We start from the raw sequence: 144179 nt of genomic DNA, 5'->3' as shown, positions 1-144179 counted from the left end.
AAGTTCATAAAAGATGAATCATCTGACATTAGAAATGGTTCTTTAGGACTGAGAAGGATCATGCAATAGGTTAAAAATGCTGAGGGTAGGCAATAACCAGCATGATACACAGAAACATTATTTAAAAAAAAAAAATAGGGAAAAATTTCTAGCAGGGGTCAGAGGATTATTCTTCATTAGTAGTGGATGCTCCAGAACTCAATGCTAAAGCAAGAGAAGGCCAGGTATTCATTCAAGAAGGCAAAAATCCAAGCATAGTGACAGTTGCTGATAAAATATTCCTGGCAGGCCAGGAATGGTTCAATAGACTCAAAGCCCTTTAACTCAATATCAGAACAAGTGAATAAAGTAGCACACAGGCCAAGAGATTCTTTGGAATATTTGTGGACATTATCAAGAAAAGTTGTCAGTCTACTTGTAAGACTTTTGGTGTAGACATTTTTTTAGAATGCATAATGGCAGGGAAAGGAGGTTTTATGATTCTAAAGAAACAGCTTATTAATGGAAATTCATCTAGGGATGGTAAAGAACCATGGAACGAATCACATGAACTTACAAACAAGTCCTTTGCAAACGAATATGTCCATCGAACTAATATGTTCATCAACAGAGGAACTTCCTGTGCTTCATACTTCTCTACTCCTTCTTAGAACTAGAGGCTATAATTATGGCAAGGCATTCAGTAGCCCTGACCTCAATCCGGGAATACGATGAAACCCATATAAGACTGTTTAAAAAGTACCCTCTTTTGAGGTAGTCGTTGTTTAAAAGATATTCAGAAGACGAAGGATATGGCTTTTGTGTGTGTGTGTGGTACGCGGGCCTCTCACTTCTGTGGCCTCTGCCATTGCGGAGCACAGGCTCCGGACGCGCAGGCTCAGCAGCCATGGCTCACGGGCCCAGCCGCTCCGCGGCATGTGGGATCTTCCCGGACCGGGGCACGAACCCGTGTCCCCTGCATCGGCAGGTGGACTCTCAGCCACTGCGCCACCAGGGAAGCCCAAGTATGGCTATTTTTAAAGAGGGGTGAATTAAATGTATGATAATATCTCTTACTTTCTGCCACTTTTAAACAGGATTTTCAGACTCTCATAATAAATGTAAACAGGCTTAGAATAGTGGAGAAAATTCCAGATTAGATACTGGCCACAGAGTAACAAGTAAGTGGGGAGAAAATAATTCCCATCCTTCTTCAAATTTACATTCCAGTAGATATCTGACCAGAAGACTTGTATTCTGAGATAAGGTGAGTGTTTAGGCAAAAAGAGTATATAACAATTCAATGGCAAAGGGGCTTAACTTTTACTTATGGGTTTTACTTCTTTCAGCTATTGTTCTAATTAATGCATTTAACTGTTTATGAACAAAAAGATGTTCATATATCATATTTTCATGACAATATAAACCGTACACAGTGACCTTGAGTTTCTATAAACAGTCACCATTTTTCATTTTCTGGTAGCTACCCAAGGGGAAAGGTGCTGCTTATAGGACTTAACCTCCACAAGGACTGTCTAATGGAACAGAAATATTTGTGGTACAAACTCTAATCTTCAAACCTCAGTTCTCAGCAGCAAACTCTTCTAAAACACTTCTAACAAAATTGACTGAAAAATTAGTGTCTTCACTAAGAATTAAGGGAAAGGGGAAAGGAGATTTTCAAACTTGCTCTTTATTAAAATGAATCTAAAATTCTAAATAGTAGAAGCCATTGATTTACCAAACACCTAAGGAAACAAGATAGTCTTTTTTTCCCATTCATTTACTCGTCTGTTTATTCAATCAAGTAGTATTGAGCACCCACTCTGTAAAATATTGTGCTATGATTGGGGGGGTTATAACTGTAGCAAGACAAAATTCTTGCTCTACTTAATCATATCATCTAATACCTAGGATCAGAATATAAAGAGCTCCTGAATCTATTATCTAGTGAGTAAGGAATCAGAATTCCTAAACTACATAGGAAGGGACTAAACCCAAACGTTTTTCAATGATAAGATTGGTCAAAAGGATGAATGAACCCAATCAGAGACTAGGAGCATGTGAGTATATAATATTCTTTCTGCACCAGGGATCCCTATTTGTCGCTACTATACTCTTTCAATAATTAAAGCATTTTAATCCTAGCATACAAGAAAGAACAAATGAGATGGGGGTTACTGAAAAGAAAGGTAAATGTTCAGAGTAAGGAATATTGAACTAAAAACCAAACCCCTGGGAGTGATGGGTGAAGGGAAGCTGGAGATTCTTAGACTCTATAATGTCTATAGGAATGGAAAAAAATAATCAGCAATGGATCACAGACCTAAACTTAAAAGCTAAGACTATAAAATTAAGTAAGAAAACATGGGGTAAGACACTGGATTTGGCAATGATTTCTTGGATATGGCACCAAAAGTACAGGCAGCAAAAGAAAAAGAAAATTGGATTTCATAAAAATCAAAACTTTTGTGCGTCAAAGGACACTGTTGGAGAGTAAAAAGACAACCCAAGAACAGACAAAATATTTGCAAATCATGTATCTGATAAGGGATTAATATCCACAATATTTTAAGGACTCTTAAACTCAACAAAAACAAACAGCCCTATTCTAAAATGAGCAAAGGACTTGAATACACATTTCTGCAAAGAAAATATACAAATGGTCAATATGCACATGAAAAAATATTCAACTTCACTAATCATTAGGAAATGCAAGTCAAAACCACAGGGAGAGCCAACTTCACACCCAGCAGGATGACCATTATTTAAAAAGAGAGAAAATAAATGTTAGCGAGGGTGTAGAGAAATTGGAACCATTATGCAGTGCTGGTGGGAATATAAAATAGTGCAGCCACTGTGCAAAAGAGTATGGCAGTTCTTCAAAAAATTAATTATAGAATTATCTTATGATCTAGCAACTCCACTTGTGGGCATATACCCAAAAGAATTAAAAGCAGGGACTCAATGAGATATTTGTACAATGGTGTTCATCACAGCATTATCCATAACATACAAGCAACCCAAACATCCATCAGTGGAGGAATGGATAACTAAAATGTGGTATGTACATACAATGCATTACTATACAGCCTTAAAAAGGAAGGAAATTCTGATACATGCTATAACATCAATGAGCCTTAAAAATATTATGTGAGGTGAAATAAGCCAGAGGACAAATATTATTAAAAGGACAAATATTGAATATTTCTACTTACATGAGGTACCTGGAATAGTCAAATTCATAAAGAAAGAAAGTAGAATGCTGGTTACTAGGGACTGGGGGGAGTGGAAAGCATGAGGAATTATTATTCAATGGGTACAGAGTTTCAGTGTGGAATGATGAAAAAGTTCCAGAGATGGACAGTGGTGATGGTCGCAAACAATATGAATGGACTTAATGCCCCTGAGTTGTACACTTAACAATGGCTGAAATGGTAAATTTTATGTTACGTATATTTTACTGCAAAAAATTTTTTATTTTTTAATCTGCAAAAATTTGCTCAGAACTGTAGGGAAGAGAGTCAGGAAGATACCAAAGTCGTGGCAGTTAACAGTGGGTCAACCTCGATGGGATTCAGATGTGCTTCTCTGGTATCTATTTTGCCAGGCAGGACTCCTTTATATATGTGCAGTATCATTATTTCTCGAGAAATAATTTGCACAATAGATATAAAAATTAATCAAAATATGCAAAATATTACTGTACTCTTGCCATGTTTTAATTTCCAGAATTTAAACATTTAAAGATACTCTCAATTGTAACCTCTGTCATATTAGCCCTTCTTTCCTCAAATGGCTTCCAAGAATCTAATCTATTGCAGATGAGAAAAGAACATAAAACATTTACATATAAATCACAAAAAATGACTGAAAGATGAATTTTGTATGGAAATTAGGAGTTTCCCAATCATATATTTGGATTGTGTGGTACCCACATCCAGAATGGGATCCAGTTTTTAAAGAAAGCACACTTCATCCCCTCCCAAAGTCTGTCCCCTGCCAGTCACTGTAATGTTGACATCACACAGACCTCTAGGCAGACTTAGTAATCTTCTCCAAATTAAGAAAAGGTCCCCATCTTCTACCACTTTCCACCTTGCTCTCTGCACTTCAGTCACACTGACCTCCTAGATGTTCCGTAAACACATCATATGCCTTAGGGCTGCTGCAATCGCTGCTTCTTGTGACTAGTATAATTTTCCCATCGCTTAGTAGCTGGCTCCCTCACTTCCTTACCTCCTTCAGGTCTCTGCTCAAACAGCACCTCTGAAAGGCTTTTCTAACCACCCTTAATAAACAATGCCTCCTTCCCTCAATTTTCTCTGTCCTGCTTTATTATTTTTCACAGCATATAGTATAATACAAGGTCAGGAAGTGGTGAACATTTGTTTACTTATTCATTATCTGTCTCAAAACTAGCAGGAAACCTCTACGTTTTGTTCAATGCTGCATGTACAGCGTCTACAGCAGCGCCCTGAATAGCTACTCAATAAATACTTGCTAAAGGGAGTGAACAAAGGAAGAGGGAAGGAAAGAAGGAATTACCATTTACTTTCAGAAAACATATAAATGCCGAGAATAGTGAGGCTGAGAGTTCTAGGAACAGACCTGGAGCAACTCAGCATCTCTTTACCACTACCCTTGGGATCTCTGCCAGGTCCTCCCTCCCCACAAACCTCAATGGCACTGATACAAACTTGGATTCGAACTCCTGACCCACACATTTTGGAGGCCAACCAGATAGGGCTTAATGATTGATCATGAACTCAAGACAAAGCAGTTGGAAATTGTAGTTCAAACTTTTTTTTACTATCTGATTACCAGTCCGCCTCTTAAGCAAATCTTTAGAGACGGATTTGGGCTTCAGCCTTTTTAATGCATCAACTTGAGTACATGTCAAAATATTTGGGCTCTTTTATGCAAAGGAGGCTAAACATTGTCACCTAGAATTGATGAACCCACACTGGGGCAGAAAATAAGCAGGAATGCTATTCTTTCCCTAAGAAATAAGAAATATGAATTTACCTAGTAATGGTAAAAAGCTAGGCAAGAGAAGCATAAATTATTAAATTCTTGTTAACTTATTCCTCCTATATTCTTAGAAAGCATTCAGTTTCAGTGAAAAAGCTATTTTTCATAAAAGGCAAGCACCTGGTTGTGTAGTATGTATCATTTATTCATGGAATATGTATCAAGAATGATTGCATGTATGGTACCCTGCAGGGGTGCCAATATGAACAAGTTATGGTCTCTACCCTTAAAACCTTAACTGTCTAGTGGATAAGCTGCCAATCCACAACCATTAGAACAGATTGAGACATATCGTGGAACTCAGGGGTCCAATTTCTCATGATTTTCATATCTCACTCAAAGAACAGTATCTAAGTAGATAATAGATATTAAAAGAAAATCATCTGCCTTAGAAAATTATTATAAGTATCATGTAAAATAAATTATTTTTCCCCAAATGTTTTAAAACCCTTAAGAGTAAGCACCCTGAATCACTGATGTTAAAGAATCACTGTTATTGATATAAATCATTGATTCTTTGTTACAATAAGTACTGAGCTTTAGGTTAGGACATACGAACACTTTAGATGAACACTGTCTTCTTCTTTCCTTACCCTGCACAAGATCACTTTGCTTTCTCTCCTTCTCCATCCTCTAACACCCAGGATCTCATGGGTACAACTCCACTCCCTGTTTCTACTCCATTTCATAGCTCATAGCTGAATGAACCTGCCCGAGACATTTCACACACTTACCCTTTTCAATGACACTACCCCTCTTCTTTCAATTTTTGTCTGCCTTGGGAAAGTCCCCTTTCCTGTCTTGATTCTCTCATAATAAAACTAAAAAAACCCAATACACTAATTGTGGCCAAGTCAAGTCAGAGTAATACAGGGACACCCCTAGACCAAGAAAGCAAAGCTATTCAATGCCTAAAGCAACCTCAGGAACACTTCAAACGTATAGATACATTTCATAATATCATACTGTCTTCAAACTTCTACCTAAATCTCAATTTCAGTTTAATACAAATGCACTGCCCAAGAATCAGTATTCAAGGGGAACATTTAACCAATATTCAACCTTTCTTTTTCTTGTTCTATAGTATTGTAATTACAGTTTGCTATGTTTAATTGCAAATGTAGATTCTTTCAGCTCCATTATGGGTTAAAAAGGCTTTTGTGGCATACTGGTAACCAGGCATACCTGTGTGGGATATTTGCAAGTGTAATCTTGGGAAAAATAAGATTTTATTTCCATTAAAAGTAATATATATGTTATTCAAGTTTAGTAAACACGGTGAGTCTTTGTGAAGGTAAGGTAACTCCTGAGCCTTAGTGTTTACTCACCTCAGAGGGCGGTTGTGGGGATTTAAAAGGAGCATTTGCAAATCCCTTAATGCACTACTCGGCATAAATGAGACCCTCAGATATGAAGCTGTTAAATTAATGTTAGTATCAGTAATATTAACAAGATGTAAACTGTGCTGTCTATATACTGTTACCAAATATCTAGCCAACATAATTGAACACCTCCTTATCATGTGTGAGACACTAAAATGGCTGCTGTGGATATATATTTTTTAATCTAATTTGTACAGCAACCCTGAGAAGTAGACACTACCAATTTTATAACAAAGTTGCATTTGAGAAGTGAAAGTATTTGACTAAGATCACATGTTCAGCAAGAGAGATAACTAGACAAACACTTTTTTCACTACCCAAATGTGAACACAAATTTATTCCTCTGTGCTTTTAACATGTTATAACAATATTTTACAATGATTCTGAACTATAGGAGGGACATAATATGAATTTTCGAAAGAGTTTCTCTGCACAGCCATGCCACAAACATTCATTCCTGAAAGTCTGTCAGACGATCTCATGGGATTATAAGAAGCTTGCTCCCAGTTGACCCCTGAGGATGCCATTTCTTTTCTCCCTACTTGAATTACCTTGAGCCAAGTTTGTCCAGGGTAACAAGAATATATATGTATTTCCATTTGTGTGGAAATCATCACTTCAACTTTGTAATACTTGTTCCATGAAAGGATCACCTATGAAGATTGGTCCCATAAAATTTATCTAGAAGGAATGTTAACTTTATATCATCACCCAGAGAAAGTGAAAGCATAATTTACCAATAAAATATTCTATTTATTCTATTTAAAATGTACATAGAGTTAGTAAATTATCCATACTCTAAGCCCTAAAGGAAGCACTGTCCATTGGACTTGAAAGAATAATCATTTAGTGGAGTTTAAGTCAATACATAAGGGAATATTTCATTATCATATAACATTTCTCTCACTTTCCCGTTTTATTTTCATGTATGGATTTGTATATCTACTGTTTACTTCTATTTACTCCTTTTTTGAACTTCTAAGTAATAGGCCCTGAAGAAGATGACATATTTTTAATTACATTAGATTCTAAGATATATATTGTATGAGTGACTAATATAGTTGGCAAACATTACATCTAGTGAAATCACCCCTATTTTTAAAAAACAATCAGATGACACGGGAGTTTCGTTTGGCGTATAACACAAAGAAGATTTCATTAAACATCTACACAGAAATGTCTTTGCACTTATATTTTAATACATCTATCTAATCTTACTAATTCTTCTTTAGAGGCTCAATTTTCCAATTATTTGTGTTAATACTTTGACCTAATAGTGGGGCAAAATTTGTATTACTGGTATATAGATCAAATGTTTTCAAAGATGAGATATAAGAGAGAAAGGGCAAGAAAAAGGCATTCATTGCAGGGCAGAGATGGTAGGTTAATGATACTGTAAGTGTACTCACTCCCTGTAAGACTGAACCATTTCCAAGTGAACAATCATAGGCGCAATTAAAGTTTTATCATATTTTAATAAATGATTCAGAGAGCTTTGTAAAAAATCCAAAGAGACATTTTAAAGAAAGTTGTGATCAATAATGGCAGTCTCTCAAACACCTGACACAGCAAAAGGAAGTCATAAAATGAACACCAATGAAATTACAATTAAAGTCATGGTATTTTTTTTTTTTTTTTTTTTTGCGGTACGCGGGCCTCCAACCGCCGTGGCCTCTTCCGTCGCGGATCACAGGCTCCGGATGCGCAGGCTCAGCGGCCATGGCTCACGGGCCCAGCCGCTCCGCGGCATGTGGGATCTTCCCGGACTGGGGCACAAACCTGCGTCCCCTGCATCGGCAGGCGGACCCCCAACCACTGCGCCACCAGGGAAGCCCCATTCATGGTATATTTTAACAATAATAATATATGGTACTTTTGGCTCCCAGTTATGTCAGTTTAAATATCCAAAGGTATTCAATTTCCTGTATTAAAGAAGCAATGACAGAATTTTTTCATTTAAAATACAGTTGTTATTGTAAAGAGAAAAGAAAGAATTATTTTCTCAGTGGGGCTAAAAAGATATAAGATCATCCAATTCTATATACAACGTCTACTCAAATTTGTCTGTGGCCGATGATGTTTATTGGCACTGTTCAAGGCATTCCTTCCTCCTTCCCCTCTTTCATGGTCTGGCATTTTTCCTCACCACTCAAGGGTTTCATTCCTCCAAACTTCATTTTACCTTTAGCTGCTAAGAGCTGATGGCTTTCCCTGTTGCCTAAAGCAGTTTCCTTCTAGCTACACAGAGAAGGAAGAGAAAGTTAAACCTTCAATGAAGAAATTTCATTTTGCAGAATGCAAAAGACACCAAAACTGCTCTCTCATATTCCACAAAAGTAATCTACCCACGTCTGTGAATGCTCTCCTAAAAATTCTCATATGAAAATCATTTTCATGCAATCTTAGACTATCCATTTCATTATGACCTTGCCATCTTAAACAGTAATCTAATCCTACAAAGTTCTCAAGAAGGAAGCCCTAATACCTCCATGTGAGAATGAATTAGCTAATGTGAGATGTGTAAAATGGAGGCCCAACTTCAATTAGTGCACAGATGCATTCCAACAGATTACAACAACCACGTTGTGCCACCATAATTGCAAAATTTAACCAAATCCCTGGTGACAATTCGTGAAATAGTTTAGTCCTTCAAAAAGAAACATGATTGCCAAATTCTTTACCAGAAACAATCAAACAAATATGGTTAGACACTTGCTAGATAAAAATATCATTAATCAAAGCTGACTGCTTAACCAAAAGCTAAATTTTCAACCAAACAGTAATAGCAAAACTACTTATTTGTTTCATATCTTTAAGTATAGCCTCAAAAAAGGAGGAGACTTATCGTCACACAAAGAGTGTGTGAGGAGATTGGTTCAAGACAGCGGAGTAGAAGGACGTGCTCTCACTCTCTCTTGCAAGAACACTGGAATCACAACTAACTGCTGAACAGTCATCGACAGGAAGACAGTTGGAACTCACCAAAAAAGATACCCCAAAGACAAAGAAGAAGCCACAATGAGACAGTAGGAGGGGCGCAATCACAATAAAATCAAATCCCATAACTGCTGGGTGGGTGACTCACAGACTGGAGAACACTTATACCACAGAAGTCCACCCACTGCAGTGAAGGTTCTGAGCCCCACGTCAGGCTTCCCAACCTGGGGGTCCAGCAACAGGAGGAGGAATTCCTAGAGAATCAGACTTTGAAGGCTAGTGGAATTCGATTGCAGGACTTCGACAGGACTTGGGCACACACAAAGTAGTGTGCACATCGGGACCCAGGGGAAGGAACAGTGACACCATAGAGACTGAACCAGACCTACCTGCTAGTGTTGGTGGGGGTCTCCTGCAGAAGCAGGGGGTGGCTCTGTCTCACCGTGAGGACAAGGACACTGGCAGCAGAAGTTCTGGGAACTACTCCTTGGCGTGAGCCCTCCCAGAGTCTGCCATTAGCCCCACCAAAGAGCCCGGGTAGGCTCCAGTGTTGGGTCTCCTCAAGCCAAACAACCAACAGGGAGGGGACCCAGCCCCACCCATCAGCAGGCAAGTGGATTAAAGTTTTACTGAGCTCTGCCCAACAGAGCAACAGCCAGCTCTACCCACCACCAGTCCCTCCCATCAGGAAACTTCCACAAGCCTCTTAGATAGCCACATCTGCCAGAGGGCAGACAGCAGAAGCAAGAACTACAATCCTGCAGCCTCTGGAACAAAAACCACATTCACAGAAAGATAGACAAGATGAAAAGGTGGAAGGCTATGTACCAGATGAAAGAACAAGATAAAACCCCAGAAAAACAACTAAATGAAGTGTAGATAAGTAACCTTCCAGAAAAAGAATTCAGAATAATAATAGTGAAGGTGATCCAGGACCTTGGAAAAAGAATGGAGGCAAAGATCGAGAAGATGCAAGAAATGTTTAACAAAGACCTAGAAGAATTAAAGAACACACAGAGATGAACAATACTTGAAATGAAAAATACACTAGAAAGAATCAATAGCAGAATAACTGAGGCAGAAGAACGGATAAGTGACCTGGAAGACAGAATGGTGGAATTCACTGCTGTGGAACAGAATAAAGAAAAAAGAATGAAAAGAAATGAAGACAGCATAAGAGACCTCTGGGACAACATTAAATGCAACAACATTCGCATTATAGGGGTCCCAGAAGGAGAAGAGAGAGAGAAAGGACCCGAGAAAATATTTGAAGAGATTATAGTCGAAAACTTCCCTAACATGGGAAAGGAAATAGCCACCCAAGTCCAGGAAGCACAGAGAGTCCCAGGCAGGATAAACCCAAGGAGAAACATGCCAAGACACATAGTAATTAAATTGGCAAAAATTAAAGACAAAGAAAAATCACTGAAAGCAGCAAGGGAAAAATGACGAATAACATACAAGGGAACTTCCGTAAGGTTACCAGCTGATTTTTCAGCAGAAACTCTATAAGCCAGAAGGGAATGGCATGATATACTTAAAGTGATGAAAGGGAAAAACCTACAACCAAGATTACTCTACCCGGTATGGATCTCATTCAGATTCAATGGAGAAATCAAAAGCTTTACAGACAAGCAAAAGCTAAGAGGATTCAAAACCACCAAACCAGCTCTACAACAAATGCTAAAGGAACTTCTCTAAGTGGGAAACACAAGAGAAGGAAAGGACCTACAAAAACAAACCCAAAACGATTAACAAAATGGTAATAGGAAAATACCTATCAATAATTACCTTAAATGTGAATGGATTAAATGCTCCAACCAAAAGACACAGGCTTGCTGAATGGATACAAACACAAGACCCATATATATGCTGTCTATAAGAGACCCACTTCAGACCCAGGGACACACACAGACTGAAAGTGAGGGGATGGAAAAAGACATTCCATGCAAATAGAAATCAAAAGAAAATTGGAGTAGCAATACTCATATCAGATAAAATAGACTTTAAAATTAAGAATGTTGGGCTTCCCTGGTGGCTCAGTGGTTGAGAGTCCGCCTGCCGATGCAGGGGACACGGGTTCGTGCCCTGGTCCGGGAAGATCCCACATGCTGCAGAGTGGCTGGGCCCGTGAGCCATGGCCGCTGAGCCTGCGCATCAGAACCTGTGCTCCGCAACGGGAGAGGCCACAACAGTGAGAGGCCTGCGTATCGCAAAAAAAAATTAAGAATGTTATAAGAGACAAGGAAGGACACTACATAATGATCAAGGGATCAATCCAAGAAGATATAACAATTATAAATATATATGCATCCAACATAGGAGCACCTCAATACATAAGGCAACTGATAACAGCTATAAAAGAGGAAATCGACAGTAACACAATAATGGTGGGGGACTTTTTAACACCTCACTTACACCAATGGACAGATCATCAAAACAGAAAATTAATAAGGAAACACAACCTTTAAATGACACAATAGACCAGATAGATTTAATTGATATTTATAGGACATTCCATCCAAAAACAGCACATTACACTTTCTTCTCAAGTGCGCACGGAACATTCTCCAGGACAGATCATATCTTGGGTCACAAATCAAGCCTCAGTAAATTTAAGAAAACTGAAATCATATCAAGCATCTTTTCTGACCACAACACTATGAGATTAGAAATCAATTACAGGGAAAAAAACGTAAAAAACACAAACACATGGAGGCTAAAAAATATGTTACTAAATAACCAAGAGATCACTGAAGAAATCAAAGAGGAAATCAAAAAATAACTAGAGACAAATGACAATGAAAACATGACGGTCCAAAACCTATGGGATGCAGCAAAAGCAGTTCTAAGAGGGAAGTTTGTAGCTATACAAGCCTACCTCAAGAAACAAGAAAAATCTCAAATAAACAATCTAAACTTACACCTAAGAAACTAGAGAAAGTAGAACAAACAAAACCCAAAGTTAACAGAAGAAAAGAAATCATAAAGATCAGAGCAGAAATAAATAAAATAGAAACAAAGAAAACAAGAGCAAAGATTAATAAAACTAAAAGCTGGTTCTTTGAGAAGATAAACATAATTGATAAACCATTAGCCAGACTCATCAAGAAAAAGAGGGAGAGGACTCAAATCAATAAAATTAGAAATGAAAAACGAGAGGTTACAACAGACACCACAGAAATACAAAGCACCCTAAGAGACTACTACAAGCAACTCTATGCCAATAAAATGCACAACCTGGAAGAAATGGACAAATTCTTAGAAAGGTATAACCTTCCAAGACTGAACCAGGAAGAAATAGAAAATATGAACAGACCAATTACAAGTAATGAAATTGAAACTGTGATTAAAAGTCTTCCAACAAACAAAAGCCCAGGACCAGATGGCTTCACAGGTGAATTCTGTCAAACATTTAGAGAAGAGCTAACACCCATCCTTCTCAAACTCTTCCAAAAAATTGCAGAGGAAGGAACACTCCCAAACTCATTCTATGAGGCCACCATCACCCTATGAGGATACCAAAACCAGACAAAGATACTACAAAAAAAGAAAATTACAGACCAATATAACTAATGAATATAGATGCAAATATCCTCAACAAAATACTAGCAAACAGAATCGAACAACACATTAAAAGGATCATGTACCATGATCAAGTGGGATTTATCCCAGGAATGCAAGGATTCTTCAATATACGAAATCAATCAATGTGATACACCATATTAACAAATTGAAGAATAAACACCATAGATCATCTCAATAGATGCAGAAAAAGCTTTTGACAAAATTCAACACCCATTTATGATAAAAACTCTCCAGAAACAAGGCATAGAGGGAACCTCCCTCAACATAATAAAGGCCATATATGACAAACCCAGAGCAAACATCATTCTCAATGGTGAAAAACTGAAAGCATTTCCTCTAAGATCAGGAACAAGACAAGGATGTACACTCTCACCACTATTATTCAACATAGTTTTGGAAGTCCTAGCCATGTCAATCAGAGAAGAAGAAGAAATAAAAGGAAGACAAATTGGAAAAGAAAAAGTAAAACTGTCACTGTTTGCAGGTGACATGATACTATACATAGAGAATCCTAAAGATGCCACCAGAAAACTACTAGAGCTAATCAATGAATTTGGTAAAGTTGCAGGATACAAAATTAATGCACAGAAATCTCTTGCATTCCTATACACTAATGATGAAAAATATGAAAGAGAAATTAAGGAAACACTCCCATTTACCACTGCAATGAAAAGAATAAAATACCTAGGAATAAACCTACCTAGGGAGATAAAAGACCTGTATGCAGAAAACTATAAGACACTGATGAAAGAAATTAAAGATGATACCAACAGATGGAGAAATATACCATGTTCTTGGATTGGAAGAATCAATATTGTGAAAATGACTATACTACCCAAAGCAATCTACAGATTCAATGCAAGCCCTATCAAATTACCAATGGCATTTTTTACAGAACTAGAACAAAAAATCTTAAAATTTGTATGGAGACACAAAAGACCCCGAATAGCCAAAGCAGTCTTGAAGGAAAAAAACGAAACTGGAGGAATCAGATTCCCTGACTTCAGACTATACTACAAAGCTACAGTAATCAAGACGATATGGTACTGGCACAAAAACAGAAACATAGATCAACGGAACAAGATAGAAAGCCCAGAGATAAACCCACGCACCTATGGTCAACTAATCTATGACAAAGGAGGCAAGGATATACAATGGAGAAAAGATAGTCTCTTCAATAAGTGGTGCTGGGAAAACTGGAGAGCTACATGTAAAAGAATGAAATTAGAACAATCCCTAACACCATACACAAAAATAAACTCAAAATGGATTGGAGACCTAAATGTAAGGCCAGACACTATAAAACTCTTAGAGGAAAACATAGGAAGAACACTCTTTGACATAAATCACAGCAAGACATTTTTTGATCCACCTCCTAGAGAAATGGAAATAAAGACAAAAATAAACAAATGGGACCTAATGAAACTTAAACGCTTTTGCACAGGAAAGGAAACCATAAACAAGATGAAAGGACAACCCTCAGAATGGGAGAAAATATTTGCAAACGAATCAATAGACAAAGGATTAATCTCCAAATTATATAAACAGCGAATACAGCTCAATATTAAAGAAACAAACAACCCAATCCAAAAACGGGCAGAAGTAAATAGACATTCCTCCAAAGAAGACATACAGATGGCCAAGAGGCACATGAAAAGCTGCTCAACATCATTAATTATTAGAGAAACACAAATCAAAACTACAATGAGGTATCACCTCACACCAGTTAGAATGGGCATCATCAGAAAATCTACAAGCAACAAATGCTGGAGAGGGAGTGGAGAAAAGGGAACCCTCTTGCACTGTTGCTGGGAATGTAAATTGATACAGCCACTAAGGAGAATAGTATGGAGGTTCCTTAAAAAAATAAACATAGAATTACCATATGACCCAGCAATCCCACTACTGGGCATATACCCAGAGAAAACCATAATTCAAAAAGACACATGCACCCCAATGTTCATTGCAGCACTATTTACAATAGCCAGGTCATGGAAGCAACCTAAATGCCCATCAACAGACGAATGGACAGAGAAGATGTGGTACATATATACGATGGAATATTACTCAGACATAAAAAGGAACGAAATTGGGTCATTTGTAGAGACGTGAATGGATCTAGAGACTGTCATACAGAGTGAAGTAAGTCAGAAAGAGAAAAACAAATATTGTATATTAACGCATATATGTGGAACCTAGAAAAATGGTACAGATGAAATGGTTTGCAGGGCAGAAGTTGAGACACAGATGTAGAGAACAAACGTATGGACACCAAGGGGGGAAAGCGGCGGGGGGTGGGGGGGCGGTGTGATGAATTGGGAGTTTGCAATTGACATGTATACACTGATGTGTATAAAATGGATGACTAATAGGAACCTGCTGTATGAAAAAATAAATAAAATTCAAAAAAAAAGAGTGTGTGTGTGTGTGTGTGTATACATTCTAGTGTAATTATGATGCTATCATTCACCAACGTGAATCTTGAGCCCACTCCCCTTCCCCAATAATAGTGATGGACTTTCCTGTATTAGTCCACAGTGTCTCTCTGAGACTTCCCTAGTGAACACTTTGCATTTGTGAGATAATTTGCCCCTTGAGTCTGGAGTAAACACCAATTTGGATCATGTTGGCACCTGTTGACCATACTTCCATCAACTGAGCCCACTCAAGTGGCCATATTTATTACAAAACATGATTTTAAATTTAGTGATTATTAAGCGACCCTCAAATTTTGGTAAAACATACAGATTTAAACCTAATAAGGTCATCATTGTATATTAGGAATCACTTACACTGAAGTCATAAAGTCATTGGCTTATGCACTCCAATGTTTCTTCAAAATACATTTTAATCCAGTTATGGTCACTGCCTTTCTAAGGGTGTGTTACAGTCTACTTCCCTTTGAATACCTTAATGCCTACACTGCTGAGAGATGGGAATACATCTCAGGATATTTTAACTTTACCTCCTCACAATCATAGTACTGAGTGTAAATACACCCAATGCTCAACAAATAAAAAAGAAATTGAATCCTAAAATGCGTAAGTTTGCAAGGTTAGTGCACTCTATGATGAAATAAGTCTTAATCTTCGTACTTAATTATTTACATAAATATCTAGGAAACCCCTACTGCTTCATTGTAGGTACTGTTATGGAAGCAGTGCCCGTTCATTTGGAGCACTCGATACACAAATCCACAAAATCCACAAATCCACAAAATCCACAAAATACCCACATGCTGTAATAAGCACTATGGAGGAAGAAAACAAGGAAGCAAGACAGAAACTAACAGATAACAGCTTACTTTTGACAAGGTGATCAAGAATGATCTCTGTGACGCAGAGACCTTTGAGCTGAAGTTTAAACTTTGCAAAGGAGCTAGGCATTTAAAGAGAGGAAGGAATAGTCCAGGCACTGGGAACACTTGAAGAGGCCTAGGGAGTGAAATTGTTTCATGTGTTTCAGGTACTAAAAGACCAGGGTGGGGACTTCCCTGGTAGCGCAGTGCTTAAGAATCCGCCTGCCAATGCCGAGGACATGGGTTCAAGCCTTGATCCTGGAAGATCCCACATGCCTCCCAGCAACTAAGCCGGTGCACCACAACTACCAAGCCTGCGCTCTAGAGCCCACGAGCTGCAACTACTGAGCCCATCTGCCACAACTACTGAAGCCTGCGTGTCTAGAGCCCGTGCTCTGCAACAAGAGAAGCCCCCGCATTGAGAAGCCCATGCACTGCAACAAAGAGCAACCCCCGCTCATCACAACTAGAGAAAGCCCACGCACAGCAATGAAGACCCACCACAGCCAAAAATAAATAAATTAAAAAAAAAAAAAAAAAAGACCAGGGTGGCTGGAGCATATAAATGAGTGGGAGATGCACTCAGGGAGATTGTAGCGGAGGGCCAGATCAGAGAGTGAGCTGTAGGCTACCAGAAGGAATTTGTTATTAATCGTTTTGTGTTTCTGCATTTATTCCTTTTTTCTATGTAGTTATGAGCCACTGAATGTTCTTAAGGAGAGGCATAATGGCATTGCTTTGTATGAAGAGTGAATCACAAGGGAGCGAACTATGGAGGTAGGTTAATGTGAAGGCTGTAGCAGGAATCCAGGAAAATTATGATGATGCCACTAATTTGGTGGCAGGGTAGATATAGAAAACAAAGTGGAAGAGGTACAGCTGAGAAATATAATTGAACAGAGATGCGTTTGGGAGATAAGATTGAGAGATCTAAACATGGACTGATTAGGGATAAAATGCCGTGACGAGGAACAGAAAGCAATCAACACTTGGTGGATGGTGGAACCATTAATCCAGATGACAAAGACTGGGGAAAAGGATCTGAGACAAGAGTTTTAGGGAAAATCATAAATTATTACCACTATGACGTGAAGAATGACCCATTCATATTAATAAACTTTAAGTTCCTTTACAGGGTTAGAAAAATAACATATAATTCTTCCCAGTACTTCACACTCTCTCACATGTCTAACAGGAAGAGACATTAGGTAAATATTAATTTTTATTATTCATGAAAAATGCAAGATTCTGTTCTTTTTCCTTGCCACAGAGAAAGTTGGTTGGTCACATTAAATAAGGTGAATAGGACCCCAATGATTCCACCTCTGAATTTCTTACATTTTCTTTGCTGCCAAAACTCTTCTCAGCAACAGGTAGCAAAATCACAGAAGCACTACCACAGGAGGGCTCCCATGGTCTCTCCTGGTCCTGAGAGTCACAGAGGCAGGAGGATGCTCTTGGCAGAGAGCCAGACCTGACTCATCTTTCTTCCATAGAAGCATCAGGTACCCTGTAAGCCCTGCCCTGCACCATAGGAATCATGGCAAACCATATACCCGGCTTTCATAAGAATATGTCATGGTGTCCCACGATTGCACAATGGTTCACGTTCAAAAGGGGACCTCTAAATAAAGAGGTACTTTAAACAGCTACAAAATACAAAAACGTACCTTAAGCAAAACTACTGTCGGTTGCCTGATACAGGGCACATCCTTCATTACATCAAATGCCATATTTTGTCTAGCATTTTGTTGTAAATAAGCTGTTCTAGCAATCATGATCATTCCACACACAGGGCTCAGATAAGGCTTTCAGATAATAAAATTTGTTAAAGATCCTACTTAACATAGTTTCTAAAAAAGTGAATTCTAGTTTAAATTGTTTTAAATGATGGAAAAATAAGTTAAAGACTTTTCAATAAAATGGACTGTTTAATAATTGGACTTGGTTTGCAGATGATATATAGATAGGTTTTATTGACATTAAAGCAAAAATCATAAATATATATTTTAAATTACCAAAGAAAGACAATACCTTTCTCCTGCCCATAGAGAAGCATGAGAAATAGAAAAGAACATTGTGTTTCTGAAAAAACCTGAACCTTCTAGCACTGACTTCACACTCAACAACTGAAAATCCATCATTCTTTTAAAAGCCTATGTTGACTTGGTCTTTATCTTTTTGAAATGAGCTTTTTAAAACCTCCCCTAAGCTTCTCTCACATAAAAATTGCTCTTAGCTTCAGAGGAGATATAAATTATTTTGAATACTGCAACTGTAATTAAAAAAACACTAAAATAATGAGAAATATGTTTGCTGTAATCACAAAAGTTGGCACTGAAGTTTCTAGTATGTTAATCTCGCTTTAATCTTTTGTCTTTAATAGAAGTGACGAAAACAACTATTTTCTTCTTAAACTAAATGACGGTTTCAGCTGAAGCCGATAAAAAGTTAAAATGATTCTGAATCTCATCTGAATTTCACTATAAAATGCACATTCGTTTGAAAAAAAACTGCGTCGAGAAATGGGGCTAAGCAGTCCCGTCAATCATTTGTTTGTGTGCTCCGAAGGGGTTCGGCGCATCCTCGCCGTCTCCACAGGTAGTGTCAGCTCTGCTGGTTCTGCACGCTCACATTTGCAGATGGGAAAAAGAACACATGCTTTTTGCTCGTAAAGAATACGACCTATCCCTGGAACCGAAACCCATCCAACGACTCAGCTAGCGTAGACAGAAAGAAATAATAGTAAACCATGAGGTGCAGCTAGCTGCCTTGCCTTTCCACATTTTCTGAACCTGAAATCCACACCGTCAAAACTGGCAAAGGACCGGTTGCCTTTCCAGCTCCTCTTTGTCCAGTCGCTGGCACCTCCTCGCCTAACTTCTCCCCTCTACTTTCCAGGTGGCATTAACACCGGTCGGCCAAAACACGACAGATGTGAAATCAGGCACAGGTGGGTGTGGCGGTCGAGGCGAGCACTGGCGAGAGACTGGCGGTTTCCCTCCCCGCCATACCGGAGGAACAAGAGAAAAGGCACTTACTTGCAACCTTGCCCGCCGACCATGCTCACCCAGTGCGCACGCAGAGTCTGGCGCCGGGTAGGGGGCGGGCTTCAGGGACCCTTCCTCGCTCCCGGCCTCTCTCCCGCGGCGTCCCCTCCGCTGCCGCTGCCACTGCCGCTGCCGCTCCCGCTCCCTCTTTCTCTGGGCTCCTGTTGCTCAGCGGACGCCTGCCACTACCCGCCGCTGGCACCCAGCCCCAGCCGGCCGAGCCCGCGGAATTGGAAACCAGACACCGGACGCAGCACTGCGGACGAGGGCCAGCCCGGAGACTGCGCCCCTCCTTCCGGGGCGCGCCCAGGGAAGCAGCGGCCCCGCCCCGGTTCTCCGGCCCCTCCTCGCTCCCCGCCCTTTCCCCATCCTCGCTCCCCGCCGCCCTCCACTCCCGCAGGGGGCGCGGGGCGGGGACCCAGCCGGCGAGGTATTGGAGATGCTGCAGTCTCGCTACCGTGCGCTAGTAGAAGGCAGAGGGGATGGCAAGACCGTGCACCCTCACCTACCCCATTGGGTGGGGCGCGCGCGTGTGTGTCCAGGAGCCAGAAGAGCCCTTCCCTTACCTCACTCCGCCCCCATCACCCCTTCCTCCCTTCCTGCTCAGCAGAATCTGCTGAGATTTCCGAGAAGTCACTTACTGCGGCTTGACGGGGAGCTGGAGAGAACTACGGGCAGAGGAGGTGGGGACCTATGGCAAAGGCCCAGCCATTGTCTCCTGGGCCCTGGGCTCCGAGGATTCAATACTGGGAATCGGTTCCTTCCCTGGGACTTTGCCCACGGAGGCTGGGTTGGTGGCGCGCTAGACCTGTCTCTAGGCTGCGATTTTTCTTTTCTTTTTTATGATAGATCGATCGGGTTGCCAAGTCTTCCAGGGAAGCAAAGAATGCATTTTCTTTCAAAGGCGGAGAGAGGAGCCCAAGTCGCCGTGGGTGGAGAGGGGGACCTGGGGCAGAGGGGACTTGCCTTCCCGGACCTGGGACCCGCTCATCTGGTTACACCATCAGTCATATAGGTTCTGACTTTCAGAGCTGGGTAGGAGCGACTGTGAAAAGAAATCTTTCTAAATCATTTTGTGCGATGTGTGTGCGCGCGCGCGTTTTCTACAGCAGCCTGCTGGGAGGAAGGGGATGAAAACAGGATAGAATTATCTTTCTCAAAGAGAAACAGGAAGTTTCCACCAAAGGGAAAAATCGAAGGATTAAGACGTTGAGGCAGGGTAGACTTCCGGATCCCGGCCTTATAAAATGGACAGATCACTTAGCTGTATAAATATGAATGATGGGCATTTGCAGCTATAGTGTAATTTGCTTCCACTCCTATTATGGAAATGATACTTAGTGGTAAACACACAGGATACCAAGTCCCAGGGTTTACCTTTCTGGGCCGCTTACTGAGCTTCTGAGATTTGCCCTGGGGCTTTGGACCTTAACATTCTTGATTTGTAAGATGTGCTGTTGAAGGAAGGAAACTGTCAGTTTCTGAGGCTTTCCACTGAAGAGTGAACTGGGTCACTGGGACCTAATTCTCAATGCCATGTCATGGCCAAGTCACTTTCTCTTCCTTCATTGTTTGCAGACATAAGAAGAAGAATTAACTGTACTAGGAGACACAGCCTTTTTTATTAGATGCAGTAAAGCCACTGTCTTTTCTTACCACCTTGAAGTGGAGTCTCCCTTCAACTAAATTGTCTGATGCACAGTCACTGAGATGTAAGATGAGCTCAATCAACCCTTTCCCTTACAGCTCTCTCCATTTCATTAGGGAATAATCCATATGACATTCAGAATAATTAGAACCCACAGAATTTCAAATCCATGTTATTTTTTCCTTAAGAAGATAAATTAGAACATTAAGGCTCTAGCTGATTAAGACAAAGAAAAACTGATCAGTGCCTCTGAAATTATAAAATTTATTAATATGATTAACACAGATTTGATCAAATTCCAAAATACTCAAAGCTTTAAAGAAACAATCAAGAACAAATCAAAGTACCATATTATAAAATACAGTATAGAGTGAGTTTACTGGATTTGTTATTCCTAGAGATGGTGAAAAATGAAGACAAAAATAGAGTCAAGAGGAATTGGAAAATGATGGCGCCATATGGAATGATAGGAAATTAGAGTCACTTCTGGTGGTTAATATCATGTAGGACCACCCAGAAAACTTCACTTGGGATAGTGATGAGATACTAGGCTGGGTGATCCATTGGTTCGATGAAGTGTAGCAGGTTTTCTTAATGACCAAAATTTTTTCCCACCTGTGTGGTAGGAAAGGGATTTGGTATCCCTCTCCCCCTGCCACTAAGAAAATAATAAATAATATATACCATGCTTTGCCACTCTAAAAATCTGTTCAATATACCTAGGTTCTTATTAGGGGTCTTCAAAAATAAAACCTCCTTGGTTTGTCTGAGGGGTCCCTGGTGGGATTTTACCTGTGAATTCATTGGCAAAGCATGGTGTACATTATTCATTATTTTTTCTAATTCTCTTTCATCTCCCAACTATTTATTTACCATCCATCTATTTACTTTATGTACCATTTTCAGTCTTGCAAGAATTTGTAATCTGTTGCCTTTAGTCTATGCTGTCTGTGTTTTTATTGCTATTTTGGCAGTGCTGGGATTTTTTGTCTCTGTTTAAATTCAGAAAAAGACTCTCTGAGTCTCCTATTGAATATTACACTAAATACCCCTAAGAATTCACCAAACACTAAGTGATGGTGTCACATGTAGACATAAGTAGATAGCGCCATTGAGAAAGTTAAAGGGTAGGCTTGAATTATGGGAGGCAGAGAAGAACCCAGTTGAGCCAGCCAACAACCAATAAATTCTTGGACTATTCACAACTGATATTCTATAATTTGGGTAGAAAAAAGTAGGGATGTTTATACTTTGAAATTGACTAATATTATACTTCAAAACCAGAACAAGAATGAAGAATTTTGTTTTACTTGGTAGTAACATGGAAATCCACACATCTATCTTTTCCACAATTGCCACTCCAATTTTCAAAACTACAGAAGTTTCTGGAAAAGAGGTAGATAGGCAGTAATATGAGACAATAAACTAAGCAATACAGTACTGGCAGAGTTTTCTCATTAAATAGGATTAGAAATATCTATTTATCTTCTAACGTCTGCTACATGGCAATGTTCTAATTTGAGGAAAAACAATTACACTGTTGTGAAAATGGAGGAATAGAGCTATAAGTTTTTGTGTATACATAGCTAAAATGTAGGGTTCAGGACTTCCCTGGTGGCACACTGCATAAGACTCCATGCTCCCAATGCAGGGGTCCTGGGTTCGATCCCTGGTCAGGGAACTAGCTCCCACATGTATGCCACAACTAAGAGTCTGCATGCCACTACTAAGGAGCCCATGTGCTGCAACTAAGGAGCCCTGGAGCCATAACTAAGGAGCCTGTGTGCCTCAACTAAGGAACCCACCTGCCACAACTAAGACTTGGTGCAACCAGATAAATAAGTTTTTTTTTTTAAGTAGGGTTCAGGGACTTTCCTGGTGGTGCAGTGGTTAAGAATCCGCCTGCCAATGCGGGGGACACAGGTTCGAGCCCTGGTCCTGGAAGATCCCACTTGCCGCAGAGCAACTAAGCCCGTGTGTCACAACTACTGAGCCTGCGCTCTACAGCCCGTGAGCCACAACTACTGAGCCCGTGTGCCACAACTACTGAAGCCTGAGCGCCCTACAGCCCGTGCTCCAGCAAGAGAAGCTCTTGCTCCTACAGCAAGAGAAGCCACCGCAATGAGAAGCCTGTGCACCGCAACAAAGAGCGGCCCCTGATCCCCGCAACTAGAGAAAGCCCGCGTGCAGCAACAAAGACCCAATGCAGCCAAAAATTAATTAATTAATTAATTAATTAATTATTTTAAAGTAGGGTTCAAAAGTAGAGTTTCAAAGTAGGATTAAAAAGAACTAGAGCTATAATTAAAACATGGTGCAATAAACAAGGAAGATTATCAGACATAAGCTGAAGTGATAAGATGGACAAATTATGCATAATGAAACAACAGAAGAAAAGCAGTTTCCTAAAAATGTATCAACATCAGAGTGTTTACTGATCTAATTTGACATGGTCTTGGCCGTTGTGCCAGTAAACTCATGTAAAGAAAAATAAATGTGTTTTGTTTTGCATGTAGTAGATGCTCAGTAAATATATTGATTGATCAATTATTCATGAAGAATTCCTCTCACAAGGTCAAACAGCCCACGGATGGGTCCTTTACTGGAGCAATGCTTTTGTTGATGATGTGCTTTCTTTGGAATTGTTCTTGATCAAAACCACTGTTATCCAAGTCCCCTTCTTGCAGAAGCCTTAAACTAGACAAGGTTACACAATATATGAAACCTTTGCTTTTAGACATTGGGGCAACATGATATGCAAAACTGTGAACCCTGAGAGAAAGGAAATAAACAAGGTGAGTTGGTGATCGTCCCAGTTTACTACATGAAATTGGTTTTCAGACTGAAGCAAAGAAAGAGGAAAACCCCAAAAGAGCTCCACAACCTCCCTGAGTTGAGAAGACAGAAACTAGAGTTTAAGAGGCTGAGGCAGCTGGAATCTGTGGGCTAGAGAACCAGAGAGAAGGGAACTGCATAGAGAGTATGCCAGGGACCTGCAGAGGAGACCCTCACCTTTTCTGGTCGATCCTGATGTGCCATTGTGTGAGAACAGACATACCTAAGGCCAGGGAAAGAACTAATGGCAAACAGCATGTCAAAAAATCCCTGGACCTCACGCAGGGCTAGAAATTGTATTCCCCCCAGCCAAAGTGGAAAGATCTCGTCACATGTGAGATATTGGTAGAATCCTTAAAAGGATATTGTCTTAGTAGTGGGGCTAAATTAACTTTAAAGTTGCTCTGGATTTACAGCAACAAAGCTTAAAAGCAAGACAAAAGAATCCAACCGGTTTCAACTTGCTTAATTGCTAACCAGAATAAAATTCAACATTTCCGAAGAACCTGAAAGCATAAAATTATCACTGATTGGCATCCATTTAAAAAAAATTACCACACTTGCAAAGAAGGAAAATACGAACTATAGCCAGGAGACAAGTCGATTAAGTCATTTCTGGGGAAAAAAAAAAAAAAAAAAGTCATTTCTGGGAAGAGACCCAGAAATGGCGAAGACGGTGGAATTAACAGATTAGGACATTAGATTGCATATTATGTGTGTTTTGAATGCCCAAGACAGTAGAGAAAAATCTGAGCACGATGAAGAGAGGGAAATAGAAGATATAAAAAACCCCAAAACTGAACTTCTAGATGTGAAAAATACAACATAAGAAATTGAAAATCCATGGTATTTAAAAGTAATACTCACTTGGAAGAATATTTAAGGAATACATATGCGTAAGGTCGGATCTTAACAAACGGCACCGCCGAGGAAAGCTTCAAGTGAGCTTCAAGTGAGCTTCATTACGGAGCTCTCCCGGGCGAGATTCACTGGTCCGAGAGAAAGGGGCCAGAGAGAGTCGCTCCTGGGCGAGAGTTGGGCAAGATTTTATAGGGGAAGAAGGGAAAGGGGTGTGGTGAATCTGCGAGGGCGCAGGGTATTCCTTATTTGGTGGTCTTTTCGGGTATCCTGGGGGACCGTTAGTCCCGCCCCTCGAAAGGCGGGAAGGCTGGGCTGGGTTCAAAGTCCCCAGGTCAGTTCCTGGAACTGGGTGGTCCGGAATGTCTCCAGGGCAGTTTCTGGAACTGGGTGGCCCGGAGAATTTCGGTCTGATGCAACCTGTGAATCTGAATGTGTTCCCCTGCCTCGGGCCAGTTGGCCTTACAATATGTTTACGCAAAATAGAAAAGTAATGACTCCTGTAATCCTGAATTTCATGTACGAACTGTTTTATTTAAGAGGTTGACCACTGTCTTTCCAGACTTTTATTTGTCTGTGTAAACAAATATAATATTATTTGAAACAATAAAATAGTAATGCATAATTTTTTGCCGTTATAATAATTCAAAGTTGTGACCATATTTAACTTCGCAATAAGTATTTTAATATATTGGATTTACCTAACATATTATATTTATATTTATTAAGTTCACTCTCAAGGTTTAGAAATTTTTGTCCATTAAAGATATATAAAACAGGCCTTGAAGATAGTTCCAAAAGAAAAATTTAAAAATATTTCAGCAATTATCATTAGTGAAATCAAGATGTAACTTCCCAAGCTGCTACTTTAAAGGTGGTAACAGCTATTTAAATGTATTAACTCCGGTATCTTTACTAAATTGAAACTTCCATTATGCAACATTAAATGGAGTTTACATAAGTGGAGTTTATATAGGCATTTTTTTGGTGGTTGTTTTGATTGTTGTCAGAAGTAGACTGTTGGCAAATTCGAACGTGTAGTCTAGGATGTGGTAATAACTGAATTTTGCCAGAGTACGAGATGTTAAAGCAAAGATGGGATGGGGTATTTGAGAAAGAAGAAACAATGGAATGAATGTTCCCAGTTCATGGATCAGAAGTTCTGAGTGATTTAGAAAGACCTAAGAGAGGGGTCAGCCTGGGGAGGTCTCCAGGAGCCCAGCATTCAAAGGGTCTGAGATACATTTGCAAGGACTTGTTTGCTATTTATAGACCCCCTGTTCTAAGCACTAAGTTTGTTGTTTAAAGATTCCCACACTGCAACTTTTTATCATGTAAATACTAATTAGTTAAGGTTTATCTTTGAAATCACAGATTTTCCATTGATCAGATTATCATTGTAGTGGGGAGTTTTGACAATTAAAAAAAAGGTTTACTTCGTTGTGTTTTAAGCAATTCGGTAAATAGACTCAAAATTTCTAGCAGTGAGGAAAGATCAAAAAAAAAAAGAAAAAGGAAACCAGATTTTCTTTAAAACCGAATGTATTTGTGTTATGATGACTAGGATATGGTAAATTTTAAATCTGAATCCTGTTTAAGCAATGTCTAAAATAGCTACCTATTCCAAAAATATTTTGGGAGTGCGTCATTATGTGAAATGTAGTGAAGATAGACTGAATGGTAAATAATACTATGTTTTTTAAAATGGTCAGTATATTTTTATAAAAAATTCAGGAAAGTAGTTAGGTTTCACACTTAAAATTATTTTTGTCCTTGCCAGTGAGATTAATAACACTTGTTTACTTTTTAATACGTAGTAGACATTGTTTTTAAAACTCTACTTGTTTAACCCATTTAATCCATACAACAACTCGTGGAAGTAAGCAGTATTATCATCCCCATTTTTGCAGGTAAGAACATTTAAATGTGAGAGGTTAATTAACTTTCCCAAGGTCATCCAGCTAATATGTGGAAGGGCCAAGGTGTCAGCCTAGGTAATCAGGCTCTGGAGTCTGTGCTTAAGCACCAAGAGATACTAATCCCACAGGGAAATGGCTATTCTATGTCTTATAAAGACAGTATACACATTAAGAAACATAAAATTACAATTAAGAAAAATTGGCCAGGATACATTATAATTATGAATTGAAAATAAAGTTGGTAATTGTAATGTAGAAGAACAATATAAACATAAAGTAAATCTCTCAGTAGTTCATTTATTTACAAATAAACATGTTAACTGGAATCAAACAAGTCAGAGAAGTTCAATTGCATTGTATTATAGTGGAGAGAATACAGAAGCCATTTCCTGACCTACCAATTGTGACTGTGTCGTTCATTGCACAAGTCCCCTAATCTCTGTGTATTTCACTTTTCTCCTCTCTAAATAGGAAGGCTTGTACTAATTATTTTTAAGATCCTTTCTTTGCTAACCTTTTAGATTTGTTTCTTTTAAATGAATATGTGTAGTTTTTCTAAGTCAAATTTAAATCGAATATTCTTTCATTGAAACATGTTACCTACTGGGGAATTGTTGTTTGTAAGCAGCATGTATTCAGTATTCATATTTTCTCTATGATGGCTACTTTTGGGAGATGTTATCAAAATGGCTAATTAGCGTCTATTGTTACAAGTTAAGAGAAATAATCAAATGAGGATTAATTGAATAAAAGCCATAGACTCAAATGTGAAGTTATCCTTACAGCACTGGATTATGACTCATTCCTTCAGAGGTACCTCAGTCAAATTCTAGCATGCTGCATACAGTGGACATTCTGTATATACTATTGATTTGCATACACAAACTGTTTCCTCCTCACGCATTCATTTTGATAAATGCTATATCTACTGCCACCTGGTGTTCAAAATATGTCAAGTGTTTTAGAAAGTCATAAAAATCTTTTACACTGTTTTCTTTTTCTTCTATTTTTGTTTTACTTTATTTTTTTAGGGAAGTTCTGGGTTTACAACAAATCTGAAAGGGAGGTACAGAGCTTTCTCATATACCCCCTGCCCCCATGCATGCCCAGCCTTCCACATTATCAACATCACTCACCTGAATGGTTTATTTTTTACCAAGGATGAACCTACATTAATGCATCATAATCGCTCAGAGTCCATAGTTTACCTTAGAGTTCACTCTTAGTGTTGTACATTCTATGGGATATTGGACAATTGTATAATTACATATGTCCGTCATTAAACTATCTTACAGAGTATTTTCACTGCCCTAAATTTTTTCTATGCTCTGCTTCTTCATCTCTTCCCTCTCCCCCTCCGCCCTTGGCAACCATTGATCTTTTTATTGTCTCCATAGTTTTGCCTTTTCCAGAATGTCATATAGTTTGAATCATACAGTATTATGTACCTTTTCAGATTGGTTCTTTCACTTAATGATATGAATTTAAATTTTCTCCATGTTTTTTCATGGCTTGATAGCTCATTTCTTTTCAGCACTGAGTAATATTCCATTGTGTGGATGTACCTTGGTTTATTTATCTATTCATCTGCTGAAAGATATCTTGGTTGCTTCCAAGTTTTGGCAATTATTAGTAAAACTGCTATAATGTCTGTGTGCAGGTTTTTGTGTGAATATAAATTTTCAGCTCTTTTGGGTAATATCAAGGAGGACAATTGCTCAATCATATGCTAAGAGTAAGTGTTGTTTTGTAAGAACCTGCCAAACTGTCTTCCAAAGTGGCTGCACCATTTTGCATTTCCGCCAGCAATGAATGAGAGTTCCTGTTGTTCCACATTCTCATTAGCATTTAGTGTGGTCAATATTACAGATTTTGGCCTTAATAGGTGTGCAGTGATATCTCATTGTTATTTTAATTTGCATTTTCCTGGTGCCATATTATGTAGAGCATCTTTTCATATTCTTATTAGACAGCTGTATATCTTCCTCAGTGAGGTAGCTGTTAAGGTCTTTGGCTCATTTTTAAATAGGGTTGTTTGTTTTCTAACTGTTGCATTTTAAAAGTTCTTTGTACATTTTGGATAACAGTCCTTTATCAGATGATATGTCTTTTGCAAATATTTTCTTCCACTCTGTACTTATCTTCTAATTCTGTTGATATTATCTTTGGCAGAGTAGAAGTTTTTACTTTTAATGAAGTCCAGCTTATCAATTCTTTTTTTTTCATGGACTGTGTCTTTGATGTTGTACCCAAAAAGGCATCACCATACCCAAGGTCATCTGGGTTTTCTCCTATGTTATCTTCTAAAAGTTTTATAATTTTGCATTTTACATTTAAGTCTGTAAACAACTTTGAGTTAATTTTTGTGAAGGGTGTAAGGTCTGTGTCTAGATTCATTTTTTTGCCTGTGAATGATCAGTTATTCCAGCATTGTTTATTGAAGAGATTACCTTTTTTTTTTAAAACATCTTTATTAGAGTATAGTTGCTTTACAACTATGTGTTGTTAGTGTGTTAGTGTGTGTTAGTTTCTGCTTTATAACAAAGTGAATCAGCTATACATATACATATGTTTCCACATCTCCTCCCTCCTGCATCTCCCTCCCTCCCACCCTCCCTATCCCACCCCTCCAGGTGGTCACAAAGCACCAAGCTGATCTCCCTGTGCTATGCGGCTGCCTCCCCCTAGCTAGCTATCTTACGCTTGGTAGTGTATATATGTCCATGCCACTCTCTCGCCTCGTCACAGCTTACCCTTCTCCCTCCCTATATCCTCAAGTCCATTCTCTAGTAGGTCTGTGTCTTTTTTTTTTTTTAACATCTTTATTGGGGTATAATTGCTTTACAATGGTGTGTTAGTTTCTGCTTTATAACAAAGTGAATCAGTTATACATATACATATGTTCCCATATCTCTTCCCTCTTGCGTCTCCCTCCCTCCCACCCTCCCTATCCCACCCCTCCAGGCGGTCACAAAGCACCGAGCCTAGCCGATATCCCTGTGCCATGCGGCTGCTTCCCACTAGCTATCTACCTTACGTTTGGTAGTGTATATATGTGCATGCCTCTCTCTCGCCCTGTCACAGCTCACCCTTCCCCCTCCCCATATCCTCAAGTCCGTTCTCCAGTAGGTCTGTGTCTTTATTCCTGTCTTACCCCTAGGTTCTTCATGACATTTTTTTTCTTAAATTCCATATATATGTGTTAGCATACGGTACCTGTCTCTCTCTTTCTGACTTACTTCACTCTGTATGACAGACTCCAGGTCCATCCACCTCATTACAAATAGCTCAATTTCGTTTCTTTTTATGGCTGAGTAATATTCCATTGTATATATGTGCCACATCTTCTTTATCCATTCATCCGATGATGGACACTTAGGTTGTTTCCATCTCCGGGCTATTGTAAATAGAGCTGCAATGAACATTTTGGTACATGACTCTTTTTGAATTGTGGTTTTCTCAGGGTATATGCCCAGTAGTGGGATTGCTGGGTCATATGGTAGTTCTATTTGTAGTTTTTTAAGGAAACTCCATATTGTGGGTTTGGTAATTTTTAAATTCTATTTGACATGTTTGTCTTTTAAGTGGAGTGTTTAGATCATTTACACTTTATGTAATTATTGATATGGTTGAATTTATATCAATGATATTGCTGTCTTACTATGCTTTCTATTTGTTCCATCTTTTGTTTGTCTGTATTTGTTTTTCAAGTTTTTATTTTTTTAAAAAATTATTTTAGCACTTTGAAAGTTTCCATTTGTCCCCTCTTTTGGCTTATTAACCTTCTCTTTGTTTTATATTTTTAAATGGTTATTCTATAATTTAGAATGTGCTTCTTTAACTTATCGAAGTCTAACTTCAAATAATATACCACTTCATGTATACAGTATAACACCTATTCCAAAATACTTCTATTTCTTTAATCTTGTCCTTTTTGCCATGTTGTTAGGCATTTTTATACATGTTTACAAACAAATTATAAAAAACATACATTATTATCTTGCTTTATACAGTCAACTTAAAAATATTAAAGATGAGAAAATATGTCTTCCATATTTATTCACATGTTTACAATTTCTAGTGCTTTTCATTCCATTGTTTAAATCCACATTTCAATCTGATATCATTTGCTTTCCACCTGAAGAACTTCCTTTGACCTTGTAGTGCAGCAACACTGGTGATAAATTTTCTTATCTTTTGTTTGTGTTAAAAAGTATTTATCTGATTCACTTTGTTATAAAGCAGAAACGAACACACCATTGTAAAGCAATTATACTCCAATAAATAAAAAGTATTTATCTTTGTTTTGGCAAGATTACACATATATAAGATTGTTAGATATTGGCCCATAGGGTACTGAGACTCTGTAATTTTTTTTCTCTCTAAATTTGCATCGTTTTTATTCCACATTTTCAAGTTCACTGATCTTTTCTACTGCAGTTTCTAATGTGCAGTTAAACCCATCTGGTTTATTTTTCATTTCAGATGACTTTTGTTCATCCCTAGGACTTCTATTAGGATAATTGTTTATAATTTTAATTTCTCTCCTTATTACTTCATGTGTTCCTTTATAACCTTGTCCATGGTTATAATATTCAGAATAGCTATTTTAATATCCTGTTCTGCTTATTTCATAATTAATATCATAACTGAATCTGTTTCTTTTTACTTCTGCTTAAGAGTCACATTTTCCTGCTTATTCCATTTTCTGAAAGTTTTGATTGGTTACTGGACATTGTGAATTTTATAGTACTGAGTGCTGCATTTTACTGTATTCCTTAAGCATGGCATGCACATAAATTCCTTTCAGATTTGTTTAGCCTTTGTGAGGCTTGTGTTAAAGTGTATTTAAGTCAGGTCTGGAGCAGCCTTTGATAAAGGGCAGTGATCCTGAAACTTAGTTGTCTCAGGACCCATTCTGTCAGATTTCATAATCTTGTGCTGACTATTGTTCAATGTCTAAAAATATTTGTTTCCTACATTTTGTCAAGTTTTCTAGTTATTTACAATGAGATGGCAATTCCCACATCAATCTTTTTTAAATATAGGCAGAAGATCCTGACTTTAATTTTAAGTAAACTTAAATAAAGCCCTCTTCCCCAGTGATTGCACCTCATATTAATGACGGCTTAGAATTTGATTTTTTCTCTCCCACATTAGCATATTTAATTTTCATGCATTAAATCAACACAGATATCTTGAAGTAACTAAGATATGGAGAACATAATCATAACAGGGTAATGATATAAACAAAACTTCCTACCACAGTCAGCAACATAGAATCTCCGGACCGCCTAGATGAGTTACTCTACTTTACAATTTCAAAGAGAAAAAGTTAATCATATACAGTTAACCTTATATAGGACTCAACTGATAACATAAGAGCCACTGACATAAAACAATATAAAGCAAAACAAAACATACAGAAATTATTTGAGTGCTGTCTTAAAAATACCTATAAATGCTTACTATAATAATAATAATTTATAGTCTAGTTAGGATAGTGTAACACATTTCCATCTTCTTGTTAAAGAAGATTTGTGTAAAAGAGTAGAGAGGCTTATATTTGTAGTGTATGACTTGGCCGTGGGGGCCATCCTCCCTCCCTCCACCAAGAGCAGCAATCAACTTCAACCAATTGTGTTGATAATTCTGGCAAATTGAGGTGAATGCACAAAGGCTGTTATGTTGTAGGTTTAACACATAGTCTCTGATTGGGAAAAAAAAAAAAAAGTGCCCACTGTTTTTTTCATCTAAAATAATAAAAAAGTAATGTGATCATATTAGAGATTAATGATGGCTGTTCCAGGAAGGTGTTTAGAGCCTCCTGGCATTTCTTGTCATTGGTGTTAAGAAAATGGACTAGAGTGGATTCATATCCTACAAGCTGTTCCATTGGTAGCACATCAACACTTCATGCTGCCTCGCAAGCACTTACCCAGTTATAAGGTGACCTCATGACAAGCTGCTTTTGCTTCTTACATACTCTGCAGTGGGTGAACTGTTCTGGATTTTCATACTTGTGGTTTTAAAATATTTTATATTTCTGTTTAGCACTACAATTCTGATTATTGCTACAATTTGCTTGGGTTTTCAGTAGAAAACAATGCAGGTCAATGCAAGCTAATGCACATGCAATCGATGTCTTGAAAGCTTTTAATCATACTTTCTTCCTGTACAGATCAATCGTTAATGAAGGTATCCAGTTACTTTCCTTGGAGTGTGTTTGGGAATAGAATTAAGTGAAGAGATCTTGATATGGCTACCTGTTTATAACTGTGCATTATTCATGAGACTTTTCCTGTGTGTATCAAATGCTGCAGCAGCAGAGATCCTCAGCAGACCTTGGCTGGTTTTTCTTGGGTTGCACTGCGGTAGAATCTTTGTGTGCACTGGAAGGATGCAGTGCTTTCTTCTGCAGAAAGCAAGGTGAGGACAGCGAAATACGTTTAATAATTTAAGGTTCAGGAGAAAAACAGACATCTTAGAGATGATTCTTAGTCACTCTTTGGGATGTAAAAGAAAATAAATCAACACATCTCCTTTAATCAAACAGATGCTACTACTGCAGAGCCTTGCTTTTCCTAAATATGGCAGTGCTTCTCCTTGATCTAAAAGCTTCGCTCAGTTGAGAGAATGAATACTTTCCTTCACCATAACTGTCAAGCATGGTTGATAGAACAATTCGAAAGAAATAATTATTCAGCAAAAAAAAAAAAAAGATAGCTCTTTCATGTACTGAAACAGTATGATGTACCCAATGATCGAAAAACACTATTTTATGAGTTTATGATAGTTTCCTTCCAATTCACTTGTTTAGGATTATTGGAGAGAATCCTAAGCAAAAAGTGAAAGTCAGTGCAGGGTTGGAAATTACTGCCCGTAATACCCATATGGCTAAAAAAGAGACAATTATAATGGGATATTATATTAGAGTTCTATGCTCTCTACTGCACTACTGTATAACAATTTTTCAGTTTTAAGCTCTAGAGAATATGATTCTGCTATAATGGTGTGATTTTTTTTTTTTAAAGATTTGGACCTTTGCTCGGAAATTTTGGAAAGAGGTTTGGTTCATCCCTCAGTGTTCATATTTTTCTTCATAGCTTAGGTAAAGGAGACACAATGTGATCTGACTGTTCCCTACTTTAATCATAAAATATGATTATACTTTAATCATAAAGTATGATTATCTGAACCAGACCCTTCTAACATTGCTTAGCATTCATTGATTGTTGGTCTCCCTTGTTTCATAACAGATGCCCTGCCTCTTCATCCATGTTCTGGTCAGTGGAAAGAAAGTTAAAAAGGATAGAATTTAGTTACATGGACAGCCTTAATTGAAAAAAAAAAAGTTATATAGTATTTATTCCAGAAGGCCATGTTATCTAGCTAAGAATCAGGAATGCTATTACCACGTAAGGATGGGAGAACAAGTTTGGGGGAAACAAAGAGTCTTTGTAACATACTAAGAGTCTGCTTAACCATGAGACCTAGTTAGAAAATTAGCCTTTATCTAAATCTTACACTTATTAAAAGGAACTTATTGAACAGTTTTCACTGTCGTGCCTTGAATTTTCTGTAGTTTTCTCATCAGGATGAGAGTATGGTGCCCATTTGGAAAGGAGGCTGCTATCTCTGTTTCTGCTGGATGGACTGGAAGCTTGGAGAGAATTAAGACAGTATTCTTGGTGATGGATTTTCAAGTGCTCAGGCTGGGTTGTGGCAGCAAAGATGTGATTTTCTGAGCAGAACTTCAAGTAATTGGGAGTTGAAGCAAGAGAGGAAGAAGAATTGGGCTGAAACTTGTGAAAATACTGTTTTTCCTAATTGTGTTCATACTGCTAGTGTGTGATCAAAGGCCAGATCAAGTCCTATGGTGATAATCAATTTAGCAGCTGTGGTACATTTACTTCCATTAGTAATCTGAGTTGCAGCATATACCACCTTTAATTTTTTTTTTTTTTTTTTTTTTTGCGGTACGCGGGCCTCTCACTGTTGTGGCCTCTCCCGTTGCGGAGCACAGGCTCCGGACGCGCAGGCTCAGCGGCCATGGCTCACGGGCCCAGCCGCTCCGCGGCATGTGGGATCTTCCCGGACCGGGGCACGAACCCGTGTCCCCTGCATCGGCAGGCGGACTCTCAGCCACTGCGCCACCAGGGAAGCCCTAATTATTTTTATATCATTTTATTAATGGTCTGTTGCCCCACCTAGATGTCAACTTCTTGAGGTCAGAAAGTCTGTATTTTACTTGGTTTTTGTACCTAAATATACTACTTGGAAACAAGAACAGACTGGTTTTTTGGCATATATGAGACAGTCTATGCTATAAGAATTTTAACACAAAAAGGATTATTCAGCAAAAAAAAGGATAGCTCTTTCATGTACTGAAACAGTATGATGTACCCAATGATAGGAAAGCACTATTTTATGAGTTTATGATAATTTCCTTCCAATTCACTTGTTTAGGATTATTGGAGAGAATCCTAAGCAAAAAGTGAAAGTCAGTGTACGGTTGGAATACACTATTTTGCATATTTTCAGATATTATTTGATATCAGTTCAGATTTTTTTTCACCCTTTTAACCTTTGCTTCTGCCCTCCCTCAATTTCCACACATTTAGGAAGAGAACTGATTTGTTCTTTCTAAACCCAGTCAATTATATGTCAAGGCAGAAAAGACAAATAGCTTCTAAGTACTCTGGACTTTGCTTTTGAAAAGCCTAGATCTTTAGGAAAACTTATAGGTTTTAGGTAATTTTCAGATAGAAACAAAACATCTTGACAAAGCACAGGGGAAAGGTGAATTTCCTTTCTTCAGACTAGAAAAAAACGTTCTCCCAGACGGAAATCAGGAGTGCTTCTTTCAAATCGGGGCCACCAGGGAGGTGAAAAGATCTAAACAATTCACTCTACAAGTCTCACCACACAGGTCACTTCCTCCCACACGTTGCTTGCCCAGCTCTTCTATATCCAAGTTGCCTCTCCTACCTCCCATGTTCTCAGAGCCATATAGTTTCTCTGTTGTTCTGAGCAATCAATTCAGCTGTGGTTCCAAGCTTGTTAACACTCAGCAAAATACAAGTATCATAGGATGTACTCTTCCTTCCTTCCTTCTTTTCTTCCTCTCTCTCTCCCTCCCTCCTTTCCTTCTTTTCTTCCTTCCATTTTTCTTGCCTTTACTTTTTCAAAAAAATAAAGTTAAATTTAAAAAATTAAAAAAAAGAGAGAGAATAAGATTTAAGCTTATTTTGAGGTCAATTATTACAGGAGGTAGAATTTGAGTTCTTTCAGTTTCAAGAACTATAAAAGGCCAAAAGTTTAGGTGGTGTATGGATCAGGGATAATTTGTGGAGAGTTGAGCTCATAAAATGTATGGACAAAGTTTAAAGGGAAGTCAAGGGATTTTGCTTCTAGGCCTGAAGGTGTGGTGGGGGTTGGGGATCAGGGTGCAGGAGGCATGGTTACAAGAAGTTCCCTAGAGACTAGATGTAGCTATAACAAAGTGTCAGTTACAGAAGTTGCAGCCATAAAGAGTGAAAATTAAACCCAGTAATCTGGGAGATGCAGAGACTTTCCTTCTCTGCCCAGAGACACCTGAATGGTTGGGAGGAGCCAGCAAGGAGGATGCAGGCACAAGTAGCCTGGTCCAGAAATTCTCCTTGTCCTCATGAGCTGTTAGTAGAGGGATCTTTCCTCATTCCCTGACTCCCTCTGAGAAAAGCCAGGTTGCTTGGCCTATGGAAACCTCTTTCAGTCCAGCAGGGACCAATGGCAGCCCAAGCCACATCAGATAAACAAGGAAAACCAAAATAACACCTCCAAGGCTCTGAAATTAAACTACTATGAGAAACATAGCCTGCAAAAATAGACCAAGACCTATATGCTAAACCTAAACAGTGTGATTAACTGCTAAAATAAAAGATTTAAGTAGGGTCCAGTATCTCCTAATACAGAAAAAATATCCAGAGTATGATTTTAAAAGAGCAGCCAACATACCAAGAACTAAGAAAAATCACAAGTTGAAGGACAAAAGACAATTTGTTGACACTAATCCTGAGATGAGTCAGATACTGGAATTATCTGAGAAATATTTTTAAAACATCCACTATAACAATGCTTCAACAATGAATTTCAAATTCTCTTGAAACAAATTAAAAACCAGAAAATCAGTGCAAAGAAATAGATTCTATAAGAAAAAAACAGTGGAATTATAGAACTGAAAAATACAATAACAGAAATAAAAAACTCAATAGATGGGTTCAACAGTAGAGTGAAGATGATGAAGGAGAAAATCAGTGAACTTAAGCAGAGAACAATACAATTCACCCAATCTGAACAACAGATAGAAAAAAGATTGTAAAAAAAAAAAAAAAAAATGAACAGAGCCTCAGGTACCTGTGAGACAATAACAAAAGAGTCATCCATCATGTCATTACTATCTCAGAAGGAAAGGAGAAAATAGCGAGGCTGAAAAATTGTTTGAAGAAGTATTGGCTGAAGATGTCATAAATTTGGTGAAAGACACAAATCTACAGTTCCAAGAAGCTGAGTAGATACCAAACAGGATAAACACAAAGAAATCCATGCCAAAGCTGCACCCAATTAAAAAAATTGAAAACTAAAAATTATTGAAAGCAGCTGTAAGGAGATGACATTTTAGCTACAGTGGAATGAATAGCAATGCAAATGACAATGGATTTCTTATATGAGGTTATGGAAGCCAGAAATGGCACAATATTCTTCAGGCAAAAAACTGTCAACCACAAATTCTATATCCTACGAATTTATCCTTCAGGAATGAAAGAGAAATAAAAACATTCTCAATTCTCAGAGGAAGAAAAGCTAGAAGAATTTGTTACTAGCAGACATAGTCTTTCTAAAAATTTAGTAATATATTCTGTTTAACCCAATATATCAAAACACTATCATTTCAACTTGCAATAAATATATATTAAATATAAAAATATTAAAGAGAAATAAACTCTCTTACTTTTAAAGATTGGCGAAGCAAAATTCTTCAAACAGAAAATAATTGATAAAAGAAGGAATGATGGATCATCAGGAAGAAAGAAATAATGCAAAGAGCAGAAATATGGACTCATACAAGGGACTGTCCTTTTCCTTATGAGTTTTAAAACCATATTTGATGACTGGAGCAAAAATTGCAGTGCCTTCTGATTCCCAAGAAAATAATATTTTCAAATAGGGAAGACAAAGAGACAAATGAGAGTGAGGTTTCCATACTTCACTAAAAGTGGTAAAATGCTTTATATTAGACTGTATAATTTGTAGATTGATATATAGATGAGTAGATATAGTAATACTCAGAACAAGCACTACCAAAAATATACAAAGAGACACACTTAAAAGCACTATGAATAAATCCAGATGGAATCCTAAAATATGTTCAAAATTGTGCAGGAAGGTAAGAAAAGAGAACCAGAGAAATGAGACTGGAGGAAACAAATAAAAAACAAATAATAAATGACAACCTTAAATGTTAACATATCAATAATTACCTTAAATGTAATTGATCTAAATATACCAGTAAAAAGTAGATTAAAAAATGTGACCCAACCATATAGTGATTATAAGAAACCCACTTCAAATTCAGTGACATATGTCTATTGGAAGTAAAAGAATGAAAACAAGGAAGATTTCCCTCAACAATGGGCAGGCATCATCCAGTTCATTTAAGGTCCAAATAGAACAAAAAGGTGGAGGAAGGATGAATTCTCTCTCTCTGTTCTTGAGCTGGGACATCTATATTCTCCTGCTCTTGGACATTGGAGCTCCTGGTTCCAGGGCCTTTAGATTCAGATTTTAGGACTTACACCAGTGTCCCTCCCAAGTTCTTAGGCCTTTGGCCTTGGCCTGTGAGCTACCCCATGGCTCTCCTGGTTCTCAGGCCTTTGGATGTGGACAGAACTGTACTGCCATCTTTCCTGGTTCTCAAGCTTGCACATGGCATATCTCAGATTCTATAATTGTGTGAGCCAATTCCCATAATAATAAATCTCCTCTTATATATCTCTATGTATCCTATTAGTTCTGTTTCTCTGGAGAACCTTGACTAATACCTTTTTAAGGATAAAGACAACTTTATCTCTAAATTACTGTGCCTAGGAGATGCTCAACAGTTTTTTATGAAAGATAGTAAGAAGAAAAGAAGGGAAGAATGGTGATGAAATTTTGTATGAATGGGGACCCTGAATTTATGGGTCATTTGAAGATGTTACCTTCATGCGGTTTAGACTAGAATCCAGGAGTAGGGGTGTTGTGCCACCTGGATGGTTAATAGAGTAGATAGCTGGAGTTGAGAGAAAATCCTGTGAGCTAATTGGTAATTTTGAAGTCAGTGAAGATAAGAGGTTCACTTGCAGATGAGAAGAGTAAGTGTCTGACCCTGACAGTTTTAGGTTACCTAACATAAAGAGGAAAATCCCCACTGGTAGAGTGAAGCCTCGGTCATTCACCGGGCATGTTATTGAGTGTTAGAGTTGAGCATGTGACCTGGAATTTATTGAAAGGAGCAGTTAAAGGAGGAGAGGGTTCAAGAACCAAAGGGCAAAATAAAGCATGTCTGGGAAGGGATTCAGAGTGCCCAGAGTAATTCTGCTCCAGTTTCTATTCCATCTCTGCTGTGAAAATTTTATCCTATTGTTGATTCCTCTCTCTCTTTATTGTCTAGCTTGAAGAACTAGTAGCTGGAAACCTAGGTCTCATCTCCATGATGAACTCCTCTCCTTAAAAGTGTCTCTGTGTTGAATACAGTTACCTTTTTCTCTAACTGATAAAATCTTTCTTTTTCTTCAGGGGCTCATTTTATTAATATCACCTGTAATTTCTAATGTAGAATCCATCATTCCTTCCTGTATATATATATTACAGGTTATATGAAATAGTATAAAACTTACCATATATTATATATCCAGCTGAATAGTTATGTTTCCCCTGGCAGCCAATAAATTCTTTAGTTTCATATTTATCTTTGTATGTATCTATGTGTATATGTATGTATATCTATCCAGGCTCTGGGTTTATCTCTAGTATCTAGTATTCAATAAATATTGAATGAAAAAAACTTCTATAGTTTCATCCCTTGTGCCTTTCCTTTTTCCAGAAGTGGTCATGACTTTTAAAATTCCTTCCACGGGGGTGGGGTGTGGGCAGTGGTGGTGGGGGGCTGGATGTTGGGGAGAGAAGGAGAGAGGGAGAAAGGGAGAGAGAGAGAGGGAGAGAGAGGGGTGGGGGAGAGGGCGAGAGGAGAGGGAGGGAAAAAGATTCCTTATCTCTGCACAAAAATACAATTTATCTTAAACTTCCTTTGTCTTTACCCAGGTCATTTATTACTAGACAGGTGTCATACAGAGTGGTTTACTATTCAGGCTCTGAAACTAGCCCTGGTTTGCATTCCTGGCCATGTTAATTACAAGTTCTGTGTCATATAAAAGCCCTTATAACCCTTCTAAGCCTGAGTTTTTTCATCTATAAAATGAGAATTATCATTGCTTCATGAGTTGTGAATGCTGAGTTCATGCATGGTAAATACTTAGCACAAGGCTGGGCTTAACAGTCTGCTCAATAAATTGTAGCTATTTCCAACATTTTAAAAACCATATTAAAGTGAATTATATTTATTAAAGAAGCAGAAAGAAAAATTTTAAAGAAGCAGGTATTGATAAATATTAGCATAACAATAAATTTAATTTCAGCATTATCTTCCGTATAGCAACTTCTAAAAATATGGAGATATATCCAGTAAACTTCGGATTTTGCTAAGAGGAGTGCTTTTTACATTTTTCAGTTTGTAAGGATCTCTGGTAAGCTTACTAATATTTATTTTACAAAATTAAGTTAATCCAAACGAAGCAAAAATATTTCCAGTTTCGAACTTTGAACCTGAATGAATAAGCTTTAATGTAAGGCTCATTTTAAAAAAGTTCTTATTACACAAAGTTGCCAACCTAATTTACGAAAGAAAAAGAACCAAAGCTTACCTTGGTTAACAAGTTGTATTTACTATTTTCTTAAGTATCTAAAAAGTAAAATATGTTGTAAGATTTGTTAAAAATAGTTCTTTACATAGCTTTCGGAAGGTTAGTGGCAAACACGATTTACAATTAAAAGATATCATTTTCGAACTAAAATCAGTTCATAGTCTTTATGGAATTTACAGAAGCAAGCTTAGATTCAGTTTAAATATTTGAAGCAGTTTCCACATTAAAGCATTTCCAAGAAATAGAAAATTGAGAAGCTTAAATAAAGCACCAGCTGTCACCATGTCACCAAATTAACACTGATTCCTCACTGGTCCCCATCACATGATGGAGAACAGGAGGAGAGAGGGAAGCAACATTTATAGTAAGAAACAGAACTCTGAAATTACATTTGCTTAGGGGATCCCCCAAAGGCATCTTGGTCAGGTTAATACATTTCTGAGGAGCAGAAATAGATTATAATAGTTAAGGCTCAATCAAGATCATGCATTCATAATAAAATACAATTACTGATATTTAAGTGATATTGAATGTCATACAACATATTTAAAGCTTTTCATTAAGTCATCAGTATACATATTTTCCTTCTGAATCCTTTAGGGCTTTGTAGGCACACTGAAATCAATCATCACACAAATAGAATAAATATCTGAATCTCAAACTACAGGGATGCAAGAGACTGCATTTTATGATTACATCAAAACAATAATTTGTGCCTATCTTACTAGTGAAAATTAATGCTTAGGATTTTAAAGTTTTTCAAACATAAAACATTTTACATAGTAATTATGTATGTGATGAAATAAACACAAAACAAAACAGAAAACTTGGAAAGATAAATGTGAAAGTGGAAACTAAGTTGCATACACTGATGTTATAAAACACCACAAACAGCAAACTCACACTTTGATCTCCTAGTTCAGAGTCCACACAGTTTTAGTGATCATTTTCTTTCTGAAAGTTATAAAAATCCATGAAGTGCAGTGAAAAGTACTACAAAGTGGCCACAGTTTCCCAAGGAGAAATGAGAAAAATTAGAAAATGTAGGCTATAACTGTAGCTCCCTTTATGCTGATTGTTCTAGGAACTCATTCTCTTAAAGAGAGAATGGTCCTTAGCTGGAACTAGCCAAAAAGATGAGAAACCAGGAATCCAAGAACAATGAAACAACATTAATTCACAAACCAAAAATAAATAAAACCAAAACAATCAAAAACAAAACCTAGGCTCTAATCAATCGTTTTCAAAAGTGGTTTGAATCAGCCCAAGAGTCTCTTTGATTAATCTCAGAGACACTTTCTAAGAACTGCCTTTCCTCTTCCCCTGATTGGCATCGGCCTAGGCAAGTTTATGATTTAATGGCCTGTAGCATTGTACTATTTTTTAAAATACCATCCCACTTTAAGAAAGTACTTGTTTATTTGTAATTAAGTCCCATTAGTAGTGACTTGAATCCCATCAAGTTAAAGTAGACATAAAATGTATAAGTAAGCTCCTTCGGCTACTAATTTCTGCTACTACCTCCCCCAACCCTCCAGAAGAAGCACACTGCATATAAGCCATATAGAGAAAACAAGTATTGGATTATTAAACAACAGTTTTAACCGGATTTAACTCTGCAGTAATATCAAGGGGTTGTCTTGGTCAGACTGAATATACAGGGGTAAAAGTGAATTGGACGTGGGATCTTGTGAGCACAAGCTTATCTTCCATGGGTTGTAAACAATTGATTTTTAAGTGAAATCTTTAGTTTCTCTGATCTTTGCTTTTATTTCTGATCTAAACTTTTAACATTTGGGGAATATGTAAAGAAGGTGAAAAGGTAGTGAGTGGGATTAGATCTGGCTTTAAATAGTTGACTTTCCCTCAGTTTTGTCAAAATATGAACCTTCTTTGATAGCCTGAACTTCCACGTCCCCATCTATCATATGAATATCTGATGTTTTCTTGTCATTTTGCCTCAAACGGTAACTTCTATAAGCACGCTGAATGATGGTTGCTGAGACTGCCTCTTGTTTTCGTTTCAGAGTAGTTGTAATTGGCTCGTATGTGATCTTAAAAGGGTTGGCTAACATAAATCCAGATTCCACCTCTGAAAGAACTTTCTCCATGCTTACATCTTGACTCATAACTCGCTTTGTTAAAGCGAGTAGGATGTCAAGGCAATGAACTCTGTCCCCGACAGCCATGGGAAGATCCATGGCAACGATCTGGCCCTTGTTTGGTTTTGCCATGAAAAGAGGAGGATGAAGAGCAGCTGCAAAGTCTGAAAGCTTGCTAGAGTCTATATACTGGGTTCTATCAGGATCAAACCTCTTCCATACCTGAAAAAATTTCCTAAAATCATCTTCACTCAATGTCTTGGCTTTTTTCTTAGAAGCAATATTTAAAAACTCCATGACAACAACAATGTACATGTTTACAATGATCAGCCATGATATGAGGATGTAACTGACAAAATAAACAATCCCAACAAAGGGGTTACCACAGTCTCCTCTAACCTGAGTCCCAGGGTTAATTTTATCAGGATCACAGTCAGACCATTTACTGTTGAAAATTGCATTGAGCATCCCGTCCCAACCAGCAAATATTGTAACTTGGAAAAGACAGAGCATACTGCTGCCAAAGGTTTCAAAGTTGGACACATCATTAATTCCAGCTTCCTTTTTAACATAGGCAAAATTGTACATTCCAAAGATGGCGTAGACGAACATGATCAGGAAGATGAGGAGACTGATGTTCAACAATGCGGGGAGGGACAGCACCAAAGGAAGCAACAGATCATGGAACACTTTTGGTCCTTTCTCAGGACGCAGGATGTGGATGATCCGTGAGAGAAGTATCAGTTGCACAAGGGAAGGAGGTACAAGGTAATATCCCACCATCAGAGGCAGAAATAGTCCTTGGTGTAGGAAAAGATAAAGCAGGCAATACAATTATTTAGAGGAATATAAATTATTTTACATTTCTTTGGTTTTCTTCTATATGTTAAGGTAATTAATCCCGTATAACATTTAGCACATATTGAAAGTCTGGGTTAGCCAAATACTAATTGTGGCAATGCTCAGAGTGTCTAACAAAATTTGGAAGAGAATTATTTCTACCATCATTTTCAGAGTATTACAGATCAAGCACTTCTGGAGTCACAGATGGCATGAATTCATAATATAGGACAGTAGTCATATTTTTTTTCCTGATTGCAGTTAGATCAAGAAATTTAATTCAACCTAACCTTTATTGGATACCTCATAAAGGTGTCAAGAAAATATGCGGAGATGAGTGACATGACTCCTATCCTCAAAGACCCTATAACCTAGGGAGTAGAGGTAGATATTTAAACTAACTATAATGCAAGGCAGAAAGACCTAGTGGATAAACACAGTTTAAAAAATATTTTGTATTCAGTGATCACAGATTATAATTTGATTTATTGACTTCATAAATAGTATCTGGGACCTTAGGAGCTTTAAATGTGAATTGAATAAATGAGTCTTCGCCAAGAACTTTTCTTTCTGGCAATGGTGGGAGGATGATGGCACTATGAGAGGGAGATATATAACTATAGAGCAAGGTGAAATTATAATTACCATAAAAAACATAAGGGATGCTCTCTGAAAGTACTGGAGAGGGTGTGGTTCATTCTGAGTTGAGAAGGTGGAGAAGGGGAAAATCCCATGAAACTTCTAAATGAGATGGTATGTTTGCTGAATCTGGAAGGATCATGTCTCACATTTCTGTTAATTTGGTCACTGTCAATGATGGCATTCTCTCTGACGTTCTATCTTACATATACCCTCATTTCCACAGTGCTTTAGTGAACTTTCTACTCTGACTCAAATTTTCATTTCTCCTCAGTCTCTCAAACGCTTCCATTATGCAGGAGGTTTCCCTACTTAATTATAAACACATTTTTACTTCTTCATCACTAAATTTTCTTCACTTCCTTTCTTATCTAAAAGCTGACTCTATCTTGAGGACACTATTTCCCTTGCAACATTCTCAAGCACAGATAACTCACTCTTTCCCATTCCACATTTCTCAGGGTAGAAAGATGGAACAAGCAAGCATCTTTCCCTCTTTCCAATGTGATTTTCAGATACTTTTCCTTCCCATTAATTTTATAAACAAAAAAGAAATTTTTGAGTTTGTGGACCATGACATTCAACTCTACCATCTCCTACCATTCCTTGGTTCTATGATCTATTCATTCTCCCTCACTCATATTCATTGGAGACTTTGGTACATGGCTCACTGTCACCCTTTCCACCCCAGCACCTACCATCAACAACCCATTGAAAGGCTAGCCCTCCAGTATTTGGCTTTCTTAAATTTTAATAATCTCCATCATTTTACTGTAGACACACCCATCTATGGCCACATTCTGCACCCAGGATACCTGACCTTCTGAGATCTCAAATTCAAACATCTTTATCTCGGACTGCAATTTCCTCTCCTTCTAGATGTCTGATTCAGTAACTCTCATTTCAATCTCATGGGGCTCTTTAATTCTGTTTTCCTCTGTTTTCTTCCTATCAGCCCTTTCCTGACTTTACATACTTTTCTAGCAAGCTTCTTGTACTTGTCTATCAATATTAGCTGCACTGCCTCTACTACCAGCTGATGAATGAATTTTCTGGGAGCACAACTGAGCAGTTTATCTACATTTTTCACTACTGACTGCATAGAATAGTACTTGACAATAACATTAAATATTGTTTCTACTCTTATGGAGATAACATTATAGTATGTGTCTTATGGGAGGCAGACAATAAACAAACTTTTCTCTGCCTAAAACACTTTTATCTTAGATTCTTGGCTACCTCCTTATCCAATGGGTCTCTATTTAGATTTTTGCTTCTTCCGTGAAGTTTTCTCTGATCTCTACTTACTGATTAGGTGCTCCTTGCTCTGTTGTGCTGTTGTGGCACCCCATGCTTCTTCCCTTATCATAACCTTAATAGCACAACATTAACATGTACTGTTTAATTATCTGCATCCCTTGATAGATTATAAACTATGTATATACAGGAATTATGCCTACTTTGTTTGTAACTGAATTCTTTGCAAACAGCATAACATATATTCAAAAAGAGGGTAATCAAGTATATTTGTTAAATAAAGGACTGGGATCTCCAGAGTAAGAGAAAACTTGTAACAAATTCATTAAACCCTAAAACTCTAGTGTTGTGAAAGTAGCAAACAGTTTTAGAGATTAGAGGAAAGGGAACAATAATGAGTTTGAAAGGTTATATCATGCTAAGACATAAAGGTCCTTCTAGTGTCATCTTAGAAAAATAATGTATGTGATATACTGAAGGGGTAATTAAGCATTTATATGGTGGTCTGTGAAGTAAAGTCTATGTATTAATTCAGAAAGTATTTTTAATATCTTATATCTGTCAGGCATGTGTACATGTATGAATGTAAAAATGTAAGGCATTCCTGCTGGAAATAAAAAGGATCCCTACCTGTTTTGCTTATTAAGAGACTATATCTCAGGAGATATTTACTCTAAGAGCTTGCCTGAATTAATATTATTACAAATGAAAATTTGACTAAACAAAATCTTACCTGTCGTAGAGAAAACAACCACCATAAAATCAAAAATGTTCCATCCATTGGTGAAATAGTTATAATGGAAAACGATGAGCTTTAGTACACATTCTCCAGTGTACAGTGTAACCAAAACTGAGTTAATCCAGTAGACAGCAATGTCAATTTTGGGGTTCTGTTCATCACTTTGTATCATAATGGTTATTGCTTGGAAAAATATAAGAACCATGATGATGATATTAAAAACTTGATTTGTTACCAAGTCAAAGACAAATCCTTGGAATTTGTTCTGTGTGTAAAGAAAAAAGGTGTAATATTTTTATTAATAAGATATTTATACAGACATATTGTCTTTAGATTTACAGCTTCCCTCCCAGCATAAATAGGAAAATAACTGAAGACTAAGTTTTTACCAAGCAATAACTATAGCACAGAGTAAAAGCAAACAGAAAGACCATCAAAAGCTCTTTCAAAGACTATATTTTAAAAATTTTGTCAAAAGCATTTGTTGTTAAGAATTTTAAAAACACATCTTCATTTGTAAGAGAGAATATATAAAGGAAACTTTTTCAGAACTTAAAAAAAAATCTAGGTATTTCCTTACTCCTGGGCGAGGTACTGGTTTTTGAGAGACTTCACACATCAGCCTCTTCAGTGCATGGTATTGTTTCTTCTGTTTTACTGTTATAAAGATATTTGAGCCTCCCAGGTAAATAAAGGAAAGAAAAAGATATTAAGATCATATTTAATCCAAATTTCATCTTACATTAATATGCGTTTTCGAAAGCTTGGCAATTATTGATTTAATCCTTTAAAAAAGGCTTAACTGCAATGAACTAAATCATGTTTAAACATGTCTGACCTTCTGCACAAAAATTCATACAAAACACAGAGTATACACTGGAAATGATTGATAATTATCTTTTGATGAACTTTCCTGTGGGTAGTCAACCCTATTTTAACTTTTTAGTTACTGAGGCCGACCTCTTGTTAGAGACAAAGGAGAAACAGCAGAGGATATCTGGAAAGATGACTAAGAAAAGTTGAACTAAAAAGCTAAAGGTAAAGCTGGTTTGTACCTTTTAATAATCAGGAAAAAATATAATTGGTCATATATGTGTTTTTATATGTTCATACGTTACTTAATTTTCCAAATACTATTAGAAGATAGTTTTCACTATTATTCAAAAAGCACCAGTGCTTACCTCTTCATTGAACCTTCTAGGGATTATTCATCTTTGTGTTTCTAGTGCTAATTTCAGTATCTTATACAGAATATGCAAAGTGAATAAGAGGTGAACATTTAATGTGTTAATCTAGGAATTAGGAATTGTTACTGCCCATGGCAGGACTTGCTCACTTAAAATTGACAGGGGTCATCAGTTTGAAGTCCAGAAGCAAATCCTAGGATATCATCCCATTAGGTTGAAATCCCTAGGAAGATGAAGCATCCAATCCAATGAATATTTCATTTGACCACTGATCTTTCTAATCCCATCTAATTAGTGCAGACTCAGAGTGGTTTGTTTACCAGATTCTGCATGTGGTTAAACTTTGATGACATGGCCAAAGATGGAATTTCAAGATTAAACTCTTCTTTTCTTTGATTTGCCATAAGGCATTCCTACACCTAATAGAAAGTAGGGCCCTGAGGTTAAAATAAGTGAACTTATATGACTTTTGAGACATTTGTATTAATAGAAGCCCTGAAGGGGGTCTTTGTGTGGAGATGGCACCAAACATGGGTTGTTCAATTCTGCCTCTGAATTCTCTCTTATTTGTTTTGAGCACTCCTATTTAGGTCATGTAGTTAGGATTTATGACTCTACTTCTAGCAGAAAAAGCTATTTCAACCGACAAAGATGTCTCTGCTGGTTATGACTCTGAAAGCTTTGAGTATATCAGAGAGTAAAAAAGTGTGGTTTATTTTTCTTGAACATCTTCAGATATTTGTGCAGATGCATAACAATGTTATTTTTCAGCATGTCATTATTTACAAACCCATATACAGAAACATTTGTAATTTTTAACTTTTAATCTTGTCTGTGCTTATTTAAGTATAGAAAACAACGTAAAAGTGAACATTTCAGCAATATCCATCAATCTGCAGGAACATCAATCATTTTTTTAAAGATAAGTACCAAATAAAAACAATATTAAGCTGGATCCAAAACCAATTATTTGAAGCAGGACATTTTTTTCCCCTCGGACATTGATGAACAAAGAATATTTATACTTATCTTTACTTTATGTTTGTTGAAATTAGCAATAATAGCACCAATCAACATACTCAGAGGAAGAAATAATCCAATGATAATGAAGTCAATAAAGTAACAACACATGTAGATGTTGTCTTCAAAATTAGGCTGCATATCTACCTAAAAGTTAAGTTAAAAAATAAGCGAAATAAGGCAGAACATAGAGGATTTTTAGGGCAGTGAAAATACTCTGTATGATATTATAACGAAGGGTATATGTTATTATACATTTGTCCAAACCCATAGAATGTACAACACTGAGTGAACCCTATGAACTATGAACATTGGGTGATTATGATGTGTCAATGTAGGTTCGTCTTTGGTAAAAAATGCAGCACTGTGGTGAGGAACGTCAATAATGGAGAGGTGTGCATGTGTGAGAGCAGGGGTATATGGGAAATCTCTGTACCTCCCTCTCAATTTTGCTGTAGATCTAAAATTTCTCTGAAAAAATTGTTTTTAAAAATAAAATAAAAAGTGAGAAAATAAGCAAAATATTTATACTGACCTTTTAAGACTTAGAAAATAATTTATGACAAAAAAAATACAACAGTGATACTTGAGGCAATATTTCCTCCTTGGTCTTTGGTGAAGAGATATCATGGCTTTTATTTGAATTTTAAAGTTTATTGCATTGGTTTAATCATTGTTATGATAATCCTTCAAATGGGTCTGTTTGGCCTCAACCATTGTATATAATCCTGGAAGGAGTTCATTGTTCATGAAATATTCAATCTGAAATGTATTTAATTTCTATCTAGCATAAGCATTTGCTTTTACCATGTTAATTACTCAATTATTGCTTGTGTCCTGTCCTTGAATTGCAAAAATGACTTTGTGTGAACCTTAACAGTGGCTCTAGGATTATATTGTACTTACACCAATAGAATCAACTGCTGAATTCATAATAGTGATCCATCCATTAAATGTGGCCTGTAAAAATGGCATGTATTTAATTTTTATGGAAATCTTATGCTTTGTGGCAAATAAAAATTAAAACTCAATCTGTTATTAATACAGTAAAGCATTTGATTAGTAAGGCTGACCACACTTCAATATACTGTGTAATTGAGATCTTTACCACTTTCATTTTTACATTTATACTGTCTATTAACAACTATTTAAAACTACTTAGCTTAATTGTAGTTAATAACTTAAAATATTTTAAGATAGTATTAATAAAAAGAGAGAGAGAGAGCACTGGTTAGATAGATAGATAAATGGTAAATAAATACACGCTGCCCAAGCGTCATAGTTAGTTGTAACTGCTGTATGTGTGCTTTACTATGACAGAGGTAAGACAGGAATTATTCACCACCTTATATCTGCTAGATATTGGGGGACCAAGTAGCCATTCCTCAAAGCACTAAGTAGAAACAAAATAGCAGTAATCTGAGTTAGATCAAAAATTGTGAACCTATTATCTCATCAGTGGTGGAGGAAATAGCTTTGGCCAGTACCTGTCATTTCCTCCGTTAGTCCTACCTTTATTTCCACTTCCTTCTCCCAACAGAGCAAGGACTTTTGTCTTTCTAAATGAGCTTAGTATAGTATGTCCCATAACATGTATCTACTAACTAATAATTGCTAAAATAATTTAAAACCAACTTTATTAAGCACCCACATTTTGTCCTTTATGTTCACATACAATATGAATGAACATGTAATTCACAAATTCAAACATGTACTTACTACTTGAAGCAGTGAAAGGAAACTGATTCCAACATTATCAAAGTTCAGTTTTGCATTCTCCCATGGCATGGATTCATTAAACACAAGGCTTTCACATTGACTTCTATTCATGACTTCAGATATAGGAAACCTTTCTCCACTTGTTGGGTCAATGCATTCATAGAACGTGCCAGCAAATAAGTGTACTCCTATGATGCTAAAAGCCAGCCAGATCATAAGGCAGACCAGTAACACATTCCATGTGGGTAAAGTTGTTTTTACCAAAGCTCTCACTACCACCTGGCATATAAAAAACAAACATGTAAACTTTAGGTAAGAAATGTGAAAGTGTTTTAATTAAATTGGAAATATTTATTAATGTAATGTCATATTGAAATAACAACAAAAAAGACCATCTTTAAAGATTTAATAGATCACATCTGGTATTTGAATAACCTAAAAAACAAATTTCAATTAAAAATATATATTAAAGGCCATGAGCCTGTGCTCTAGTGTCAGCCTCAGTGCACCCCAAGTTACCTCACCACCCACACCTGCCCAGACTGTCCTGCTGCCTACTGCCTGAGCAATTTCAGTGCTAATTAGATGATACCAGCCTCAGATTGCTGATCTTTCTGGAAAGTTTTAACTGTGGAGGAGAAAGGAAATGTCTTAGCTTTAGAAGATAGGCCTGCCTTGAGGGAGTGGCAGACAGGTTGAGGGGGCTGGATTTCTAAGAATTAGAGAGAGGCTGGAAGAATATAATAGGTCCTGAGGGCTTCTGAACCCCAACTAGGTCAGCCCAGCACAGCTTCACCCAACACGACCCTTGGAAGGGAAGAAGTGAGGTCCTGGTTTATTAAATGTGAGGAGTAAAATGCCTGCAGTAGAACTAAAACAATCAGAGTGGTTGATGAAAGAAAGAGAGAGAGAGAAGAGAAGAGAAAAGAAGAGAAGAGAAGAAACGAAAAGAAAAGAAAAGAGAAGAAAAGAAAGATTGAAATGTTCGAGTTTTAACAAGCTGCCACATGATAACCATGTGCTGGTCTTAAGATCACATTTTGAATACAGTGTGGCTGACAGGGTCGTGGTGCTCCGGCTGGGTGTCAGGCCTGAGCATTGGAAGTGGGAGAGCCAAGTTCAGGACAATGGATTACCAGAGACCTCCTGGCCCCACATAATATCAGTTGGTGAGATGTCTCCCAAAGATCTCCATCTCAATGCTAAGACCCAGCTCCACTCAACGACCAGGAAGCTCCACTGCTGGACACCACATGCCAAACAACTAGCAAGACAGAAACACAACCCCACCAATTAGCAGAGAGGCTGCCTAAAGTCATAATAAGTTCACAGAAACCCCAAAACACAACAACAGATGTGTTTCTGCCCACCAGAAAGACAAGATCCAGCCTCATCCACCAAAACTCAGGCACCAGTTCCCTCCATCAGGAAGCCTACACAATCCACTGAACCAACCTCACCCACTTGGGGTAGACATCAAAAACAACAGGACCTACAAACCTGAACCATGTGAAAAGGAGACCCCAAACACAGTAAGTTAAGCAAAATGAGAAGACAGAGAAATACTCAGCAGATGAAGGAGCAAAGTAAAAACCCACCAGACAAAACAAATGAAGAGGAAATAGGCAGTCTACCTGAAAAAGAATTCAGAGTAAAGATAGTAAAGATGATCCAAAATCTTGGAAATAGAATAGAGAAAATACAAGAAACGTTTAACAAGGACCTAGAAGAACTAAAGAGCAAACAAACAGTGATGAACAACACAATAAATGAAATTACAAATTCTCTAGAAAGAATCAATAGCAGAATCACTGAGACAGAAGAATGGATAAGTAACCTGGAATATAAAATAGTGGAAATAACTACAGAGTAGAATAAAGAAAAAAGAATGAAAAGAATTGAGGACGGTCACAGATACTTCTGGGACAAAATTAAATGCACCAACATTTGAATTATAGGGGTCCTAGAAGAAGAAGAAAAAAAGAAAGGAACTGAGAAAATATTTGAAGAGATTATAGTTGAAAACTTCCCTAATACAGGGAAGGAAATTGTCATTCAAGTCCAGGAAGTGCAGAGAGTACCATACAGGATAAATCCAAGGAGAAACATGCCAAGACACATGTTAATCAAACTATCAAAAATTAAATACAGGGCTTCTCTGGTGGCGCAGTGGTTGAGAGTCCACCTGCCGATGCAGGGGACACAGGTTCGTGCCCCGGTCTGGGAAGATCCCACATGCCGCGGAGTGGCTAGGCCCATGAGCCATGGCCGCTGAGCCTGCGCATCTGGAGCCTGTGCTCTGCAACAGGAGAGGCCACAACAGTGAGAGGCCCGCATACCTCAAAAAAACAAAAAACAAAACAAAAAACAAACAAACACACCCAAAACAATTAAGAAAATGGTAATAAGAACATACATATCAATAATTACCTTAAATGTAAAAGGATTAAATGCTCCAACCAAAAGACATAGGCTGGCTGAATGGATACAAAAACAAGACTGTACATATGCTGTCTACAAGAGATCCACTTCAGACCTAGGGACACATACAGACTGAAAGTGAGGGGATGGAAAAAGATATTCCATGCAAATGGAGATCAAAAGAAAGCTGAAGTAGTAATTCTCATATCAGACAAAATAGACTTTAAAATAAAGACTATTCCAAGAGACAAAGAAGGACACTACATAATGATCAAGGGATCAATCCAAGAAGAAGATATAACAATTGTAAATATTTATGCATCCAACATAGGAGCACCTCAATACGCAAGGCAAATGCTAACAGCCATAAAAGGGGAAATCGACAATAACACAATCATAGTAGGGGACTATAACACCCCACATTTACCAATGGACAGATCATCCAAAATGAAAATAAGGAAACACAAGCTTTAAATGAGACATTAAACAAGATGGACTTAATTGATATTTATAGGATATTCCATCCAAAAACAATAGAAAACACTTTCTTCTCAAGTGCTCATGGAACATTCTCCAGGATAGATCATATCTTGGGTCACAAGTCAAGCCTTGGTAAATTTAAGAAAATTGAAATCTTCCAAGACTTCCAACCTTCCAAGACTCAACCAGGAAGAAATAGAAAATATGAACAGACCAATCACAAGCACTGAAATTGAAACTGTGTTTAAAAATCTTCCAATAACCAAAGCCCAGGACCAGACAGTTTCACAGGCAAATTCTATCAAACATTTAGAGAAGAGCTAACAGCTATCCTCAAACTTTTCCAAAATATAGCAGAGGGAGGAACACTCCCAAACTCATTCTATGAGGCCACCATCACCCTGATACCAACACCAGACAAAGGAGTCACACACACAAAAAAAACCTACAGGCCAGTATCACTGATGAACATAGATGAAAAACTCCTCAACAAAACACTAGCAAACAGAATCCAACAGCACATTAAAGGGATCATACACCATGATCAAGTGGGGTTTATCCCAGGAATGCAAGGATTCTTCAATATACACAAATCAATCAATGTGACACATGACATTAACAAACTGAGGGAGAAAAACAATATGATAATCTCAATGGATGCAGAAAAAATTTTCAACAAAATTCAACACCCATTTATGATGAAAATCCTCCAGAAAGTAGACATAGAGGGAACTTACCTCAACATAATAAAGGCCATTATATGACCAACCCACAGCAAACATTGTTCACAAAGGTGAAAAACTGGAAGCATTTCCTCTAAGTTCAGGAACAAGACAATGTTGCCCACTCTCACCATTATTATTCAATGTTTTGGAAGGTTTAGCCACACCAATCACAGAAGAAAAAGAAGTAAAAGGAATCCAAATCGGAAAAGAAGAAGCAAAACTGTCACTGTTTGCAGATGACATGATACTATACATAGAGAATCCTAAAGATGCTACCAGAAAACTTCTAGAGCTAATCAATGAATTTGATAAAGTAGCAGGATACCAAATTAATGCACAGGAATCTCTTTCATTCCTATACACTAATGATGAAAAATCTGAAAGAGAAATTACAGAAACACTCCCATTTACCATTGCAACAAAAAGATAAAATACCTAGGAATAAACCTACCTAAGGAGACAAAAGACCTGTATGCAGAAAACTACAGATGCCAATGAAAGAAATTAAAGATGGTACAAACAAATGGAGAGATATACTATGTTGTTGGATTGGAAGAATCAAGATTGTGAAAATGACTCCACTACCCAAAGCAATCTACAGATTCGCTGCAAACACTGTCAAACTACCATTGGCATTTTTCACAGAATGAGAACAAAAAACTTCACAATTTGTATGGAAACACAAAAGACTCCGAACAGCCAAAGCAATCTTCAGAAAGAAAAATGGAGCTGGAGGAATCAGGCTCCTGGACTTCAGACTATACTACAAAGTTACTGTAATCAAGACAGTATTGTACTGGCTCAAAAACAGAAATATAGATCAATGGGACAGGGTAGAAAGCCCAGAGATAATCCCATGCACATAGGGTCACCTTATCTTTGATAAAGGAGTCAAGAATATACAATGGAGAAAAGACAGCCTCTTCAATAAGTGGTGCTGAGAAAACTGGATAGCTACATGTAAAATAATGAAATTAGAACAGTCCCTAACACCATAAACAAAAATAAACTCAAAACGGATTAAAGACCTAAATGTAAGGCTGGATACTAAAACTCTTAGAGGAAAACATAGGCAGAACACTCTATGAAATAAATCACAGCAAGATCCTTTTTGACCCACCTCCTAGAGAAATGGAAATAAAAACAAAAATAAACAAATGGGACCTAATGAAACAAAGGTTTTTGCACAGCAAAGGAAACCATAAACAAGACAAAAGTCAACCCTCAGAATGGGAGAAAATATTTGCAAGTGAAGCAACTGACAAGGGATTAATCTCCAAAATATACAAGCAGCTCATGCAGCTCAATATCAAAAAAACAAACAACCCAATCCAAAAATGGGCAGAAGATCTAAATAGACATTTCGCAAAGAAGGTACACAAATTGCCAACAAACACATGAAAGGATGCTCAACATCACTAATCATGAGAGAAATGCAAATCAAGACTACAATGAGGTATCACCTCACACCAATCAGAATGGCCACCATCAAAAATCTACAAACAATAAAGGCTGGAGAGGGTGTGGAGAAAAGGGCAACATCTTGCATTGTTGGTGGGAATGTAAATTGATACAGCCACTATGGAGAACAGTATGGAGGTTCCTTAAAAAACTAAAAATAGAACTACCATAGGACCCAGCTATCCCACTACTGGGCATATACCCTGAGAAAACCACAATTCAAAACAGAGTCATGTACCACAATGTTCATTGCAGCACTATTTACAATAGCCAGGACATGGAAGCAACTGAAGTGTCCATCGACAGATGAATGGATAAAGAAGATGTGGCACATATATACAATGGAATATTACTCAGTCATAAAAAGAAACGAAACTGTGTTATTTGTAGTGTGCTGGATGGACCTAGAGTCTGTCATACAGAGTGATGTAAGTCAGAAAGAGAAAAACAAATACCGTACACTAACACATATATATGGAATCTAAAAAAAAAAAAAAAAGGTTCTGATGAACCTAGGGGCAGGACAGGAATAAAGACATAGACGTAGAGAACGGACTTGAGGACATGGGGAGGGGTAAGGGTAAGATGGGACGAAGTGAGACAGTGGCATGGACATATATACACTACCAAATGTAAAATAGATAGCTAATGGGAAGCAGCCGCAGAGCACAGGGAGGTCAGCTCGGTGCTTTGTGACTACCTAGAGGGGTGGGATAGAGAGGGTGGGAGGGAGGTTGAAGAGGGAGGAGATATGGGGGTATATTTATGCATATAGCTGATTCACTTTGTTATAAAGCAGAAACTAACACACCATTGTAAAGCAGTTATACTCCAATAAAGATGTTAAAAATATATATATTAAAAATCCAGATATTCTCAAAATTTTTGTACTAAAAATATTAAAAGACAACAGGGCTGATTGGTATAAATACTAGAATACATAATTATTTCACTTATTTAACTCATTTTTCCATTTTCTCTATTGTGCCAGAAATGGGCAAGACAACTGAACCTGTGTATATGTATGAGATTATTTAGAAAGCATATAAATGATAGTGAAATAAGCCTGGATCTAATCTTGGGGATTCTAACTTCAGGGAGGATTAGCCTATAAAGGAGATGGTGAAGAAGTGGAGGGAAAATAAGAGGAAGACCAAGAGATTGTAGAGATTGTAGATTCTTGAAGCCAAGGCAAGAGATTGTGTCAAGAAACACTGAATGCGCAGCTGTGCCTCTCAAAATCATAGATCTCCTCTCTGAACCACTGTCTCTAGTGACCTACTCCAGAGTGGGTCATTTGGGAAATGAATCTACCGCCTAAACTTAAATATAACAATAATCTATGATCACTGTCTCCATTTCCTCAGTTCCTTCATTCTTCAAATATTATTGATACATTCAGAATTTTATTCTTATCAGTCCACTAAAGCTGTTATGGTGAATGTAAACCAGTGGCTATACCCAATAAAATATTTTCAATCTTTGCTACCTCTTTATCTTTCCTTTATCATTTATACTTTGACTCCTTTTCCCCAACCTCACTTCTTTCTCTCTCTCTTTTTTTCCCTGAGGGAACCTTCTCTTTTCTACCATTCTAACCTTCCCTTCCCTCAGCCATTACTGGATACGGAGCCTTTTGCCTATACTTTCTTTCTTATATTCCTTAGATTTCTGTCCTTGAATTAATATTTTGATTTTTAATTATGCTTTTAATTACATTTAGTTTTACTTCTAAAACTAAGTCACAGATCCTGTGTTGACATTTAGATATTTTGAAAGGCCCACTGATGCTTCTGATGAAAAAAATGCTATGTCTATTAGAAAATACACACAAATGTAAGAATAAAAGCAATAGATATGGTTGAAACAAATATTTAAATAGTAAGAGCACCTGAAGCTTATTAAATACATAAAACATTAATTTTGTAATCACTTAGCTTCCTTATATACTCAGTTAATTCAGCTACAGAACTTCCAGAGGATGAGATGAAGTTTAAGATCTGGATCTGACCTTGACCTAAACATAATTATTTACCTGACCTCGAATTGTCCATGGCTACTCTCTCATTGCCATTCTAATTAATGAATGGCATCAAATAGTAACAGCACTTGATTTTTGAGAGGCAGCTTCCCTAGCAAATCGCTTCCTACTTTTCTGTGAATCAAGGGCAGAAAACTTGCTGATTTTGATACTTTTTTTTCTCTTTGTATCTAAATTTATTAGGATAAAGAAACGCTGATATTATGCCAGAACGTTTTTTAAAATAAGGAAAAGTAGTCTAGTTACATTCATTATCTAATTTCTGTGTGTTAGTGTATATCTGTACATGTGTTTTGCTTTATTTAGGTATAATTTACAAAAATTGTGTAAATTTAAGATGTACAAGGTGATGTCCTGATATATGTATAAATTGTGAAATGATTCCTACAATCAAGCTAATTAACACATCCATCACTTCACATAATTATCTTTTCGGGTATGTGGTGAGAAACATTTAAGATCTACTCTCTTAGAAAATTTCGAGTATACAATGCAGTATTACTAACTGTAGTCACCATACTGTACACTAGATCCCCAGAACTTATTCATCTTATAAATGAAAGTTTGGACACTTTGATCAACATTTCTCCATTTCCCTTACCCACAGCCCTTATGTTTTAATAGGCCATGTGTAGTTTATAGCCCTAGAATATACTATGAAATTATCTTATCACTAAACTGAATTTATGCTAGAAATTTGGCTGTATTGTCATTCCTGAATCTTACAGATCTTTTCAATCATTTTCTCCTTTTCAGCTTATTTTCCTCCTTGTTTTGGTTTAAAAGCACTGGGGAATATCACCACCTTGTGGACTTCCATAACGTTGTTAATAAAGTGTTTCGTAAGTCATAATGTAAATTACAATTAATATTCAAAATTTTTGTTTTCTAGGTGTATGATAACTGGAATTTTTCTGTATTTGCTACATGATGAAATATTTCTTTCCCAACATTAGCACATCAAATGTATTTGGAGAATAGGTTGACCAGTCACAGATTCATATTAATTACAAAAATATTGTCAATCATGCATTTGCATATATATTAAAATACAATTAACATACTTAAAACATACACATGTATACACAACTGTGTATCACATAATCATATTATATTGAATCATATAAAGATGGTACTATTAAAATTTTGGAAGTATGTTTTAGGTAAAACACATTTTTTAAATTACTTATATTTCTGTTTAGATTTATAATAATCACTCAAAGTTTGAAATAAAAATAAATATCTATTTTTTAGCCAAGTGGAAGGAATTTAAGTATTGAGTTTCTTAATGAATGGCAGTTTAAATGTAACATACAATGTATCAACTATAAAAACAATGCAGCTTAAACATAAATAAGTTTCTTATTGTTTCCACCTACATTGGATATATGATATTCCATAGTATTAGTCAAAGAGGCAGGCTAATGTTAAATAATCCATGTAAATGACAAATGCAAGGAAATATAAATGTATGATTATGAAATAAAAGGTAAAATACTACTCTCCCATTTCTGCATATAATTGATCACTGTATAGCTATATAATTATACTAATTGTGGTGGTCATAGACTCTGCTTTTTCTTCTAGGTTGAGTCATATGGGACTTCCATTATAGGCCCAAAGATTGAACATTGGCCATTTTATATGGTGCAATCTATTAGTTTCCCTCACATTGTTCAGAAGAAGTTTTAACATGGGAGTGAGAGAGAGAAGACTGGCAAGAATTCATAATTTGTGATGTGTGACTTAAAAGTGAATTTATTTTAAAACTCAAACTGTTATTTCATTTGGTAAATTAATAAGTGTGTATGATGTCCTTATAATTTAAAAAAGTTAGCTAACTGATCAACATTTCATTTTCTATCAGTTATATTTTTAACATGGACATCATTTCATTAATACTTCTATGTATCAGTGGGTTATTACTTTTTTCTCTCTCAACTATTAATTTTTTGCTTATCTTTATTAGTTTTTGTATCTTATGAGCAATAAAAGCCTAAAATGTTAATAAGCATAACTAATAAACCTTTCTTCTGTATTTTTAATTCGTAATATGTAAGACTTTTGTATTAATATTGTTAAAGATACAAATGTGAAGACAACATGATTGTTAATTTATGGAGAGTTATTAATCCTAAATAAAAACCTACAGATTAGAAACTTTTCTCTTACCTTCATTCTTTCAAATTGAGATAGAACTCTGAGTGCTCGAAGGAATTTAATGGAAATAAGTGGTTTTAGTTCTTCCCGAGATTTGCCTATTAAGCTAAGACAAAACACCTGGGTATATCAAAAAAGTGAATAGAATTTAATTTTAACTTTAATCAAAACAATGTGTAAAAAACTTTTATTATGGAAAAGATACAGTCAAAGCCTACTAAGAAATTTATGAAATATTTTAATATACATTTCAATATATCTTAATGATGACCTACAGAAAGATATAAGAAAATCATTCTGTGTTAAAATCACTTAAAGAAAGATAAAACTATTTTCTGGTAATAGGAATATATGCTATCGAGATAAACAAAAGTTTGTATATTTGAGATTCTTTATGGTCAAGGCTTAATATTTATATCCACTTTTTATTTTTAAATTAAATTAAGAATCAGTTACATGATTATTTGCAATATAGTAATAGTACACAATGTATTCATTAAAACAAAATTTGGAATATATTTACATATGAATCTAAATATGAAGATGGTTAAGATGATATAAAAAATAGGATTTCAGAGAAGAGGCATAAAGAAGGAAATGAATACTGTTAAGTCCAAGTACTAATTACCAAAAAATGTAGCAAGATTCTAAGGTGATTTTTTAAACTAAACATATATGTATAAATATGATTCAAATTCTAAAAAATTAACAGAGATTGAGCAAGGTGGTATAGTTATGATTAACTTTTGTTGTATCTTCATATTTTCTGTATTTTCAAGGCAATATAAATGAAAAAAATTACTCTCTTTTACCCCATGCTAAAGAGATTATCTTGAAGTGGACTTTGAAGTAAGGGTATCATTTATATAAGCATGGAGGGATGTGGACTCAAAAGAACAATACCAGGAAACAGGAAGGTGGGTTGCAGGTGTAGTATGGTTTGGTTGAAGTAGAAGGTTAATTGCAAGAATTAATTTAGAAGACAAAGGTCAGATATTGTAAGTCATTATTTAAAGACTGAGAAGCTTCAATCATTGTTTATAGAATAGGGAGACATTTGTGCATTCAAGAAAAATTATTGAGCACCTAATATGTGACATGAATTGTTCTAGGATAACAATTGTATAGGATAAGGAGAGAACCAAACTGAGAAACTATTTTGCCTTAATGGAGCTTATCTTTCAGTAAGCAAAATCAGTGAGTAAATTATATTGGGCTGGCCAAAAGGTTTGTTTGGTTTTTTTCTGTAAGATGGCTCTAGTAGCACTTAGTTGTCTTTAACTTCATTTGAAACAATTTTGTTAGATTGTATTGTGACAGCTGTCATATCTGTGTGCATTTTTTAAAAACTTATCAAAATTGGTGAATTTTTGTGTAAGCATTTTAATATTGAAGATGGAAAAAAGAAGCAACATTTTCAGCATATTATGCTTTCTTATTTCAAGAAAGGTAAAAACGCAACTGAAATGCAAAAAAAGATTTAGCAGTTTTTGAAGAAGGTGCTGTGACTGGTCAAATGTGTCAAAAGTGTTTTGCGTGCTGGAGATTTCTCGCTGGATGATGTTCCATGGTTGGGTAGACCAGATGAAGTTGATAGTGTCAAATTGAGACATTAATTGAGAACAATCAGCGTTATACCATGTGGGAGATAGCTGGCATACTCAAAATATCCAAATCAAACACTGAAAATCATTTGCACCAGCTTGGTTATGTGAATCACTTTGATGTTTGGGTTCCACATAAGTTAAGCGAAAAAAACCTTCTTGACCGTATTTCTGCATGCGATTCTCTACTTAAATGTAATGAAGACATTCTGTTTTTTAAAAAAAATTGTGACAGGCGATGAAAAGTGGCTACTGTACAATAACGTGGAATGGAGGAGATCGTGGGGCAAGTGATGAACCACCGCCAACCACACCAAAGTCCAGTCTTCATCCAAAGAAGGTGATGTTGTGTATATGGTGGGATTGGAAGGGAGTCCTCTATTATGAGCTCCTTCTGGGAAACCAAACGATTAATTCCAACAAGTACTCCTCCCAATTAGACCAACTGAAAGCAGCACTCAGCAAAAAGCATCCGGAATTAGTCAACAAAAAACGCATAATCTTCCATGAGTTTAATGCAAGACCACATGTTTCTTTGATGACCAGACAAAAACTATTATGGTTTGGCTGGGAAGTTCTGATTCATCCGCTATATTCACCAGACACTGCACCTTTGGATTTCCATTTATTTTGGTCTTTACAAAATTCTCTTAATGGAAAATATTTCAGTTCCCTGGAAGACTGTAAAAGGCACCTAGAACAGTTCTTTGCTCAAAAAGATAAAAAGTTTTGGGAAGATGGAATTATGAAGTTGCCTGAAAAATGGCAGAAAGTAGTGGAACAGAAGGGTGAATATGTTGTTCAATAAAGTTCTTGGTGAAAATGAAAAATGTGTCTTTTATTTTTACTTAAAACCGAAGGAACTTTTTGGCCAACCCCATATAATATTAATAGGAAATGAAGAAAGCAGAGAAAGCACAAAGGAGTATTGTAGTGGTTGCAGTTTTAAATATGGTAATGCAGAAAGACCTAACTTCAACACTTTCTTTTCAGCAGACATAAATGAGGCGAGCCAGCAAAAATTTCAGGTGGAAGGAAGAATAAGTGCAAAGGCACTAAGATAGAAGTAATTTTGGCATGGTTTTTGAACTTCAAGAATTCCGGTGCTGGTGGAGCAGTATATAGACCAGGATGGGGGAAAGGGAGAGTAGCAGGACATAAGACTGGATCATGTAGAGACTTGTAGGCCTTTGATTGCAAAGACTGTAGCTTTTACTATGAGTGAGGGGTGTTTATTGGAGGATTTCAAGAAAAGTTACTTGAGCTGAGTTTCATTTTACAACAGTACAACATATGTGGTTGCTATGTGGAGAGTAGAACAAAGGCGTGCAGTGGTGGAAGCAAGGATCTCAGCTTGGAATCTACTGCAGTGATACAAATGGGCAGTTCTGGTAGCTTGGATCAGTGTGGTACTGGTGAAGGTTATGATAAGTAGTCTAATTTTAAATGTATGATTTAAAGGTAGAACCCATCTAAATATTTTAGAATGCTGATATTTTCAAGATATTCTGCAATAAGACTATTCTAATTAGCAGCAGGTTTATAGGCAATGATTAGAAGAATCAGGAGTTAAGTACTGAACTGTTAAAATTTTAGAATGAAAAGAAAAGGATGGATGTGAAGCATTACATATGAAGAAATATGGGATGTTGGTGACTGAAAATGTATATAGAGAGGGAAAAGAAAGACATAAGTAAATGGAAGAGTAAGTCAGAGTAAAGAAGGAAGAGTAAATCAAATAGCCTTTCAATTTTTTCTTTAAAATACGTACAATAACAACCATGAAGTCTAGTTGGTACCAGCCATTAGTGAAATAGGCTTTAAAACCGTATGCCATCCACTTTAGAAGCATTTCCAGAATAAAGATGTAAGTGAAGATCATGTCACCATATTCTAATAAGACTTTAATAGTCTTCCTCTGATCAATATATATATCTTCAAAAGCCTGTGGGTAAAAAATTTAAGGATTAGTGTACATGTAATTTCTATAAGCTCTTTTGGCACAGAGGGGAATGAAATCCCATCTCTAGATGGTGAGCATTGTCATAGGTTGTAGTCTCAAGGGCTTGTTCACTTGGTTTGGATTTATTCACACAATCCACATCTGTTTTCTGATCCCATGCCTGTAGCAGACATTATTCATTGATTCCAGAACCTCCAAATTGTGTTCTAATTAGTGATCTGAAAAGCCTCTCTCAAATCAATTAATCAAACTTAAGAGGTGGAATCTTTAGTCACATCTGACCTGGTTCTTGTCTCTAATTCCACATAGCCATCTCATAGATATATGCTATTGAGATTAAAGGAGCAGAGATAAACAAACAAAGAAACAAAACCCCCCAAACCTGTGTTTTCAGAAATCCATGCTGCTATTACATGAAAAAGTCACAGAGTTTGTCAGATCAACCATTGGAAACACATGAATATGAAATAAAATTATAATGTTTTTCTAAAGTTTCTTGGTTTTAATAGATCAACCTCAATTTTACTGTGAAGGAAGCAAATTCTGATAATGTCATTCAAAGCAATTTCATAGTATTTTTTATCACTGTAAAAAAGGCAATAAAATATCAATAACCTCAGGCAGACTTGTTTCAAAGTGTATTTGAGGTCAAAGATTAAACAAGGATGAAAATAATCTTTGGTAAATAATGGTGTGACTCTTAAAAACCTATTAAATAAAAGTAAATATAAAATAAGAGAATTGCTGACTCAATTGAACGAATTATGGAGTAAAAGTGTTTATAAAAGCAGATTATAAATATCATCCAAAGTTATTTTAAAGGACTTTATTCATTACATGTATTTACTTACTGAATAGGTATATAATGTGAAATAATATAAAAAGATATACAGAAGTCTCTATTTCAATTAAAACATTAAAAAATAGGCAAAACCAATCTGTGGCAGTTGAAGTCCACATACTGGCTATCCACATGGAATGAAGAAGTAACTCTTAGGGTCAGAGTATGGTTCTGGAGCCCTGGTAGCATTCTATTTCTCAAGCCAGGTGATGGTTACATAGGTACATACACTTGGTGAAAATCTTTTATGCTATACACTTAAGATTTTCATGCTTTTCAGTATGTGTGCTAAATGTCAGTATAAAGTTTACTTTAAAAATATTTGCAGTACAAAGTCTGGTTCCCAACCATGACTCTGTTTTGTGCATCTCATGATTAACTATTTCTTGTGTATCATTCTTTGATCTTCTTTAATCAAACACAAGCAAATATCAATATGCATTCTATTTTTCTCCCTTTCTTACATAAAATGTAGCATGCTGTACACTTTATTCTTTCTTTTTTTTCAGTTATTACCATATCTTGGGGAATTGCAATATCAGCATGCAGACAGCTCTTGTATTTTCTAGGTAACTGCACAGTATCCCATTGGATGACTGTACCATAGCATATTTAAACAGTCACCTAATATGGTTTCTTTTTGTTTTTCAATCTTTTGCTATTACAAAAAATTCTTCAGTGCATAGCCTTGTAAATGCATTTAATATGTGTGAAGATTTTAAAATAATTTCCCTGAATTAAGATTCTTGGGTCAATGGGTAAATATATTTGCAGTTCAAAGGTTCTTAAAAGTATGTGCAGGGACTTCCCTGGTGGCACAGTGGTTAAGAATCCTCCTGCCAATGCAGGAGACACGGGTTCGGGCCCTGGTCCAGGAAGATCCCACTTTCCGCGGAGCGACTAAGCCCATGCGTCACAACTGCTGAGCCTGTGCTCTAGAGCCCTCGAGACACAACTCCTGAGCCCATGCGCCTAGAGCCCGCAACAAAGAGAAGCCACCACAATGAGAAGCCCACGCTCCGCAATGAAGGGTAACCCCTGCTCGCCGCAACTAGAGAGAAAGCCCACGTGCAGCAATGAAGACCCAACGCAGCCAAAAATTAATTAATTAATTTTACAAAAAAGTAAATGCAATATTTCTCTTTCCAATAGAACGGGTAACAAAGTACTAGCACAATATGTGCATTTTATTAAACTTTATTAAAATAAGAAAAATTGGGTATTTATTAACATTCTTTTTTCCTGCTATCATTCACATATTTTGAAATTATATTATTTATTTAATATTGAATGAGGCATATACAGACTTTCTGAGAAACTGTAATGTATGTCTTCCAAAACTAAAATCCTAGAATATGAAATTTTGTGCTATAATAAGTATTCTGGGGAAAATGATTTGGCATGGTGACTTCATGAATGTAGACTCATGATGCATTTTTTTTCCATAAAAATATGAACTCTCACTTACCAGAGCACCTGTGCTGAGCAGAGTGACAAGGCCAATGAAACACTTAAAACAACTGTTTTCTACTATCTTGCAGCAAGTTTTCCTTATGTTCTGCCAAATTTTTCTTTTCCTGGAGTCTCTGCTGATTTGAGCAGATGAAGATCTTCGTCCATAACCTGTCAAGAATGAAACTATTAAGAACAGAAATCTAGAAAACTCATGAAAAAGTAAACATTCCAAATGTTTTGGCAAGTATTTATTTACAGAGTCTAATATAGGTGGTTTCTGACATAAATATTTGATTTTTACCTCTATTGTAGTGACCACTGCAATCACTGAGGAAAAAAAGGAAAAACTTAGCTTGTGAGTTTGGTAAAGTAGGAGGAAAGAAATTGTGAAAGGAAGAGATGACTTAGAACATCCTCTTACCCTGCTGGACAGAGTCTGAAAATAGAACTCACCCCCACTCCTACAAAACACACACATGCATACACACAAGACACACACACATCATCTTCTGATTACTACATTTTTGTATAATGCCTGAAAAGTCATTCTCTGAAGATTCACATGGCATAACAAGCATTTCCATTTAAATATACAAATATTTATGACATGGTAAGAGGTATAATATCAGTTAAGTAAATTAAATTGATCCCAGCTCTTAGGTGGCATGGGAATGGAAATTTTGATTGAGACTCTTTAAGGAGCTAAGCTTGGAGTAATTTGTGGGTAGGGTACTGGTGTATGAGGTTGAATTCTACCTTCTCGTCAAGAGAGTTAGCATAAGGAAAACGTGAGGCTTGAGAAGGGTATGATTAACAGGTAAGAGAATGAAGAATGGAGGTGGGTGGAGTTTAAAGAGACACATTTTAGAATTTTATAAAATTTTACCTAGAGTCAATTTATACATCTTTGGTCAGAAAAATATAGAAAATGTTTCCTCCCTGGTCTTGTATGATACAAGTGCTATAACTCAAGCTACCAAGAGCGGATTCTTATTTTTGAATATAGGAATTTGAACATTTAGCAATTACCATTTTGATGATTTCCAGTGATTTCAAATGTTCAGAACCTACAGTTATTTGTTAATCTTGTTAGGAAACTAATTTGAATTATAAGTCATTGAGGGTTGCATGCTACATATCTATTGAGTTGGTCAACTGACAGAAGCCCCATACATTTCTTAATATTCATGTGGTATATAAAAATACATGACCATCACGTGATTTGTTTTCCTATGAGTATTTTAAATATTGACCCCATTCCACAAGTTATAAAAACATACACACGTACACGAATTTAATCTTTTTAATAATCCCATGAAGTCTTATTATTATTCTCATTTTACATGTTAGGAAATGAGCCAGAGAGAGGGTAAATAAAAGCTAGTAAATGGTGGGCTGGCATACGAACTCAGGCTGTCTGATTTCAGAACCAACACTCTTAACTACTTCATTAGACTCCCTAGGAAGTAGGCCCTTCCTCTCTTTTCCAAATACTGACTTTTTCTTAGATATTTATTATAAGTTTCTATCAGGATTCATATGGGCATGTGTACATGTGCATGCACACAAACATGTTCATGTGTGTGTATTCCTTAGTCAAATTAACAAACTCTTTAAAATTAAAAGTATATTCAATAGTATTATTTAGGTTAAGAGAAATTTAGTCTAATTTCAATACAGTTTTCAAAGGAATTAATTTTTTTCTTACCCTTTTTAAGACGCTTTGGCTTTCCACGTTCATAGACCATTTCTTCTTCTTCAGAGATAGAAATATCAACCGTACTGCATTCAGATGAGCTAGATTGCTTTACCTTCTGAAAAGTAAAATCCCACCAAGAAAGTTGTGATTAAACTTTCATCTACTCACTGTAGTTAAAGTTTATTTTATTTTCAGAAAAAAGAAAATATTATGTACAGAAAGACTACTGTCAGGAGTAAAAGACTTCAGGCCAATTTCATAATTGATATTAAAATGCATACATATCTCTGAGAATTGAAGTTTTAAAAAAATATTTAAAAAATTAACTTAAGATAAAATGATTTTTAGATTAAAATTAACATATAGTTAATAACACTGTTCTCCTAAAAGATGTGCAGGCTATCTCAAATTTCTGAAAGGAAAGATCTAGGTAGAGTATACAAAAAAGAAAATTATAAATATTTTGTTCTACCTCTTTGTCTTTTGCACAGTAAGCATCAAGGAAATAAAATTAGAAGTTTTGTTTGCTTTAAACCATATACGGTCAATTGTAAGACATCATGATGCTCAATTAAAAAAATAAAATATACAGCAGGATATTACTCTTAAATAAGCAAATCTCTTGAAAAATTATTTCATTTCCCTTTGTATTCTCTTTATTATTGATAAAATAAGGGTATAGCAATGCACTGATTTGGGAGTAGACAATAAATAAATTAATATTATATCATGTTTGAGCATTCAATGATTGAAAATTATACATTTTATATTTAAATGCTTTATTAGAGTTTGGAAAACGCTTGCACATAAATTATTTGATGACATTTTCCCAAAACTGTGTGAGTACTTTTATTCTAAATTTATAAATAAATCAATTAAGATTCAAAATTATAAATCATTTTAGTAAAAGATTATTTAATGGCCAATATATATTGCTACATTATGAAAAAACAAGTTTCAAAATCTGATTTAAATTTTATGCTTTTATGAAATTTATATAGTTATATATTTGTAATAAAATATGAAAGCTTAAATACCAAAGAGAGTATGAATCTCTGAATTATCAGATCACATGTAATTTTATATTTCATCTTCGGCTTTTGGTATATCAACATCCTAAGCACTCTTGGGCTACATAATCTGGAAAGTGTTATAAATATATAAATGAATAAATCTTCTTTGAGTAGTTAACCAATCAACAAGACCAAATAATTATGCAGCTTAAATGACAACTTCTGAAACTTCAACATTTACAGTTATATTAATTTCCATCTTTCCTATGTATTTTCGTATCTCCAACTTTCTAATGAGATTGGCAAGAAGTTTCCCATTTCCCCATGATGTGCTATGATAAATAGTAATTTTACTGAGAAATGGATGGTAGTACATGCCTTATAGTGTTGTTATAATTTAAATAAAATCAGCTAGCACTCTATAAATATTCATAAATATTTAAGTGAAGATATAGAAGTGTGCTGGAGAAGAATACTTTTCATTTTCTAATAATGGTATTAATTAAAGGAAAATGAACCTGAGAATATGGGGTGTGACAAGGAGTGAAAATGATTCTCGGAAACAAAGATGCCTGCACTAGAAACTAGAAGGACTTTGAATAATTGAAACTTAATTCCTTTTAGAAGGCCAATTTGATAAGTTATTGCAGAGAGCGGCTGCCAAGCCAGAAGAGGTCTGGGAGATAAGATGGTGTCAGAGACTATGGGGACCTGGAAAAAGATATTCTCTGCCCTTCCCCATGCCAGTGAATGAACTAAAATGATTCTCTAGTGAGGTCCAATGCAAGTGGCTCACAGTGCAGATGTGATCTCTATAGATGTAGCTTTGAATTAAATGATTGCTCCTACTAACACATTATGCTGCTTGCAAATGAAGACAGTAAGACTGTATCCCGTAGGGTATACATTTTAAAAGCTAAGTGAACAGCAGTATCTGCCCTTCTTTGAATATGACCCTTCTCCCCCACCACCCTGTGTTTATAAAGTTGCAAAATGTTCACAATTCAAACTGGTGGCTTTTTCCTTTGTTCTTTTAGTCCAACTCAATTATATATGCTATAATACGTTGCAAAAATGAACTGACAAGAATCTTAAAATTTTAGCAAGCAAGAAAGTAACTTAGCACTCTTTTAGTCCCATCTTATATTGTAAACATGATAAAGTCCAGGAGAGTTTGGTGATTTCTCCAATAACACACATAGATTTTAAAAATGTAGTTTTCTTCAATATGCTTTTCATCACCCCATGCTGCTTGCTTATTAATGGACAGACTATTATAATTATATTATCTGATGTTTACTAAGTGCTTACTATATATGGGCATTATTCTATGCACTATTGAACTATTGTTCTCAATCTTTCTTTTCTATCTCCTCTAAGAAATAGATACAAGTTTATCCTCATTTACAGACGAGGAAATTGAAGCTTAGAAAGTTTAAGAAACTTGATCAGCAGCAGAAAATCAGGAGCAAGGAATGCTATAGCTAGGATTGAATGGGTAATCTAACTCGGGAACTTCAGCACTGCTTCACTTCCTTATCAACAATGCCATCAATCAACAATAAGAAATCATGATATTAAAACAACTTACTTCTTTGCTGCTTCCATCACCTGACTTGCTCTGAATCTCCTTATTGTTCAGATTTTCTATATCAGATTCTTCTGACGCAATCGGTACAGTTTCTGAGACACTGGGACTGGGGATAAGTGACTGACTCCCATTTTCGGTCATTGTGTTTTTCTCTGTGCCACTGTTTTTTTCCTTATCCTTGAGGAAGTCTTGGGTGTTGCTCAATTCAGAGAGAGTATGGTCAGAAATATTCTCTTTAACATATATATCACTTACATTGTCCATTGTTTCCTCTGGAACATTTTGGTTTTTGCATAATATTTTAGAAAGCACATAATTTATTCCTTTTTTAATCCTCGCCATTGCACGCTGGAGATTTTTTGCTTCATCATTCTCTTCAGTTGTTGCAGGCTTGTATGAACTAAATGAGCTGACCAATGCCAGAAACAGGTAAAGTATCTGAATGAGGAAGTAAATGAGGTTAAATGCATCTCATTTTTTTGTTTCCTTTCAAACAACAACGACAAAATAATCTTTTAAAAAAGTGGACCTGAGATTTGAAAACAGCATACACACTACAATGCTATTTAGGCTATTCAGTTTTTGCTCATCTACAGTGGGCCAGGTGCTGTGCTAGTGGTTTGTATAGCCAGAACTCATCTCAAGGTCACAATATTCTATGAAATATCATTTGTTTCTCTTTTACAGATGAAAACACAAAACTTACAGATGCTAAGTATCAAAGATCACACAGGTTGAACATAAGTCTGTCTTATTCCAAAGTTTGTTTTTCTCACTAAGCCAGGCTAACTCTCCCAAAGTGAGAAAATGATTTGCTACTCCAGGTGGCTGACTTCACTTTAGCCCTAACCCAGGAAGATGTGTAATGACATCTTCATGGGTCTGCAAACCCATGAGGAATCTCATGGGGAGAGAGCTATCCCTGGTTCTGAAGCCCACATCTAACTTTCCTTGTGACGTGCAAGCACAGGGATTGGTTAGGTTAATTGATTCTCTGTGATAATAAATTTGGTCAAATAAGAAAGAGATGAGTGATGGAAGAATCATTCCTAATATTTGCAAGTTATTTTGAATTCGAGGATAGTGTGTATTTCGACCTTTACCATCACTGAGAAATAAGATCAAGGCATGTACATTTTCCAGAGAATCAGATTTTTATTTTGTTTGTTGTTGTAGGGTATAGATTATAATTTTAGATTCTAGTGTTGGAGATTTATATTGATTATTCTCTTAGACTTAAAGTAGTAATTTGAGCATTTTGTCTATTCTGGCAGTTTTCTCTCCTCTCTTCAGATATTTGAGTTTTTGAAGATTTAATTTACTTTATGCTTTACCTATTATTTTTAAAGGGAAAGGTTCAAATGTTACACATTATGTGTAATAATATGTATATAACTTACATAATATTTTCCTGCTTGTATTTCTGATTTCTTCATATATTAAGATCTACTTTTAAAAATACTTATACTGAAAATTTATGTGTACATAAAATAAAATAGCTAAGTATATGAAGATCTGCAGCATTCATTTGTTAAAATATCTTTCAGAATTTTGGATCTATGTGAAGAGGTGAATTCTCAAGCACTCTGATAATTACTGTTTCTCATGCACATATACACCTAAAATATTATGAAGTACCCACCAAATTGTGTTCATTTCTAATGAATTACTTTTACTTCTCAATACCCAGATATTTTTTAACACTTAGGAATAGAGAAAGCTCAAATGAGACTCACTCATGGAAAAATCAAAATATTGTTGCAGTTAATAAAGTCATCAAATAAATCATCTTAATCGTAACCATAGTTTTGGTGTAGCAATAAAACAGAGGGTATAAGATGGCTCAGCACTGGAAATTTCTTGCAGGTAAGATCATCTGAACAACTAACATATATTTTCTATAACCTACAATTACAGAATCTCAATGGAAAAAAAAAAAACTGAAAAGACAGTAATTGAATGCCAATATCCCCAGAATAGTTTGATTTTCTCCCACTAGTGTCCCATTTTGATATTAAGGCTTACTTACAGATAATCTGGGCAGGGGCTCCATGGCCCTTGTAGGAACTAGACTATTAGCATCTCTATCATTCTCAAAGGACAAAGGGAAAGACCAAGTATAATTTAAGGTAGTTGGTTGTTTTTTTTCCCTTTGTTTGGTTAAGTATTGTCCACAGTGAGAAAAATGAAAAGGGTGTTTAGTAAGAATTTCATGACTATAAGCTTCATATGAGTAGAAACCATGTTTTCTCTTAAATAGACAACCAGCACAATGCTAGGCACAAAGTACATGATAAAAAATATTTGTTGAAAAATTAATTAAGTATGGAATGAATGAAAGAATAGATTTTTGTGTCAGGATTTGGAGAAGGAAAAATTATGCTACAGCAACTGTATATTTAAGAGCTTACAATGTAAGATTTCTTATATCTTAGACACACACACACTTCCCCCTATATATATATATATATATATATATATATATATATACAGTAAGAGCATTAAAAGGCTGAAAATCAAGTTCAAAATGCTCTGGAACTGTGATCTAAAGAAAGAACTTTATAACACTGTAAAATGCTACTGCTTTGTTTAAGTGCGCTCTGAATTAAAAATAGCCTAGTCTCCTAAAAGATTAATAGGAGGACTCATGATCCCTTCCTTCATGGAGCCTACAGTTTAATAAGGAAGATAGACAAGTACATGAACAATTAAACATAATGTCAATGTGTGCATATGACAGGAGTATGCCCAGGGTAAACAGAAGCAATGAGGAAATGTGCTGATACAATGGAGTCTAACCTGTGATTTTTTTCCCCACCTTTTGGGAGATGTGCTTGACCTCTATGACTTAGGAATAAAACGTAAATATTGAATCTCTTTTTTTTCCTGTAAGAAGAATTTTGTCTTATAAGCCATTTTTTTCTTGAAGAAGTAAAAGGTAATATCACTCCAATTACTGGAAATTTAAAAGTGAAAGTACTTCCTCTTAGTTAATGCATAACAGTTTTATAGATCAGTGGTTTTCCAACTTTGTTGCACAATTTAATCAAATGAGGATTTAAAAAAAATCGTGATGACCAGGTTATGTCCACATACCAATAAAATCAGAATCTCTGGGAATGAATCCAAGACATTAGTTTATTTTTATTAGTTCCCCTGGTAATTCCAACGTGCAGTCAAATTTGACAACCAGTGCTACATTTAAGTGCTTCTTAAAATTTAATGTGCATACAGATCACTTGGGGATATTGTTAAAATATAGATTCTGATTCCACAGGTCTGGGATGGGATCTGAGAGTCTTCATTAATAACTATCTCCCATAAAACCAAAGCTACTTTGAGTAGCAGGTTATAACCAGTGCTATCCAATGGAGATATGATGCATATCACATATGCAATTTTCCAGTAGGCACACTAAAAGTGTAAACAAAAACAGGTGAAATTAATTTTACTAATATATTTTATTCAACTAAATGTATCAAAATACTATAATTAAAATACATTCGATATAAAAATTATTAATGAAATCATTTACATTCTTTTTTGGGAGGTAAGACTTCAAATTCAGTGGGTATTTTACACTTATGACACATCTCAAAGTGGACCACTCATATTTTAACTGATCAATGGCCACATGTGGCTAGAGGCCACCATATCAGATAGCACGGTTATAGACCACTGGCTTCCATAAGTCCACATTGTGAAAATGCCAGACTACAATACATCAGTTTTTCAAGGAAAATTTTAAAGCATGGATTACTTACCAATAAGTTTCCAACTAAAATCACCATCATGTAAAAAGGAATACAACTGAATTGGCCTGCTACCTTAAAGCAATCCCATAAAGTTTCTATCCACTCTCCACAGAGAATCCGGAATACATTCAGGAAGGAGTGGAGGAAATCATGCATGTGCCAGTGTGGAAGTTGACAGTCTTCATCTATGTTGCAGACGTATATTTTGTAATTTGAACCAAACAGCTTCAGGCCAAGCACAGCAGAAAAGAATATGAATGTGAACAACAGCAGGACCAAGTCTTTCAGGGCCATCACTGAGTTACCAAGAGTCAGCAGCAAAATCTTGAAAGTTGGCCAATATCTCCCCAATTTGAAAATTCGCAACTGATAGAGCAATGTAAAACCCAGAATAAGAAAAAAACAACAAAAAATCTGGTCACTATTCATTACGATGTACATTAAAATTTTTTATCAGCATTATACACATATACATATGTAGTCTTTAATGTAATATTCAGTTTTGAGCATTATTAATACTAAGCACTGAAAATTCAGTTTATGTATAATTCTTAATACATCTTACATATTCTATAGTTTATTACTGTAAATCCATGTATATTTTCTTCTATTGATCTGTCAATTCCCATTCAATATTACACTATCATAATTATTCTAGTTTTATGTTTTAATATCTGGTAAAGCAAGTATCCATTCTTTGTTTTGTTTTTCACAGTGTATTGAATATTTTCCCACATTTTGACATATAGATGATGCTGGAAAAGTCTTCAGCTTCCATTGAATTCCATTGACAGTTCTATTGTGTATTTACCTTTAAAAATAACATGGAAGACCAAACATAACATGCTAGGTTTAGTCTGAATATTTCATTTCTTTTCACCAGATTAAAAAAATTTTATTTATATGGCACAAAATCACCTTAATATTTGGGTCATCTAAAATCCATATATTATTTTTGTATGTGCTATACCTTCCTCAACATTTTCTGGTATATAGTTGGCTTTCTGGACTCAGGGGTAGGACTTAACATTTATCCATGTAAAACTTAATCATCTTAGGGCTTCCCTGGTGGCGTAGTGGTTGAGAATCTGCCTGCCAATGCAGGGGACACGGGTTCGAGCCCTGGTCTGAGAAGATCCCACATGCCGCGGAGCAATTAGGCCCATGAGCCACAACTACTGAGCCTGCGCGTCTGGAGCTTGTGCTCCGCAACTAGAGAGGCCGCTATAGAGAAAGGCCCACGCACCGTGATGAAGAGTGGTCCCTGCTTGCCGCAACTAGAGAAAGCCCTCGCACAGAAACGAAGACCCAACACAGCCAAAAAATAAATAAATAAACGTAATCATCTTAGATTCAGTCCATTACTAGTCTTTCAGATATTTTGATACTACCTTTTATTACATTGTCTGTATTTCCCAGTCTTGTTTCATCCATAAATTTGATAAATACAGCTTTTATATTTTTCTCTTACTCATTAGACAAGCCTATGGATAAAGATTTAAGATAGGATTCTGAAGAATTATTTGGATAAGATCAAATCTACTTAATTGTTCTTGATATCTGCTACATTCCTTCAACTTGTTACCAAGAATGAGACAATATATTATTTATCAAATGCCCAACATTTCTATAAATATCATTCTAATAACATTATTTCTTTGCCTAGTTTTCTGATGTTTTACTACCACCTACATTGCAGGCATATAGTGATTCTGACTTGATAATTTTCTAATAACATTTTATTGGCCTGACCGTTCTTCTTTTACAAAGTTTTCTACCCTACATTTAGAAATACTCACCTGATTCTTTAGTTACACACTGGCATTCAGCTTCTGGGACTCTTTATTATCCTGCTTCTCAACACTGACCCAGTATTCCTGACCCTGCTTTCTAAAACTGTATCTCAAATTTGCTGTATATATGGCGTGTTTCCTTTAATGCCTGAGCCAAACAACAGCATTGGAGACTACTTACTCTTTTCTGGGTTACTTTCTAAGCTTGTTACATATGAATCAGTTCATTTACTACCTCCAGTATACCAAAAGGATAGGTATTACTATTCTTCCCACTTCACGTCTGAGGAAACTGAGATGAATTTTTATAAAATAAAATTTAGGTCTTGGATTCTACTTACCACCCTGAATGATCGTAAAACAGCCAGTCCATGACAATGTGTTACATAAAGTTCTACTAAACCATGGAACACAATTAGGCTATCATAAATGTTCCAGCCTACTTGGAAATACCCATATGGATGCATGGCAATTATTTTAAAAATCATTTCTGCTGTGAAAATTCCAATAAACACCTAAATAAAACAAAACATAGAGATGAGAATATAATTCCAGTAGCTCTGTCAGAACCCTCACACGCAGAAACTGTAAATTTTCACTGCCACCTTTTTCATATTTCCTCTGTCAAGATCTGATTAGTTTCAGAGTCTGTATTACAAGTACAGGCTCATAGCTTTTGTTTGACAATCTAATGTCAAACATCGTGTAATCTTCAATTACTTTAATAAAAGTCATCCTGGAAGAAAACAAAAGAATATTTTAGAGTGAAAATCTTTTCATTTTGAATAGTTCCTTTTGGGCTAAAGAGTACATATTAAGATATTTAATTTTTAAAAGTGTAAAAGAAATTTTTCAAAAGTATATATGATCCAGAAAAAAAGCAAACCCATGGAAATTGTCCTTTGAAAACTACACTGGCAGAACTAACTAAATTACTGTTTTGGTATCAAGTAAATGTATAGTTCAAAATGGTAGCAGTTGGCTGTTTGTATTAGTATCAAGTAACTAAACAACAATAAAAGCAAACGAAATTAAACAATATATATTTGCTTGAATGTGACTTGTTTTTAAACTCATAGAAATCTTTCTCTTTTGTATTGTATGTGGAAAGAAAAGATGGGCAAATCTCAAAAATACCTTGCCAAAAGGATAAGCTCCAGTCTAAGATTAGGTGCAGTTGTAACAGAATTCAAAATTCAGATGTCAGTGAAGGACTTGTGTCTGTTATTTCACCTCTGCCCTACCTTGATCTAGGGGCTACCATACCAAAAGAGGGGATATTTGAGAAGGGAGAGGAAATAAATAATTTCTACTTAACCTGACTGCCATGCAGCTAGCTAGAAGTATTAAATTTAAACGGACTCTAGCTATAAATCTATTCAATGATAAGAATATTCACAAAGCAGGGCTGGGGGAGGTGAGGTGAGAAAGCATGAACACAGTACTTCATCTCATACTCATATAATGCATTTGCAACATTTTGGAGTTATAAAATAAAATAGCAGGGATAATGATGACTAAAGAAAAGTTGAAATTGCAAAAGAAAATAATGTACAATGAGAGCCTTACCTGGTTTTCAATGTTGAGAATATTGTTCGTTTCTAAACTCATTGGGTAGTGTTCTAAGGCCAAAAAATGTACATTTAGAATTATGCATATGGTAAGGAAAAGATCGGTAAATGGGTCCATTATAATCATATGGACAAACTCTTTCAACTTTAACCAACAAGGAGAACAATTCCAGATCAAGGAAGTTTTAGCAAATCTATACCAACAAAATGGGCATCTCTTCCTGGATTTTCTAAGTTCTGAAATGAAAGAATAGAAAAGTTATGCATTAGCTAATTGTTTATTTAAGCTCTAACTAGTAGAAATTTTTGACTTTTGCATGCAAAGGGAGGTTTGAAACTAGACTTCTGATTTTGTATTAGCAAATAGAAATATTTTGTATTAATAAAAATCTGAGCAAAGTAAATTTCTTCTATTTTGTTCATGCTTTCAAGTTAGACAAATGAAAATGAGACAAATTACGTATTAGAATCAAAACATAGGAGTACCTCTCAAGAAAAACAAATATGGAATATAACTGAGAGTATATTTATAATTTTAGATTTACATGCTTTACAAAATAATGTCTTTCAATATTGTCTATAATAATGATTACTAGTTATATATATTTAAAAAGCAGAGACAAGTATAAAAAGGACCTTAATAGGTTAATGTTATATACACCAAACTGTATTTTTAGTTACAAGGTAATACTTCATGTTGTTTTCAGGGTTAAACAAAGAAAATACCTTGGTACTCTTTGGTTCCTTTTCCAGTGTCTAAAACACTATGCTTATGAAATTTTAAAGTATTGTTTATCCTAATAGTCTCATGTTATTCCTTAAATTTTAGTTACTATCATCTAAAATTCTGAAGAAATTGGAGGATTTCCTTAAAAGTGAGTCATATGGGGACTTCCCTGGTGGCGCAGTGGTTAAGAATCCTCCTGCCAATGCAGGACACACGGGTTTGAGCCCTGGTCTGGGAAGATCCCACATGCCACAGAGCAACTAAGCCCATGTGCCACAACTACTGAGCCTCTGTGCCACAACTACTGAAGGCTGTGCACCTAGAGCCCATGCTCCACAACAAAGAGAAGCCACCACAATGAGAAGCTCACCACAACGAAGAGTAGCCCCCGCTCGCTGCAACTAGAGAAAGCCCGCGGGCAGCAACAAAGAACCAACACAGCCAATAAATAAATAAATAAATAATTAATTAAAAAAAAAAAGTGAATCATATGAATGGTACCTTCCATAGTGTCTAAATATTTTTTACTTTACCTTCTTTATGTCTGATAGTAGCATCATCCAACATATCCAAAGAAGTAATCATAGAAGTTGATGATCTTTTCTTCATTTCTATTTCTGTAGTCTTGGTCTAAAAAGAAATTTGATGAGTCTAATACTGGCTTCTCCCCTTTGTATATCTAAGACAATAACTATAAGACGGCTTATAACCTTCTTTAAAATGCTGATTCTTTCTTCCAAAAGCCTTTCTGTGTTCCATAATTTGCCACTCTTTACACTATAGATATTATTAAACTGACTTAGGATTATTTGGAAAATGAATGTGTACTACTTGCAACTCAACAAAATCATTTTATATTATGAGGTCAACTATAAAAGGAGAAAATCAGAGAATGATAGTGGTATTACCCATATTTGACAAAGAATTCAGTGTACAGTTTAGAATTATTGTGGAATATGCAGTTGGCAAACATGCTACTGGACAATAACACCTTACATTTCTCTAACACCTTACATTTTTTACTTGAGGATATATTAACTATGACTTTGTAAACTCTCTTGATAAAATCAATTATTTGGTGTTGAGATGATGAAACATGTCTCATGTAATATCAGGTAATAGAATGAATTTTAAAGGATATTTTTGTTAGAACATATTTGATACTTCCAAAAACGAATCACTTCTTTCTGTCCCTCATGACTCTTGAGTAACGGTTTTAAGACACCCTCTGTTTTGCTGATGTGTTACCGAGTTAAAAAGAACCCTTGCATTGGAAAGGCACTCAAAACTCCTCGGCTTCGATGCAGATGTTACAAGTTCTACACATTCATGATTATCACAAGTATGGCCCCAGATGTTTCTAGTGACCATGTATAAACTTTGTATTTGAATTTAAACAGTAAGAAACTGGCAATGGGTAGATGACATTGCACCATAGAGCCCCCAACAGTTTTTACACTTGGCACACACAAAGAATAATAATATTTGTATGCTTGTTAATTTGGTAAATAGGTGAGCCTAATAGGTGAAATAAATAGTAAATAAATTTAAATAGGTGAGGCAGCTTTTGAATAGAGATAACTGGCATGGTCCTGCTGCTGCCCTAACACTGAGGGGATTCATGGTTGAGGCTCACTGATAACCCATACCCAGAACACCCTGGCTGGCAGGTTCTGCTGTGGTCTATCTGAAGTCCCAGAGTAGATATCAAGGGAATCATCACATTCATCTCACTCAGTAGGAGTCAAGTCCTTCTAATTTAAATACTAGAGCTAGAGGAGGTAAAAACCAACTGTACTACATACTGAGTTCCATCAGGAAAATGACAGATTCTTTAGGTCTACAGATCTCTGTTGCCTCACTTTTTTTTTTTTAAACTGAAAAAGTAAGCAAAAGCTCAGGATGTGAAGCTAATTTATTTATTTAAACCAATGCTTATTCCAGAAAGTATTTTCTTTGCTGACTTACAAGGCTACATAAAATATGTGATCATTTATATAACTCCAAATTTCCATGAGTTAAAAACCGACAGAACTATAATTTTTGTTATTAAAGTCTGATAGGAGTTTCCCAGGTGTTTCTTCATAAAGATGATACTTTGTCATATCGTGAACAATATCCTCCACTATATTCTTAATACCGAGGAATTACTTCTCATAGAGCTGCTTGTGGTAGTGACGGTGACAATGTTTGATGAATTTACAACAAAGAGCAATCCAGTTAAGATCATCATCTGTGATGGGGGGAGCAGTGGAGCAGGGAGAGTGATAACGTTATTGTTGAGACAGTCAATGCTCATTACTGATTTGGCTTGAACTATGGATATGTTTTAGGATACAAAATGAACAAACCACATATCAGTTTAGTAATTATCTCAATTGAACTTCTCAATAAGTGCCCATACGTTGGCCAATTCCTAAGGATACACCTAGTTTACAATGTAAATTGAAAGGATTATGACTCAAAAATTTTCTTTTTGGAAGTTTAAGAGCTAATGAGGATATATGCCTGAATTTTAGACAATCCAGCATTAAAATTAAACTGGAAGAACGGGCTAGGATTCTTCGCACTGCTGGTTTCAATTTTCTCTGGAGGGGAGATATGAAAAAGGAAGAACCCAGTCATACTCCTGGCATTTAGCAATGAACACCTGAAGTGTTCATCTGGGACCCAGACTTCCTCTCTCTACTGCAACCCCACTGGCCTTTTTAATCCTCTGACTCATCCTGTTCCGTCCCGCCAGAGAGAACGGACTCATTCTTCAGATCTCAGTTCAAGTGCCAAGTCCTCAATAAAAACCTTTTCTGACTCAGAGAAATTCTTTATTACAAGTTTTCAAAGCACTAAGTTTCTCACTTTTATAGCACTTCCCATATTTTCATTTAATTTTTTTAGTGGAGAATAATACTCACCAGGTACCCAATAGGTTGCTTCAACCATTAATGACATTATACTTTCCATTTTTCATGTATTACTCACCCTACTTTTTTCCTGAATTATTTTAAATCAAATTTCAAATATCATAAAATTTCAGAATAAGCTTTTTAAAAAGATAACCACAACACCATTATCACAGTCAGCAAAATTATTAATTCCTTAATATTATCCAAGACCCAGACCATTTTCTTTCATTTCTCAGAAACATTCTATTATAGTTGACTTGTTCCAATCAAAATACAAAATGATATACATTTTTTTTTGGTTTGCAGTTCTACTGATTATCATGCTTTTAAATTTATTTAGCCTGTGTAATTTGTTAAAGACACTGAATCACTTACATTGTAGAATTTTCCACATTCTTAATTTGGCAGATTATGTCTTTTTAGTTTAATTTAATGCATTCTTCTCTCTCCTATAGTCTCTGGAAAAAGATGGTTAGATCTAGAGGCATATTAGACTTAGCGTGGATTTTGGCAAGAATATATTGTGGTGTTTTATGTTTCCTATTTCATAACATCAGGAAACATAATGTCTGGTGGTCCTAAAGTTACCATTTATTTTTATAGTTTATCTCCCCATTAGACCATTAGCTTCATGATGAGAGACACTGTATTTATATTTATTAATTTTAAAATCTCCAATGCTTAATACAATGCCTAACATACAGAATATTGTCAATAATGTTTAATTATACAGGTGAGCTGTAAGGATATCAGTTTAGATGGGCAAAACTTTTTTTAATATTTATATTCCTACAGTTGTATAAATCATTCTTTTCTAAGGTTTTGCCAATAACTGACAATTCATAGGAAAGTTTCACCTACAAACTGTGTAACTGATGAAATAATATTGTTTCAGTGTTGATTCTCCAGAACAGTGATGGTAAAGTGATGAAAAATGGGTTCTCTTTCTCAGTGTTGAGAAATCAATTACCAATAAATATAGATCAAACTTTGTAACTGGAACTTCTCAATAAAGATTAAATTTGAGAATTTGTGAAGACACTAATTATGTGTCTGGCACATAGTTGACACTCAATAAACATTATATACTATTATTATCATTATTATTATTATTACTTTAATTATCCCTAAAAGGGGGACATAGTCAAAGACTTAAAGAATTTTATATTGACAAGTATTCTCCATATGGACGACAGTGCCTTCTTGCAGTTGTCTTCTTGTCTTTCCTATAATTAGCCATTACCATTTTTTCAGTTGCTTAGTATATTCTAAGCAGTGCTAAGTGCTTTACAAATGTTTATTTAATTTGAATCTCACAACAACCTATGACACAGATATTATAATACACACCTTACAGATAAAGAAGCTGAAGTTTAGAAAGGTTAACAGGCTTGGCAAATATCATACATGTATTAAGTGGCTAAAATGGACTTAAATCTATATTTATCTGACTGCAAAACTCTAATTTTAGCCAATATGATCTACTGTTTTCTTATAATGTGAGAATATGAAACACATATGTAATTTCCCAGTAATTCCAACATTGGAATTAGAATCTGTCTAGGGTTAAATCAGGTTGGTCATCTAAAGGGTCCTCAGTATGTTCCATTTTAAATTCTTCACTGTCCAGTGTTTTCTTATGTATAAATAAAAAAGGAAAAGAAAGCACATCTTGTGAAAATAACTTTTATTCTCATTTTCCCAGAAAACTTTTGCATGACAAAATGTTCTAGTACTCTTCCAGGAACAGAAACCTTTTATAATTGAAAGAATTTAATTAAAACCAGAAAGGCTTTATGTGATCCAAATAGCCAAAGGAATGGAGATATTGGGAAATTAGGGAATAATCTAAGTTCTTCATAAGCAGAGCTAATAGGGCATCTCATCTGGAATAAGAGAAGTATTGTGCTCTTGAATGCATTTGTGTGTAGCCCTTGAGATTTGAAATGCCACTTCAAAACAAATTACACATTCAACATATCATTCAGACTACAATCATTCAATCTGAAGGACCTCAGACTCATTTCTAGAGACAGAAAGCTTTTGTAATTTGTTCTTCTGTGACTTCCTCATGGGTGATATGATGGCTATATTTGATAGCTTCTTTTTATACATGTTTTCTTCATACCGTCTGTAATTGATTCATTTTTCAATTGTATGCATTGAAACCTCATAGATACACATATCTATCAATAACTTGTCATTTGGTATGATCCTATATCATATCATTCAGACCCCACTTTGTAGTGGAATGACTTTTCTAGAGCTTCTTTACTGATGACAACTTAATGAAAGGGTTATATAACAGGGAAGTTAACATTTTCCTCTTTTTGGCCCAGCAGGGGCCTTTGGTATTAATGAACTTCTTAGCCAGTCATACTACACATGCCGGAGTGAATCTTTTGCCCTTTACTTTTCCTCAGCTCTTTTTATCTTTTTATGTGAGAGGATCCTGGATATAGCCCCTTTCTATCTTTTGTTTGCTCCGTCAATCTGTCCTTTTTACATCTACTAGAAAATATAGTTCGAGTATTTTTCCCGTGTAGACAATCTTTATTAGCAAGTGTTAAGAGTGCAAAAATAAATATTCCAGAAGGATGGAAAAGAAGGCAGGGCATGGCCCCCCTCCCGCAAGTGAGGGTCCTGTAACTAGGCCAGTGGGGTGGGAGCACTGGACTTGCTTGTGATCACTTTGGGCCAAGCACCCTCCAAAGAACAAGCTTCTTGGCAGGGGGACTGCTCACAACACAGAGGAAGGGAGCAACACCTCAGAAGAGGCATGGGTTCCGTCCCCCTTAGGCTGCTTTGGCTTCTGCCCACTGCACACCTTGACAGCTTCTGGGTAGGGATATTAGGCGACTGAGCTAAACCTATCCCCCTCTAAACCTAAGAGGAGGTGTGAGCTAGCTAGGTCCTGTGGAATATAAGAAAGCTACTTCTGGTTGCTTTCCTAGGTCCTGTTCTTCTTTTCTGCACACTTATGGCACAATTTAGATTTTTAAAGATAATTTTCTACAACTTCTTTAATGTTACTTCTGTCAATACTTTTAGATTCGTGGGCAAAATCTTTTGCTATGAGGCTAAACATCTGAAAATATATTCAAACACAACACTAAGGTCATTGAAAATTAGAGTAAAATTGTATTAAATTTTACTGATCATGGATTTAATTATTCCACAGGTAAAATAACTCCTTAGGTCAGGATGCACAGTGCATTTCCTCTTGAACGAGTTAGAAAGTCAATAAAGTAAAATTTTTTCCTCTTTTTACAACTTCAGTACTATACTTCGATCCATGCTTTTAGTACTTTCTGATTTCTAAATTATGGAAGGCACTGTCACTTTTGAGTTGAACACTGAAATTTTCCAAAGCTAATTCTGATGTGCTGTCTGAAGCAAGTTTAAATTAATAAATTATACCTGCATTAAGAGAAGTCAAGTTCAAAAAAATGTATAATATATCCATAGTTTATCAGCAGTAGTAGTATGCATTTTGGAGCAAAAACAAAATCTTAAACATGTTGGTCACTCTTACCACACCACACTCAGGAAAGAATGTTATGTAGCAAAAGTGAGCCCTCCTATTAAAATCACTTACGATCTTATTATGTACCACACACAGATATTGAGCATCTATTAGAAGACAATATGCTCCAAGAAGATAAACTCTGACTCCAAAAAAGCATTTAAAAAATCTGTACCTCTGCTGCTTTATTTCCTTCTTGAAGTTCCGTTAAAGCCTGCTGAAGCTCCGGCTCAATCTTCTTAGCTTTTTCAGCAGCTCTCTGCTTTTCTTCTTCACAGGAGATAGCAAGTATGCCTAAGAACAAACTTGCCATATAAAAGGCAAACCAAAAACTTATCACAACAAAAAATATCATGTAGACCTTCCCAGAAGCATAAAGGATCTAAGGAAAGGTGGAAAACAGGACAGAGAGGAAACGTTATTTGTCTTCCTGCAATCTGTTATTTTAAAATGAAAAATGAAATTTTGTTATGAAAATAATTTAGTTATAAGTGGAATGTAATCACAAGACAGCTTAAGTACTGGCTCTACCTGGAGAAATAAATGAAAGCTCTTCAATTTAGACATATATGTAAGGTACAAAATATATGGTACAAAACCAGGGAAGAATTTAGTAATTTAATTAATTCAGGCTGAACTGACTTTTATGTCTTCATTAACAGAGTAAACATGTTGAAAGGAAAAAACTGTCATCTTTCAATAAAGAAAGCTGGACAGTCTAAATATGAAAGATTATTTACTTTGAAGTAGAATCTTTAACTATACGAAGTGTAATAAGGTCAAAGAATGACTGTTTGGAGATTACTTTCCTCTGAACTTTATGGAAACATCACAACGAGGTACAAAATCAGGTCTATTCAAAGGGGTGAGGAACAGGAATATTTCTATATCTGTCGGAATACCTGCTTTGTTGACGAACCTCTAGACAAATCACAAAGGAAAGTTATATCATTCACTTATATGAAGTCATTTGTGGATAGAAAAATACAAAACTGTAGATTTCCAAACTGCGCATTGACTAGCTTTTATTTCATAATAATTACCTAAGATATATCAGAAAACTTTTAAATTTATAAGTAGATATGACAAATCTAAAATATAGTCCACTGATTTATCTTCATTGATTAAAAGTATATGAACCAGTTTCAAGAAAACAAATGGGAATAGTTTTAATTTTTAAGTATTCATTTGAATCAATAGACAGGTATTTACAGAAAATAATGTGTTGATATAACAGAGTTAAGAATGTTTACAAATTAATACGACCTTCTAACATTTAGTCAGAAATAATTTCTTATTAATCTATAGTATGTTTTTCTTTAAAGGTATTTTTAATAAACTTGATTATCCCAGTGAGTCAGCTATTTAGGATGTCGTTAAATATTTTTCCTACTAAATGGCTGTCATTTACAGTATATTCAGGAGTTAGTAATAGATATCATGGAGTACACTGCAGGATATGTATATTAATAAATACTTTATGGTTATTATTTTATTAATTCTGGGCAAAACGTTCGTGTGGTATTTACCACATAGAAAAGAGATGAAAATTAGACAGGCAAAGATCTCATAACTGTGGGGGAATGCCTGAATTCAAAACTTTTGCTCTTTCCCCTATATGAAGCTGATGGAGAATAAAAGTATACAATCTTATTAGAATGGAAAAGTATACAAATTCTAGTTCTATTATATTTTAGCAGGAAATAGGGGCTAATTATACCCCTTTGTCATAGATTTGTTATGAAAATCAAATGAAACAATGTATGAGACGATCTTAGCTCATGGCAAGTATGCATTACGTTAACTATTGCTAAACATAACTCCATTCCATGAGGATTGACAATCTGCTTTGTTCATTTCCGTACTGATGCTGTATCAAAGAGTACTTGGGTCAAATAAATATTTGTTGAACGAACGGAGAATGATATCCTCTAAAACATGAGCTGTACTCTTTGGGAATAATTACCAAATTTCCCTAGTCACAGTCAGTTTAGTTCAGTAGAGCAATGCTCAGAGTAAAAACCAAGTCCAAATCAAAGCAAACCTTATCTACACTAGTCAATAAAAATTTAGAGTACAATAATGATGAAGGTCCTGTAAGACTCCAGCACCAGGGCACTCCCAAACTGATTTCTCATTTCACTGGTTGTATGAGAGGATTTCCTTTAGACCAATGTTACCAAGAAAATTAGCTAACACACTTTGAAAGCTGTAAAAAAAAAGGCAAGACATTCACTATTATATAAAGTAACATAACCCATGAATATTTACTTATATTTTTGTTTATTAAAACTTCATCAAACATTTCTATGTGTTAGATGCTGAGAATACAAAAATTAAAATAAGACCAAATACTTCTTCTTAGGTAGTGTATCTCCTAGTGGGAGGAAATGCTGAACAAGCAATTAAAATAAGCACTACCTGAGGCAATTACAGGGTACCATGGAATTCTGATGTAGAATATGTCCAGCTCTAAAAGAAGAGGTTGGGGAAAAGGTCAAAAAAGAAATATAGCTTGGAGGCAAAAATCTGAGGCATGAGACTGAAGGTGGAAGAAACTTGAATTTGTACACACTGAAACAAGAAATTACAGGAAAAGGTCATTTAGGAAACAGCAAATCTTTTTGACTCAAATAAAGCAGAGAGTATATATTGGGATATTTTTGGGAAATGAATCTGGCAACAAATGCTGAGACTAGATTTTAAAGGGCACTATGGACAATGCATATGGACTTTGAACTTCATCTCACAGAAATTTGGAAATCACTGAAGGATTGTTATAAGGAGAATAACATGATGAGATTATTTTAGAAATAAGAAGTTTACAGTGTTGTGGTGGAGGCATTGATGCTTGTCAAAATTTTGGGAAATAACAATATAACTACTCTTACAAAATTAGAAAAATATAGTTTGCATAAAGAAAAAAATCACTTGTAATATTTTCATGTACTTTTACTAGAAATATAATTATACTACAAGCATGTTTGGTTTACTTGATTTTCATTTAATAATATATTATGAATCTTTGTGCCAAAAATATATTATATTATCCTTATCATTATTAATGGCCTGTAAACACACATACACACACACCATAATTTATTCAATCATAAAAAGTATGGTGTGTGTGTTTAAAAAGAGTGCTCTTCTTCAACTGTAAATACTTTTGGAATTTAAAGTAATTTACTTATTTTATCTAATATCCTTCGATATTAACTATGCTGCTGAAATGACACTGCATATTCCACTATACTGGAACTTTTCTTAAAAGAAAAATTGAATCTCTATTTTAATGAGCACGTATTATATCCTTCTGAGACACTATGGCACACAAATCATCAGTTATAAAGGAGGACTCTCAGCATTTTGATTTCAAGTCTCATAACAGCAGGCTTTCTGCTATTACAACTGGAGCCTGATTGAATATTAAAGGAGAATGAGAAGAAATAGAGAATTAAAGAGAAGGAGTACATTGTGGGCATTCAACAAATAATTTCTTAATACATGGTAATCTCATAGGTTCAATTTTTTTGTCTAAAGAATTAGTACTTAGAAATGCTCTTTACTTAGTTAATGTCAAATGTCTGAGACCACAGAGCAGTATAGTGATCTCTGGCAGATACATGTGTTTTAACTTTGGGGAGATTACCTAAATGCTCTGATCTTAGGGTCTTCATAAAAAAGCGCATATACATATTTATATCCTTGTAGGATTGTTTCAAAGATTAAATAAGATATCAATACCATACATAAGAACACAGACTTGGGCTCAGTTTTAAGATAGAGTTTGACATTAGGTTATTCTCGTCCTCTTTTCTTCTGTCCTCAAATTCTTCTTCACATAAAAATTTAATACAGTGTATTATATTTGATCATTATTTCAGAAAGGAGGAGCATGGCACCATTTTTCTGTGCAGTGCAGATTCTCTGTGTTCTTACCTGGTGATAAAGTGCTTCAGGGTAATCCTGCATCATTAACCGAAATAGGGCTAATAAGGTCCAGCCAAAACTGTCAAAATTTGTGTAGCCATAATCAGGATTTACACCAGCTTTTACACACACATATCCTTCAGGACACTGACTAATTAAGACACAGAAAAGAAAAACTGTTTACTCTTAGGTGACTTTCAGATTATGGTCAAATCATAAATACATAACATCTGCCCATGAATAATAAAGGGCTCCCTCTTCCACAGGAAGTAGTCTTCTCCCAAACAGTTCCCTGCGGAAAAAGCTGCATATGAGTTAGATTTTAAGTTGATATAAGTGAACAGTGTTAATTAAACTAAAAGACAACAGGGCCTCACAAATGGTTTTTGCTAAGCCTTTTGTTAAAGATTTCTTTACTACCCAGTATCAAAGTGAAAGTATAACTGACGGAAAATAACACTGATAAAAATAAAACTGTAGTAGTTTAGGGTTTAATTTTTAAATGATATCATCTCAAACCCTTACATCCCATTATTCAAGGGTGAGAAAAATTTTATTATCAATAATTTATAAGCAGAACTGGAAGTTTGGTAGAAAGATGATTAAATATTTATTTCATTTCCTTTCATGGAGTCTTCATACTTTTACCTACTGGGGCTTGGGTGTTGTGGTCCATTATGACAGTAGTGGCCCAATAAATCATGCTTCCTCCATCCACAACTTTCTGTAGTTCCTCCTACATTATTGGAACTTTGGCCATGTGATTTGTTTTGCATACTTGTTAATGGTTAACAATTGTGATGCAAACAGAGGTTTAAAAAGTACTTGTGTGTTGAGGCTTGTTAAATTGCTGACCTACAGAATCTGAACAAATGAATTTTTGTTCTTGTCTTAAAGCACCAACTTTTAGGATAGTTTACCATGCAGCAAAGTATGATGGCTGCAGGTGAAACGCTGTATGACTTTCTCTTCTGGCCTTGACATACTATATCATTGTGATTCTGTCTATCCATGACCAGATATCTCCAACATGCATTTCAGGTCAAATTTAATTTGGAATGTCCATTGAAAGGGTTAGCTTGAGTGGGATGGGGCAGAAACGATGCGATGAAATCACAATCTGGACTTGAAAACAGAAAGGAAGCCCAGAAGTAGGGTGGCAAAAAGAGTTGAGTAAGCAACAATATGTCTAAATCATCTTAATACAACTAAACTACATAACTCATGTTCCCCTCTCCCATGTGCTTTTTTGTCAATCTGTGCCCAGAGCCTCTAAGAAAGAGCTGAGTTTACAAATGGGTGTCAAGTCATCCCGGCTTAGGGAAGTAACATAAGGAATTGAGTCATAGTACTGCTGTGTACCTTCTTAGTACTGCATAGTACCTTCTTATCTCTTCATCTGAAATTATAGGACAATAAAACTTGAGAGTTTTGTCATCTCACTGAAGAATTATTTATAAGTACTGTTTTTAAGAGCAATCAGCTTGTGATTAATGTAAATTATATTCATTAAAGACATACAAGTCATAAAATAAGTGAAATAACATCATATCTTTAATTTTTTTTTCTTCAAAGTCTTCGGGCTGAAGAACAGATTACATTGTCTTTCTTGATAATTCCTATTAGCTCTGCGGCACACTGAAAACAGAAAATCAGATTCTTATTTAAGTCCCAGCTCTTCCATTTGCTAACTTCTTGACCTTGAATAAACCATTTAGCTAGTCTATCCATTATACTTTTTTCTGTAAAATCAGATTAATAGTATTCCATATTGTACACTTCTCAGCATGGTTTTGATGGTAAAATGAGATTAAATGGGAACCATTAATAAAAGCAATAATCATTAAATAAATACTATTGATCAGGGATACTGAAACGGAGCAGGACCCTATGGTCCTTGCTCTCCCATGTCCTCATCCTGACTTTTGTCTGTGGAAAAACTTTAACCAAAGAATAAGTTTAATCGGAGAAGTGAGAAAAAGTAGAAACAAAGGAAAACAGTCAAAGGAGACCAAATAATAATAGTTTAGTCATTAAACATAGTTAAGGACCTTTAGTTCCTTTTCAAGGGCTACAGATAATATTCTGAGCCATATCCTGTGAGCTGTCTATAGAGGATGAAATCCCCACCAGGTGGAAGAAGTTAACTACATGAAGACCAGACTGTAGCCGTGACATGAGCTGCCATAATTCCAAGAACTGGCCTCAAGGAAATGGGAAAAAACGGATCCTGGAACTGAAGATTAACTGTACTTAAAACAATCAAAATGATGCTGGTCAGACCACCGATGACCAATATCAAGATGTCTGTCAGAGCTGGCTGCGCTGTTCCTGCCTGTAGCCCCCTCCCTCCATCTATAAAAGCTCTTGCTCCCTGATTGTCAGGGCGGTGGGGTCAGAGTCGGCCATTGGACACAGGCTTCCGCCCTCTCCCCACCCCACTCCCTGCTCACGGTTGCTGGTACCCAAAATAAAGCAAACTTTCCTTTCCACCAACCTGGCCTTTTTACCGGCTTTTGAGCGTTGAACAGCCAGACCTCACTTCTGGTTACAATAGAAGAAAACATTAATACCACTTACCCAGCATCTGTTCTGTTGCCACAAAGAAGAGCATATCTTTCTCCTTCCAAATAATAAAAGTTTTCTGTTTCTGAAAAATAGGAAAGAAATGATATTCCATATCTAATCTTGAGTGGACAGCATATCTGAAACCCAATTAAATCTGTACAGATGAACATACTTCTGTACAGTGAGAAGGAAGGAGCATAGAGCCTGCCTCCCCCGCTTTTCTTTTAAATCTAGGAGGCTGTCCTAGCATCCAGTGTACAGGCCAAAAGACCTCTGGCAATCCACCTACTCCAGCCAGGTATGACCAGACCCTGAAAGAAAAATTCCCAAAACTAATCTATTTGAAAACTGAGGATTATTCCTTCCAGGATTTATTCCTGATGATCTTCCTGAACAGAAGACCAGAGTTTTCTGTCTCTGGGTTTAATTTCCATTCTCTTCCCACTTTGCAGCTTACTTTTCTACAATGAGTGTCCAGTGCCGCCTAATTACTTGTCCTGATATCACCTAGTTTCAATCATAATCTGAGCTAATCTGAGTCATAGCCCGTAGAATTCATCCAGGTATTTTTATCTGCTATCAATCAAAATGTAAATTGTGTATTTATAGATATCAGTTACCAGGGTTAGGAACATACATGCTTAGTAGCATTGCTTTTTAGGTTCTGAATTCAAATCACACAAATCAAACCCATGAGATCAGTCCTGGTGAGTGTGTGTGTGTGTGTGTGTGTGTGTGTGTGTATACAAAATTGAATTACACCAATCTCAGAAAATGTCACTATAACTTGTCACCTAAAATAATTTTAGAAGAATTTAAAAATCATAGTTAGGAGCCATTAATCAAAACTTTTGAGTGACTGTCAAAAACCAAATGAAATTTGACATTAGAACTGAGCAGTCCCAAGTGCTCTTCTAAATACAAGGACTACGACATGGAAATTAGATTAAATAATGTTTTGCAAATATATTTCCAGCAATTTCTAACATGCTATTTGAGAAAATGGAATGACTAGAATTGGACAAATATGAAAGTGATAATCTTTAAAATGATTTCATTATAAGATACATACTTTAACAAAGAAAAGAACTTGGACTCTATTTTCTTAGCAATAACCAGTGAAGTAGCAAAATTTTTAGTAATTAGCATATTTTTATTACAACATCAAAGAAGTTAAAGGGGATTTCATTTGGAATCTAAGATTTAACATCCATCTCCTATTGTTCTTATCACTAGAATTAAGACCATGAAATAGACCTACATAATAAGGAAACATTTCACATATATACTAATAATTTTGCATTACTTGTATCATAATCATATTATGGGATAAACCAAAGAGTAAAATTTATTAAGATTTGTTTTAGAACTTATTAAATCCAAAGTATAAATAAAATTAAGGTAGAAGGACTACTTAAGGTTAAACAATATTTTATTTTTATTAGTTGAACAATATGCTTTTGGTTTTTTCTAAATACTGTCAGAAAGGAGCTGATGATTTTAATATGAGGGAAAAATCTAATAAGAGAGTATGGCCTGGTGAAAATGGAATGGGTTTTAAAGCCAGATGGAGCTTGGCTAGAATCCTAGTTTTGCCACCGAGTGGTTATAGTATGCTAGAACATTCACAAAATTTCTCTTTACTTCTGTTTCCCTGTTGGTAACAGGGGTTATTCATGTCTTCTCTGCAGGATTATGGTGAAGATATGTGATCAGGCATGTGAATTACTTATGTATAAGGGTTAAGCAATACTTGTTTGACATTATTTCTGTTAGCCTAAAATATTTTCATTATTCATCAAAGTATAACTCAAAGCATTTAAAATGAGCAGCAGCAATTGAAATACAACAATAGTAAGAATTTCTATATTGTAGGTCATTTTTTGATTTATATGATCACCCCAAAGTTTATAATGTGTACACTTACATTTAAATTTTAAACAACTTTATCGAAGAAAGGTAGTATCATGAGGATTGTACTCTGATAAAATTGCAATTAAGACTTTGGTCATATTTATTTATTTATGAAAGGATAAAACTTGCAAGTTTTAGCAATTCCAAAGTTAGGTTTCCCTGATTTAACTGTCTGAAGATTTGGAACTTTATTATCCTGATAAAGGAAACTGATCCAAATTAGTACTTGAGCATAGTTATGGCATTTATATGAAGGTTGTTCTGAAGTCAAATTTGTTCTGAAATTGAATGTTCAATATTTCTGTGAAGAATGTTTTGCCAGTAAGAAAAGTTTTAATTTTTTTGATATAGATGCAAGGGATTTTACCTCGAATATAATAAGTGTTTCCAGTTCTGTTGTGCAGTGTTTCAGTTTCATTTTCTTGGGGCCATCGCAAACATTTATGCTTCAGGTTGCCCATGAAGAGCTCCATCCCAATTAGAGAAAATATGCTCAGAAAGAAGAGAGTTAGGATAATGACCCCAGTGAGTTTCTTCAAACAATGGATCAGGATCCCTACAAAAGACTTCAGACCTGAAAAGAGAAAGGTTTGTTTTCGATAAAATAAAATATCTTAGTAAAGCAGGATTAGCAAACTTCTCCCATGGCAAATGCAGATGCCATCGAAATCAATAGCTTTGTGTTTTATAATTTAGTTCACCATTATCTAGGTCCAATGACTAAAATGAATAAAACCCTTAACTTTGAGGTTTCTGTATGATTGCTAATTTATTACACCTGGCAATAATTTAGACATAACTTAGTATTTTTAAATTAGTTATTTGTTTGTTTCTCTTTACTACATAAAGAACAGGCCTTCTCTCTTGGCTATTGCTTTTCATACCAATCACCATTATTTATAAGCATAGGTAAAGGCGTAGAGTTAAAAATCAATATGGGTTGCAAATGTTGAAACAAGAAATAGTTTGAAATAGCGGTATTCTATACATTCTTTCATTAACTTTTTTTTTAAACATCTTTATTGGAGTATAATTGCTTTACAATGGTGTGTTAGTTTCTGCTTTATAACAAAGTGAATCAGTTATACATATACATATATCCCCATATCTCTTCCCTCTTGCATCTCCCTCCCTCCCACCCTCCCTATCCCACCCCTCTAGGTGGTCACAGAGCACTGAGCTGATCTCCCTGTGCTATGCGGCTGCTTCCCACTAGCTATCTATTTTACTTTTGGTAGTGTATATATGTCCATACCACTCTCTCACTTTGTCCCAGCTTACCGTTCCCCCTCCCCATATCCTCAAGTCCATTCTCTAGCAGGTCTGTGTCTTTATTCCCATCTTGCCCCTAGGTTCTTCATGACGATTTTTTTTTTCTTAGATTTCATATATATGTGTTAGCATATGGTATTTGTTTTTCTCTTTCTGACTTACTTCACTCTGTATGACAGACTCTAGGTCCATCCACCTCACTACAAATAACTCAATTTCGTTTCTTTTTATGGCTGAGTAATATTCCATTGTATATATGTGCCACATCTTCTTTATCCATTCATCTGTTGATGGACACTTAGGTTACTTCCATGTCCTGGCTATTGTAAATAGAGCTGCAGTGAACATTGTGGTACATGACTCTTTTTGAATTATGGTTTTCTCAGGGTATATGCCCAGTAGTGGGCTTGCTGGTTCATATGGTAGTTCTATTTTTAGTTTTTTAAGGAACCTCCATACTGTTCTCCATAGTGGCTATCTCATTAACTTTTTAAGAACTCAATTTTTGGAGCTGATTAAGTAAAACATGAAAAACTTTTAATGATTAGAAATGAGAATAACACATAACTGTGATTATATGTGGCTGTATTTATATCAGAATACTTACTAATCGAGAATTCAACTTTAAAGCTAGATTTATTTAAGAACATTCATTTTTCTAATTATTAAATAATACATGCTCAATTTTGAAAACATAGAAAACAAGAAGATGCAACAACAAAAACCCCATAATTAAATTTCATTGATGAAACTACTATAAGCCTTCCTTCCTCCCTTGCTTCCTTCCTTCTTTCCATCCTTCCTTCGTTAGTTCCCTCCTTCCTTCCTTCTCTTTTTCCCTTGCTCCTTTTTTATTTGTTGGTCTGTTTAAATTTATGATCCTAATAGTTACTCAGCTCAACAATGGATGAGAATATACTAGCTCTGTGACGCTGAGCAAGTTATCAACATTTCTATGCTTGTTTTATTATTTTTTAAATGGGTATAGTGATACCTATTTCATATATCATTGTGAGAATTGAAAATCTATTTTTTAAATAACCTCCTCAGATGATTAGATTTCTTGAGTGTAATAGAATAGGGTTGAAATAAAGTTATTCCTGTGGTTAAAGAAATGTGATATCTAGAGTAGATATACAATTTTAATTGCTATCATACCGAAATACATATTTATAGCTACTTTTGCCACCTGGAACAATACTATTAATTTTTTTTGCCATATGCAAGTCTTTTTAAAGTATTACATTAGAAATGGAATTTCTGTATCAAAATATATGACCATATTTAAGTATCTATTCATACGTTCAAATTGTTGAGATGTTGAACCAATGCATAAACCAGAGACTATAAATATATAGTCAGGCCTTCACTAAAGCTAGGACATTTAAAAAAAATCTCATTGCCAATGTATTAGAAGAAAAATAAGAGATATAATTTATAAACCACACAATTCACCTGTTTAATGTGTACTATTTAATCTTTCAGTATATCCACAAGGTTAGGCATCCATTACCATATTTCTCCAATCTTTTTTTGCTGTTTTGCCCAGCCTGTTCTCCAAGTACAGAGTATGCAATATATCTGGCCTTTTTCATGGTGTTCCAGTGGATGAAAGTTGCCTGTAGATCTTATTTTTGGTATTATCACACTTGCCTGTGGGTTTATTCGTTCAACTATTTCATAATACCTCTGACTCATAGAAGCCAAAAAAAAACTCAGGGTCAAGTTTTCCTAGCTGATTGTTTTTATTCATTCAGAACAACAAATCAGAAGGTATTGGTAGGCTTCTCTAAGACTCTTTCCGGAATGGGAGGTGTAAATTAGTTGTCAGCTTCTTCCATCAATGTGGTCACAGCTCCACTTTATTTAGCAGAATCTTCTTAAACTTTGTGGCATGTGGAATGCATCCTATCCAAGCACTGACAGCAAAAGGAAATTTATCTTATTTTATATTGCTTTGTTCATTTCAACTGGTTTTTAGACACAGTGAGGAAAAGAAGAGGACAGATTAGATATCTGTCTAAACTGCTATCTCTCTCAGAAGTCTAAGGACAATTTTATAAGTTCATATTTAAGACATAAGAATAAGTAAAAAAGAAAAAAATAGAAAAATAATATATTTTGATTGAGCTCTATATTTTATTATCAAAAGCATTGAACCCATTTCAAATTAGTAAAAAATGTGATATTTCTTTCTTGCCGTTCCAGGAGTGACTGAAATAAATTTGAAAATCAGATAATTCATTTATTCCAAATCTGAAACACTGTTCAATTTAACATTTCTTCAAGCAATAATAGGGGTGTTCAGATGAATACACAGAAGTACATGAAACAAAATGAAGAACTCAGTGCCTTTTCTTACCTTGGTTTAAAGGAATAATTTTCAAAATTCTCAAATTTCTTGTAATTCGAAATATTGAAATGAAGTTTGGAGGTGAATATCTTGATATATGCCTGTGGGATTAAATTGGAGTCATTTAGAAGTCATATTGGCTCTTTATACTATTTGAAACTTATTTTTAAAACCATATATCCAAATGTTTCACTTGCTTTCATTATTGCATTTTGCAAACAGTTTTATTATTGATTGGAAGGGAAAGACTGCTATAGTGCAAGGTATCCAAGTAAATATTGATCTACAAACAAATTATGAGAGTTTATAAAAGCTTGACACTCTGAGTAGTCATAATTCTATATCAAATACTCTATATTATGTTCATAAATACTTTGAATCTAATTGGTGAAGAGATAGTTAAAAATAAGGAAATCCACAGTTTTTTAAAGGAATAAAATTTAAGTATTTAAACTTCTGGTGATGATAATGATGGTGATGAGGTGATGATGATGATGAGAATGGTGATGGTGATGACAGCAGAAGTAAAGGTGTATAGTGGTTAAGGATACAGACTCTGTAGCCAGACTGACCATGTAGAAATACAGGCTCCACTATTTAAATTACTTAATCTTTCTTGCCTTAGTTTCCTCAAACGTAAAGTAAGGATAATAATACTTCCTAATTCTGAGGATTTGGGGGGATTAAATAAGTTAATATATGTAAAGTTCATGGCAAAGCATCTGGCACATACTAAGGGCTAAATGTTAGCTGTGTTACCTAAGTGTTAGCTAATAGCAATGGCAAGAGCAGAAATAATAATAGTAATAGTAGAAGTAGTAGTGATAATAATTTCAATGATATTAGCTACTATGTTTTGACTGCTTACAACATGGCAGAAACTAATTATGTTCTTTATAAAGGTTATTTCTTTTTCAAAAAAATTGACCCCAAGTCCACAAATAGAGTATTATTTTAAATTATTTTAACAGAAGTTTGATGCCAGTGACAATTTCTTTAGCCATAAAATAGAGTACACTAAGTAGAAGGATTAAATAAATCAATACACATGTAAATTATTAGAACTTAATGTATCATTCTAGAAAAATGTGTGCATATAAAATATCTTATTCTGATAACTAGAATATTTACTGTTTTTAAGCAATGTAGATTAGAGAAGAATCAAATACGTCAGGATCCTCTCTTAAACTCCCAGGAGATTTTCTGTTCACTGAAAATAATCACTTCAAATGCAAAAATTCAATCTATTGTTTTTGCTTTGGGTAGATTACAGAGATAATATCCCACTCCTTTAATTTTGAATGCATATTCTAAGGATTAGTTCAGTTGGAGCTGCCTGAGGGAGCTCATTATGGCTATGATTTATGAATTATTCTTTACTCACAGAATTTTTGCAAGCAGAAAACTTTATCATCCTCAATGTTTCTTTATGAAAAGCATTTTCTTAGCAAGGTATTAAGATGTTTGCAACTTAAAAGAAATACTCACTCAAACAAAGTTACACTGAAATCGAGCCAGTTCCATGGATCACCAAAGAAATAAAAAGATCCTGCCCAGATGCCTCTTGCAATGAGTTTTACAAGTATTTCAAATGTATAAATTCCAAGCAAAGTATTCCTGCAGAAAAGTTTTCATATAATAACTTCATATTAAAAGTGAGACTAATACATCGTCAACTCTGAAGAACTATGTCGAGGATAATTATCTGGCAACCAAGCAACCAACCAACCAATCAACCAGACGACCATAGGACAGGGCTTTAGTTAGGGCTTCTAGAGTGGGCTATGTCTTACAGCATTAACCATGAAATTTGACTATCAATTAATTGTGGAATGTGTATAAATATTATATTACGTACAATGTAAATTATATATTAAAAATATTAATTTGCTATATTATGTAATATATAATGTACTGTAACACAATGTATTAAATATAAAATATAATCATATATGCAATTATACATAGTAAAATTATATAACTTACTGTAATGCTGGCCCCCATTTTGGCAAATCAGTCATGGACATAAATATGCAGTCAATCAGGATGCTAATTAAAATTAACAGTCGGAAAAAGGTAAGTTATTGTCAAGGAATAATGTTAATAAAAATAATATTGGAAATACATGTTTCTATAATCTGTTTATATGTATTTACACATATGAGATCACATAGTTTCTCAAATGTCAAAAAAATATACTCCTCATATTGAAAACAATGAGGATTACTAAGATTTGTTAACATTTACTACTGTTGTGTGTACTAGAAAAGAAAACTATATATATATATATATATACATTTTTTTTTGGCCACGAGGCATGTGGGATCTTAGTTCCCTGACCAGGGATCGAACCCGAGCCCCCTGCAGTGGAAGTGCGGAGTCTTAACTGCTGGACCACCAGGAAAGTCCCTAGAAAATATATTTTAAATGTACTTTCAAATATGGAACACAGTGCAGTTATAATCAAGATTTCAGTATGACCTAAAATGAAAATTAAAAAGAGAAAAAGACTGCAGCAATATCTGAATAGAATAGTTGCATTTGATATTAGTACAGTTTAAAACCAACAGAAAAGGATATGGATGTACCAAAATCTTAATGGCTGTTCTTCTAACTGAATTGAAAGGAGACAATGTACACCAGGTGGCACTGAATCTGAATACTGTTCTCTTTTTATTTAATACTATGAAAGTCTGTAAGAGGAAAAGAAGAACATCAAGTGAAATGAAAATAAAGAACATCAACTGAAATTAGAACTGAGAAATTATGATCTCATCAATTATGAAGCATATTGCCAATGATCATTTGTCATGAAGTCTAACAGTTATACTTCTTACATTTTGATATCCTTTTACAGACTAAATCAAATGGAAAGTTTTCTTTAAACTATTTTTACTTATATTTAGCCTTATCTATCACTTTTTTTTAAACAGTGTTCTACCTAAGAAAACTGTTTGCCACACACCAATCCTCAAGTCTTCCTGCAAAACTAATGTAATAGAAAGAAATCTATATCCAGATGGCTCATGGGTATGCATTTAAGCATACTAAAATTCAATGAATGTAAAATAAGTTAATTTTATTTTGAAGCAAATAAGGTATGGGATTATAGTAGTAAAAGTGACCGAATGCACTCAAACATTACATTAATCATTAGTAATTACCTACGGTATAAAACCCCACTTGTAAATTATCAATGACATAAACATATATGTATATATATATATATATATATATATTTTTTTTTTTTTTGCGGTACACGGGCCTCTCACTGTTGTGGCCTCTCCCGTTGCAGAGCACAGGCTCTGGACGCGCAGGCTCAGCGGCCATGGCTCACGGGCCCAGCCGCTCCGCGACATGTGGGATCATCCCGAACCGGGGCAAGAACCCGTGTCCCCCGCATCGGCAGGCGAACTCTCAACCACTGCGCCACCAGGGAAGCCCCGACATAAACATATTTAAAACAAGTTTATATCATGTAAAACTAATATGTTGGCATATAGAAATATTAAACCAAAAAAGGGAAAAATCAGAAACATTTTAAAAAGGACTTATGTATATGTGTGTATATGTATATGTGTGTAAAATATGGATACACAGTAAAAGTGTATATGTATGTGTGTATGTCTGTATATATATATACACACGCACATAAGTATATACACACATACATATGTGCACTTTTACTATATATACATGCCCATTTGGAAAATTCATTTGTTGTGGTGTGTGCATAACTATATTACACATAGTAAACATTATATAGAGTATAATGTAACAGTTATGTAACAGTAATGTATAGTGTATAATGCAAACAATGTGATAAAATATATTATAATATACTAAAATATATATTATATTTAATATATAATTATACAGAAGTGTATATGTGGCTATACATTGGTATTTCTATTTGTCTATATATACAAATATATATTCATTGATATTTTATGGATACCTATTCTAAATGGAAAACAAACCATGCTCTGATTCTCCTCAATGGAACACTTCTCCAACATACAATTTGTGTGTATTTTGGCCTGATTGTAGTTATTGTCCCTCTTTCCATTTTAAAAGCAAAAAGAAAGTAAAAAGGGCCAAATAAAATAAATCTGATTGTTTAAAATGTGCTTTCCATGTATTTTCCAAAACAATTTCAAACTTCACACAGGATGTAGCCAACCAACTTATGTCTTTGTGAAGGAATGAGTAGATCCAGATAGAATAATTTTCTAGTTAATGTTTAAGTGCTGAAATTGTTCATTTCATTTTAGAATTATTCATTTGTATGCCATCTTTAACAGAGTAAACTAAATATAATTAAAATTTTTAGTATCTTTGTGTTATCACTAATAACAATACTTTTTATACTAAGGTATCCTTACCGTTTTTGGTTTTTTTCAAAATCTTTGATTTTGTCTTCACTAACACACCTAGATTTGTCTGTCACGTCTGTAAACACTACAAAGAACTCAGAGCTCTGCTATAATAGAGTTACCTTTAAGGTTACTGTTATATCAACTGTTAATGACTTAAGCATAGAAAAGTGAAAGCGGAGGTAATTGAGATGAGGACTTACATTTTCACTAAAATGTTCTTAAGGTTTTATAGGTGTTTTATAGCGAATGATGCATAATGCCCATGGAGTCTACCAGAGATACTGGAGTCTTTTGTTAATATATACATTTATACTGTAAATTGTCAATACGCTTCCACCATGCAAAGTATTCAAAAGAGTTGTGATTATACAAAATTCTCACTTTGCCTTCTGTCCAGAAAGTGATTCATTTCCATTTCACCCATTTGGTAAAATCACTGAACACTCTACAAGAATATCAAATTACATTTGTCTACAATGGGACTAATCCTCATCTCTCCCAAATTTGATCTTTCTTTATAGTTACTTCATTTTTGTCAGAAGCACTTCTATTCTTTCAAGCTGGAAACCTTGGCATTATTAATCAGTCTTCAAATCCTGCTATTTCGTCTCGGGTGTGTTACCTCTCTCTCCAAGACACTCCTATAATCCAGACCTCTTGACTTCAGGCCTCAATTGTTTTCTCTCTAATTTCATCTTTCTGACCCTATCTCTTCCATGCAATAGTAATTTAGGAATCTCTAGATTAATCTTACTTAAACACTGCATTCATTACACCAGTATTTTGGCCACCACATTAAAGCCATGTTGCCATCTCTGTTATCTCATCTTATTTCCCACAATCTGCAACACAGCTACAGGGTTCTAGTTCTATCATCAGCCTGTCTCTTCCCTATTCCAGAATTAATATCTGCTATTGACTGACTGTTCATTGAAGAGCTTCCCTTTGCCTTGTAAAAATGTGAAGTGTTCTCCAAGCTATAACTCAAATTCTATTTTCTTAGTAGAGACTCTTCCAGCTTTGTCAGTCTACACAGATCTGTCTTTTCTAAGCATAATTATTTTTATTTTTATCATTTTGTGCTTCTTTTTGGATTGTTCAAAATATTTAGTAAGTTCCTCAAATCATTCTCTGGATAGAGAGGCTGTGACTGTATGAATGAATAAAATTTATGAATGAAATATACATTGGCTTTATTTTCCTAACTACCGAGTAAGCTCATCAAGTTGAACAGTTGAAATTGCTGTACATAGTATGGAAATTTTACATGATAGTTATTTTAAAATCAGTAATCTTAAGTAGCCAATCATTATGCTCACATAAAAGAAATCATTTACATCGAGGCATAACAGTATAGCCTGTTACATACAAAGTAAAGTAACCCTAAACAAACTAACCTACCAGGCAAATATTCGGTTTTGATAAAAATCTCAAATATGTGTGAAATTTCTTATCCAGTTTTCTGTAACTTAAAATTACCTCTTCACTTATTCTTCCATCTTCTTTCATCCTATCTCAATTACATTTTTCACATGTCTGGAAAATGAATAAAAATATAGTCATAATAAGTTTAATTAATCCTTACCATTTTATTCTTGTAGTATGGGTCCACATCTTCCAATGGCTCTGACACCATTGCTCTAGGAAGATTTCCATAAACAAATGGCAGCTCTTTTCCAGCTTCCAAGTCAGTGTTTGGCTTTAAATCTTCTTTGTGTTCCTCACTGTGTTTTTTAGCACTATGCTGTTCCATAACTTCAAGAGACTCTCTGGTGAAGGGGACAAGACCCTTACGTTCTGGGGAAGCCATTTCCAATTTCGCACCTGAAAAGTATTTTCTTCAGTTCTAGATAAGATTTGTGTATATAAAGAAAAATTTAAAATTTTAAAAGTCTAGGATAGGAATAAAAGAGAAGAGCAAACTGAATAAAAGCATTCAAAGAAAATTCCTGAGCTTTAGAGAAATCTGAGTCATTAAACTTGGTTTTGTTTCACTTAATATTAGACTTAATTTGTAATTTCACAAATAACTCATTCTATTTCATTTATTCATCCATTGAATCTTCTTTCTTTTACTGAAATCTGCCTTTCAGTTTCTCCCTTGTAATGAAAGAGTTCTAAAGTGGCTAGAGATTGTTGGAAGGCCAAATCCAATTATTTCACTCTCAGCTGTATTTAACTACTGACTAGACTTTCCTTCTCTAAACTCAGTTTTCATTGGCTCTGGGGGCCCCCTCTTCTTTATCTCTTCCTATAGCTCTGATTAATTCCTTTGACTTAGTTTTTCCTCTGAAATTTTAACTTTGATATCCTTTAAAGTTCTGCTTTTCCCCTAGTTATATCCATCTTTTTGGTAAATACATAGGCAAACACAGAATTTTAACTACCGTACATGGGTATTTACCAAGTACATTTCCCCAAACACTCCCTTCCCTCAGTCATCTATGTGGCAATCCACCAATAACAGCAATTTAACAAGTAAAAACAAAGTTTGTTGTTTTTCCCCAAGACTAGAATCACTCTTTTACCTTCTAGCCATTGTAAAAAAAAAAACACACATATAAACTTAATGCCTTGAAAGTTACTCATGAAATGTTTTTCTTGAAAGTTACTCATGAAATGTTTTTCTTTGTCATTAATTCCTCTGAAAAAAATAATTTTCTTACAATTATTTTCCATTAGGTATTTAAATATTATCCACTGTTCATATACCTACATCAAGATAGTCATCTTTGTAATTCTATCTCTGGATTGCTCTAGTAGTCTTTACAGGTCTCTCTCAATTCTAGTCTTTATCTACTTCAAGCCGTCCTATGGGTCACTCAATTAGTCTTCATTAAATACAATTTCATGCATCAATTCTCCATTTATGAACCTGATTCTTTCCTCTCATAAAATTATGTTCTTTTGCTGATTTTTCCCAGTCCAATTTCTGTCAAAACCTACACTTCAAATGATCCTGCTCAGTGACAACTGACTGATTATTCTTTATACATTCTTCTTAACCCCCTTGGTAATTTTATTATTGCAATTAAGGAAAAGAAATTTTGTACTTGATACTGTAGCATTTTCTATATGTATATTTTGTCTGTAATAGTGTTGGCCTTAGCTGAATTTCTTCTATAATATTTTCCTAAGACAGAAATCACACACATATGTATACACACATATATGCTAATCCAGAATTTTCCACTACTGGGTAAAATTGAGTTGTTTAATAGTTGAATCCATTACTTGCTATTAATGGAAAGTAAGAAAAAATATGTTCATTAATCATAATGGAGTACCAATCATTGTGAGAATCAGACTCCTAATAGGTTAAATAAGAGGTGTGTGAGAGATATTTAAAATACACAAATGGCAGTCTTGTAGACATCCAAGGAGAGGACACATAGTCCATTTCTGTACCCTGAAAAATAAAAATGGAAAATAATTACTAGGGTAACTCCTTATGCTGTTCATGGCATCACAGTTTTCTCGGCTTTTCTTTTAATTTCTACTGCATTCTATCTAAAGAATGGCTTCCTATGCTTACTTCTAAGAATGCACATAGAACAAAACGCCATCGCCTGCCTCAACTTTGATATTTCAGTTTAAGTTCCCACCATATGCCTATAACCTCTACCTCCAAAAATGTAAATTAAAAGATACTCTAATTGACTAGCCCAGCCTATGGATTTATTTCCTCTTGGTTCAGTTATTTGTGACCAGAGAGAGGGACATTTTCACAATAGCAATGGCAGCTTATGCCCAAGACCCTCAAGAGATGCTGCAAGGATACGTGTGAAGCAGTTTTAAAGAGAGAAATATGGAATAGGAATGTCAGCATATATCTACTTGGAACTCTCTTTCCAGACTAATAAAAACTAACAATTGCTCATCATAAAATTTACTTATTTTTCAAATATCTTGCTTCAATATCATGCACAAAACTAACACTTATTAAAAGATTATTAAGAATTATTTATATACACCATACACACATACAAATGCATGTATAGGAATACCTCACATATCAAATTTTATTGAGGGGAGTCAAAATGCTTTGAATAAGTACAATTTATGGAGACAAGCTACAGACAACTGAAGTTTGCTCTTACTTACATGTATAATCTTCTTCCCTTAAAATATTTAATGAGCTTTCAAAATTGTACTCCTTACATGGAGTTCCTTGAATAGATTCTTAACAATTCATGGTTATAGACTAGTATAAATGAAATCACAAACTTTGGAATTAGACTTACAATCAAATCCTAAATTCTGTTATTAATATTCTTAGAGGTCTCAGTTAAATTACTTACGTTCTTGAACCTGTCAATCATAAAATTGGGGTTCCTACTCGGGTTAAATAAGGATAAAATAAAATAATGTGAATGAAAATGCCTAGTGTGGTGATTGGCACATAATAGGTTCAAACTACACATAAATTTTAAAAAATTAATTAATTTATTTTAATTTTTTGGCTGTGTTGCGTCTTTGTTGCTGCGCGCGGGCTTTTCTCTAGTAGCGGAGAGCGGGGGCTACTCTTCGTTGCGGTGCGTGGGCTTCTCATTGGGTGGCTTCTCATTGCAGAGCACGGGCTCTAGGCGTGCAGGCTTCAGTAGTTGTGGCACTCGGGCTCAGTAGTTGTGGCTCGTGGGCTCTAGAGCGCAGGCTCAGTAGTTGTGGCGCACAGGCTTAGTTGCTCCGCGGCATGTGGGATCTTCCTGGACCAGGGCTCCAACCCATGTCCCCTGCATTGGCAGGCAGATTCTTAACCACTGCGCCACCAGGGAAGCCCTAAACATAAAATTTTAACTGTGATATGATTTTATATCTTAGAATGATTGGTCGAATCTAACAGAATAATAGTATAGTAGGAATACATGTAAGGTTTTGAAATTTGGACCAAAACAACCCATCTGCACAAGTGCAGTCAGTACGTTTTTACAGCAGAGAAAACTGCCAAGGGGGTTTACTTAATAGTAAGTGCAATATAAATCAATACTGACTTGTGTCTGCCAAGAAAGCTAATATAACCTTTATTGGTATTGAAGGAAGATGAAGGAGGCAATTTCTCTCTCTTCTGCTGTATTCCATGACCACTCTTAAAAGGCATGCATGTAACTGGAGGGTCTTCAAATGGGATCAGCATATGATAAAACTCAAATCATGCCATCTACAGACCAGTTAAAATAATAGAGGATATATTAGTTGAAGCAGAAGAGACTGAAGTAGAACATTATTGTGTCCAAGTATCTGAATGATTTTATGTAGAAGAGAAATTAGATTTAAGTACTACTTTAAAAAAATAAGATGAACTAGGAGCAATGAGCTGAAGCCAGAATAGATTTGGCTCAAGATAATAAAGCACTTTCTAAATAGCCATTGAAAAATGGAATAAGTTGACTTGGACATTAATCCTTCCCTCTGACTAGCAATGTGGAAGCATGGACTTATTAACAGTTAGAATAATTTAAATGGATCCAAATATGATTGATGGCGACCTTGTACTTTTAGAACTTTGCAATCCTAAAATCTTTGAATATTCACAGAGTATCACATGACCTAAAAGTTTAGGCTAAATATTAGCTAAACTAAACCTATATGCAGCACTGAATTAACAATAATTGAGTTAACAAAATCAAAAGCATTTTTAACATATATCTCTTCATATTACAGCAAAAGTGCTTTTTTATATTTTTAGTGATCCATTCTAACTGCTAAAAATCATTATTAAGTTTATGTGTGTAAAAAATAGTGTCCTTAAAAGTAGATACAAAGGGAGGTTGCAACCTTATTGCAAAGATGCCACCATTAATGAAAATATTTTTGAACACCATCCATTGAAACGTCAAAATTTAATTTGCCAGCCAGTCTTGTTACTGTATAGTCCAAATATAATCTTCTTTTCCTTTCTGTTATCTCTTCACAGCACAACAGTCTTTGATTACTCAGTCTGCCACCTACTAGCTATGAGATCTTAATAACATAGCCTGGGTAAATTTTGGAACCCCTCATATATCACACTGGGTCACAAACATTAAACCAGACCATATACAGAAAGCCTGCTACACAGTACTGACTTTATCAGTGCTAATTCTCTCTCCCAATCCAGTCAGTTCTCCCCAAAGACTTCTTTAGTCATGATTTTGATGTTGAATGAAACTACTCCAGTTGTTGACTAGGTGAATAAATGGATAGTGGGCCTTGTCTTCTGTGGTATGACAAAGAAATGCAAGCACTTAATCAGATAAAACTGGCTTGCATCTGACTTTTAGATGGCTGAGTGCAGATTGTAAATTATTAATCATTAAATCATAATTCAGTAAAAGCATTTCTGTGGGGAATTTATGAAATATGGTGCAGGCCCTACGTTTTCTGGTGAATGATCTTAATATAGCACTAATGCCTGAAAAATATAGAAAGATTAATAGTTAATCCAGCCATTAGACCACCTTTCTAAAAAACTGAATAGCTGAAGTAAGATTTTGGCAAAAATTGTATCAAAGTCAACTCAGGTTTGGACTCTAACAAGTGCCAAGTGTAATAATATTTTATATTGTTGATTAAAGTGCAAGCCATTTCTCTTGGTCATTAGATGAAAGGAGCAGTACCAGCATCAGTATGGAGAAAAGATCTTTTTTTTTTTAACAGCTTTATTGGAGTATAATTGCTTTACATTGTTGTGTTAGTTTCTGCTGTATAACAAAGTGAATCAGCTATACATATATCCCCATATCCCCTTCCTCTTGCATCTCCCTCCACCCTCCCTAACCCACCCCTCTAGGTGGTCACAAAGCACCGAGCTGATCTCCCTGTGCTATGCGGCTGCTTCCCACTAGCTATCTATTTTATGGTTGGTAGTGTACATATGTCAGTGCCACACTCTCACATCTTCCCAGCTTATCCTTCCCTCTCGCTGTGTCCTCAACTCCATTCTCTACATATGTGTCTTTATTCCTGTCCTGCCCCTATGTTCTTCAGAAACACTTTTATTTTGATTCCATATATATGTTAGCATATGGTATTTGCTTTTCTCTTTCTGACTTACTTCACTCTGTATGACAGATTCTAGGTCCATCCACCTCATGACAAATAACTCAATTTCATTTCTTTTTATGGCTGAGTAATATTCCATTGTATATATGTGCCACATCTTCTTTATCCATTCATCTGTCGATGGACACTTAGGTTGTTTCCATGTCCTGGTTATTGTAAATAATGCTGCAGTGAACATTGTGGTACATGACTCTTTTTGAATTATGCTTTTCTCAGGGTATATGCCCAGTAGTGGGATTACTGGGTCCTATGGTAGTCCTATTTTCAGTTTCTTAAGGAACCACCATACTATTCTCCATAGTGGCTGTATCAATTTACATGCCCACCAACAGTGCACGAGAGTTCCCTTTTCTCCACACCCTCTCCAGCATTTATCGTTTCTAGATTTTTTGATGATGGCCATTCTGATCGGTGTGAGGTGATACTTCACTGTTTTGATTTGCATTTCTCTCATGATTAGTGAGGTTGAGCACCCTTTCATGTGTTTGTTGGCAATCTGTATATCTTCTTTGGAGAAATGTCTATTTAGATCTTCTGTCCTTTTTTGGATTGCGTTGTTTGCTTTTTCATATTGAGCTGCATGAGCTGCTTGCATATTTTGGAGATTAATCCTTTGTCAGTTGCTTCATTTGCAAATATTTTCTCCCATTCTGAGGGTTGTTTTTTCATCTTGTTTATGGTTTATTTTGCTGTGCAAAAGCTTTTAAGTTTCATTAGGTCCCATTTGTTTATTTTTATTTCCATTTCCCTAGGAGGTGGGTCAAAAAGGATCTTGCTGTGATTTATGTCATAGAGTGCTCTGCCTAAGTTTTCCTCTAAGAGTTTAATAGTGTCTGGTCTTACATTTAGGTTTTTAATCCATTTGCAGTTTATTTCTGTATATGGTGTTAGGGAGTGTTCTAATTTCATTCTTTTACAGGTAGATGTCCACTTTTCTTAGCACCACTTATTGAAGCGGCTGTCTTTTCTCCATTGTATAGTCTTGCCTCCTTTATCAAAGGTAAGGTGACCCTATGTGCATGGGTTTATCTCTGTGCTTTCTATCCTGTTCCATTGATCTATATTTCTGTTTTTGTGCCAGTACCATACTGTCTTGATTACTGTAGCTTTGTAGTATACTCTGAAGTCTGGGAGCCTGATTCCTGCAGCTCCTTTTTTTTTCTCAAGATTGCTTTGGCTATTCAGGGTATTTTGTATTTCCATACAAATTGTGAATTTTTTTATTCTAGTTCTGTGAAAAATGCCATTGGTAGTTTGATAGGGATTGCATTGAATCTGTTGATTGCTTGGGGTAGTACAGTCCTTTTCACAATGTTGATTCTTCCAATCCAAGAACATGGTATATCTCTCCATCTGTTTGTATCATGTTTAGTTTCTTTCATCAGTGTCTTATAGTTTTCTGCATACAGGTTTTTAGTCTCCTTAAGTAGGTTTATACCTAGGTATTTTATTCTTTTTGTTGCAATGGTAAATAGGAGTGTTTCCTTAATTTCACTTTCAGATTTTTCACCATTAGTGTATAGGAATGAAAGAGATTTCTATGCATTAATTTGGTATTCTGCTACTTTACCAGATTCATTGATTAGCTCTCATAGTTTTCTGGTAGCATCTTTAGGATTCTCTGTGTATAGCATCATGTCATCTGCAAACAGTGACAGTATTACTTCTTCTTTTCCGATTTGGATTCCTTTAATTTATTTTTCTTCTCTGAATGCTGTGGCTAAAACTTCCAATATTATGTTGAATAATAGTTGTGAGAGTGGGCAACCTTGTCTTGTTCCTGATCTTAATGGAAATTGTTTCAGTTTTTAACCATTGAGAACGATGTTAGCTGTGGGTTTGTCATATATGGCCTTTATTCTTTTGAGGTAAGTTCCCTCTATGCCTATTTTCTGGAAAGGTTTTATCATAAATGGGTGTTGAATTTTGTGAAAAGCTTTTTCTGCATCTATTGAGATGTTCATATGGTTTTTATCCTTCAATTTTTTATTATGGTGTATCACAATGATTGATTTGCCTATATTGAAGAATCCTTGCATTCCTGGGATAAAAGGAATACACTTGATCATGGTGTATGATCCTTTTAATGTGCTACTGGATTCTGTTTGCTAGTATTTTATTGAGGATTTTCACATCTATGTTCATCAGTGGTATTGGCCTGTAGTATTCTTTTTTTGTGACATCTTTGTCTGGTTTTGGTATCAGGGTGATGGTGGCTTATAGAATGAGTTTGGGAGTGCTCCTCCCTCTGCTATATTTTGGAAGTGTTTGAGAAGGATAGGTGTGAGCTCTTCTCTAAATGTTTGATAGAATTCGCCTGTGAAGCCATCTGGTCCTGGGCTTTTGTTTGTTGGAAGATTTTTAATCACAGTCTCAATTTCAGTGCTTGTGATTTGTCTGTTTATATTTTCTATTTCTTCCTGGTTCAGTCTCAGAAGGTTGTGCTTTTCTCAGTATTTGTCCATTTCTTCCAGGTTGTCCATTTTATTAGCATAGAGTTGTTTGTAGTAATCTCTCATGATCCTTTGTATTTCTGCAGTGTCAGTTGTTACTTCTCCTTTTTCATTTCTAATTCTGTTTATTTGAGAGTTTTCACTTTTTTTCTTAGAGTCTGGCTAATGGCTTATCAATTTTGTTTATCTTCTCAAAGAACCAGCTTTAAGTTGTATTGATATTTGTTATTGTTTTCTTCATTTCTTTTTCATTTATTTCTGCTCTAACTTTATGTTTTCTTTCCTTCTGCTAACTTTGGGGTATTTTTTGGTCTTCTTTCTTCAATTGCTTTAGGTGTATGGTTAGGTTGTTTATTTGAGATTTTTCTTGTTTTTAGAGGTAGGATTGTATTGCTATAAACTTTCCTCTTAGAGCTGTTTTGCTGCATCCCATAGGTTTTGCGCTGTCATGTTTTCATTGTAATTTTTTCTAGGTATTTTTTGATTTCCTCTTTGATGTCTTCAGTGATCTCTTGGTTATTTAGTAGCGTATTGTTTAGCCTTCATGTGTTTGTATTTTTTACAGTTTTTTTCCTATAATTGATATCTAGTCTCATAGCACTGCGGTTGGAAAAGATGCTTGATACGATTTCAATTTTCTTAAATTTACCAAGGCTTGATTTGTGACCCAAGATATGATCTATCCTGGAGAATGTTCCATGAGCACTTGAGAAGAAAGTGTATTCTGTTGTTTTTGGATGGAATGTCCTATAAATATCAATTTAGTCCATGTTGTTTAACCTGTCATTTAAAGCTTGTGTTTCCTTATTTAGTTTCATTTTGGTTGATCTGTCCATTGATGAAAGTGGGGTATTAAAGTCCCCTACTATGTTTGTGTAACTGTCAATTTCCCCTTTTATGGCTGTTAGCATTTGCCTTGCGTATTGAGGTGCTCCTATGTTGGATGCATAAATATTTACAATTGTTATATCTTCTTCTTGGAATGATCCCTTGATCATTATGTAGTGTCCTTCTTGGTCTCTTGTAATAGTCTTTACTTTAAATCTATTTTGTCTGATATAAGAATTGCTACTCCAGCTTCCTTTTGATTTCTATTTGCATGGAATATTTTTTTCCATCCCTTCACTTTCAGTCTGTATGTGTCCCTAGGTCTGCAGTGGGTCTCTTGTAGACAGTATATATACAGGTCTTGTTTCTGTAACCATTCAGCTAGTCTATGTCTTTTGGTTGGAGCATTTAATCCATTTACATTTAAGGTAGTTATTGATATGTGTGTTCCTATTACCATTTTCTTAATTTTGAGGGGTTTGTTATTGTAGGTCTTTTCCTTCTCTTGTGTTTCCTGCCTAGAGAAGTTCCTTTAGCATTTGTTGTAAAACTGGTTTCATGGTGCTGAATCCCTTTAGCTTTTGCTTCTCTGTAAAGGCTTCAATTTCTCCATCAAATCTGAATGAGATCCTTTCTAGTAGAGTAATCTTGGTTGTAGGTTTTTCCTTTTAATCATGTTCTTTTAATCACTTTAAACATGTCCTGCCACTCCCTTCTGGCTTGCAGAGTTTCTGCTGAAAGATCTGCTGTTAACCTTATGGGGATTCCCTTGTATGTTATTTGCTTTTAATATTTTTTCTTTGTATTTAATTTTTGATAGTTTGATTAATATGTGTCTTGGCATGTTTCTCCTTGGATTTATCCTCTATGGGACTCTCTGCACTCCTGGACTTGATTTACTATTTCCTTTCCCATGCTAGGGAAGTTTTCAACTATAATCTGTTCAAATATTTTCTCAGCCCCTTTCTTATTCTCTTCTTCTTCTGGGATCCCTAGAATTCGGATGTTGGTGCATTTAATGTTGTCCCAGTGGTCTCTGAGACTGTCCTCAATTCTTTTCATTCTTTTTTCTTTATTCTTCTCTGCAGTAGTTATTTCCACTATTTTATCTTCCAGGTCACTTATCCTTTCTTCTGCCTCAGTTATTCTGCTATTGATTCCTTCTAGAGAATTTTAAATTTCATTTATTGTGTTGTTCATCATTGTTTGTTTGCTCTTTAGTTCTTCTAGGTCCTTGTTAAACATTTCTTTTATTTTCTCCATTCTATTTCAAAGATTTTGGATCATCTTTACTATCATTGTTCTGAATTCTTTTTCAGGTAGACTGCTATTTCCTCTTCATTTGTTTGGTCTGGTGGGTTTTTACCTTGCTCCTTCATCTGCTGCCTATTCCTGTTACTTCTTATTTTGCTTAACTTACTGTGTTTGGGGTCTCCTTTTTGCAGGCTTCAGGTTTGTAATTCCTGCTGTTTTTGGTGTCTTCCCCCAGTGGGTAGGGTTGGTTCAGTGGCTTGTGTAGGCTTCCTGGTGGAGGGGACTGGTGCCTGCGTTCTGGTGGATGAGGCTGGATCTTATCTTTCTGGTGGGCAGGACTGAGCCCAGTGGTGTGTTTTGGGGTGTTTGTGAACTTATTATGATTTTAGGCAGCCTCTCTGCTAATGGGTGTGGTTATGTTCCTGTCTTGCTAGTTGTTTGGCATGGGGTGTCATTGAGTGGAGCTGGGTCTTAGCGTTGAGACAGAGATCTCTGGGAGAGCTCTCACTGATTGATATTACATGGGTTGGGAGGTCTCTGGTGGTCCAATATCCTGAACTCAGCTCTCCCACCTCCAAGGCTCAGGCCTGACATCTGGCCAGAGCACCAAGACCTTATCAACCACATGGCTCTCACCAGACAGACTTCTTCAGTCTTCCTCTCTGAAGCACTCAGAAGTGCTATTAAGAGGTGCATTCTTAGAAAAAAAAATATTCTCCTTAAAACAGACTTTAAGCAATTGAGTATGAGCCAATATTTACTGTAATAAATATGGCAATTTTAGTTATAGTAACACTTGCTGAGTGAGTATCATTTCAAAGCACTCGACTAGATGTTTCTAACTCTATTACATCATATTTTCATGTATTACCCTTGTGATCACCATTTTACAAATGAGGAGAGAGAGATTGATGAGTTTCATGACTTTATCATTGTACAGCTAGATAGGTAGTGAAGATAGATGCTAGCGCAGTTGTGTCTAAATCTAAATTTGGGTACCTCTAAACTATACCACAAAAGTGCTTACAAGCTGTAAAATTTTAAGACAAGTGTAAGCAATTGGTACCTCTGTATGGCTACTTTAGAGATATCCAAAAACCAATGGGCTTACTAGGATAACTTGCTTCGCTGAGTAGCTAACAGGTTGATGTCAGATGGGATTGTCTAGAAATTTTCTTTGTTTAAGTGTTGTCAAAATCAAATATTTTGTAAAATTTTGTAAAATAGAAGGTGAGTAAGCATAGTGGACATTAATTTGGAAGGAGGAGGTGCTGCCTAGCATGGTGACCCTGTACATAGATTTAGGGAATTTGTTACTGTATGAATCATGGTGGGAGACCTCCTGCAATACAAGTGAAAAGGACCAGATAATGACTTTTCCAGGATCTTATGGATCTAGGAAGTGACCACATGACCTTGGCTGAGCCAATCAAAGACATTAGCTCAAGATTTCTAATATGAATTTAATGACACAAAATAAGAGAGGCAGTGGAGAATCCCTATTTGCAAGAGAGTCAGAAGCTTCAACTTTTCAGCAGTTGAGGGAGCAATAGTAGCAATGGAGTCAGTAGCAGAGACTAGAGCTATATTTTTGGTGGTTTTAGCTGAGGTATTATTAATGTCAGCTGGACTGGTTCTGTCATATGATATTGGCTTTGATCTTGGCTGTGACTTAGTTCGCCCCCCCATTACCCCTCCCCCATTTTTTCTGTGGACGCCCAGATTTAAGATTATTAAGAGTTGAGTTTTAATCTATCACGTGATTTCATTCCCCGAGACTGATTTTGTTACTGTCATTAAGTATAATTTGAAGCATTAGTATAATATAGAATCTACATAAAAATTGTAGTTTCAGATCAGAATGGGAAAATAGAGGTTATTAAATAGCTTATACAAGGAAATATGTGGAAATGCTTTTTTCCCCAGCATCTTCACAATTAGGGGGAGTATTCTCTTTCTGTCAGTCATTTAAAATAAAATTGATACCCAATTTTCTATAAAGACTTGGAGTATGACAGAGAGAGTGCAAATTAATTTGGTTTTACTTTTCCTTTACAGGCATTTTGAAGTTTGGGCATTCTCTGCCTTCTAGTTATGCTGATGGTGCGGGTTTTGTGTAGTTTTATTTGTTTTTCTTTTTTTGGACTGTATTCCTTGTGTAGTATATATATGAAGGATCAGAATTAGGCAGTTCCCATTATCCTTGCCTCCATCCACTTATATCCAGATAAAAGTTAGATGGCTCAATGATTCAAATCAAAATAAAATTTATAAAAACACCAAACTATGAAACTTATAAAAGAAATCATAAGTAAACATGTTTATAATAATTTAAAATGGAAGCCCTAGTTTAATAAAGCAAAGTCCTGCCTAGGATGTGAGGAAATAAAGCACTCTAATAAACTTTTTTGGTAGAGTTAAATTCGTACACATTTCTTAGAAGGTAATCTGATACTAGTTCTCTAAATTAAAATGTATATACCTTACCCCTGCAATTTGAGCAACAGGAACTTACTTCATGGGTACATCTCAAACCAATTCACATGCACAAGATTGTTCAGAGTAGTATTTTGATAGCTAAGAATAGAAGCAGCTAACATGTATTTCAAGTACAGCTGCTAAAATATATATATTTTAAAGTATACGCATATAGAATTATTTTGAAAATAGAGACAAGTGTTAACTAGAAAATGATGTGATTCTTAATATCTTTATAAATTAAAAAAATAATAGTTGATTTCTAACTATGTGCATAGATCACAGGTTCTGACAGTGAGGTCTATAACATCTGGATTTTATGATTGACTACCATATCATATAGAGAATATGGAATATGGAGAAGTGCCAGTTTAGAGATTATAGGAGGGAGAGATAATGTTTTGTATTTTGGGGATTTGAGGTCCATCTGAAATATCCAGAAGTAAAAATTCAGAGATTAATTGGAAATTTGGATCTGGAGCTTAATAAAGAAAATTAAACTGTATATGTTTGTATATGTTTTATATATACACTTAAATATATGTGTATATATGAATGTGTGTATATATACATACTATATATGGTTATATAGTTATATGATATATAAATAGCTGAAAAGAATAAAAACGATTATGTGCATTTGCAAAATGTGTGGAATTCTTTATAGACTGATTTCAATGACAGCCTATTGAAAAGGATCTACCTAAAACAACCTTTTTGATGGAAAAAAATAGTTTAGAAAGCAAATTATTTTATATATCACTACTAATTAATGTTTTAAATCATATCAGTTAAATATTAACAAGGGATATTATGGTCAAAATAGTAAAAGCACTTTAAAAAATAATATATTATATATTAGGAAACAATGGTAACAATAATCACTGTTCTTCTAGTCTTAAAAGAACAGAAGACAATGTAACAAACTTTAAACTGTTGAAAGAAAAAAAAATGTAAGGCTGGGATTACACATACACCAAAATTACCCTTCAAGAATGAAGGCAAAATATATTTTCAAATGTTTCAGATGGAAATTTAGATCTCTAGGAAGGAATGAAGAGAAAGAGAAATGATAAACATGTAGGAGAGTATAAAAAATATAAAGCATAATTACCCAAAATTGGAAGCAGCCCAGTTGTCCATCCATAGACTAGATAGAAAAATAAAAACTGTGGTATATTTATACAACAGAACACAATCCTGTGATAAAAATGAATGAACTACTGATGCACATAAAAATGAGAGTCCAAAAACATTATGCCAAGTGAAAGAAGCCTTACACCAAAGATTACAAACTACATGATCCATTTCATATGAAATGCTAGAACAGACAAAATTAATTTCTAGGAGTGAAGTAGGAACTGACTGGGAGATTGGAGGAATGATGGAACTTTCTCAGGTGACAGTAATGTTCAACATTCTGAGGGTTTGGAGCACACAGGTATATATGTTTGTCAAAACTGATAAAATGATACCTTTAAGTTTTGTGGATTTTACTTGGCTTTACCTTTAAAAAGCCCATAAACAAATACTGAATTCTAGTGAACTATATGAACTATTAAGTGTTTATGGGTGAGGCCTAATGGTATTTGCAACTTATTTTGAAAGGCATCAAAAAATAAGAAGAATTAATTGATGGTTTGAGTAATGCATAGACAGACATGTGATAAAGTAAATATTATAAAATTACAAGTGAAGATTCTAGGTGTTGAATGTATGGGTGTCTATTGTACAGTTCTGTCAATTTTTCTACATGTTTGAAATATTTTATAATAAATATTTGAAAAAAAAGTTTGGTTTTGGAGCTCTTGTCTGGATTCAAATCTGGGCTTTAGAACTTTGTAACTGTGACCTTGAGCAAGGCACTTAACCTCTCCATGCCTCATTTTCCTCAACTGTAAAATGGGAATAATAAGAGTACTTACTTCATAGGGTAATATGAGCACTGAATGAGTTAATAAATATAAAGCACCTAGAACAGTGCTTGCCAGGTATTACACACTCAGTAAGTACTAGTTGTTATTTTTAATCCTTTAAAGCATAATACTTTTTTGTTTAACAATCTTTTTAATTAAAATTACTGCCTTATTTCTCCGAATTTATAACGAGAATATGCAAAATATAATTTAATTTCTTACTGATAGATCAAAGTAATAGTAGTATTCAATTACAATAATCAGCTGCAATACTGTGACATACTTAAATAATTTTTTTTTTTTTTTTTTTTTTTTTTTTTTTTTTGCGGTACGCGGGCCTCTCACTGTTGTAGCCTCCCCCAGACACGCAGGCCCCGGATGCGCAGGCTCAGAGGCCATGGCTCAAGGGCCCAGCCGCTCCGCAGCATGTGGGATCTTCCCGGACCGGAGTGTGAACCCGTGTCCCCTGCATCTGCAGGCGGACTCAACCACTGCGCCACCAGGGAAGCCCCTTAAATAATTTTTAAAACTCAAAGAGTTCTGCTTTTTACATTTTCTTCTGCTTTATTTATTTGTGTCTCATTTATAATCAGACTTTTGTTTTTGTTTTTTTGCGGTACGCGGGCCTCTCACTGTTGTGGCCTCTCCCGTTGCGGAGCACAGGCTCCGGACGCGCAGGCTCAGCGGTCATGGCTCACGGGCCCAGCCGCTCCGCGGCATGTGGGGTCTTCCCAGACCGGGGCACGAACCCGTGTCCCCTGCATCGGCAGGCGGACTCTCAACCACTGCGCCACCAGGGAAGCCCCAGACTTTTATTTATTTATTTATTTTCCACTATCTAAAACAGGATAGTTTATTGAAATTGAATAATATTAAAATCATTACTGCAATAATTACAGTGAAACCCACCTTTGCATTGCCTCAATTTTGTCCCACACATCCACCTTGATTCCCAGGAAAAAAAAAATTTTACATGTACTCAGTATATTGATTCCTTATAATTTACAATGTCATATCAGAGATACTTGGTAAGGACTGCAGTGATTGCCATGAAACTTGCTGAGAAGAGCATGCAGAGGCCTGATGTTTTGAGAAAATGCCTGGCATAGTTTTCTCATGGGCACAGGAGTCCTGGACAGGCATTGCAGGACCCAGGGACCTTCTGAGCCAAAGTGCAAGTTCATTCCACAAAGGGATCTATAAGGAGTTCCCCCCTTGAGAAGCTTTTGTTGATTGTCACATTTGTAAAATGTCCATGGTATCATCAGATTTTTAGATTTTATTTTTACTGCTTTCAAGTTTCTTGCTTCTATCTGCTTCTTCTTCTAACAACTGCCTCTAACTTGCTAAGTGTAAACACCATAATAATAGGCCATGAGTGGCAGTCCAAGACCTTCAATGAAAAAAAATAATCAACCATTATTTTCTTGTCCTGAGATATATCTTAAAGGGTTGAGATTGATGAATAATGACTCCCGGGTTAATAGGCAGAATGTACTTCTCTTAGATTCCAAGATTCCTGTCAGGTTTAGAAGAAGCTGATGATATTTCTTTATATTATAAGTATAATCCAAAACAAGTCACATTTATCACCTGACCATTTAAAGTCCCACAGGTAGAAATATTTCTACGTGGGAGGATTGATTGAAAGGCAGCTATCGGGACAGATCAAACATCTGATGAAAATAGCCATCGTACTCCTGTGGGTATATAAATTCTAGCCTCCAAAAACTGGCTCAGGCTTCACTCCATTTACTACATAACTAATATATATTCTTGGATTCTTCTTGTATTTGCATCTCTTTACTCCAGTGTGCTAACATTTTCTTTATTCCAACTCTTTTTCTTGCCCCTGAGATTGCTTTACTCTTTCTGACTTAAATGACTTTTGATTTTGGGCTCTTGTCTTTACATTTTCTGCAATTGTATTCTGCCCAGGGTTTAGCCAGTTTTGGCTAACGCTCCTCACTATGTGTGACTAACTTAGGATTGACCTACTTCGGGTCCCAGTTCTGGACTTTCTGGTGGCTTCAGATTTCCTGATTGCTCAACTCTATCCTTCCTGAGATGTCCTAACCCATCTGAGACCCCTTGGAACACATTACTGGAATATGCTATCTTGCAGAAAGTGGTTATAAAATAAGTGAGTTTCTCAAAAATATATTTATAATCATATACACTTATTTTTATTTATAATTCTATATTTTAGCATTTTAATTTCAGATATATTTTTAAAATATATATAAATATTGCAGTTTGATATATAATATAGGGCAATAAGTTTAACCATGGTTTTTGCTTTTGACATTCATTTATTTAGCAATCATTTGTGGAGCATATATTAAGTGTCAAGCACTGTGCTAGGTATCAGTGCTGGAAATAGTAATAAAACATAGTCACTGGATTTAAGGACAATGGGAGACAGACTTGTAAACAAATAAGAACCAAGTTATCTTGGTCATCTCTGAAAATTATTAAGTTTCAAGATCAACAGAGACTGAAATTAAAATCATTTCCAACACTGGTGGGCCTGGATTCTACAGTGTTAGATTTTCCCTCCTCTTCTTGAGGGAGGGAGCAGTCAGGACATTAAGATTCAGAATGACACGGTCAACATACACAATAGGATTAGAAGATCATAACCAGTGTCAGATAACAGAGTCTATCTGCATCTGATTGCAAATTTTCTAAGAACAATGAACAGGAAGCTTAGTGGCAGTTGAAATATTAGGAAGGGATGCAGATCACTGGGGATAGGATCCCAATGAGGGTCTCCCACCTGACTAACAAATGCCGCTATGACAGTGATAAAGACAGTAGAAAGCCAGGTTGCCAGGAACACAAAAGGTAAAGCTGATTCTGCCTTAAATAGTCCTACTTGAATCTTCTAAGACAACAAATATGTTGATTCCCTACTGGTGAGTCTGGGAAAGTGGTCTAACTCAACATTCCAAACCTCTCAATGTTCCCAGTTTCTCTAGATGTTCTCAAAACTTCTACTGCTTTGTGAAATTGGCCTCTAGGATTTCTGAATTATCCCTGTTACTCTGAAAAAAATGAACAAGTTTTAAAGGAGCCAGGATCTTCCTAGAATTGTATTTCTCATGAACCCAAGAATCTGTCAGATCTTTGGCCAAAAATTTCTGGCCAGTGGCCTCATTTTGGGTTAACAAGTGAAAGAAAAGTACTCTTTGCTACTTCCCATAGGAATGCAAAGGGGCTCTGTCACGCAACGAGATTCTACAAGTTATCTTCAGTCCTAATGTCCTTGATGCAACTGGTTCCCCTGAGATGTAAGACCTGATCTCAACATCTGTTTAAAAAATCCAGAACTGGAACTATACCTTGGAGCTCTTGGGGACCATTCACAAAGAGGTGACCTCCTTAAGCATCCTCTTAATCTGCAGAGAGACTGTGAGTTTTCTCAGACCTTCACTGTTGCCCAGCTTCTGAGCAGTGGAGCTAAGCTCATAGAACCACAAACCATTTCCTAAATCTTCAGTCAGATGGAAGAGCTCTGAACCAGTTGTCATAAAAGACCAACCATTAGCACCTACTCTGGCTCTGGGTTAGCTTGAGATGGGCACAAAACCTTCGACATTGTACTAGACCTTGGGCAGCTGACTAGATGTGATAGCGTCAAATCTGCAGTTTATGAATCCTGGGGCCTCTGAGAGGAGGGAGAAGGGAAGAGGGTGTGGCCCCCTGATCAATATCCTGGTACTGAGAGTTGTAGGGAAAGACAACCCTCTCAGTACACCTGATTTGAATTATACCAGCTCTTGACTGCATATTAGAAATCTCCTGGCACTAATGTTGAATATCTAGGAGTCAGCAGCCCAACCCAGACAGACAATTTCAGAGTATCTTGGGCTGGGGTCCCTTGGGATAAATCTAATGCAGCCTGCTAGACAGAAAGATTCCTTTGGCTAATAGCCATGTTTCATTCAACCACCTTCAAAAAGCAAGCAGAGACATCATTACATTTTCTTTCGTTGTTTCTCTTATCTGATATCCTAAGTATGAGAGACGAAGCTTATACCAGAATTGCAAATACTCGCTTTAGAATATCACTTCTCCAAAAGATCACATTCTTTTCACCTCTCTGGGCACCTTATCTCCCTCAGCTCTACAATTTTCCTTATTCCGTGGGTGCCTTGACCTTACCAGATGTTGCCATTCTGCCACAGAGGTTCTGGTGCAAAACAGGTCTAAAGTTTGAAATGAAAAATGCAACTGGGATATCCACCTTATCCTGTTGCTCCCAGTTCCCTCAAGATAATGAATCTAGCTTTTTCCTTCCACTCTTTCCTTTTGTTTCCAACCCACTCAATCTCATGGTTAAGTAGCATGACCATAAGTCACAGCATTCTGGGGGACAGTTTGGGTTTATGCCTGTTGCTGAGAATTAATTATTAACGGCATTCTCTTTCCTTTTCAAAAACCTCTGTGTTAGATGATGAATGACAGCCACTCAATCAGTGGGCCAGTGCTCGGCCTCTCTGTAGTTTAGTTTCTGGGAAGAGGCTGTGTGTATAGATAGCATTCTCTATCAGCAACTGCAGCTGTATTTCTTAGAGATGACGAAGGTCAGGGAAGAAAGGGGATGCCGGAAGTCGATGTTTTTCCTCTCCCTCTTTCTCCCATTCCTTATTGCTTCCCTTGCCCCTCAGTTTGATTCCCAGAGCACAGCCTGCCAGTAATGCAGTCAAACTGTGCAGATAGATTCTGCACATGTAGGAGGTGACTGCCCAGAGCAGTCACCACCTTCTCACTTTCATTTTTCGCACCTTAGGGAATTAAAACTACAGCATCTAAATAATCAACCTATATGCATTCTGGGAAGCTGGAGTTGATCTTAGATGTGAGAAACAGATGCTAGTGTAGCTTTGCCAAAGAGAATTATGAAATGTTCACTTATTATAACAGATAATAAATATTTATTCTCTTAATACATTTACCAAAAGGTTTGGGGTAGTATACAAAGGTGTAGGCCATAAAGCAAGATAATATAAGTTAAGAAAAATGAAGCAAAAATTAGGACAGTAGATCCATAGAGTAAGGATAACTTATCAAATGTCAATTTCACTCTGACAGGAAATAGGAAATAAAGGGTAAAATGACTTCTTACTTAGTTTCCAAGCTATTTTGAAACAATTATGCTCTCTATCGGACATGGACAATGCAACAAGCCTCTTGTACCAATTACATTCAGATAATTGCAAAAAAAAAAAGTAATGATAGTAATAACAAGGCTGATAAACATTTGGAGACTAGAAGGTACTGGATGCATAACTGACAGAGACAGAGCTAATGTGATGATTAACTGGAATCTATATTGTTGAGAATGTAGGAACCATACTGCTTTAGTGAAGTAACCAATTTAGATTATATTTTTGTTCATTGGAGCCTCTTGACTGCACTACATAGATATATTATGGCTTATATTTCATCTTATCCAATTCTGTAACGACTCACAGCTAAATTCTCTGATGCAAAGCCTTTTCACCAAGAGTTCTCTATAATTTTTTCTTCTCCAGGGTTTAGAACTCAAATGATATTTGATGTATTGCTTTTTTCTTATGAAGGATACAAAAATATTATAATTTTCTTTTAGGACGCATAAGGAAAGATGTCTCATGAAATTTTGAAAGATATAAATAAGATTAAAACAACCAATAATCTTAACAGTAAATCTCTAGAGACATACTTCAGACTCTTCTCAATGGATGCAGTCTTTGGCAGGCTAGGATATGGAAGTAATGGGCCCTCTCTCATAATTCAGGAAAGAGTGTAAATAAGTGCATTTTTTCTGAAGGACTGCTTGGCAATACTTCCTAAAATAAAGTTGCATGAACTCTTTCACCCTGCAATTAAACTGCCCTATGAATATTTTGCTAAAGTTTGAGTTCTGTGTTCATATGGAATGATTCTCCAAATAAATTATTTAGTGAAAAACAAAATGTTGAGAACAGCTTGCATTGCATTCAAAGAGCGGCTTTGAATAAAATGTTTTATGAGGATTATACACACAGTGGCCTATATGCTAGCACATGCATGGCGTTTTCCCTCTGAAAGGAAGTAAACTGCTATATCTAGACAGAGGGACTGAAAAGGTGTCAGAGGACTCTGTTGCTTTCTGGTTAGTATTTCTATACTACTTGAACATAATTTACCATGTATCTGTATTACTAAAATCCAAAAATAGAAAATTTACATACTGAAGGCTTGGGAATAAAGGACAGATTGACCAGAATAATGCCAATCCACCTGGAATTTTGCAGTGTCTGTTCCCCTTGACTTCAACCTACCTGGTTTTCTGCTTCTGGATTATTTTTTCACTTCAACTGCTTACTTCCTGTTTAGCTTTGATTATCTGACTCCTACACTTTTACTTCTCTCTGGTATACAGTTTATCTCACCTGGCTTAATTGACTTTTTCTCCTTTGTCCCTGGACCTGGATTCTGCCTGCAGCTGTGTTCTGCAACCAGGTCAGCCAATTTTGGCTTCTATATATCCACTTAATTCTGGACTCAACTCCCTCACTGTGACAATTTCAGCCAACATGTTCCTAGAATATGTCATTCTGCAGAAGAAAACTGTAAATTAATAATTTTCTCAAAAACATAAGTATGCATTGCCATTTTACTTTGATTTTATTCCTTAATAATTTTTTTATTCCAGGCATTCTTCTATATTCAAAAACTCAGAAAGTAGCCTTCGAAATAAACAAGTATCAGCAAAAATCCAAAGGGACAGGTGCTATCTCTCCCCAAGTAAAAAGTTATCCTTTGAGAACTGAACTCCCCCCAAATCTGGTAAACTCAAATTCTAGTGATGGTTCATTAACATAATCAGGATCTGAGGTCTTTGTGTCATATTTCTAGGGGGGAGGAGTTCATGTCACACATTCAGAGTAGTACGACTTATACTGAGGAGAAGAAATCTGGACAAGAGTGTCACGTGACAAAGTCTTAACACCTGGTCTCTTTTCACATTCATTTCGAAGAATGAGCCCAAGGAAAGGTCAGTTCATGTTTGAATGCTTTGACAAGATGCAGGATGGTAAGTGTCTATGGGAGATGGAGTCTCACTAGGGTGAACCATTATGACTGGCAATGGAGGCAGAGAAGGCTTCTAGAACATGAAGGAAAGTTGCCTGGGTTTTAAGTATGCCCACTTGAGCTTCCCTATGGCAACCTCATGGTTCACAAATAGGGTCGCTTGTTTCTATGGATATGATAATAACTTCCAAGCTGTGCCTGTCCAGCCCACCAAAATAAGCATGTTGGGGAAAGGCCAGAATCTTTCCAGAACTAACTATTCTTGTGACCCAAGTCAGTCAGACCCTTGACCAGAGGAATCTGGCCAGGAGCCATTTAAGAGCTCAAGACGGAGGAATGTATTCTTGCCTCTGCTAGAGTAACACAAAAGGGAGCTTGTTATGCATGTAACTTCTATACTCATCAGCAATCCTGAGACCTTCTGGCCTATGGCTTTAGACGACACTGAATCTGTGGAATGCTAAATTTAAAAAAAATTCCGGGACTGGCATATTCACTGGAACCCTAGACGCCTCTCAGAATTGGCTATTTACCTCTGCTCCCGATCATCTAAACAGTTGGTCTGTTTTTCCAGGATCTACTTGTACCACCCCCAAAACTACTCTAGCTTTTCAAATGTGGAACTAAATACACAGACACCAGGTTTTTCTCAAATTGGAGAGTAAGAGCAACTAGAGAGGAGCCTTTAAACATATTAGGGTGAGGCAGGATATGGACCAGTGCCAAAATTATAGCCTATAATTAGGTTCTTAGACCATGCAGCCTCTGGGAGAACTCAGAGAATGAGAAGCTGGTGGATGGGAAGCCTCACTCTGGCATTTAAAGCAGAAGGGAAGGAATATTCCATTCAACACTATATATTCAACCAGGGACTATGGCCCTCAAATCAGCATCCTTTTACGTTCCAGTTTAAAACCAAGTGCCCTGGACTAATCTCTGACTTTTAAAATCAGAATTTCCTTGGGTGGGGCTTCAACATTTTCATCAAGCTCCTGTTTGATGCTCATACAGTCAGTCTGGCACCTGGCTGTCACCACAATCAAAACTGTCAACAAAGTTGGCTATCCTCAGTCAGCAAAAGCTGAGTCAATCCAGTCAGAAGTGCTGTGTATACAACAGGGATATCTGTTAGCCAGACACGGGGGTTCCCCTATCAGCATAGCGCATGACCAGAATAAGCCTGGTTTATAAATAACAATAAATGAACAAACACATGGAAATCATGATCCCAGCTGGGCAAAGAGATACAGACGAGCTAAAGAAACATCCCTAGAAGCTCTCCAATGAAAACTTTCTCTTCAGCCTTAAAGGTTTCCTTTTTCAGTGTTGCAGAGGTGAGACCTTGCTTGCATGGCCTTGGTTAGCCCACATTAATAGAAGAGAAGGGGACCAACTCAGGGAAAAATGAGATCTGTCCATACAAGTTAGTGTCATATGATGGTGGGTGACTGTGCATTGCTGATAGCTAGTCAGGGTGGGCAGAGTTTACAGATGTCCTCTTACAATGGACCAGTCACAATATGGGTTAGTAGAAATAATGGGACCAGACTTCCAGGTATCAAGACTGTCTCTTTTATGCTAATGCCTCTACCATAAGCTTTCAAGACAGAGTCTATGGTGGTAAGTTTAGGGTTGTGGGTCAGTCTCTGAATACCCCAGTTGTGTTACAGATACTGTCATAATGAGATCTAGGCCTGGGGCATATTGGGATACTTCTTCCCTAAGTGAGGGATTGAGCACAATACTGTTGTTTCCATTTTCAGTGTGCTTTAGACCTGTATTCATCCTACCTGTGCAAAATTAGTGGGAGTGTAAATCAACTACCCTCCCAGAGCCTTTCCCACAGGAGGCTGTGAGACAGAATGCCCAGTTCCTAGGTGCTTAGCTCTTCGGCCCCCTCTGCAGTAGAGACTGACACACAGCAACATGTGTATCATGTCCTTTGGAATCTGTTGGTTCCTTTTCCTGAGCCTACATCCAATTTTAGGTTCTTCTCTTATTGCTTTATATACATTAATGGTAAAAAGGGAGCTCACAGTACCTGTCCTCTCAGTGCAGAATTTTAATAAATCCCAGAAGACAAGAGTAGCATATTTATGCCTAAACTTTGATTTCTCCTATGTTAATTAGTGGATCAAATAAATTCAGCAATATCCAATATACTGATGGTTTCATCCCAAGGAAGTAAGAGCATATACCTAAAACAAAATTTAAAACTAAAAAGAGAAAGAGAGTAAAGTATATCTTGAGAATATTCAAAAGGCTTAAATATGAATTGTTAACCAAAGTACACAATTTTGTGAGGATGGAGGCTCACAGGTTAGAATATATTTTAAATTGTACTGGTGGCAGTAGATCATGACATGGATTTGAATTTCACTTCCTCTAGTGCGTTCTAGTGAGGTCTGTCAAGACCTCTTTTATTCTTATAATGAAGTGGACTTTAAATGAGAGCTAGAGAGTGAAGTGGATAAAAATACAGAACAATTCCTTATATAAGCAATAGTTACACATGGTATTACCTTTACAAAATCCTTCATGTAATCTCTGTCATTTGGTCCTTGTCAGGATCTGTAAGTTTTTTATGTCATTTACAGATAAGAAAAATAAAGCTTAATCAAAAGTTCAATAACTGCAATTTCACAAAAACAGAAATCATTTTATCATATAAAATTCAAAGTTTTCTTCATTGGAATTCCAGCTCATCATTGATTAGCCAGGTACCATCATCAAATTATTCCTCATGGGCCTTATCTTCTTTACTTGTAAAACTAGAGGCTGGATTATAGAAACTTTAATTAGGGCTGGTTATAGCAGGTATGGTGCTCAGGACTCTGTTTATCATAGGGCCCAGCTTCCTTATATCTTGCTATAGAGTACCCAATAGCCAGGAAAAAAATATCCACAAAAAGCACCACCCAAACTCCTCCTCATTTGAAGAAATTTTTCTGGCCAGTATCCAAACTTGACTCCATCATTTCCATTAATGAAAGGAACCCATCAGTGTGTCATTCCACATGTGTTCATCATTTGTCCTTCTTAGACCGATATCCTAAGTATTGGAAGCAACATAAAACTACAGTCACAATGAATACATCATCATCACTTTTAAAAGAAAACCTTCAGAAGGTATGCATATTACAGAACTAAACAATGGAAAAACAAAAACAAAAACCTGTTGATCCAAACAATACCAAAATGCCCAACTGTTTAAACTGGCACACCATTTCCCATCACATCTGTGCCGCTAATTTTATCTGTTGATTCTTACATGAAAAGCATCAATCTGTAAATCACTAAGTTACTTGGCGTAGAAGATAAGATTCCTTAGAAGAAGTATACTCCATCTTGCATAAGCTTTTATTCCTTCTGTTCTATCATTGTGTCATGTAACCTAAAAGTCATTGCCATATAGAGTTTTTAGAAATTTTACACTAACAGAGCATCTTGCTTTCATAAGCTTACCTGGTGGGATGAGAAAACTGACCACACATACATGCAGTGCAGAGCAAACATTCACAGACAGTTGCTGCTCTTGAAGTAGCTCTCTTAATTCAAGTCCAGAATCTCCTACTGGGGACCCTAAGGGTGTGTATGGGGTGAGGCAGGCAGGGTGGGTGGGAAAGGCTGGCAGCAGGTGACAGCTATCACCATCCCAGGACTGCGCACTCAGCAAGAAAAAGGCACTTACTTGCTACCATGTGACGGGTCTCCACCAGCACCTAAAGGGAAGCTGGGCTTCCTTGCAGCCCCTTTCTCCTCCTGGGCTTCTCTTTCCTCCAGGATCTCTGGTCTCCTGAGCTCTGGTTGCTCAGCAGCTGTTGCTAGGCTGGCGTCGGCCCTCACCAGCGGATGCCACCCAGGCCACGACAGCTCAGCAGTAAACGGACCCCACCGAATTGTCGGCTGGAAAGAGTTTCTGGGGCGGCTGCTCAGCCGCTGACCCAAACACCCCTCCTGCCCAGGTGCGCAGTGGAGCTCCGCCCGCCGCCTGGAAGCTATTTCTGAGTCCTTCTCACTCCTCCCTCCCCTCTCCCAGCCACGCCACCCTGTCCCCCGCCCTCCTCCCCAGGATGGTGCGCGACTTCGGCCTCCAGACCGGGCGTGGGCGGGGTGATGTTGACAGAGACAGCGGCGGCTGCGGTGTCCCCTCTACTAGCTGCCTGGGAAGGGAGGGGGCGAGAGGAGCGGGATGGGGGAGGAGGGGAGCGGGGAGAGGACTGCAGGAGCGGGAAGGAATGGAGAATAGAGGAAGAGCGGGGATGCAGATGGGATGCAGCTGGGGGTGGGGGAAGAGTCGTAAACAGGAGGGACAGGAGCGGGAGAGGAAGAGAAGAAGGCAGCAAACTCAGGTCTTTAGGTCTAGGAGCTCGCTCTCCCTCCTTGCCTAGTTGCCCCCATGGAGGCCGTGAGAGGCAATTATTAGCCTGCAGCATTCAAATCTGGACAGTGTTGTAGGTGCGTGTGTGTGGGTGTGTGGGTGTGTGTGGGGGGGTGCAGATGTTTAGGAAAGAATGGATTGGAGCCACTATACCTTCTCACTCGGGATTTCTTTCCCACTCTGGCGATTTGAGACACAAAGACAGAGGAACAGTTATGCATATCTTGGAAAACTAGTGCACGACAGGGTGGTTTGGGAGTGAAAGAAGGAAGTGTTTGACCTTCTTTCCCAAAGGGAGTTTGGAAAATTTTGTTACATCATAGAACATTCATTTTATAACCCGATTCTGTTCAGAAATAAGGATCCCTGGGCTTCCCTGATGGCGCAGTGGTTGAGAGTCCGCCTGCCGATGCAGGGGACACGGACGGGTTCGTGCCCCGGTCCGGGAAGATCCCACATGCCGCGGAGCGGCTGGGCCCGTGAGCCATGGCCGCTGAGCCTGCGCGTCCAGAGCCTGTGCTCCGCAACGGGAGAGACCACAACAGTGAGAGGCCCGCGCACCGCAAAAAAAAAAAAAAAAAAAAAAAGGATCCCTACAACACATGTCAGAAAGACAATAAAAATGAGGAAAAGGGAAAAGAAATCATGTATATTTATAAAAGGCTCAAATTTTACATTCCAAGGCATCGGACAGAAGAATAAAGTAGAACTAAGCTAACATTAGTTCTGTGCAAACCATGTCAGAAACAGCATGTTTCATCCATGATTCACAGAAAAGGTCGTTACATGTATTTTGTTTGTTTGTTTAAATCATAACATTTGTTATGAAAAATTTCAAATATATACAAAAATACAAAGAAACTATAATAAACTCCTATGTACTCATCACTCAGCCTCAACTATTGTCAACATGTAGCCAATTTTATTTTGTCTATACCCACCCTCTCACCTTGGGTTAATTTAAAACTAGTTCAGATATATCATTTTATCCAAAAAAAAAAAAAATCAGCATATATGTCTCTGAATGATAAGAACTTCTAAAAAATACAACCCAATTCAATTATCATACCTAAAAATTAATAATCGTTATTTTGTAGTCAAACATCCGCTTGATCTATTTTTTTAATAAATTTATTTATTTATTTATATTTTTGGCTGTGCTGTGTCTTCACTGCTGTGCGCGCGCTTTCTCTAGTTGCGGCGAGCGGGGGCTACTCTTTGTTGTGGTTCACGGGCTTCTCATTGTGGTGGCTTCTCTTTGTTGCAGAGCATGGGCTCTAGGCGCACAGGCTTCAGTAGCTGTGGCACGCAGGCTCAGTAGTTGTGGCTCACAGGCTCTAGAGAGCAGGCTCAGTAGCTGTGGTGCACGGGCTTAGTTACTCCGCAGCATGTGGGATCTTCCTAGACCAGGGCTCGAACCTGTGTCCCCTGCATTGGCAAGCAGACTCTTAACTACTGCGCTACCAGAGAAGCCCCTCCTTGATCTATTTTTAATAGACAGTGTGTGGATTTCCAGCTTCTCTTGCTCACACTTTGAGGTAACCCTACAAGTGGATTGTCTATTGCATTGGACTTTTCTTGGAGCATTCCTTCATACCCAGTAAAATTCTATGCATCTTTCTGTACAAACATAATAGAAATAACATAATATAAAGTTAACAAACTTAAAAATATCAAATATTTTAAAGTTTAAATAAGATATCTGACATAAATAAAGAGAAATTCTGCTTTGTATAATGAACAAATATAACAGGCAACTAATCCCAAGACATTGTGCAAACCAAAAATAGAAACAAGTGGTAAATGGAAGGGAAACCAATGATATTGGATTTACCTTCTGAGTTGGACAATAATTTTTTGTTGTTTTTATTCTGGAGCAAATATTTTGTCACTACTATTAGATAATATTACTAAATTAATCTGACAAATTTTAGCAATTATTATGATCCTAATAAGAGCGTATGAGACCCTTTTGGGTTGCCCGGCTGGGGAAGTGTGTGGGTAGGAGGGGTCACTTGCTGTTTGTTTTCCATGCTTCTGCCTTAAGAACCTTATAATCATATATTTTAAGCTGTGTTTCCTAAGTATGTACCCAGGAGGCAGAAGCTCTAGACCTGCTTGCTCTACCTCATCAAGAGAAACCTTTTCTATCACACTACACTTGAACCAGATAAGCCCCTGGAGGAATTATTTCCCTTGCAGCCTGCTTAAGTAGAGGTTGTTTATTTCTAACCTCAAATATATCAGTGTCAGGTGTGTGGACGGGTCTGGTGTTTTGATTCTGACTCCATATCACCACATCAGAGGTCAGTAAAACCTTAAAACAATTCTCCCAAAATACAAACAAATCAAAACATACCTTCTTTGAACATATGTCCACTAGCTGTATCATCCTTTCCTTCCACTGGTCTAGCATTCATCTTCTGACTTTATAAATATTCTTATTTATTAAGGATTTATTTTCTGGTCGACAGTCTTCCCTTCCATCTGGACTCTTACAACTTTCTACTTTCTACTCTTAACAACTTTCTCATCCATTTGGATACTGATAAGCATTTCAGTAGCCTAGTTTCTACTTTCCTCCCTAACAGATGATTTTTTTCCACTCTACCTCAGCTGCTAATTCCCACACTCACATTTTGAATCTTGTCATAGCTAGCAACTGCTTGTTTTTCTCTGTAACGTTTACCTGACCTGCTAAACGTCAGTTGTTCTTTTTTTTTTTTCTGTCTTGTACCACCAGAATGCATGCTACATGACAAGGGAGACTTGTTTATCCCCTGTTATAAGGTGCTTAGAACAGAGGTTGTAATATAGTAGGTACCCAGTAAATTTGTTAAAGGAATGAACACCAAGCATGCCCCCAGTCCACTGTGTGCTTCTTGGAAGAATGTGGTGATTCACCATAGAAACAGATCATAGGGGGCTTCCCTGGTAGCGCAGTGGTTGAGAATCTGCCTGTTAATGCAGGGGACACGGGTTCGAGCCCTGGTCTGGGAGGATCTCACATGCCGCGGAGCAACTAGGCCCGTGAGCCACAACTACTGAGCCTGCGCGTCTGGAGCCTGTGCTCCACAACAAGAGAGGCCGCAATAGTGAGGCTCGCGCACTGCGATGAAGAGTGGACCCCGCTTGCCACTACTAGAGAAAGCCCTTGCACAGAAACGAAGACCCAACACAGCAAAAATAAATAAATAAATTAATTAACTCCTACCCCCAACATCTTCTAAAAAAAAAAAGAAACAGATCATAGGGCACATGTAATATGAAGAACATGAAAATTGTTTGTTGATCTGCTTTTATTCTGCTTCATCTATGATACTTATATACTTTAATGCTTCTGTATACACAGATGTGAAAATTTCCTCTGGCTGCAGAATCTTGATACAAAGCACAGGTCTGTCTGAAAAGAAGTGGTACAAATAAGAAAGTCCAATTTTGTCTATGGGGAATGCCAAGGCACTCAGCGAAATAAAACACTCAGCATTAAAACAAAACAAGAAACAACAAAAAAACTATAACCTTATTCTACAATACTAAGAAATAGACATTGGTGTGGGATCGTTGTCAAAATCCAGGCCTAGATATTTTTAAGGATGAATATAAAATAAAATGTATTGTAGAAACATGTTTCTGAATCACTTGAATTTTATGATTTTTAAGACTTCATATTGGGACGTCCCTGGTGGTGGAGTGGTTGAGAATCCACCTGCTAATGCAGGGGACACAGGTTCGAGCCCTGGTCCAGGAAGATACCACATGCTGTGGAGGAACTAAGCCCGTGTGCCACAACTACTGAGCCTGCGCTCTGGAGCCTGCAAGCCACAACTACTGAGCCCGCGTGCCACAACTACTGAAGCCCGTGCACCTAGAGCCCACGTTCTGCAACAAGAGAAGCCACTGCAGTGAAAAGTCCGCGCAACGCAACAAAGAGTAGCCCCTGCTCGCTCCAACTAGAGAAAGCCCATGCACAGCAACGAAGACCCAACACAGCCAAAACTAAATAAATAAATAAATTAATAAAAAGAGTAAATCCTAAGAGTTCTCATCACAAGGAAAAAAAAATTTTTTTAAAGACCATATCTTCTTTAGCAAATGCTAGTTAACTTTCCACATGTCATGTATAATATCACAGGCAAATGCTTATGATCCTTTTTGTCTTAGTCAGTTAGGGCTGCTAACTGGTGGCTTATAAATAACCGAAACTTGGTGGTTTATAAATAACAGAAAATTATTTCTCACAATTTTGGCGGCTGGAAGGTGACAGCATAGTCAGGTTGTGGTGAGAGCCCTCTTCTGGATTGCAGATTGCAGGGTTATCGTTGTATCTTCCCATGGTGAAGAACTGAGAGAAGAAGAAAAGTCTCTTATGATTCTTATAAAGTCACTAAACCCATTCATGAGGGCTCCACCCTTATGACCTCATCTAATCCTAATCGCTTCCCAAAGGCCCTGTCTCCTAATGCTATCACATTGGGGAGTAGGGTTTCAACATATGATTTTTTTTTTTTTTTGGAGGAGGACACGAACATTCCATCAATAATACTTTCTTTTCAGTTTTTATCATCCTCACCTACCTACATCAAAACAGTACTTCAGGGACTTCCCTGGTGGTGCAGTGGTTAAGAACCTGCCTGCCAATGCAGGGGACACGGGTTTGATCCCTGGTCTGGGAAGATCCCACATGCCATGGAGCAACTAAGCCTGTGCTCCACAACTACTGAGCCTGTGATCTAGAGCCCATGAGCCACAACTACTGAGCTGCACAACACAACTACTGAAGCCCACATGCCCTAGAGCCCACGTGCTGTAACTACTGAGCCCGTGTGCTGCAACTACTGAAGCCTGTGAGCCTAGAGCCCGTGCTCTGCAACAAGAAAAGCCACCGCAATGAGAATCCTGTGCACTGCAAAGAAGAGAAGCCCCCACTCGCCGCACTAGAGAAAGCCCATGAGCAGCAACGAAGACCAATGCAGCCAGAAAAAAAAAGACAGTGCTGCAAATCCAATATCAGTTTCTTATCATTATTTTTATTTGTATAGTATTCTACTTATGGTTCTGACTATATGTTTGAATTACCTAGAACTGTTCCAAGAAAACCTTGCCACAGTCTTCAATTCTGTCCCAAGTTCCAGAACTATAAGAATTTGGACAGTGAATAAAACTGTAAAAAGTTGTTTAAACAGTTGCAGAGGAACCAAATAAATGTCTTGATTCTTAAGGATTCTCAGAATTGAAGGAACAGGCCATACATGGTAAGAGTCAATTGCGGTCCTCTATAAAAAAGTGGACAAAAATTCTTTTAGAGCTTTAATTATCAGTTGATAAATTACTAAACCAGTTCCAATTTCTCAGATACCCTGGAATATATGCATATGTACATAATGTCCCAGTTTGACTCTTCCCCAAAATATTCCAAAGGTAGGCATAGTCAACAAAGACTATCAGTGAAAAGCCAAATTAAATATAGGAAATCAGCAAGGAAACATACATCAAACTTCTCATTTGGAAAACACATTCATATAGTATAAGGTGGACCCTTTTGTGCCTATATTTATTTCATAGTTTTCTGTGGTACCAAGAATCAGTTTAGACAAATCATAGACACATCTGGAGTTTGTGTTCAAAATGTTCCTGATCACAATGCATTGCATTTTGCAATTTTGAATCCAACATTCATCTATCAAGTAATTTCTAACCAGTCTTGGCAGAAATCCAGAATATTTTCAAGTGAAATAATAAAACACAAAACAGAGAAAAATACAAAATCACAATTTGTTGTCATTTATCTGAATGTTCCATTATAATTTGTGTGCCCACATGTGAAACAGTTGAACATATGCATGCCATATGTAAAAGTAGGATTTGACTGCTGTAACAAAAAGCTAAAAAAATTGTAGCTTAAGCATGGTAGAAATTTATTTCTCTCAAACCTAATAACCTAGGCATAAGGAGTTCAGGGCTACAAAATATCACCAAATCAGCCTCTTTCAATTTTGTTGATCTGCCATCTCTACTGTATTATACAATTGTTTGCATGATTCAAGATGGCTCACCAACACATTTGTAGTCCTGGTAGCAGTAAAAGGGAATAGAGAAAATGGAGTTCATGCCCATTCCATAAAGGTTACAATCCAAAAGTTTTACTTTACACATTCTTGAGTTCATATCGTGTTGGCCAAAACTTAACCCCATAGACACAACTGGCTGCAAGGAAGGCTGGGGAATGTCGAGTTTATTCTGATGTCTATTCTGTGAGCCAAAAGTTGAGGTTTCTACTAATGTAGAAAAGTAAGAATGAATATTGGGGGATGATCAGCAACTTCTGCCATGCCCTGTCTGCATCTGCAATTGACATTCTAATTAGACTGGATGCCCTCACCACACAGCAAATTAGAAGAAAAATGTGTAACTTCTAAAGATTTAAGAACTTACAAAAGCAAAACTAAATTTATCAATAAACATTTCTCCCCACCTAAATTAGAATTACCAGGCAAGAAATTCAGATTGAAGAACAACCATTTGAACAGTTACAGTATTAGATTCTAATTTGTTTCCTCAAATGCATTAGATTTCTTGCCTATCAAGAGTAATACTGGTGAAAGTCGAGATAATCATCTCTTCAGGCAGCTAGGAAAATCTCAGGAATTAGGGAGACCTGGTTATCTTGCAACTGGACTAGGTTGTGTGCTGAAAACAGGAAGTTGTTTGAAAATCTGTAGGCCACCAGAGGTCTAAATCTAGCCCACCCTGCTAACTGCCCCTTCCTCAACTCATGGTAGGAAATACATTCTCTAGAAAATTTGGATTGTAAAGTCTTGAAATCTGGAATATTAAACACAGAGAAGAATACAGAGAGGTGCTAGACTGAAAAGAAGACCTTTAATAAAAGTTTGTATTCTAAATGATGAGACTCTCTCCCCTTTGCTCCAGGTAATTTCCCTTAATCAACACCCAGTATTCTGGTAGTCAGATTTTATATTTCAGAAGGGAGATTCTAGGATCTGCTCCTGGAAAATCTCACCTATCCCAGGACAGACCCATTGATACTGGTATATTCATGTCTTCAACAAAATAGTTAACTGATTACTGGATCATCCTAGAATAAAGTCTTCTAGTCCACAAGATTTACTTCCCCAACCCTCAAACACATGTATAAATGTATAGTGTATCTGGTTATTTACTTAGTGATCACTAAACAAGAATCACTGGACATTTGAGGAATGATTTCATCATGGGAGAGAGGAACTGAAACAAGTCTATTGAACAGAGTAACTTTGTGAAGGTAGAGACAGAGTAAGGCACAGAAGAAAATTCAAAGAAAATATAATTAACGTGGGAAATAAGAGTGAGTGATATATCCATGGAACAAAGATAGGATGTACTCTTTTAAAGGAACAATATACGAAAGAGCTCTTGGAATCTTAACCTATGATAGATGATGATGATGATGATGACAATGATGATGGAAGAGTCTGTATAATAACATTGTGGAAATGACCAAGTATACACAAAGAAAGAGTCAACAGCATATTAAAGATAAAATAAGAGACTAAATTCCAAAGGTCCAACCTTCAGTTTCCAGAAAGAGAGAATAGAGAGCAAGTGAGAGTAAATCATCAAATAAATAATACAAGAAAATTTCTCAGAATTGAAGGACCCAAGTCTCCCAAGTGAATGGGCCCAGAAAGGGCCAAGCAGTTTAAGTGGAAATAGGTCCTCGACAAAGAAAATCACCATGAAATATTAGAATTTTTAGATAAAGGTAAGATTTTAAAGCTCCCAGACTGAAGAAAATTGAGTTACATACCTTTTGCCCAAATCTTGGGTGTGATATCATTCTCCAATAAAATCAACCAGGATTCCTTTGAGAGATGGTTGATTGTAGGCCTGAGGCAGGAAAAATATAAGATGAGTCTGGAGCATCTTGCAGTGCCAGAAAGTAAGAAAGCTCAAAAAAACTTCACAGTAATGGGGCATGTCAAAACAAAGGGACATGAGAGCCAACTGAAAGCTAATAATGACCGAAGCTGGAACAATTTGAGCAACAAAATAAGTAAAGTAGTGCTGGATTATAACCCAAAGTATAAAACATCCATGAGTCCATACTCATGATGATTCAATAAATTAATAAATGTGGGAGAAGAGACAAATCTCCCATGCAGAAGAATTTTAAGTAATTTATATAGATTCTCCATACTGAAGGAGAGGGAGCATTATTCCTTACCCCTTAAGTATGGGTTACACATAGATTCTTCCTTTCAAAGTGCACAGTATGGAAAAGGGGAAAAAGAGTAACTTTACAGTGTAGAAACCTGACAATCCTACCTCAGCCAGGTGATCAAGGTCAACATCAACCGTCATAAATCATGCTGATAGTAGGCACTCTTGAAATGACTTGATGGAAATAGCACTTTATCTCTGTGATCTTCCTCCCAAATCTCATACCTGCAGACTAAGAGGAAAACATCAGACAAATTCCAATAGAGGAACAACCTACAATTTACCTGACCAGTACTCCTCAAAACTGTTTAGGACATCAAAACAAGGAAAAGTCTAAGAAACTGTCACATCCAAAAGAAGCCTAAGGATATGACAACTAAACATAAATATGGTAAGTTGGATGAGATCCTGGAACAGAAAAAAAGGACATTAAGTTAAAAACTAAAGACATTTGAATTAAGTATGGACTTTAGTTAATAATTATATCAACATTGGTTCATTAATGGTAACAAATGTGCCATACTAATGTAAGATATAAATAGTAGGGGCAACTGTGTGTGTGTGTATGTTTGTGGGGCTGGGGGGAGGTATATAGGACTCTCTGTATTATCTTTTCAAAAAATTGTTTATAAATCCCCAAGTGCTGTATAAGAAATAAAGTATTATTATAATGAGAAACAGGATATTCCCATATTCTCAAAGAATCTAGTCACAAAATAGGCATTAATTACAAAAGAAAAACTAGCAACTTTACAGTGGAGTATCCTGACAGAGGCCAATATAATGAAATGATCAAAATTAACATCACCAATAATAAGACATGCAATATTTTGCCCCCGAATTCATAAATTCAATTTAGTCAGGAGAACACACAAAACTCAAATAGAGGGGTAATCTACAAGATAACTGGTCCATACTAATCAAAGGTGTCAAAGTCCCTAAAGGCAAAGAAAGACCAAGGGATTGTCATAGAATATAGAGACCAAGGAGGCTTGACAAGTATGTATAATGTGGAATTCTGGATTGTATCCTGAATCAGAAATGTGACATTGGTGGAAAAACTAGTGAAATTCTAATAAAATCTGTAGATTAAAACTACAACACAACAAAGAATTGGGCTATAAATTATATAGGATTTATCAGTTGCTGCATTGGAATTCAGAAGGCAATGGGTGGTAAGTTTCAAATGTCTAGACAAGAATGAACTCCAATCTAGTATTTTAGACACAGCTAAGCCATCAGTAAATATAAGAAACTATATAAATAATTTTCAGACATGGGAGTTCTCAAAACTTTATTTTCCATGTACTTTTCCATCTATATATTCTTACTTAAGAAATTATTGGAAAATGTGATTTTTCCAAGGAGAGAACAATACAAAAATGTTCCTGGGATCTAATAAACAGGGTTTCAAAATAGAACAAAGTGCCAGAATGAGAGATACACTGCAGGCCCCAAGAGGACCAGTTCAGACTGGAGGTGGAGGTACATGTGGTAGTTTACAGAAATTTTGAAGAGTACGAGAACATTTAGTCAACAGTTAAAAAAATAAGAAAATTTAAAAGTTATTTAAATATTAACCCAAGAAAAAACAAAATCACATATATATAAGGAAATACGATCATGGTACTCTCCTTGACTTAGCAGAATCTTATTATCAAACCAATGTGGGTCTAATCAATGTCATATAGCAACATTGGCAGGATGTTTGCATGGGCAGGGTGTGAAAGAGAGGGAAAATGCTAATTTCCCATAGTAGAAATGTGATACATAATATCTAAAATTGATGAATCAAAAAAAAAAGCAGTATCCACATACTATTTGTAAATTTGGAAGAAGATTATAGATGAAACAGCTAAAACGATTTAAAGGGTTGCCTGCCTAAAGTCAAGAAAATGAGAGAGTTTTGATACATGCCTTTTAGGAATATTTAACTTTTTAATCCATGTTTATGTTTTACTTTAATAAAACACAAAATTAATTGAAAATAAAGTTAATACATAATTTCCCAGGAAGTCATCATACCAATATGAAGATATAAATAATGTCCCACCTCTCCCCCTGACTGCTGCTTTATCCCTTTATCCCATCTGAAGAAAAGACAGACTTGGAGCGAGAGATTTCACAAAACAACTATTCAAGAGATGACTCTGCAAAGAGATGGCTGGCATCCCTATCTTTTCACATCACCTGAAATGAGAGAAATTTCCACATAGTCACCCAATATTCAATTGGCTCTTCTCTTAAGTGAATACTGCATTTATAGCGATAGCCTGAGAAATTCACCTACACATCCTTCCAAACTCCATTCTCATATTCAAGGAAGTCTACCTGCAGGCTCCATCTTGTAAACCCCTGTAAACAAAGAAAAACAAAGTGTGTTGTTCACCACCAGGTTCTACAAGGATTAAGTTGTTAGCCACTGCAGTCTCTGACCAACAACACACCCTGAGAGGAATTCAGGGTGAAAACCAGGATGAGGCACTCTGTGCTTTGGGTAAACAGGTCCCACAGGTAGTTAGATGTATATCTCAGGAAGAATTTTAATGAACCCAGATTCTTGCATCTTCCCATACATCAAAAAGCCCTAAAATCATTAACTTGAGATATCTGTTCTTTGTGACTAGCAGTAATCTTTTACCAAAATGTGTGCTTGACTGCATGTATTCCCTAGCCAAAAATCATATGTAAACTGGCTTCTTCTCTACCTCTTGGGAGCAATTTCCTCAGAGCTACTGAGTAGTTGTCTCCTGGGCTATCATCCTCCCTAAGATCCCTGAATAAAACTTAAACTCACAACTCTTAAGTTGTGTGTTTTACTTTGAGTCAACATCCCCTCTGCTGGCAACTCTCTTCCAGAAGTAACTGCATCCCTTCCAGAAACAGAATGTAATTGTCCTTCAGGACCCCGACCTCCCCATGCCCCCAGTATTACAGGTGATGGAGGAAGCAAATCTTGAATGAACCAATAGTACAGGAGGGTTCATATCTTGCCAACACCATCTCTTCTAATGCATAACAAACATCAGCTAAGGTAAATACCTAATCATCTAAATGCAACATTCTGAAATGTTCATGAATGGCAAATAAATTAACTTTTTTTTCCTTCAACCATGTTATAGAAAACTGAAAGAATTAACTATTGTTTCATTCTTCTTTCTGAGTCAGATTCTTCTCCAGTGTTGGTCAAGCCATTTTGCCTCTTGCTTTATTTTCCCTTCAATGGTTTATCCCTCATTTTAAAAATCCTTAGGAAACCCTCTGCTGCCTTCTACCAGATAAAGTTAATTACCCCAGCTATGGGGTTCTAATTTAGTGATTAATTATGTCACTACTTGTTTAATTTATATCTTCTTCTCAGAATGTAACACCCAAGGGATCAGTGAATGTATTGTTCTTACCCCAGTGTCTCAGTATGAGCTCTGGAGATTCAAGAACTGTCCTATATGTTATCTGTAAAACAAAATAATAATGTACCAATGTCTAAAGTCATTGGGGTGATTAAATGATACAATGTATATAAAGCTCATTGACTTACAGTTACTACTTAATAAATGTTGTTTTATTGTTATTAGATTTTTTATTACAGATTATTAAGGAACAATCAGAACAATAACAAGAATGCAATTTCCAGACACCTACTTTAGAATAGAATAAATATAGAGAGGTTAAAGGAAATAGTATGACATTGTAAGTAGACAGGCTTCCTAGGAACTGTGGCTACTTAATGTAAAGTATAATGAGGATTTTGGACACGCTAGAGAAAGGCAGAAAACAAATTATGCAAGATGAGTAGGAAAGAAAGGTAAGATTCCCAAGTGTACTAAATATATAAATTATTAAAGTCATACTGCATGTGGTCTTTCTTTGCATAGTTCTGGCCTTGGTACAAGTAAACATATGTAAGAAATTAAAACATAGTACTGAGTGTAATCAGCTTATATTAAGTGCTTAATTAGTATTTGTTGATAAATTAGTTTACAATTAGTGTTTTTAGACATTTGCCATGAAATGTAATACATTGTTTAACAGAAACATTTCTCTATGTAGAGGCAAAAATATTTGGAGAACCCCTAGGTGAAACCAAAAAGAAATTTAAAGCTCTGTAAACAGTTTTGCAGGACTTCTCAATATGATTATTCAAGACTGTCTCTGCATATACAGCCTTTCTTCCCTAAGATGACCAAATTGAGACTTTTTACTCTTCCTTAAGATCTACTTTTCCCCTCTCTTCCTGATTCCTTTTGTTACCTCCTTCCTCAGGGGCTTTGCTCAGTTTTCTGCTTTTTCTTTATCCTCAAATTCTCTCATTAGACTAAACAGTAGATACGCTACACACTCCATTTACAGAAAAAAGTACATATGCATAAACCTAGAAAGTTTTGCACTTAGTTTCATAAGACTTGTGAACCAGTCTGAACGTCATTTGTTAATCTTAAAGTAGACAGTGCAGGGAAACAAACTCCTGGTCTTCCATAGGCTACCGTTCTTTCTTTCTTTTCTCTATCACCTTAAAAGAACAGGTTCTACGTGATGTCTCACTTCCTCTCCGTTCGTTTTTTCATTCTACTCTGGAATTTCCCACTGACATACTCTTGTCAGAGTCACTATTAGAGTTTCTTATATGAATAAAGTACTGTGCAAAGGACACACAGGCTGTGGTGGCTGTCCCCATGAGTTGCTCTATTAGTTTACCTTTCTTTCAGTGTATATTTTCACAAGCATTTTGCAAAGTTTACACTACAAAAATTAAAATTGTATGTTTCAAGGCCGATTAACTGAAATTATGTATTATCATGTCTTATAATTCAGTAATTTCATTTTGTTACAATTGTCTTCCCTCTCTGGAAAATCATGTTATGTTAGGATTCTGGGAAGTTAGCAGGCACTGTATAAAACTGTGAAAAATGATTTGCTAAATGTCAGAATTAATGGACCCTTTTCAGTTTCCATCTGCCTAACACCTCTGCTGTATTATTTCCTTCTGGAAGCTATAGTTTTCTTTGTGTTTGCTCACCCCACACTTTTCTAATTCAATTTCTCTGGCCCATCATCTCAAGAGACCTGGTTTTATTCCAGCTCTTTCTGTAATCCAGGGCTCTCCAAAAGGATTCTCTGCAGTGATAGAAATGTTCCATATCTGCCTAATACATAGTCATCAGCTATATGGAGCTATTGAGCATTTGAAATACGGCTGGTGAAATTGAGGAATGGCTTTACAAATTTTTATTCTCTTAAAATTGATTTAAACTCAAAAAATGATGCGTGGCTAGTGGCTACCACACCGGGCAGTACAGTGCTAGAAAACAGTGTGATCTTGGAGAAGACATTTTTCTTCTCAGTTGCTTCATTTGAAAAAAAGGGGGTCAGAACAGCTGGTTTCAATGATTCTTTCTACTTCCAGGTCTAAATTTTGATTGTTCTCCTCCACATGAAAAAGATCATGATTTCCTGAAAACATAAACCTCAAAGATTTTCCTTTTTATGATTTGAAGCAGAAGCAGTTTGAATACTGGAGAAGAAAATTAGCCCTTAGTTATTGGCATTTATTCAGAGAGAATTTGCACAAAGAAAGTAGAATGTCACTTAAGGAATTATAGTTTAGTTGCTAAGAGAGTAGATCATGAAAGTTCTCATGAAGAAAAAGAATTGTAACTGTGTGTGGTGATGGATGTTAACTAGATTTATTGTGGTAAACATTTCACAATATATACATATATTGAATCATTGTTGTACACCTGGAACTAACATAATGTTATATGTCAATGATATCTCAATTTAAAAAAAAGAAATTATGGATTGCTGCTATAAGAGGAATTCATATTGGTTTAAATTGAATTAGGAGTCATTGACTTAAATGAGGTAACATAGAACTGATGATGGATTTAATAATTATTCCAATTTAAATGCCTATGAACTGTGTACATTATTTCTTAAGGAATTTCCTCAACATATTTTTCAAGGGTCTGCACACAGTGGGCATTGAATAAAAGTGACTGATTGAAAAACAATTTTAAATTAAGTTTTTCCTTTAGATACATTATATTTTAAATAAGAAAATACCCTGTTGCCCCCTGGTGGTCAAATTAAGCCTTATACGCTACACAGCCTACCTCCTACCCAACTTTCCCATTGTTTTATTCAAGCTTTTTTTTTTTTTTTATCAGAGGTAGGGTGTTGGTTCAGATCTATTTTCATTTCAGCTGTGATTTTTGTGAGATTAATAATTATACCTGGCATGTCTGATCTGATTCAATTGCTATATATGAAATAATTCCTGCCCCAAATCTAAATTTCAAAGTCTGTGTCTGCTCTCTCTTCTCCTTGCTTCCCCTGCTCCTTTCCTCCTCCCTTCCTCTCATTAATAATACATCCATGCACATTTGCAAGGCTGCACATTCATTTAGCTTGCCTTTGCCCCTCCTGTTCAAATTAACTGTAAGGAACAGAAAAATTATTATTAGACATTCAGAGCTGACAATGATCTCTAGTTCAAATCTCTCATTGTAGAAGTTAAGATGTATTTCACAAGGTACATTTAAGATAACAGTGTAAATAATGATGTTAAATGTCCTGCCCACCACTCAGGACTTTTCCTTCTGTTTCCTTCTTAGTTTCCTTCTCAATTGCCTTAAAGTCAAGCAGACAGGGATGGCATTATTAATTTCATACACAAATATTGGTAAATTTTGTGCCAGATTTTGTGCTAAGCGCAAGGCAGACCCTTCTTTCCCTTATGAAAATTATAGCCTAATAGAGACTACAGATAAATAGTTAGGATTTACAGTACAATGTGATACAACTGCATTCAAAGAACAAATACAAGGTACTATGGAGGATCAAGAAAAATTGTTCCGAATCTAGATGGCAAGGATCAAAAACACTTCCCATCAGAAGTGGTGGCTAAGCTTTGACCAATGTTGCAATTCCAATAACCCCATAGTAGTCACTTTGTCAATTTCTATTAAGAAATTTGGCCATGAGGTATAAGAGCAAGGAGCTTATCTTTCTACAGGCTAAGTTTGTTCAGAAATAGGGATTGATTTACAAAGAGAAAACAAAAACAAACTCAGAACCCATTCTCTTCCTGATTAAATACCTGAGTCTCCCGTAACCCAGGCAAAGGGAAAGGTAAGGAAAGAAGAGAGAGAAACAAGTAAGCTGGCAGGAAGGCCATTAGAAGATTTTACAATCAGTTCAGTAAAACATAATAGCACCAAAGTGCTTCAGAAGAGAACCACATTTGAAATTCTAGGTAGACCGTAGGGAGTTTATATGAAATCAGTGTTCAAACTTTATTTTAATAAGATAATTTGTTTCAAGGACTCAGAATGCAAGGAAATTTTTGCTATCTTTTGGGGGAGGGTAGCTGCTAAAAGGTGACCATTTACATTGGGATCTAGGAAAAAAGAACAACATTTTGAGGGCCAGAATTAGTTGCAAGTTCCAGATCTTGTTTTAGAAAAACATTTGTTTTAGGAAATTATTTGTATTTTAATGATCATTGAGAATTTGTCTTTTGAGACATCCACAATTACAGATTTTAGAATTTACACAAATACCATAATTGTGACTAAAAGAACTTTCTGTGTATAATCTATTGCAATTGCTTTTTGGCTTCCACCCTTGTAGTCATTAAGAATAAATGTCAGTATTTGTAATGGCACAAAAATTAGTTTTGCTGCAATGGTAATGATTTCCAATAGTCCAAGAGCAGGGAAGGAAAACAAAATGCATTTACAGTGTGAAGATAAGTAAGAAATATATTACTGCTTAGGCATTTCTTGGAGTTTTGGGGACCTTGAGACTAAGAATATTGTGATTATCTGAGAACTCACAATTGCATCTAAAACACCATGGTTTCATTTTACTTTAAATCAGTTAAAATCATTTAGAGTTGAAAATTTTATTGAGAACATTATATACAATACATTCTTCAGCTCAGACTGAAACTTATGGTAGGTATTCATTTTATGGAGGGTCAATTATTTATTGAAGTCAGAGGCATAATGGAGTTTGTGAAAAATGTAGTATATCGTACTCTCCAATAATTTGTTTGCTTGAAAATAGCCCAGATTCTCTTTTTAGTAGGGCTCCTCATTCCTCACCCAGTTTCCTTCCACCTCAGTTACTCTTCACTTGTTTTGAAACTTCAAAGAATCCTGAATTGCTTACTGAGTCCCAGTTATTTGGGGACAACTCAGTCTGTGTTCCACTGACATTTAACAGAGCTGAACAATGATGTTTCTATTTAAGTAATTCTATGCTTTCCCATGTGTAGAGATGTAACTAGACTGTAATAAATAGGCCCTTGACTCCAGAAAAATGCAGAATACTAATTTTTTTTTTTTCAGTTAAAAA

At 36.1% G+C, this 144179-nt stretch overlaps 1 protein-coding gene across 5 annotated transcripts; it reads right to left on the bottom strand.

The window, feature by feature from the left end:
• Window positions 1-40209: 40209 nt before the first annotated feature.
• SCN7A (sodium voltage-gated channel alpha subunit 7) lies at window positions 40210-127217 on the bottom strand. Of its 5 annotated transcripts, none has more exons than XM_060302315.1 (25): window positions 126906-127217; window positions 101765-102003; window positions 98382-98493; window positions 97787-97877; window positions 97289-97417; window positions 95810-95901; window positions 92543-92749; window positions 90274-90343; window positions 87703-87844; window positions 83939-84145; window positions 77868-77964; window positions 76606-76844; window positions 75378-75551; window positions 73253-73609; window positions 69489-69926; window positions 66894-66999; window positions 65199-65353; window positions 62698-62871; window positions 59335-59442; window positions 50035-50313; window positions 49222-49275; window positions 48325-48462; window positions 46689-46793; window positions 46103-46373; window positions 40210-43433 (listed from the first exon to the last, which is right to left on the bottom strand). In XM_060302315.1, exons 1-25 carry the CDS (start codon window positions 126913-126915, stop codon window positions 42379-42381), a joined length of 5049 nt encoding a protein of 1682 aa, XP_060158298.1. In that variant the 5' UTR covers window positions 126916-127217; the 3' UTR covers window positions 40210-42378. The 5 variants fall into 5 exon arrangements, with proteins under 5 accessions (XP_060158298.1, XP_060158303.1, XP_060158300.1 ...); XM_060302320.1 differs by having other exon boundaries at window positions 69744-69926; XM_060302317.1 differs by lacking the exon at window positions 126906-127217 and adding an exon at window positions 103467-103734.
• Between the last annotated feature and the right edge of the window lie 16962 nt (window positions 127218-144179).

This window comes from Globicephala melas, chromosome 7 (genome assembly GCF_963455315.2).
Source record: "Globicephala melas chromosome 7, mGloMel1.2, whole genome shotgun sequence".
NCBI classification, from domain to species: Eukaryota; Metazoa; Chordata; class Mammalia; order Artiodactyla; family Delphinidae; genus Globicephala; species Globicephala melas.
This window is presented reverse-complemented; position numbering and strand designations above follow the sequence as displayed.

Excerpts from the sequence above, each read along its gene's own strand:
- SCN7A (XM_060302315.1), bottom strand. Across the intron at positions 90,344-92,542 it reads AAACACTTATTATATTCGAG|AAACAGAAAACTTTTATTAT; the intron begins GTAAAATCCCTT and ends CCTATTTTTCAG. Across the intron at positions 59,443-62,697 it reads TAGACTTCATGGTTGTTATT|GTGTTTTGTCTTAGCTTAAT; the intron begins GTACGTATTTTA and ends TGATATACCCAG.